This window comes from Xenopus tropicalis, chromosome 1 (assembly GCF_000004195.4).
Source record: "Xenopus tropicalis strain Nigerian chromosome 1, UCB_Xtro_10.0, whole genome shotgun sequence".
Classification (NCBI taxonomy): Eukaryota; Metazoa; Chordata; class Amphibia; order Anura; family Pipidae; genus Xenopus; species Xenopus tropicalis.
The window spans coordinates 130,754,653-130,898,831 of record NC_030677.2 but is presented as its reverse complement, the minus strand read 5'-3'; the positions used below and the strand labels follow the sequence as shown (position 1 = coordinate 130,898,831).

The following is a 144,179-nucleotide window of genomic DNA, read 5'->3' as shown; positions in this document are numbered from 1 at the left end:
CAACAGTCAATTGTTATAGATGAAAGGAGTCACCATTTACTTGACGTGCCCCCCACCAATCACATACACAAATAACCCTGAGCCTTTAGCTAATTGGAAACACAGTTATGGGCCCCTCATAGACGTCAGACTGAGTGACAGCAGGAGAGCCACAAAGTGGCACCGTCATATATACATATATAGATTGTCACAGTGATTGGTTCAGCATCTGCATTTCACTGGCAAAGGGGCCCTAATGACTGCCCTCTGGTGCTTGTGTAGCGCACAGATGCTCCCTTAATATCAGATTCTGCCCTTCCTTCCTCCATCTAGCCCACTGTGACTACTACAGCCTCTACACCTTCTGCAGCCTCTACACTTAGAACAAAGCTATTCAAGTAAAGGATATATTGATTTACTAAGTGTTATGCTTCCTGTTTCTATGATTCACTGTTTGTGCATTTATTAAGAAATATTTCTTACTTTTAGCATGAAAGGCTGGGGATTATACCTCTGGGGATTATAACTAGGCATTAAGTAGGAGCTTAATCAGCCGTTTGGCATAGTTGGGGAATTTTGAGGCTCTCTAAAGGACCATATGCACACCCTCATATAAATCTGTACTTTAGCCTAATATATGATGCAGCTTAATAATCAAATAAATCAAAATACTGGTATTTAGAAACTACATGGCACTGTAACTGCAATTGGCTTCATTCAGGGACGGCTAGATTCATGTGCTGGGAGCACACACAACACGGGTTCATAAGATGTGAGTGCACACTGCAGAAATGCGATTGATGGCTTCTCCATGGCTGCATAAGGCCCCTGTGAACCTGCACAAACTGTAAGTCTACCCTGATGCACTCTCACAAATAGAAGTTATTAGACAGTATAGACAGTTAAAAAAAAAACTTAGCAGTAGCTGCTGCATTTCCCACCCTAGGCTTATACTCGAGTCAATACATTTTTCCAGTTTTCTGCTTATATCGGCTTATATTCGGATCGGCTTATACTCGAGTATATACGGTAACTCTTTGCTAGCCTTTCCTTCTCCTTTAATGTAAATATATGGGACTGCCAGATTGGACAGGAGATAATAAGTGCACTTTTGCAATCCTGGACACAAAAGAGAGATTATGGGTCAGTAGCACTTTTCTGCGGAGGCCCTCTATACCAGCTCTGGTGACATGCAGTGTATCCATGCCACAAGAAGGCACTGTGATTATGCTATATTTCTTAATGTGAGAACATTAAAAAGAGAAAGGTATCTGACTGACTGCACTATCATTACTCACCACTTTGAAGGACTATTTATAAGTGTTCTACATTCAGTTCATCACATCTGTGCAATTTATTCTTTCCAGTAAAGGCCTACTAAAACTTTTCTGTAAGCGGAATTCAGTAGCCATGGATTTACAGCTTACAAGTGGATGCTGGAAGCTGTGATTCAGCAATAGCTCTTGAAAGGCAAATTGAAGACACCTGTCATAAAATGAAAACAAAATAAAATAATATTTATTAGTAGGTCACAAATGTTGCCCATGATATTTTCCAGCCAAGACTTGCCATTACATGCTCTGCACCTGAAAATTATATTTTAGTTTGATCCACTTTTCACCTGCAACAAAATGGTATATCCCTAATTTGTTTCAATTTTATTTTCCTACGCTCTATACCTAACATGCATGTATGTCCTTTCTGGGCATCAAAGCTGAGGTGATGGTTTATTAAAAAGCAAAAGATGGTAAACTAATAGCTAAGTTATAATCTAAATTACCACTGGGGTCTACTGTTGACCATTCTGCATAGTATAAATGATTACATGATCTTAAGAGGAAAAGTGATTAATTATGAATTACGTAGCAGCACTTTAGCTGGATATATGAAAGCAAAAATAATACCAAGGGGTTTGTATCTATACATAACCTCACATTCAGTAAAGAAAATTGCAGTTGCAGAAGCAACCAGCAGAAAGTTTTGATTCTTGAACAAATGCAGTTAAGCCTTAATTGCATTAATGGTAGGGGGATACAGGAGGAAGCTGCAGTTATGGAAAGTACAACACCAAGAGCAGGGTCACTTGGGAATTTAAGAATTTTGTAGATAGGATATAGGGTTGCACCAAAATTAGACATCAGTAAAACATTTTAAAAAAAATATAACACATACATAATGCATTTTGCATTTTACGGCAAATTATGAGCATATAACTAGTTAGTCTACATGTTCATTAAATAAGCACTCCATTTTATCTGCAGTATTACAATGTTAAAATCAATGACAAGGGGACTCCTCAACTGACCCTTCACTTTCAACCATCCATCTGATCCTCATTGTTACATACCTTAATGAAACATCAGGAGCCAGAAATGAGTAAAATGGCCACAGCATTTATTCACATTTTATCAAATAAATAGGACCTTGCCAGCCTCACCCCAAGGCAATATTCAAAGCCAGAATTCCAAAAGGGATTGCTACTACCTGTATGCCCTGCCATTCCTTACTGAAGACTTGAGATCAGCACTATGTCTTTCTATCCACCACTGAGTATTAGGCTGCCTCTACCTACAGAGAGGATGGCCCCAAATTCTGATACCAGCAGAAGCTGCATCTCCCACCATGAGAGAAGTTCAGCAGCCCTGCTGCCGGTCCTGAATCTCGATAATAGGAAATCCAAGCAGGCTGTCACCTAGCACAAGCAGTAGTAGCATCTGTATCAATCCACCCACCGTGCAGTCAAAGGAAAGAACGTCCTTTCTCCCTCTTTTAAAATTACCTGCTGCTTTTTCTGGCCCTGAGCATCCATGACTTATGCTTTGTGTTGCCTATATCTTATCTAGTCCTAAGGTCTACTTCAGAACCCATCACTGGCTTTCCATCAACATGAAATTATTTTAAAAATATACCATTTCTAGTTAACCTAATTTCCCCCCAAATAATGAAATCCCCCTTGCTTATTACTGTCTCATGTTGACCATAGCCGCATTTTTAAAAAATAACAGAACAACAGGCTTAAAACTAGTAATGAGCAAATTTTTTCAGCAGGCTTGATTTTGCGGCAAAATTCCACATTCTGCAAATTTGTGGTGGAAATTTGCAGCAACAAAAAAATTTGCACCCATTGACTTTAATGTATTTGGATGTGAAATTCTCTTGTGCGTCTGAAAATTAACACATGCATGAAAATTGTTGCGCAGGGTCTGCAACGAAAGGATTTCATGAATTTTGTGCCGTTACACAAATTTTTCAGCTAAGCAAAACAGACAGATTCACTCATCACTTCTTAAAATTATCAAAACTTATGACTGAGTCTCTACTCTCTTATTATTCATATTGCAAATGTATTCCAAGAAGGTTTGGGCCAGTGGGGCAAATGCTTTATCTTCATCAAATAATAATAATAAGTAGTTCCAATATGATTCCTCCATTGCATATATCATTACTACAGGTATATTGTAAATAGGGCTTGAGATATGTCACCAACCACTATTTTTAGTGATGAACAGAACTAGTGTTTGCCATGTGCAATGATGATATTGCCATTTATGCCACAAAATATATACATACAAACATGCACATAGAAACATATACATAATTTAGCACCTTTTACAATAACTTGCTGCCTGAAGCCCTATTAGAACACTTAGGCCTTGCACTAACAGCTCAGGGAAATTTTAAATACAATGTTTTTAAATGGAATTTTAGAAAAAAAATAGAGAAATGCACACAAAAATTATGCAAACTGTCAGCAAATTTTCCATTATTTTGAGACTATTACTTTCTTTTGATTGAAAACAAATATGACAAATCTGCAACAAACATAAGGCTAAAATTTACACTCCATTCCTCAACAGGGTGATAATTTTATATTATTGATCTACAGATCTACCTTTCACTGCTATTCATAAACTAAACTTAAAGACTACCTTTTGGAGCACTCACCCAGCACCTGATCTGGAAACTGACACTTATACTGTAATGTCACCCACTGTGACCTATAGCACTTATATTTGCCTATTTGTGTCTGTTAGTTACCCCTCCCATATAGATTGTAAGCTCTACGGGGCAGGGACCTCCTTCATCTTGTGTTCTGACTCTTATTGCAACTGTACCTTGTATTTATTTGTATTTATTGTTGTACTTTGTATTTATCCATTATCTTTTGTATTTATCCATTATCTTTAACCCCCTGTCTGTATTAATGAATTCTACTGTACAGCGCTGCGTACATAAGTAGCGCTTTATAAATAAAGATATACATACATACATACATGAGTACAGTCAATCCTTAGTTGTTAATAATTTTCACCAATATCCAAATACTCCTGCATTTTCATTTTTTCCTGAATTAAAGGTCTTGCTTTTCTGCAATGTGTGTTAGGCTTTAGCTCTTCTGTATCTATTCTCAAGCCAGAAATAACTTGAAAGAGCTAACCTGAGTATTAAGGTATTTATTTATTTTAACCTAATCTCTGAAATGGCTCTTTTAGTTTACACCACTCTGGGACCCAACATAACCCACTGAAGTCAACAGCACAAGTTCAGGTGGAAAATCATTGTTTTCATAGAAAGTGGTGTAAGCTGCTGTGCCCCTTCACTTTTAACTGCTCAATTACTTTCCTGGTCTAACTAGTTTTTCAGGGGTATATTCATTGTTCAACCTTGCCTATTTCTATAATATGTTAATTAATATTATCTATTAATATTGTGTCAATTCATAAAGAAAACAATATATCAATAGTAACAAAAAATACCAATAACACATAATACACCAATAACTATATTAATAATGCAGTATATTATCCTCTTTTTGGTACTGAAGTAGCATATCAATGATATTTGTTAGTAAATACTATTTCCATAAAGCAAAACCAATGTTAAAGGTAGTCATTAAATGAAACAACTATTTTGAATTTGCCTTCTAGAAACAAAACTGCTCCAATGCAGCCTGGCTCCTAGTAGTGTGCTTCAGATGCTGCCACTTCTAATTAGAGCTGCAGTGAAATATTTGACTTGCCAGTAAGCTTGAATAAAGAAGAAGGAAGAACACCATTAATTCACTTGCTTAGAGGCCAGTTTACTTTTTCTCCCTCGGTGAATTCGTATATAAGGGGCAACCCAGCAGTCATATATAAAGAAATTGTCGACTATGTTGAACTGATGAAACAACACTTCAGCTGTAGAACAATAGACACATTCAAAACTCAAACTAATTCTCTCTCATCTTCTGCATCTGCCAGAAATATGGAATCACAAGGATTAGAAATCAAGAGATTAAAATCCATTAATGCTTTAACTTCAGCTCCATCTACAGGACAAATGAATTATGGTACAGACAGCATACTGTAGTTTAATACTGCAGGAGTCAACCTGAAGCTTGAAAGAGCCAATACTCTCTTTAGTTGGAGCAAAAGGAGTGACTGCAAGGGAAACAGGGGTAGCCAACCCATAGCCTACAGAGGTTGTCCTGTTACAGCTATCAGTACTGTGAGCATAACAACGCATACTAGAGCCTGCTATCAATAAGCATAGTTGCAGTATGCATAAAGCTCAGTATATTTGTAACCCAATATTCAGGTTGCTATAGCTTCTCTTCCAGTATAAAATATACAAATAAGGGCTGACCATTAATCATTTTTTATTACAAACCTGCCTTGTTGTACAGTATATGTATATATTTTATATTGGTGATGAGCTTTGAAGAGATACTATCCCTGCTCAATACAACATAAACATTAATTGTACATACTAAATACACCCACATATGTGTGTTCCCTGCTTCTTAGATTGTGATGTTCCAAACACACCTTAAAGGACATGTAAAGCCTACATTTGCCTACAATGTATATCAGTTGGGCACGTCTCCCCCACCCAAATGGCATCATTTGTACTGCATATATTCCCTCCATTTGCCAGCACCATCACATTTCCCTAAAACAAATAGCAGCTTTCACCCGGTGGCCATTTTTCCTCTGATACATAATCAGATACATTTAAATCTGCAAACAGCATACACACACACAGACCCTTATTCAGAGAATACAGGCTCACACAGGCAGGACTTTCTCTGATAAAAGTTCTGCTTTGTTTGAGATGAGCTCAGGAAAGGAGGTTAGGAGAAACAAAATTGAAGCAGACAGCTACAGCTGAGTTTCTATGGGAACCAGCAATGCCATCTCTTCACTGGCTGCTAGACTGGGTGGGGCGTGTTTAGTAATCTTAGCTTGTGTTGGCTTGTGGGCATGCTCAGTTGTTCTAAACTGAGCATGCCCACAAGCCAAGAGCCAAAGCAAAGTCCGAGTGGGTTACAGGAGAAGAAGGAAATCTAAGTGATTAAGGGGATGCTGCAGCCTTACTATTAACCTCTGGACACCCAATGTGGCAGGTATTGAAAGATTTCAAGAAGCCGTTCGCTGATTAAATTTTTGTGTGTGGGGTTTACATGTCCTTTAATTACAGTACATTATTAAAAAATGAAAGAATATAATCTTGTTACCTTTAAGTTATATTTCACAGTCAGTATTTATAGCTTTGTATTATTAACCCTAGTCCTAATACTGAGAGCAGAACTAAGGAAAAGGGGAGAGAGGTTGCCCTGTCTGGTGGCCTGAGGTTTGGCAAGACCATTGCTGCAACTCCATAAAAATAAAAATGTCTGTGTACATGATGGGAATAATAAATAATATGGAATACGCCATATACCTACCTTATTTAAGGTTGCGGGAAGTTAACCTAGACTCCCACTCTCCCCTCTAATCTATTACTAATGCAGATGTGTCTGAATCACTATTAATCATCCCAGATCCCGGAATCATGTGGCTGGGTCTATAGCCTGTGTGGAAGGCTACACATTGAATCCTTCCACTGACTAAACCTGTTGTCAATCAAAATAAAATATCATCTTCTATTCCAAGATCACACACTTTATTACTGTACCGACTTGTTATGCAAACTAACACTGGTCTGTTTACATTAAACTCTACTATATTTTATATAAATACCCTGCTCTATATATCCATGGGGGCAGCCATTCAAACTGGAAAAAGGAGAAAAGGCACAGATTACATTGTAGATAAGGGATAAGTCCTGTAGACTTATACAATGGTGTTATCTGCTATGTAACCTGTGCCTTTTCTCCATTTTTTCAGCTTGAATGGCTGCCACCATGGCTACACAGCAGGGTATCTACATAAACAATATTACGGTTTCTTAAACAAGCTTGCAACTTTTACCAGTGCAAGGCAACAGAACATTATTTTTTAATTACTTTGATACATTTTCATTTCTTGGTGTTACTGTTTCTTTAAGAGCACATGATGTTTTGGTGTGCATCAAGAACATTTACTTTAGGATTTAGCGTTCATTATATGCCTTAAGCTTCAGACAATGCTTATTAAATGGATAGGACTTTCTAAAAGCGATTGGTCTTAATGTGTCTGGTAAGATTAAATAATCCATGGCCATATGGTATAACTAAAACCACATACAGACAGACTTGCATATATACAGGCATGGAGTTATTCTTAAGAGCGGTCCCAGTACTGCAGACATCATAGGCATTGGCTCTAAAACTAGTCTTAAATGAATTGTTCTTATCCAATTGAATCAGTATTTCAAGATTTCTGCTAAACCCTTGATGACAGTCAGGATTTTGGAGTGCCATTTCTGCCTGTTTATATGGGGGAATGTTATAATAAGCATTAACAGAAAAAATATGAGCAATGCAACATTTCTTCCTCTGTGTGAATTATTTTTCCTCTGTGCGAACGTAATATAGTTTTTGCCAGCCCATAAAGTATTTAGAAACCCCATCTGCCAGTGGAAGAAAGATTGTGAATGTTGGCACCAGTGCACGGTGTATGGGATAAAACCTCTTGATAAAAAAGTTCTTATTTTTGGGAAAACATATTATGCCATCAGACATTAATAAAAATGTAAAGCATACCATCCCATCCAGCATTCATCCATTTGAATGGGCACAAAGTTTAACATTTCTGATGTTACTGGGCCTTTAAATGATTAACTTTATCTATAAACACAAGATTATTTTAATATACTATACAGTAATAAAAAAAGATAAGGTTACCTAAACATTGCATTATAGTAATGTAACTACTCTGCAGGAAAGCTAACTGAACAAGTACCTGTGCGACTCTTTCAGTTAATGTTTGCTCCTTTTTCTATCCTGTGTTGTTGTTGATAGAACTTCATTGTACAGAATGGTCATTAACTATAATGCAAACACCACTGTTTCCATAGAAACTCCTGTCCACTACAGAACATAGTACAGCAATTTTTGAGACATTTGTCCATTTGATTAATTATGTCTTTGTGCTAAAGGCGGCTTGGCTTGATTGTCTCATCATGTATTAGAGAAGCTAATGCTCTGACAAATGGGTGTATTGTTTTGGGCCTATTCATCGTGGTGCATCCCTGTGAGCTGATAGACATTTCAACAAAATGACTGTCCCTTAATGAGCTGCCGCCTGTCAGAAATGTTTAGTGCTTCATGCTAGGCAGGGACCACTGTCATGACAGCTTTCGTTATGGCAATGAGTAGGTTGTCCATAAAAGATGGTATTCAGTATTCTAACCTTACTTTTGCATTTACCGCTTGGAAATAATCCTCTATATGTGCTATCCATCCTTGTTTAGATATATATTTAAAAGTCTATTAAAACCAAAGAAAAAGTAATGTGCCAATATCTAAAAATCTTTTTAAATAGTACATTTGAGATGGAAATGCTATCTAATCACATGCAACAGAAAGCGCATTTGATAATTTTTTAAAAAGGCAAAGTCGTCTATAATACTGGGACAAAAAGTATTGTGCAACTTGCTGATACTAATTCATGGAAAAATAAATTGATTCATATTATATGTTTTTATATTGGACTACATAAAACAGAAAACAATTGTAAAAACAAAAAAATAACTTATTTATAAAATTCATACACAACACTAAGAACGTTACCACTTTATATATGTGGTTTCTAAATGAAAGGTCTATTATACATTGGTAACATTTCCTTTGTGTTAGGTTTTTTAAAAAAAAAATAGAGAAATGCTGAAATATATTAGCATCACTTATTAGATGAACTGATGACAGAGTTTACACGTACATATATTTACATGTTTATTTAGAAATTACAATGCTTGCCTCTGTGCAGGATCTCAGTAGCAGATATAAAGACTCATCTTCAGTGACATTTGCCTGTATATTTTGTCAGCGCAGAGCAAGTGATTAAGTTGTGCCTCTAATAATCGCAGATGGAAACCAGCACCCTGTAGCTACCAACAGCCACATTTAATCAGTTAATAACTGGGGATTAAACTAAATTCAGATTAATTTGTATTAGAACAGAATTTGTTACATGATTTTGAGTATTCATTTACATGTTGTCTAGACATCACATCATATTGTTTCTTTGTTGTGCCCCAACACTAATTAGAATTTTTGAAGCTAAGGGCATGTCAGCCCATTTAATACAATGCAAATAGGGAAAGTAAACTCACTAGTAGGAGTAAAACTTTTCTCTGCTGCTGAAACTCACTTTCCCCATCCTGAGCATCTCAAACAAAACATGCTCATTTGAGATGAAGAATGGGGCTGTTAAAAGGAGTATTTGGTGTCATCCGTCAAACATTCTTAGCCTCATTTCTGGGTGTAGCATTGGAATTTAAATTCAAGACTTTTTCTCACAAAAAAAAAATCATCTTAGAAAATGAAGGCCTTTGTTTTAAGAACATGGGAGAATTTTCGCTTAAAATGTATAGTTTGGTTCTTCTTTGTTGTCATATGACATATTGTTTTGCACATTCATCTGCCTATAATAAATTCAGCAGGGCTGCCTAATACAACTCACATAAAATAAGTGGCTTTGTCTTTTCCATTTGCAGAGAGGATGCTTGATTTCTCAGACCCCTGCTGTTCCTGTGGCACGGACAGGTTACGGAAGCAAATACACATAATAAAACATACAGATGGTTAGCTAAAGTAAGATCATGCATGTCATGTATTTGTAGAAATGTGTAGTTGTATAATGCTGTATATCCAGCTATTTGTTTAAAAAATAACAGGACATTTAATTAGTTAATTACCACTAAAATAGACATAAAGCAATAACTGTCGCCATTAAACTAACAAGCAGATGTATAATACTTATAAATGGGTACAAGTGTAAGCCAGTGCAGTAACCTCACCCTGTGGCTTTTCCAATTACTATATTATTTAAACTTCTATACTGAATACTATCGGTTGCTGCATCTAAGAAAATGTGCATCTTGGTACAAAATGGCCTCACACAATACAGGAGTATAGGGTGGAGTAATTGTATATTTAATATACATCCAAAACTGTAGTAAAAACGTAGCATATAAAAATGGTTTATGCAGAGCCTATATAAGAATGTAAATAAGTGTGCATTATCATGACATCTAACAATGCTTTATTGGATATGATATAATTTCCTTATGTGTCTTTTACATGCATTTGTAGCTACTTAATCTACATTTCTATATTATAAAAACATGTACAAAGAACTATTATGCTTTATGTCATGTTCACTGTTACTTTGTAGTGTATTGTACACATGCAAGTAAAGTAAATATGCACCAATTGACATAAAATCAAACAACACCTTGCTTAAATTGTTTAATATTGGCCCATAGTAGCATAACAATATTTAATTTCCTCTATAATCCATTAGACCAGGGGTCCCCAACCACCAGGCTGTGAACTGGTGCCGGACCATGGGCTGTGCTTAAGCGGGCCACCTCTGGTCCCATGATCCCAGCTACCCGATGTGTTACACAGCCATGACAACAGCTATGTGAAGCCCAGGAAGCTTTCTACTGATTGCAACAAGGACCAAAATACTTAAAGCTCCCTACTAAGCGGCAGGGGATGTCACCACTTAGGTGGGAGTTAGAAAAGTAAGGGGGCTGGGAGCATCTAGTTGCAAGGAAACAAGCTCAGGTCTTGCTTGAAACCGGTCTGTGGTGCATACCCATATTTATGGGTATGGAATCCATTAGGGTAGAGATTTTGGATGGGGAAAATTAAGGCAAGTTGTTACTATGGGGGACTTCAGTTACTCCTGGAGTAATGGGGTGGACAAGTTAGAAGACACTAGGAGGTTTGTAAATATACAAATAGATATAAATATAAATGACACATTTTTATTTCTGGTAGTTTAAGAACTTATTACGAATTATTCTCTTTAGGACTTGGTAATAACTAATAATGCTGAGCTCATCTCTACCATTTCCGTGGGTGAGCACTAGTGATGAGAGAATTTTTTTTACAGGCATGAATTCACTGTGAAATTCTGCATTTCAAGATTCGGCAACAAAAATGCAGTCATATTAGAAAAGTTGCATTCATGTAAACAAAAAAAAAGTCACGCAGTTGCAGCATTTGACAAATTTTTTTGCTATTTTGTTCCATTTTTCAATAGTTTTGTGAGTTTCTTGGCGAAACAGGAAAGATTCATCACTAATGAGTACTTAGGGAATAGTGATCATAACATGGTCTCCTTTGAGATTATGTTGCAGACAACTCTATAAGGGAGTAACTAAACATTTTAGATGTGCAGACTTTGCCAGTATAAGGGCATCTCTAAAATATATTAAATATATTAACTAGGAAAGGCAAACACAGCAGGAAAATGTCAGTTTTTATGGTTTGATAAAAATGTTGGCGTTTAGACTGGAAAGAATAAAGCATGCAAAGTATCAGGCAAGCTAAAATAGTGATGGAACGGCTATTATAGTGAGAAAGAAATTCTTTTTTAAATATAGGGGCACATTTACTAATCCACGAACGTCCGAAAAGCATCCAAATGCATTTTTTTCGTAATGATCGGTATTTTGCGTTTTTTTCGTAAATTGTCGCGACTTTTTCGTAGCCGTTACGACTTTTCAGTAAATTGTTGCGACTTTTACGTAGAGTGCGCGAATTGTCGCGACTTTTTCATAGCCGTCACGCTGAGTACGAAAGTTTCGGATTCATTCAAGCTTCAGTATCGTTACTTTCCTTGGGCCAGGCTGGAGCTGCAGAGTGCCATTGAGTCCTATGGGAGGCTTCCAAAATCATGCAAAGTCTGAAAGTTTTGCCCGCCGTTTACAAGCGCTCAATACGAAAAAGTTGCGACAATATACAAGCAAATCGTAACGGCTACGAAAAAGTCGTAACGGCGACGAAAAAATTGCAAAAAATACGCAAAGTCGCAAAATGTTCATTTCCAATTCGAATTTTTCCCATTCGGATTCGTGGATTAGTAAATGTGCCCCATAGTATAGTAAAAAATTAAGCAAGAAGGACACAACTGAGGAACAAGGTAATGAAGGTTTCTTTTTTAATAGACCCATTTCTACTAATATAACTATTGATGCATGTGACTTATGTAAGGTAAACAAAGGTAGGGGACTGGATGGTATTAATCCCAGGGTACTAAACAAGCTTAGCTTTGTAATTTCCAAACCTCTCTCCTTGCAGTTTTGCATGGTGCCAAGAAATTTGTGAATTGCTGATGTGTTGCAGATATTCAAAAAGGAATTCCATTGTCAGTCTGGAAACTATAGGCCTGTTAGTTTGAGGAAAGCTTTTGGAGGGGTTACTAAGGGATCGGGTACTTGAATACATTGCTAATCACAATGTTATGAGTGCCAGTGCCACCATGGTTGTATGCATAACAGATCTTGCCAGACTAATTTAATTGCCTTTTTCTTTTTCTACTAACTAAAGAAACATTTTTTTAAACAATTAACATATGTACCTTTGGTATGTATTGTGTGTGTTTGTAATTATAGATGCTACAGGTTTATGAGCCTTCCTACAGATATAGAATATACTAACTACAGCAGGCATGCTGAAAGATGTTCATATTTTAATGTGAATACATTTTACATGAAAAAAGCCTTATAAATAATAAATCTATGAGTATGAATTTCTTAAACCAAAAGGTTTTACAGAAGGAAATATATTCACTAAACCTCTTCTGCTTACCAACCATATTATAATGGAAATACATCTTGGGGAGGAGTTTCCATTAGTTTTCTAAGCAATATGTAATACTCTATTCGATATATAATGTTAGGTAGTAATGCATAATTATGTCGGCCTGGGCATATATTTTAAATCTTGGAAAGTATAATTTGAAATGATAGGGTAAAGAATGAGCAAACTTCTATGCATAGATTAAAAAACCCATACATTTTTCAAGGAAATGAGGTTTAAGAGTAATGCATTTGCATTAGTTGCCTTAAAATTACAGAAGGGACAATGTTGAGCGGACATGACCCATGCCAACATTCTCGGAAACTACCCTGAGGAAATCAACAGGGACTTCTAGATCCTTAATTGGACTGGTTTCTACGCTACAGTATAAATTGAGCTGTCAGAGAAATAGAGATGATATATGTAGGTTCATAATGTAAGATCTGTTCCAAACAACAGATGCCACAACAGATAGTTAAAAATCATATGTTAAATAAAACTTTCACACATACAGAAGATGCACGAGTTAAGTAACTTCTGCTTCACCATATGAAATTCTTTGCATCAAAAATATACAGGTACATTGTATGTTTTTCTTAAACTGTTTAAGAGGAGTTTCAATATATTTTTGAACTTTTTTTATACTAAGCATAAAGTATTTCTACTCATTTACTAGTGTAATGTTGCAGATAAATATATTATCCTTTACAAACAAGTATTAGTATGTCTGAAGATTTATTTTTTCAACATGTATGAACATTATGGGTATTATGGTGGTTTCAAATAAATCATTTATTACACCAATACTTTTTTTTTTATTCAGGCTGTACCTCCCAGCTCACCCAAAACCTTACTCTACTCACAGCAATATGTGTTTGACATATATTATAACAGAAGAACAGAAAAAAAGTATGATTTTATATTTTATGATTTTATGTCAATTGGTGCATATTTGACATCTGTACAAATGTAAGGTAACTAGAGAATACCAGCAATTTGTTGGAAGTCATAATACTAACTCAGATCCTCAGGAGGCATTTAATTTACAAAGGTCAATATAAGTCATTCCCTAGGAGGGAAGGGCAACATGGCAGGTGCAGGGATAAAAGAATTGGACTAACTTCTGGTATGTGTGAGATATAAGGGTCTCCTAATTTGTCTATATTGACCTCTAATGCCCTCCTATTTGAAGTATTTAACATATCATCTCTAGCAATTCTTCCCCAAAACAAAACAACCAAAAAAAAATCAAAAAACAAATGCACATTCCACAGCCTTTCCTTATATCTTAAATGTAAATATGGTCATTTTTATGTTCAGCTCTGCAGTGCCTTTCTCAACTCATTAATATCCTTCTAATAGACAGGTGAAATAAAATACTAGTAATGACTTCTTATAATTCTACAAATGCTCCATCTGTTTAATATAATATGCCATTATACAATGCTACACAGCAGGAGAAAGTACTGACAAGGTCATAATGGTTTATAGGAACAGGGAAAGCATGGGAAGTAAGTAAGGGTAGAACTAAGCTACAAAGAAAAGAGTTAAGTGTTGGGAGAATCATTCTGGCTGCTGTATACTGTTAGAGAGCAGTTTCTACAAATGAAATCACCCAATAGATAAAAAATAAAGTTGGGGGGGCACTAAGGATGGCAGTTGTGGATGACAGCCAGATTAAGATGTATATTTATCATGCTGTTTAAAAAGTGGAGTGAAGTATTATCAGTGATGTTGTCCAGGGCAACCAATCAGCAATTAGATTTCAACAGTTAGAGAACTAATGCAAAGCATATAATTGGCTGCTATAAGCAACATCACTGGTAATGCTTCACTCCACTTTTTACACAGCATGATATTTATATACACCACGAACGGTCCAAATGCGTCCGAATGCATTTTTTTTCAAAATGATCGGTATTTGTGCGACTTTTTCGTCGTCGCCGCGACTTTTCCGTATTTTCCGCGACTTTTTCCTATATATTTTTCGCGACTTTTTCGTCGCCGTCGCGGAAAAAAACGTATTGTTGCGCCGAGTACGAAAGTTTCGGATTCATTCAAGCTTCAGTATCGTGACTTTCCTTGGGCCAGGTTGGAGCTGCAGAGTGCCATTTATTCCTCTGTGAGGCTTTCAAAATCATGCAAAGTCACGACGAAAAAGTCGCAAAAAATACGAAAAAGTTGCGACGGCAACGAAAAAGTCGCTAAATTATTGTTTCCAATCCAAATTTTTGCCATTCGGGATTCAAATTCTGCCCCTAAGAGTAGTACCCTGGAAATGCTAAAATTGGTTTTTTGAAAGTTTTAGTTGCTAAGAAAAAGTGTGGAAGAAATGTTTGTTAAAGGTGCAGTTTTTAAATGCTGAACCAAATATTTCAATATGCACTGTATACTGAAAGTAGACATTGTGTTCTCTATTAGTTCATTTTATTTACTATCAATATAGAATAACCAAATAATTCAATATGCACCGCATACTGAAAGTAGACATTGTGTTCTTTATTTGTTCATTTTATTTACTAAAAATATAGTATAAACTTGGACAACATCTAAAATCTAGAATGCTTGGGATTTGGGGGTTTCTGGATAAGGGGTCTTTCGTAATTTGAACCTCCATACCATAATGCTACATGTAAAAATTAAATAAACCCAACATGATTATATGGATATATTTATGGATATTTGTAGCTTAATTAGGACCAAGTACAAGGTACTGCTTTTATTATGGGAGATGGTCTTCCCATACCTGTATATCTATATTTAATCCAGTATTCTAAATCACATTGTAGAGTGGTAACAGCCTAGATGGAATTATTTTGATAAAAAAACCTATGTATCCTCATCAAACACAGAAATAGTAGTTTCATTATCAACGTAAAGGTCAATCACAAAAAACATCACTGAAGGACAGACCCATGACTTACACCATTAACGTTTGTCCAGCTAGAGAATATTCCATTTATCATAAGTGTCTATACTTCACCCTTATGCCAGTTTCTATTCAAGAATAAATAGTTTGCCCCAGGCCAGTTAATATTTAATTTACTTAACCTAATATTCATATCTTTCAAGCAGACCTCTATTACACACATATACTGTACATTCTGTTTCTTGATATATATAATGAGGAAAGCTATTAAAAGTAAAGTTAGATATAGGTCCCAGTGAATATATTTTGGCAGTACCCATGTTATTCTGCTAAGGAAGTACAGGTATAGGACTTGTTATCTAGAATGCTTGGGACCTGGGATTTTCTGAATAAGGGGTCTATTCACAATTTGGGTCTCCATATCTTAAGCCTTCAATAAGGCTTAATTATATCTTAGATGGATCAAGTACAAGGTTCTATTTTATTATTACAGAGAAAAAAAATTATTAAAATTGAATCTATGGCTAATTAATTTTTTCCATAATCTTAAGATTTCTGTATAGCAGGTTTTCGAATTATGAATCCCATACCTATATAATGCTCATACAAAATATTATTCACAGCACTCTCTTTTAATAACCATAAAGGGTACCTAGAAAATGGAAATGTTTTAAACATCTGGAATATTAGATTTTCTACACTATCCCATTCTCAGCAATTGAGTAAATCCTTCTACATGCAGGAGTCACAGTCAGAATTAACTCTAACAAAAGTGTTCATGTAGAGACAGGTTATTGAGAGGGAGAGAATGAGTAAAGAATAACTTGATTTCAGATTTCAGAAATAGTACAGAATGTTTAAAAGATATATTTAGAATGTCCTTCGTTCATTAAATTTTTGATTTTGTGTTAGTTTGAAGTCAAATGATCCCTGTTCCACAAAGCTTACATACCATTCACTATTGCAAGACTTCATTGCATGACCAAAAGGTCGAGAAATACAGTAAGTATTGGATTTATTGTGTATGTCTCTTATATGCCTCACTTATATGTTTTAAGTTAGTCATACATACATAACCAGATTTAATCAGGCAGTTTGATGGCTTTGAAAGATACTACCCCTCCATCTAGTCATATATGTAAGTTTAGGTATGTGCGTTAGATGTGTTCTGTCAAATTGCATATGATCAGTTCTAAATAGTCATGGGCGAAATGTTTTGCCAGGCATGGATTCGCGGCGAATTTCCGCTTTCGCCACTGGCGTATTGTTTTGCGAAACGGATGAAAAAATTTACCGCATGTCCAAAGAATAGCCGCGGACGACAATTTTTTGTTGACTCGCAACATTTTCGCCGTTTCATGAATCTTTTGAAAGATTCACAAATTTTTTGGCGAAGCAAAACGGGACAGATTCGCTCATCACTAGTCCTAAATTAAAATTGAGTCTGCCAGTAGACCATTTTGAGGTGCACGGTACTTCTGCAAATGAAAGTACAGTTAGAGAAGCAAATTAGTACATACAACACATACAATGCAATAGTATTTGGCTGTCCCCCTGTATGGCTAGCTCATGGACCAGCTCATGCTATGAGAGGTTGCCCAGTATATCTCCTCTTTTCACAACATGAAAACTGAAACACATAAATGCTGTTAAAGTGAATGCTGTTAAAGTGAATGCTGTTTCACTGCATTTCAAAAAGGAGTTTTGTATGAAATAGCATTCATGGTACACTTTCACTTGCTGAAATGCAGGAGAAAAAGGTTACAAATGCCCTTCAGCAGAAACTTTAAGGGGAGGGAGAATGTTTTCCTTTCATCTTTTCTGTAAGACGTCTAAGTACTTTATCGCTTTCCCATAGCTGTCAATGTCAACTTTGATCATTTGTATATTACCTTGACATAAGGATAATCTAGCCAAGATCCTTGAAACCTTTGTGTGTATGCTGTCATTTTCAATAAAGAGTCAGCACTGTTTTGCACAGTTTCTGTATGATCTTTACAAAGGCCAAACAGCAAAACTAGATTTTACATAATAATGTGCATGTTTTGCCTTCATGAACATCTGTATAAAATGCACTGTATATGAGCACAGAAAGCAAAAGCATCTGTTTATGCATTTCAATCAGGGGTGATTATTAGTGCTACTGCAAACAACAGCAACACATTTCAATAGTATTTTCAGTATAAATTAATCTTCAAACTTCTATTATATAGCAGAGCCGGGTTTTAGTTTTATGGGACAGAACTCCAGTTTTCAGAATTAAAGAAAATGCAAATGCTACAAGTATTTGAATAAAGAGTAGACCAATTGTGATTTAAATTAGGAACAGTGTGGAAACAGTACATCATGTTGTCTTGGAGAGGAAGACATTTTGACCCCAAAGATGTCATCAAAATGGATGAAATTCATGATTTACTGCTCAAATTGGTTTTCCTAGTAACACTCGCCATGCTTTGCATGAACTGTACAATGTCTTGTTCACTGCTGGAAGTAAGGAATGCTTTCGGAGGTGCTGGAAATGCAAATGATATAGGGGGAAATTTATCAAATATCAAGCTGGTAAATCCAGAAGGATTCCCAATGGTTCACTTCTTTTCCCATTTATCAAAACTTTCCTGGCTGTCAGGAACATTTTCTTGGCAATCAAGAAAAATGTTAACGAATCAATAATTAATTGTTTAAATGCCCTAGTCAAGTTGTTAGAATGTGTTTGACTGGTTGATTGAGTTGTTGATCACCATTTTGTTTATTGCTGAGGTATTGCTTCATGATATTGAGTAGCCACCCAAATACTGACTTTCTAATGCAAAGCTCCTGCAGTGAAACAGCAAGTGCAAAGTTAGCCCCAGGTCTGGTAACCCATTACCTCTTTTGTAGCAAACAGCAGGATAGTTACATAGTTACGTAGGGTTGAAAAAAGACCAGAGTCCATCAAGTTCAACCCTTCCAAGTAAATCCAGCACACACAACCCACACCTACCAATCTATACACTCACATACATAAACTATATATACTAACATCAATACTAACTGTTGATTTTATTATCACCTTGGACACTATGCTTGTTCAAGAACTCATCCAGGCCCCTCTTAAAGGCATTAACAGAATCTGCCATTACCACATCACCAGGAAGGGAATTCTCCAACCTCACTGCCCTCACCGTGAAACCACCTACGCTGCTGCAAATAAAAGTTTAGTTCCTCTTGAAGTTGATTTCAAAATTCTTTATAAATGGGGCCAAGTGTAAAAAAAAGTCGTTGAAGTTGTATTGAGGTTATGTTGAAATTAAATTTTACTGTTATTTATAAATATGATCACCCCAACAACAAAACTAAAGGAAAGATTGTAGAAGGGAAATACATATATGTATATTTTAAAGAGTAAGGCTGATCTTTTATTTTTACACAGACTAATGTTAGCACCTTGCATTTGCAAACATGGTACATAAACAGATTACATTTTCAAACATGGTAGATCATCTATGCTGGCAGGATGGTCTGTCAAATTGCCTCCTTAAGCTGGCATACATGTATTGGTGGTCTGGCAGTATGGCCGAAATAAGGGTATGTATATCAAGTTTGACATCAAGTTTTGTTTTTGTCCCCATCTTATCCTGCTCGCAGAAACCCAAAGGAATAAAATATAGTTATTTTCCAATTTATTCCCGGCACCTCTGTAGTAGCTCATACATGTTTCCCCTTACACTCCCACTTATTAGACTTCTCCATATTCTTATATTGAGAATCATATAAAATAACATTTGACACCTACAAGCTATAGATGGTAGGTCAACAAAAAAGTCTTAAATATTCCATGGCTGATTGAAATTCTCTTTCTCTAAAATAAAATGTGATTGAAATGATATTTAAGTATTTGAGGAATGTATCTTAGTCAGTGGCCACATTAATTTCACATTAATACATTACAGTTGCCATTCAAATATACTAAAATATAGAGCAAAGTTTGTACAATTTAACATTTTTAATGCTGAAGGATCTGTTTTTCTTGTCTGCATTTCCTCTTCAGAGTTCTTTAAGTCTGTAATATATAATTCTAATTTAATGATGGCAGAAAACAAGCGAATTGTACTCCAAGATCAATAGTGTACTACTGTGACACCTTCTCCTATAAGCACAGATGTTTTTATCCGCTGCTACCATCTAACTAAAACAAAACAGGGAAGGTCAGCAGTAAAAAAGTCCTTGCTAGCCTGTCTGCGCAGAAGTCACCTGTGACCTCCCTCTGTGTCCTTGAGCCAGTATACTTTCCATTTAAATCAGTTCTACACCCAAAAAAATGTTTTTTGCATAATGAAAAATGTATAATTCTGTGCAACTTTTTCAGTGGTTTTAAAATTACTTGTTATTTATTGTATTATCTATTTAAAGCAGTATATGTCTAGCTGTTTACATTCTCTGCCCTCCTGTCTCTGACCCTGAATTAATATTGCAAGCATGGAAGGAGAAGTTTATGGGGATTACTATTAAGAAAATTAAGAATATAAGTCTTAAGTGTTAATAAAGTTGTTGATAGAAGAAAGGGAAGAGGAAGTAAGGAGGAGTCGGTGGTGTGTAGAGAGAGGGATAGTTACAAGTGTTGTAGAGGGTTTAATCATGTGAATATAAAGGAAACCGTAGTTAAGACTTGGATCCTCCCATATCTTCTATTGAACTTTTAAGCCAACTGATAAAATCTGATTAAAATATATGGAGGAAACCTGACTCCTGCTATATTGTTTAAAGGGTAATTTTCCATGGAGAGATTAGTTGCCCGGGATAGATATCTGCTACCACGTGTAATTTATCTCCCCTAAATGCCTTTCCACCGTTAAAGGAACAGTAACACTAAAAAATTAAAGAGCTTTAAAGTAATAAAAATATAATACACTGTTGCCCTGCACTGGTAAAACTGGTGTGTTTGCTACAGTAACACTACTATAATTTATATAATAAGCTGCTGTGTAGCCACGGGGGCAGCCATTCAAGCTGGAAAAAAGGAGAAAAGGCACAGGTTACATAGCAGATAACAGATAAGCTCTGTAAAATACAATAGTGTTTTATCTGTTATCTGCTATGTGCCTGTGCCTTTTCTCCTTTGAATGGCTGCCCCCATGGCTACATAGCAGCTTATTTATATAAATTATAGTAGACTTTCTGAAGTAAACACACAACTTTTACCAGTGCAAGGCAGCAGCACATTATATTTTAGTTACTTTTATACACTTTCATTTTTTGGTGTTACTGTTCCTTTAACAAAGGGAATCACCAGTGGAAAGGCCTCTGCAATGCTTTGCTTTTTTAAAGTCAGGTGAATTTGCCTGCAGGAGGAAACTTAATGCAACTTTGGAAAACCAAAGTCACGCATAGGCCTTTCCACCAGTGATTCCATTTTTTTCCCAGTTGAAAAGCATTTCAGAGAGATTAGTCACCCGCAGTAGCAGTGATCTATCGCTATCGCTTACCCTAAAGTGTGTAGACCAAAGGTTACATCTGGAGGTGTACTTGGTAATTAGGTGTGACACTGTGAGCACTTTATAAATAAGTATAAGAAACTTGAATAGAATCCTATGTACCACAGGAGACCAGTGCATGCACTGGCAGTCAGGGGTAGCACTTGTGGAGCGTAGGGAGAGGGTATGAGTCTTGAGGTGATATTTATGATGGATCTGAGGTTTAACTGGAGGAGTCCACAGAACAGTGGGTTACAGTAGTCTAAAGAGATGACAAAGGACATGGATGAGAATTTTCATAGTCTTGTGTAAGGAATGGTCAAATGCAAGATGTTCCATAGGTGAAAGCAGCATGATTTAGTAAGTTTTTTTGGAGTAAGATGTGACTCCTAAGCAGCAAACTTGAGAAACAGGGGTTATGTAGTTGTTTTCCACAAAGATAGTGATATCAGGCAAGATAGAAGTGGAAGGTGGGAAGATGATTTGACCAGTTTTGTCCTGTTGATTTTTCTGCAATGAGAGGACATACAGGTAAATACAGTCTGTGACACAAGTAAAAGTTGGGTCTGGAGGGGAGAGATAGATTTGATTATTATCGGCATATAAATAATACTGAAACCCAAATAAGCTGATTAGCTGACTGAGATGAGCTGTGTAGTTCTAAAATAGGAGGGGATAGTATAAAAGTTCATTGTGTACATGCTGTTCTATAAGTGTTGAGGAAAAAGAATGTAGAAAGGGATTGTAGACCAAGACTCCAAATTTAGATCTAGTCCAAAAACCCATTCATGTCTTATTAAATATTTCTCAAGCTGAAAGAGTTATAAATAAACATTATAATCTGTTATACGTATGATACTATTTTTTTTTTTTTTTGTTAGAATAGAAATAATCATAATCATGGCCTGTTATACCAAATAACTTTGAAAACTAGACCTTGTTACAACAAAATTACTATAAATGCATGGTACCAGCAGATTTGACAAAAAGACACCTCATAAGATAGCCATGGCTTTACTAAGAAATACATTTAAAAATGAAAAAAATTGGATTTTTTTTGCCCTTATCTAGACAAGGCTTTTAGCACACTGATTATTTTGACTGCCCCTGCTGTCCAGTGGAAAGCAGCATCAATTGCTACTTTAAAAATGTTTGAAACAAACAATATAAAACACGTGGGTTAAATTATTGACCCCACTCTCCTATGCGAGCTGCCATTTTTGATTAGGTTATGCTTGCTGTTTCACTACATTGAGATGCAACTTATCTTTGATGAAACAGAGTGACATTTTACCAATCTCAATAACACCTGATAAGTGCCTCCTGTTGACAGAAGCACTGTGTTTTAATGAACAAATAAATGGCTTATCTACCCTTCTTGGCAAGAAACCTTAGCTATTGAGGCAAAGCAGAAGCTCTCCCAGTGTTACTTGGGCTAATTGACTCTTTGGATGAAGTTAAATCACATTATCCCCTGTGGGATGAATGTTTGCCAGTAATCAATAGCTCAACAAGATCCTCATGGCAGGTAATTAACTGGAAAGTAATTAATACCCATCAAATGTTTTATTAACTGGTTGCCATTCTTTCACTTAAATGTGTCTGTCTTGAAAGAAAAACTTGGAAAGGAATGCCAAACACTTCATGTTCTTAATAGTTTATTCTAAACACTTGCAATTTGCTTATACTGTTTCTTTGCAAAAACTGCAGTCAGTGCTTGACAGATATCGATATTGCCATGTGTAGTTGTAAATGCATTGATAATGAAAGCCAGGGAAAGTGTGAACAATATGAAAACACAGAAGTAACAAATAATTGGCTGGTTAAAAGAGAACAATGAGTCCATGTGTGCTTATTAAATGAGTGAAATGAAACTTGTTTATAAGGCAACATATGCTACTGTGTTATTTTTTATTTGGGTTACTCTATTAAAATGTATCATACTAATTATTGTTGTTTTTTTTTTACTACCTATTGTGTCATACATTAAGATATATATACAAATATGTATTCAAACTTTTAAATTAGGGTGTGAGAGGCGTACAAGGTGTTTTGTTTTTTGTCATTGGTTAAAAATTGGGGCTAGACATAGCCCCTTAAAAACTTTCTTTATTTTTAACTATCAGCATATAGTGAGGCACTTAGTTGAAAATGATCATCTGAAAAGCTTAGCAATTATATAGATCAAGCACCCCATAATAAAGATGAAATTAAAAAAAGATGAGGAAGCGAGAAAAAAAGAGGAACAGAAAGAAGAAAAGGGGCTAAGATTAATGGGGTAGCCTCCCCAAAAAGGAGACCAACTGCTACATTGATTGATATTTGATTCTCCATTGGAAAGACCGGCTTGCCAGTGTCACTCAGTACTCTGTATCTTGTTATAAAGTATGTTATCTTGGATCATCAGCTCCAGGGAGCTTTCACTTGGAAAGATGCAGGTGGGCTCCCTATAGATCGTATCACTTCTCTGTCCAGTGTGAAATGAAGAGTGGCCATGCAGCCATGCAGTCATAAAAGCACAGATAGGCTTCAGTTCCCTATCAGGTCAGCCTAGCTGCTAATTGGTTCCTATCCTACAGTGCAGTGTACGGAGGGCCGCCGGCTCCCCAGCTCATCCAGAGAATTCAGCCAGCAGGAAGTGGCACAGATGGGCGGGGCTAGTGGGGTTTTTGTGGAATTTCTCAATAAATCAGTCATAAACACAACTTTTTAAAGCACAATCCTTCTATATCTAGAGGAGTATAAGTCACTGGTACATTCATAATTTTTATAGGATATGTCTCCTTTAAGGAACAATTGCCTGACCTGCCAATGAACACATAAGGATGTACACATGAGGATGACTCCTCGCTGAGTTAGAAATTTCCCTGACTAGCTCTTTGCCATAACTTAGTATGAAATGGAGGAAAATTGGGGACAACTGGAATAGAATGTTTCCTTAATACCACCATATTAGTGATGTCCAGGTCAGGAAGAGCCTGCACCGAACCCTAACCCACACAATGTTAATCGGTAATCAAGAATATCAAATAAGTATTCACCCAAAATATTGCACAAATTTACCTTCAAGGGCTTCCAGGAGTATCTAGGGGGAAAAAGGCAATTCAACCAAACATCAATAAGTGCCTTCACTTAGTCAGACTAGAGCCTTGAGCTCATATGCATGGTCTCAAATAATGTTCGGACCAGGATATAAAATATGTTCTGCATAAGGCAAGTCAAAGGGGCTTATGAATGCTCACTGTTAGCAGCAGTAGTATAATAAAGGACAGTGTGCAAAATTTCAGGACTCAGATCTTCATGATTCTTATGATTCAGCGTTCATCAGCGTTTTGTCCATAAAATATCAGTATAATGGCCATAATAGAACGATGAATAACAGGAGTAGAAAATGGGTCTAATATTTATTTTCTGAGAATCAGAAAGGAATCCAATAATATAAGGAAAATACACAAAAAAAATGTTTTCTCAGATATTTAACCATATGAACATATACAGAAATTGCAAGTAATGATGTCTGTGCTCTATATTTGTTTTTTTTTCCTTTCTCCCAGCCAGTTCCATTCAGTGCATTTCATTATTACCTGCTGCAGGATTAATAATGGCACTAGTTATTTGCCTAAATTGGAAAAAAAAACTGAAACACTAAAACCAACCTACTGTATCTAGTGTAAATCAGCGCATACTGTGCAAAATAATAGTTATCTAAATATACTGTTCTGTTGGTAATTCAGGACTTCATTCATGTGTATTCAGTAGTTCTAGTGGTAATTCAGGAAATAATTTTAACTATACTGTGACTATACACATAGTCACAGTGCTTTCACTTAAAAGAGTGTGGGCCTGTTACCCTTCTTAAGACATTAGCCTACCATTCTAATAGTAATATATAACTGTATTGTCAGACAAAATTGGGCTAGTTTGTTAAATAGTCAGTAAGTAGCACTGACTGCACTCCACAGGTCACAAGATACAAAATTTATTTGAAAAAAATAATTAGTGGTCCAGCGTTTTGGTCATGTTTTGTCACTTTCCTCAGGGACAGCAAACAGAATTGCAGTGTCACGAACCCCTAAATACTCTCTCTCAGTGAAAACTGGCACCAAAACCAGTAGTCATAGCAACACTGTGTAAACAAAAATAAATTATAAGCTCAATGTGTACAAGACAATAACTTTCAAGGCTGAATCCTGTTCATAAATAACACAAAATGACAAAAGCAAACAGATAACATTAGTTAAACCATAGAACATAAACTAAACACATATAGGGTGCTTGAAAATGAACAAAAACATAGAATAAAATAAAAACTCTGGTGTAGAATATTAGTACACAATAGTAGTATAATCAACTATTTATTTCTGGGACAAACTTAAATAGGCTTTACTATTAGCATGCCAAAGATTGCCATTTAAACAATAGTTTTCAGATTCAGCCAAAAATCAAAGAAAATTGTTTTCCTGTTCAGGGCTCTTACTCACCTTGAATACAGGCAGATTCTGTGATAGTGAAATCCATTTTGTGGGGGCTTATTTTGCATCATTATGTATATGAAGAAGTGATACAAATAAACAATGAACAGGAAATTCGGTACTACAAAGTGTGGGGTTTTCTGTGAGGCCCACACACACATTATCCAGTGTTTAAAAAAAATCCAGATTTGATTTCATATTGGTCTTATTAAATCATGAATAAATTAATTGATATGTTTTGGGAAGTGCAATTACCTGGGAAGAATATTTATTATTGTATTAAAATACAAAAGTGTACTGCCACAGTAATAACTGCATTCATGTTTCTTGTTGATGTAAATAAAATGAACTCTAGAAATGCAGATCTTAATAACTCCAAAAAAGACACTTTGTGCTGCTAACAATAAGCAATTAATTACAGGGATTTTGCTTCAAGTGCATTTTAATTATGAGACAAGTGCTAAATTAAGAACCTGCCACCAATTGCTACATTGTTTAGTAAAAAGTGTAAGATAATATTCTAGAGCAAGACTGTCCAACTAGAGGTTAACAGACCTAATGTGGCCCTATTTATATGATGTTATCACTTTTATATCATCCAGTCCTCAAAAATGCAATATGTGTAACAGAAAAAAATAAGCTCTGTGAATGTTAAATCCAGCATTTCTTTTAGAATGAAATGGTGGGCACCATCAAAATAGCATGTGTTGCAGCTTGAAAGGGGTTTACTAATGAAGGCAATGTGTACATGAATGGCATCTCTTCTAGCTCATTGCTACACACAGCATTAATAACATCACTTCCTTGCAATTTTTTAATTAATTATTCATTAATAAACAAGTTAAAAAACAAATAACTGAGGACAGACCTCTGCCATACTTAAACTAACCACACTGGTCCAATTAGAAAATGTTCCATTTATCTCCACTTCACTCCACTTTTTCATTTATTTCGTTATTTATATAGCAGTGACACATTTCTGCAGCACTTTACAGATATTATACATCATTCACATCAGTCCCTGCCCCAGAGGAGTTAACAATCTAAGGCTGATGCCACACGAGGCGTAGGGCTGAATTTTTCGGCAAGCGGAAAGACGCTTGCCGAAAATTCAGCCCTACGCCTGCTACTTGTGCCTGCACCCGAATATACGTATGAAAAAGCAAGAGAATGCAAAGTCTCGCGTTTTCATGCGTATATCGGCTACATGTGCCTGCACCCGAGCGTATCCCATTCATTCGGGTGCAGGCAAAAGTAGCAGGCGTAGGGCTGAATTTTCGGCAAGCGTTTTTCTGCTTGCCGAAGATTTCAGCCCTACGCCTCGTGTGGCATCAGCCTAAGGTTCCTATCACATTCACTATGGTGAATTTAGTCAGAAGCCTATTAACCTGCCTGCTTATTTCTAAAGGTGGAAGGAACACTGGAGTACCCAGTGGAAACCTATGCAAACACGGGGAGAACATACAAACTCCTTGCAGATAGTGTCCTGGTTGAAATTGAACTTTTTTGAAGTGTTACCAATAGTGATGAGCGAATTTTTTCGGCAGGCATAGATTCGCAGCGAATTTCTGCATTTTGCCATTGGTGAATTGTTTTGCGAAACTTCAGAGAAAAAGTCGCTGTTGCGACAAAATAGGCGCGGTCACGTCAAAAAGGGCATGTCGCTGCAAAATAGGCGCGACCGCATCAAAATGGGCCGTGGCCGCGTCAAAATAGGCACGGTGGCGTCAAAATGGGCGTGGCCGACAAAAAATCACGCAACAAACACATTTCGCTAATTTTTAGGCTAAGCGAAACGGGACAGATTCCCTCATCTCTAGTTTCCAACTGAGCATCCATGCTGTCTTTTTGTAATCTATTTTTCAGCCAGTTCTCTATCCAAGTATAAATATAATACTCCAGGCCAATACTACTTAATTTTACCATTAACTTTCTGGGTGATACTGTATCAAATGCTATATTCTAAGCTTTAGTCTAAGTAGATCACATTTACTGCCATCCCAGAGTTGGGGTTCCTGATCACCTTCTCATAAAAGGCTTATTACCCCTTCCAAAAGCATCCTACCACTGATGTCAGACTAACAGGCCTATAGTTTTTAGACTGAGAAGGGGTCCCTATTGAATAGTGGCACCAGAATTCACTAGTCTTCTGGCAAGGTGCACAATCTCAATGAATCTCTAAAAATTAATTAAAGACATTTGCCAACCGCATTGCTAAACTTGTTAAGTACCCTGAAATACATACCATCCCATACCAGGCCTTTATTTACCTTTTGTTCAAGTCTCTTTTGAATTTCCTCCAGAGTGACCCATGCAACAGTAGTTATATTACTAGAATTGGATCTATTGGAAAGGAAACTTTCATTAGCTGTTTCCTCAGTTGTGTAGACAAAAAATTGTCTTTTTGTGATGGTTTGGTTATAGTACCCTTGGTTTATTATGAAGTACCATCTGTCGCTAAATTTGCCCATGCAGTAATGATGCTTCACTGGTGTGATTTTGGGTGTTTCATTATGAAATTAATATTAGATGGTCAATTTCTGCTTCTTTCTACATTTCTCTTTATGGGATGGATTGGTAATAGTGCCCTTGGTTTTTTTATGAAGAACCACAGGCCACTAAATGTGCCTGCTTAAGAGGATCACTCCAATGCTGTTGTGTTTAGGAGACCTGCTTTGCTTTTAGGTGCTGGATTCAATTTTTGCATCTTGGTCTTTGGTGTGTTTTGTTATAGTTGCCTTGGATCTTCATGAAGGGCCACCTGCCACCAAATTTGCTGGACTATAACGATGTAGTGGTTAGTAGGACTGCTTTGTAAGAGGAAACTTGAGAATTCATTTCCAGCTTCTTCCAGAATCTGCCTTTTGGGGATAGTTTAAATACAGCAGTCTAGGTTTTTATTAAGTGCATTATGCCACCAAATGTGCCAGTTCAAGAATGGCAAGACCAAAAAATGTTGTGTTTCCTTAGGGCTAAGTTTTTAGCAACTTTCATTTTTCAACCAGAACTGCAAGCACAAAACCACCTTTAGCTGTTGAGCCCAGAGCAGCTTAGATGGCAACTCTTCTAACTTCTTTATGTTGAAACTTATTATTTCAGATGCAGGCATTTAGGGGTTTTTAAAAAAAACTGATCTAAGTTAAAATTGTTGTTCCGACGTTTAATCTTCTTCAAACATTTTTTTTTTTGGGGTGGTTTGATTATCCTCCCACACTGACAACAAGCCTCTAATTCCTGGCCCTGGCTAAATACCACTACCCACTTATTCACTCCTGCATTCGCTTAAGTGAACGAATATTGAGAAATTCCATGCACTACCTGACTTTCTTCTCTGCAAGTCTCTCCATTCATTCGTTAGCATTGCCCCCTCTTAAAAGCTAAACAATATTACTTCTCACGGCGAAATAACATGCATAAAAATAACCCATGGCACTTTTTTTTTCTCTGTTTAGTCCACTGTTCAAACCCAAGGCTGTAGCACAATCACTACCTGTTCTCTCACTCCAACATCTGCTAACCACTTCAAATCCAAAGTTGACCTATATGCTAAAGCAGTGATCCCCAACCAGTGGCTTTTGATAAGCTGATAGTGTGCATAGAGTCTACCTTATAGCCAATCTTAGCCCTTATTTGGCACCTCCATGATGCTTGTGTTGCTCTCCAAGTCTTTTCAAATTGGACTGTGGCTCACGAGTAAGAAAGGTTGGGGATCCCTGTGCTAAAGCATTACCCACCTTGCTTTGTATGCCTTTCTGTCCAAAAATACAAAGCTTCCTAAAGCATCCTTTGTATTCTTCCTCCCTGCCACTGAAAATGGTATGTCAAAGCTCCTGCTCCTCAGTTACTGTATTCCTTCTGGATCCCATTCCATCACACTTCCTAAAAAAATTTGGCAAGCACTGTTGTTCTTGCACTAACACACACATATTTAACTCATCCCTCTCTACTGACATATTTCCATCCACCCTCAAACAAGCTCTTGTCACACTATCCTCAAGATAGTGGATAGTGGAACTACAGGTCAGTCTCAGAGGTTTACTGAACTTCCTGCATGCCAATCATCAACAAAGGTCATCAACAATATCCATGCTTGTAAGGACCATGGACATTATTCAATACTCCTGGATCTCTCTGCAGCATTTGATACAGTTGACCATTGTCTTCTTCTAAAATATATCCAAATGCTTGGTATCAGTGGTTCTGATTTGTCATGGTTGGCATCCTATCTCTCCATGCACATCATTAGTGTAATAGTTTCTGGCAATACCTTTCCACCTTTTGATCTCTCTGTTGGGGTGCTCCAAGGGTCTGTCTTAGGACTTCTTCTGTTCTATCTTTACATTCTTTCTCTCTTGGTGACCACATCACATCTTTTGGCTTCTCTTATCGCCTTTATGCACATGGCACACAGATCCTCCTTTCCTGCCCTGATGTCAATGCTGCTATTCAGGCAAAACACACACAATGCCTTACTGCCGTAACATCTTAAATGGCTGCTTGCCACCTTAAACTTAACATGTTCAAGACTGATCTGCTGATATTCCCACCTAATCCTGGTTCCCCCCTCTATACTAGCTGGTCTTTCAGAATCACTTCTCCATCTACTGCATTCAATCATTACTGCTGCTGCCTGCATGATCTCACCCGCATCTAAATCTCTCCCTATACACTTACTACTAAAATCTGTCTTTCACTGATTGCTCCCTTCCTATGATGCTCTACCATCTTCCATCGGGAAAGCTCCCACACTAACGCTTTTCTATAAGCTCCTTAAAAATCAGCTTTTAGATCAAGCTAGTCTACCCTTTGCAACAACAGACCCTCGACCACTGCATTAATAACCCTCCCTTTTTTTTGTTTCAGATTGTGTCCTTTTCCTAATAGATTGTAAGCTCTTTAGGGCAGGGACCTCATCCCAACTATGTATAGGACACATAAGCACTTATCATTTTTATCATTTTAAATCATTTTACTGAATAATTTATAATAACTATACTAACCCTGTTTGTGTTTATGCCTTGTAAAGCACTGTATACATTGGTGGCACTATATAAATAAATACATATCAGGGTTCATATCCCATAGCATTATAAAAAAAAGTAGAGTTAAATGCAGCTCACTCACATAAAAAACAGTTCTTTAACCAGTTCCAAGATTTCTAGATCAGTTAACAAGAACCAGTGCATGGTCAGAGATAGAAATGTGTCTTCATGCAAAACAATTTTAATATATGTTCTTCATAATGATGGAGCTTTAGTGTAAATATGTATATATGTATTTGAACACACACACACACACAGAAATACATAATAACTATACTATATCTAACACATATTTCTCCCCTATGACATTTTTAAAAATTATCACTGGCAGTTTATTATGCAAAGCTAATGTTATTTAAAAAAAAATGTTCTTAAGATGTTTCTTTGATTTGCTGCCGAGTGCTCATTGAATTCACTAATCCAGACAGATTACCATGCAGCTTCTATTTTTAGAAGTCCGTCTGGTACTGTGGCAATTGCAGATGATCGGATTACTGTTATATCAGCCATGCAAAATACATCAATGTTTGAAATTAAAAACCAAAGAGTAGCAGCAACAATAAACTATCAGCAAATTGTATGTAGTTTCAGAGGATTTTATTATAGTATTAATGGCAATTACTACTTCTACTTTTTTCTTTTTCCTATTACATTTGCTACCAAATCACTTTCACTAAAACAGCTTGGTTTGCATCAAGACACACCGCTACAAAAGCTTTATATTCCTAACAAGAGTGTGATCGTTCTTGAGGATTATTGCATTTCAATGGCCCCATCTAGTGGTATAAAAGAAATACACAAAATAATGCAAAAACAAAAAAGAGTTTACTACTGTGTGCACTTGATTTCATTATGGGAATGTAAGCTTTAACAACTAAGGTAATTATATCTGACATGTTTGAATATAAATGCAACAAATATTGATTTTCAAAAGTTAAAATTCGTTCAAAATAGATGCAAAAAAGTCAAAAGCCATGAGTTAAATCCAAGCAACAGATAATAATGAAAACACTAAGAAATTATCATAGCAAACTTGTTGTTCATGCAAATACAGCAACGATGAAAAGTACACATGCCAAACACTGGGAATGAGACCAGACAGACTTTAAAAGTACCATGAGCGCTTAGTAGCGAATCTGGCAAAGTTGCAGCAGATATTTTCTAAGTCTGTGTGGAGTCATTTCCAGTGTTTGGCGAGTGAATTACCATTGTTGAAAATTTGGTGGCAGGTGCCGTTTTCAATGATGCCAGGATTGTGGGAAAAAACAATGTATTGTGGGAAAAAGCAATTTTGGAATTGCACTTTGCACCCTGTGTCTAGGTAAGTGAATGTGCCCTCATCTCTCTTTAACTTAGACTTCTTTAGTTTCAGAAATATTAGCGGATTTGATTTTTGAATAAAAAAAACCCCTCCTACAAATGTGAAGTTCCCGCCTCCCAAAAATGCTTAACAAGTAGGCAAAAACTGATCTTTACAATAACACTCTCACTAGAGATGTAGCAAACTGTTCGCCGGAGAACTAATTCGCACGAAAATCGGGTGTTCGCAAGTTCGCAAGTTCGCGAACTTTTAGCGATGTTCGCAATTTTGGGTTCACCTTAGCTGGAGCCCAATTTTGACCTCTCACCCCAGAGCAGATACATGGCAGCCAATCAGGCAGCTCTCCCTCCTGGACCACCCCCGGACCACTCCCTTCCATATATAAACCGAAGCCCAGCAGCCATTTTACATTCTGCCTGTGTGTGCTTGATGAGTTAGCATAGGGAGAGAGCTGTGCAGGGGTTTGAGGGACAGTTTAGGTAGCTTTGCTGACTAGTAATCTACTTCCTACTGCTCTGTATGTAGCTGCTGTGGGCAGCTGTCCTGCTGATCTCATCTGCTGTAACCCAATAGTCCTTGTAAGGACTGCTTTTATTTTCTGATTACTGTTACTCTTCTTTTCATTGTGTACTGCAGCTCCGTCTGTGTGTGTTGGAGACAGGTGTGCTGCTCATACTAGTGCACTAAGCACCAACCACACATTCACATCATTTTTTTTTATTTGTGTTTTTTTACTTTGCTACTGTAATTTATAGAGCCGAGTGCTATTAGTCTAGCTGTGGGGGACTGGTGTGCTGCTCCTAGTAGTTCATCCCCAGCACCAACCAGAGATCACTTTTTTTTATTATTAATTTTTTTTTTTTTTAAATTTAACTTACTGTTCTTTAACGTGTCCAGTGCTGTTTGCTGTTATTCATAGTAGTGCACCAAACACGTTACACATAGTAGTGACATTGCATTGCAATAAAATCACCTGAGCAATGTTTTTCCACCAGCAATAATATATTCCGTATCCACTACTGCGGCGTTTTGTCTTTGCGTGTGAACCGGCTGTAACCTTTACACGACTTGATTGGCATGTAGACGCCGGACGTTTTAAAGCAGTTTATTACACAAGTTTAGAAACGTAGTGTGATTTCTGCCCTTTACAGCACAAAACGCAACGCTGTGTCAACAACGTATTTTTCAGATAAATTTTTGCCCTTGATCCCCCTCCTGCATGCCACTGTCAAAATCAGTTTTCTGGCCTGAAATGGCTTTTCTAGTTTTTAAAGTTCGCCTTCTCATTGAAGTCTATGGGGTTCGCAAAGCTCGCAAAAGTTCGCACTTTTTGGCAGAAGTTCGCGAACGGGTTCGCAAACTTTTTTTGTGAGGTTCGCTACATCTCTAACTCTCACCCTCAAACCAAATGGGTCTTACACTGTTTATTGAAAAGTTTTCCATTTTACTCTTTATAATACCAGTGAATTAGAGATTCACAACCTTTCCCCATAGCTGGCTGAAAACAGTACAGTCTGTATATAGGGTGAAGCCTACGGCCAGTGAGACACACGGTATCCAATCAGCTCCTGGTAATGATTTTTATGTGAACACTTACACAGGCACAGCATAGGCCCAACATTGCGTAAGAGGGCCGGAACTAGTGGTAGGCAGAAGAGGCGCATTTTAGGGTCCAACACTATACACCTTTTTCCTAACAACTCATATAAAAAAGCTGTACAAATATTTACTTAAAAGCATACTTATACTTTAATTGTTCAATTATTGCCCCCTTAATTGCACTATTCTATAACCATTTTAAAATAAAATGTTGTGCCAATGGAATTTACCTCCTTTTTTAAATTTTTGTTCTGCCTGCCCAATGTAAGCTTGGCCACAGGGACATTTCATACAATAAACTTTTTCGCGATTTTTTTCTGCAAATCAAAACGGGTCGGATTCGCTGATCAATAACTGTGAATCCCAAAACTGACGGAAACGAAATTTACATTATTTACATAGTTAAATAAAGTTTATTGCTATTACTTGACAAACACAATAAAAAAAAGGATTTTAAATTATTTCTTAGGGTAACAGATCCCCTTTAGGGCAGTGACAGCTGAAATTATGATAAAACCCATGGTCTCAAGCAAGTAACAGATTCCATAATATTCCTTTCTAAAACACTAGATGGCTTATTTACTAAAACAAGTGCAAAGCCCTAGGGGTAAAAAAACACAAGCAAATCAGTTATCCCCCATATGTAGTGATGAGTGAATCTGTCCCATTTTGCTTCGCCGTATATTTGCGAAATGACAGAAAATCGAAAAATCTGTGAAACGCATTTGTAGCGCAGTCTTCTTTTGTCACGCAAGTCTTTTTTTGCTACAACCGTGCCTATTTTGACACGACCCTGCCTATTTTTGATGCACCACGCCCATTTTGACCTGAACGCGTTTTTTTTTTGACGTGCAACAGTTTTTTTTGCAGCGAATATACGTGAAACAATTCGCCAATGGCAAAAACTACGCATTTTGGATTTTTACTTTTGATTGGGATGGAACAAAACATAGCTTATTAGCTTATTTTTTTATGCCCAGTTGCAAATTCCCCTTTAGTTAGTCTTTCCCTTCATGTGTGTGTGTAAATGAAGCAACTATGTAGCAGGTCTCTTCAACCACTACTATGAAGGATTCCCAGCTATGCCTGACTGCCATCAGGTCACATTCCTGGGCACCTTGTATTATAATCCTGGTGTTGAAGATATTTCCAAAAAAGGTTGATTAATAGTGATGAGCAAATTTTTTCACCAGGCATGGATTCGAAGTGAATTTGCGCATCTCACCATTGGCGATTGTTTCGCAAAACTTACGTGAAAATTTGCCGCGTAAAAAATTCGTTGCACAGTAGCATCCAAAAAAGGGCGGTCACGTCAAAAAAAGGCGTGGTTACGTCAAAAAAAGGCGTGGTTACGTCAAAAAGCTCGGCCAACAAAAAATATACGCGGGGCGACAAAAAAAAAGACACGGGCGACAAAAAAATCGTGTGTGGTAAAGGCGCTAATATTTTGCCATTTCACAAATTTTATGGCAAAGCAAAATGGAACAGATTTGCTCATCACTATTGATTAAGCATACTGTACTGTCCTGGAGTGTTGGGGTTGCATTTGTTTTAGTTTATCTTCAGATCAAATAAAACTAATCTTAATTTGTATTATTTAATAACCAGTCAAATAATATGCAATGCACAATATATATGGTCAAAACGTCACAAAGAAAATGTGATAGGAGGAAAATAACCACTAGATGGCAAACTAACACGCTCTTTCAACACTAGTCGCAGTCAGAAAAAATGTAAAATTCCCTAGGGAACGGCCAACTCTGATTTTACCTTTTTCATCTGATAACGATTCCTTTGAAAACACAAACGTATTTATGATTTGATTAAGATTTAAGCATAATTAATATATTGTTGCTGTTTTTCTATACCTAATTATGAAGCGTTGTATATTATCACATGACTGTGGTGCATAGTGTGATAGTAAAATAGTTAAAGAACAGGGTTGGAGGCAGGATTAACTGCTTATTATTTATTTATTATTAGTATTTAAGTGTTTAAGTATTTATTCAGCACTGCTTGTTTCTTTGTCAACTGTATATATTTAAGGTGCAACACAAGAAAAAGTATAAAAAAAATATAGGAAAAGTATAAAAGACGTATAACCACATTTACCATATTTGCATATTAACAGCCATGCTAGTAAATGTCATAAATTCAAACATTGTCCATTAAGTGACTTAAGACACAGTATAGAACAAATATGTTTTGATCAGGTATCCTGCCTCATAGCCCTATTCTTGTACTACTGTACTTTACTTACTTCCTGCTTCTGCAGCCGTGGTGAAGATGCAGAATTGGATTGAATAAATAAGCTTTTATTCCAGAATACCAGTCACCCATGAAACTTATTTGGATATGCTCAGTTTGATGAATGAAAAATTCGTCACACGTCAAAAAAGTCGCGGTTGCATCAAACTGATCACATCAAGATGGGCGTGGTCACAAAAATGGGCGTGACCGAGTCAAAATTGGGCGCAGGTGACAAAAATAAGACGAGGGTGATTAAAAAAGGATCGTTCACACCAATCTGTCAAGGCTACTGCCAGGTTGTTAAGTAAACATAGGAGCAGTGGCATTACTAGATATTACTGGACCCCACAGCAATTTGATTTTAGGGGCCCTAAATATTGGTTGACCTACTGCAGGCCTGGGCTGGGATTCAAAATAAGCTCTGGCATTTAAATACACAAACAGCCCCCACCAGCCCACTAAATAGTGACTGTCTATGGCATTTTTACAGCACCCCCTCTAGCTAGAATTCACTGATTGCCCGAATTTGTGGCGAGGCAACAAAGGCCAGGGCCTGATGGGGGCTAAGCTCAGTATGGCAATTAGGTTGCCACCTTTTCTGGAAAAAAATATCGGGCCTTTTATATTTTTAACCTGTTTCCCTATTAATGACAGCATCATTCTTACAGGCCAGTTGGCAACCCTATATGGTAAAAGCAGAAAAAATGCATTAATTATAACTGCTTATCTGTCACTGAATGTGTGCCATCACAGTGATTGTCTATGCGTGTTCACAGTTGGTAGATGTGGCCGACTGGTTGAGTCATAGGCATCAAAAAACTCTCAGTCTCGCAGTACCACTTACACTCTATTGACATGGTGGGGGGTGGGGGAATGGAGGTAGGGTGGGGAAGGCAAGAGCTGCGGTTCCAACCTGCAGAGAGTAGTGTAAACTGCTAGAGACATAGTGGGAGGTGCACAGATTCACCTGAGGCAGATCATCATAGTTTCCTCTCAGTCACATGTGACTGAGCAAAAAAAAATATTAAACATTTATTTATTTTGGCAGCTCAGAAACAAATGGTCCTTTGCCCACTTTGTGAAACTGACTTTGGTAATTATTTGTTTTTTATATATTTATTCTGCTTGTAGAATTTGATATGAAACACTTCCCAAGATATCTTAAATTACCCACTTTCTAATAGAAAACCTGCCTGTTTATTTTCAGGTGTATACTTCAAAATCACATACCTCACAACTGACCAATCAGATTGTGCCATTCCACAGTAGAAATACTTAGCAACTTATTGTGGCAAAGAACAAAACATATTTTCAAGGGTACTGAACAACGACCCGATGCAGTCCCGGATCCAATGGGAAAATTAAACCTGCCCTATTGAGTTCTCGCCAATTTTAGGACAGATGTTGGTAGGCCGCCCCCCCACAAATGTGGGATTTACACAAAATGTGGGATTTTTTTTAAATTGCACATCACACACATATTTTGCAATAATATTTGCAAGTAAATTAGACAATTCATATGTCATTCCTCCCAACATTTTGAAAATGGAAAGAGGGATAAAAAGAAATGTTTTTTACCATGCCCATTTTTGTGACCACACCCCCTAAATACCACTTTCATTTGACTACATTTGGCAGGTTATTTAAAGTTTAAACACATTTCTGGTGGTTTTAAGTGCAGGTGTGGCTTGTTAAATTTCTGGGCTCTCTGCCAAAAGCTACTTATTTAATTAAGGCTGATGCCACACGAGGCGTAGGGCTGATATTTTCGGCAAGCGGAAAAACTTTGGCGAAAATTCAGCCCTACGCCTGCTACTTGTGTCTGCACCCGAATGAATGAGATACGCTCAGGTGCAGGCACATGTAGCCGATATACGCATGAAAAAGCGAGAGAATGCAAAGTCTCGGCTACATGTGCCTGCACCAGAGCGTAAGAGAATGTGAGAATCAATGTTTCTAAGTGCAGGTATGGCTTGTTAAGATTTCTAGGTTCTCAGCCAAAAGCTACTTTTAATTCAATTAGTATCTTTTTTAGCTTCAGTGCAGGAGATCAAAGGGAAATGAGGGACTTTTCAGTAAATCGGGACTGCGGTTTAAGCTGTAAGGGACTGTCCAGATAAAATTGGAACAGTTGGGAGCTATGCATCCTGAATCTTTGTCTGGGAGTATGGACTAGAAGTTAGTGGTATGGTTTGCATTATTGATTGCACAACTAGAGCCTTGGAACTAGCACCGACAGTAAGCAAACACAGTAAACATAGACAGAACCTTTCTTTGTAAAATTTGTGTATCATAATCATTACCATATAGCAACATAAAGCAAATTAAGGAACAGATTGATTATCATTTGAATTTGCATTTGTAACTGCTATTTTAGTTTTTTTTCTCTTGCAGCAAAAATTGCAAGATTATAAACACAAAAAAAATCAAAGAATAAAAAATTCAGCATCTAGAAGCTGGGGTGTTCGCGTAAAAACCACTGGAGTTGTATTTTCGAATTTCAAGCTATTCAATCAACTTGACTTTTTGATTAAATCATAATTTGGTAGAATGGTACAATGCAATTTTACTGTGCTCAAGTCTTTTTTTTTTAACATTTTTAAGTGATCAGGTTTTCAAGTTCAAGTTTTCAAGTTTCAGTAGAGAATATTAATATTTTTTTTATTATTGATTTATCTATCATTTTCAAATATTTATACAAATATCCCAAAAGAAAGAGAGGAAAAAAAAAAGAGAAAAAGTAGCTGGGAAAGGAAACAAATGCAGGCAATATGGATAGAGTATAAATTCACAAATCAGAATATTACAAATCTCCCGTATATGTTTATATTTATAGAAAGTGACCAACAGAAATGAGAAATGATAGTCTACCTTTTTTGTAAGGGAAAAATCAAAATTTTTGTTTGGTTTAAAAAAACTTTTTAATTTGGAAAGGTATTGGAAAATAATTTCTTTTTAATCAATTTCTTCATAATATTGGTATTCTTTCATTCCTGGATGAGATCATTCCTGGGTGAGATCTGAAATCTTCTAATCATGTCCACATAGTGCGATAAGAACAGTTTGATAATCACCCTTTGTTTCATCCTAGTAATACACAGATAAAAAGGCAGTGAATGCATTCCTTAATCACTTTTAAACATGTGAGCTCTGTATTGCACTTAGCACTAGCATTCAACTCAGTGTGGGTTTTTAGATAAAATAAGGCATAAGAATGGAAAGATACTTGTTAAAAACTGTTTTTGTTTTATTTTTAAAGAAAATCACACTTAAACTATTATGCAAGTTTAAGATGTAAATGTGTTATTATTGAAGTGCAGTACTGCATTCCTACCACCATCTAGCAGATTTTTTTAATTTGCATTGTAAGTTCTATATCCGTGTTCTAGCATGAGGTGAAGAAAGTGAAGGGCTAACAGGGGGAATAAGAGACTTTGAGATGCTGGATAAGGAGTCTGTGAGGACGTAACCATGTGGAAGCTCTGTGAGCAGGGACAAGGTAGTATATGCAGCAGAGAGGGATACCCAGTGAGGCCACAAAGGCCTGGGCCTAGGGCGGCATAAATTTTGGGGTGCCAAGCTGCACTGTCCCCAGTGCTCCATATCCTGTGGAGTCTCTGGGCATCTGTAAAAGAAATCCGGTGCTGGGAATACCCCAGGAGGTGTTGGCATTGCTGTATCAAATTCTAAGCTATCAAAGAGTTCAGCAAATGTCCAGCTAGCCATATGCCCTGCTCCATATTTCTACTGTTTAATTTACATAAAACTTGCCCATTAAGAGTATTAACATCAATTCTAGCGCCTGCAATATTTAAGTTACTGTTTTCTCCTTCTTTTGGGTGTGGATACCAACTTAAACCTTCCTTGCCTGCCTTGGATGGCACACGCGGCGGCGTGATTTCCCCGAAATTGCCGAAAAAGCCTTGCGAGTCTTTTTCGGCTATTTCGGGAAATCGCGCCGCGTGTGCCATCCCGCCGGCGACTTACATGTTCGCCGGTGGGATGGCGGCTCATGGCAACTCGGGGAGATTAGTCGCCCGCGAACAGGGAGTTTTGTCGCGGGGGACTAATCTCCCCGTGTGCCAGAGCCCTTAAAAACAGTAATAATTATTTGTGTAGAAATGTATATTTTAGCGTGCACAATATCATTTAAATGCATGCATTTAAAATGCTTTAAAAATGTGTTGAAGGAGGCTATTTATATGCTTTATATGTTACTCATCATATAATCAGTACTGTAAAATGGCAAAGGTAAATCCAGATTTCATTCACATAACATGGTTAATGTGTTTTTTTATACAGTTTAGATATATACCTAAAAGGCAGCATTAATAAGAAACTCTGGGGTGATATTGTCATTGTACAGAATATATAGACAGTACATGATTTGTTAGCATCTTAATTATCATTTGCACTTTTACACTAAAATGACCAGTCTGATGTTGCCATTTTCAACACATTAAATTCAGGTTTCAGTAGCCAGTACAGAAATGAGATTAAAAGGCAGCTTGCTGATGAGAATATGTATCAGAAGTTGACCACTAGTGCTCTCCCAAGAATTAAAAAGCATGTTTTCATTTTAACAAAGGATGCTGTTAATAAGGAAGTAATTGATGGGGCATTGGCAGCTTTCTAGAAGTAGATAATCCTATCATACCTGTTATTTTTATATTTTACCAAAAAAGGGAGGTGCCTCATCGTTTCTTGTATTCTATACTCTCACCATTTTCAATTTTTGTTGATAAAGTGATTAACTCTTTTAACTTTTTAAACATCGTTGCAGATTAAGGATATAGTAGATTTTTTTAAAAAAATTGGTGAAATGAGGACTGCACCAGATGATGCCATTCTGGTGACGCTTGAGGCAGAAAGCCTGTACACCCCCATCCCCAAGGAGAAATTGGACATTCCCAAGTCTTGGTTGTAGTTGCTGCTCTAATTGCCAAAAAGGTGACGTGATATACCACCCGAGAAAAGGCTTTCCAATAAGAATTAATGGTTTTTATAAATATGAAAGTTCTTATGTGGTTTATGTTATCAAATTCCCCCTAGCTTACATTGGCCAAATGATATGTACTGTTAGGGAACATATAAGGGAACATAGGTCTGCTATAAACACCAAAAAAACTGGTCAAGCTGTTTCATATCTTCAGTAGGCCATGGGTTGCAATAATTGAAATTCCAAATCGTTCCAAAAAAGCATTGGGTGGCAAAAATTAGAGCTTTATTAGAAAAAGAAGCAAGATGGATACAGAGATTGGAAATCTGGCACCCAATGGCTGTAAGTTTTTTAATTGGTTTTATCTTCTTCCTTTGCAGGTTAACTTATTTCAAAAATGAAACTTTGATATTGATATTGGGAATGTGCACAAGAATATATGAATAGAGATGTAGCGAACTGTTCGCCGGCGAACATCGGGTGTTCGCAAGTCCACAAGTTCGCGAACTTTTCGTGTATGTTTCTGCTGCGTTTTTTCTCGGCCTAAAAACGCCGCACAAGCCACACATGGCCATTTCCATGGTGCTAATAGTGCGAAATAGCAAAAAACGCCGCGTATTTCCACTAGGTCTGCCAGCTGCCTTTGCGTATACATAGGAATAGCTTGTGTTTTTACGCAACGCTGTGTCAACAAAGTATTTTTCAGAGAAATTTTTGCCCTTGATCCCCCTCCTGCATGCCACTGTCCAGGTCGTGGCACCCTTTAAACAACTTTAAAATCAGTTTTCTGGCCAGAAATGGCTTTTCTAGGTTTTAAAGTTCGCCTTCCCATTGAAGTCTATGGGGTTCGCAAAGTTCACGAACTTTCGCACTTTTTGGCGTAAGTTCGCGAATGGGTTCGCGAACTTTTTTTTTGAGGTTCGCTACATCCCTATATATGAAATTAATAGATAAGTAACATATTTTGTTTTAAGTTGTATTTAATGCAAACAATTGTTGCAAATTACATTTAATGGAAACATATGTAACTACTATTTCGGTTTGTGGTATGATTTTTCACCAGAAGAGGTCACTATGTTGTATTATACAAGCATTTGAACATGGTTTTCTGCTCCTTTGGGCCCATTAGTTCTTAATAATGTTACAGATAAAGTATTATTTTATTTATTTTATTATTCATTCTGCTATATAGTCAAGGATAATCCAGGACAGTAAGCAAGCATTCACCCCAATTAATCTTCAATATTTACACAAATATAAAATGGGATCTAAACCCCAAAAAAGTATTTAATGTAAGCCTACTCAGACCGATCTTGAGCATTTTTGAAATTTACATGTTTATTTTTAGTGGTTTCTGAGATATTTGTTGTTGAGTAAAAAGACCTAAAGAGTATAATAGATTTCCATGAATCATGATTATATATAATTACTGTATTAGTAAATCAATAATGTAAACAGAATAAGAAAACTAACCATTAAGGCCTTGCGGAGTGATATATCATAGAGTGTCTTATACTCAGCTTTGATCTCTTTCATGTCTTTTTCTGCACGAGATACCATAATTCTGTTCAGTGCTTTCTCACGCACTCCAGGACCCTGAAATGAAAAATACAGGGCAAAGAAAATGTTTTCACCTGGTTCAATGTCAATTTTATCTGAAAATAAGCATTTCTGGACAACTTATATATTGTGGTAGAGTGACCCAAGAAATACTTAGGAATAGGCAGACCAAGAGATCGATTTCAGTGGTCCAGCTCACATATTGGAGCTGTCCTGTGGAAAGGTATGTAATTGTAGTTAGAATGTTAGGAAGGTCAGAGCAGGAAGGCTGCCTGTCTGTGTTTGGAACTCCCAGAGGGGCTGGGGTTGCTGCCTGCCACTGCAAGGAGCAGAAGGAGCCATAGACCAAACATCTGAGAGACTGAGATTTACTGGGGAACTGAGAGTAAAGCCAGGAGGCTGAGCAATTCCCCAAAGGAGTTTTGTGAGTACAGGGGTGACCCCAAACATTTGTGTTTTTTTACTAGTAGTAGTGATGGGCGAATTTCTTCAACAGGCATGGATTTGCAGCGAATCTCCACATTTCGCCATTGGCGAATTGTTTTGCGAAACCTCCAGAAAAAATTTGCAGCAGAAAAATTTGCCGCGTGTGGTCATGTCAAATTGGGTGCGGTCATGTCAAACAAGCGCGGCGACAAAAAAAATAGACGCAGATGACAAAAAAGATGCAGGAGACAAATAATCATGCGACAGATGCGTTTTGCAATTTTTTTGCCGTTTCACAAATTTTCTGGCGAATCCAAGCGGGACAGATTCGGTCATCACTTACTAGAAGTCCACAAGGGGCCCAGTTTAGTTAGGGAAGTCATCAAATGTGTGAAGGTAGTGCCCAGTGGGCAGGATTTACTTTCATGATTTGTGTTTTGTATGCTGAATTGGTCGTCCCCTGTATTAAAAAATTGCTTTAAATTGAATATAGTTTCTGGTGAGTGCTGATGGTGGGAAATTATATTGGCCACATTCGTGGGCTATGATTGTGCACCCCAATTGAACTGTGACTATTGATTTATTGGATTAATATTTTAGTCGTATTAACGAATTGGAAGTCAATATTGTGCCTGAATAAAGGACTTGTTTTGTATGAAGATTTTTATGCCGTGAGTACTTTCTATGGACTATATATTGCTATATATATTGCTTTTTATCCCGTTTTGCATTGCTTTGCACACAATGGACTATGCTTGGATACAAGTCAGATGGGGCAGAAACTGCATTCAGTGAATATAAACGCTATAACAAATGTTGTAAAACAGCAATCTGGAATTATAGAAAATGAGGAATGTATTGCGACAAAGGCTTAGACTAATTTTTTTTTTTAAGTATTTTTAGTAAAAAGATGCGGGAGGAGAGTATGGTACCATTAAATAATGGTAATAGTATTTTTATAATGGATACAGAAAAGGCAAATGTGATTAATCAATTCTTTTCTTCAGTGTAAACAATAGAGGAGCCAGAGCTTCAAAACCCACTCAATAGGAACACAGATTATTCTGGAGAATGGCATTATAAATAGTAATCAAGACAGCTTTATGAAGGATAGGTAGATTTATTGATGATAAATATAGACCTGGGATGTAAAAATATGCAAGCCACTTATACCCTTAATGGGACTGCAATAGGCAAATCCATAATGTTGAAGGACCGTGGAGTCCTTGTAGATAATAAACTTGGCTGTAGCAAGCAATGCCAGGCAGCAGCTGCAAGGACAAACAATGTTCTGAGCTGTATTAAAAGGGACAATGATTCTCAGGGGAACGGGGACATTATTTCACTTTACAGAGCACTGGTCTCCTGTCACGGTCGGCACCCTAAACCAGAACTAATGCCAAGTTCCTTGGTCTCGGCTCAGCTTCACCAGTATTGTGACCGCCTTTGGCTTCGGGAGGAGCCCTCAGCTACTCAGATGCCACCTGGACTTAACGAGAGGAACAAGGCGAGGAGTTCTGGCAAGCAAAGGGGCACGACTGTAGTAAAAGTCAGTTAGGCCAAAGATCACGGTACAAAAGGATTAGGCAAAACAGCAGGATGAGGCAATATCGGAGTCAGAGTACAAGCCAAGGTCAGATCACGAATATCAGAGTAGTCAGGAACAGGCCGGGTCAAAAACAGGAAAATACAACAGGAACAATGCTCAGGAAGGCACCAGGAAACAAATCCTATCACGGGCAATGAGAAAAGGCAAAAAGTCCCTTTAAATGCTTTTGAATTTCTCGCCATTGCGCGCTGACATCATCACGCCAGTGCGCATGCGCTTAACAACGCGGAAGTGCGGGCGCGCACTTAGGAAGGAACCGGCGCAGAGGGAAGACGGCGCGGCGGGCGTCCCTGCCGCGCCGCTGAGGCAGATTTTATTACATCTCCATTGTTCAAATGGGATATTATTGAATTAGAGAGTGTTTAAAAGAGGGCAACTAAGCTGGTAAAGTCTTAGTTGTAAAAAAAGACTGGCCAAGTTAGGTTTGTTTACACTGGAGAAGAGACACTTAAGGAGGGATATGATATATATGTATAAATATATAAGGGGACCATATAATAATCTCTCTAATGCTTTATTTACCAGTAGGTCCTTCCAGCAGACACAAGGGCACAATACACAAGGAGGTTCCATCTAAATATCTGGAAAGGTTTTTTGCAGTAAGAGCTGTGAGGCTGATACATTATATAGCTTCAAGAAGAGTTTGGATAGCTTTTTAGCAAGTGAGGGAATACAGAGTTATTGAAATCAGCTCTTAGTACAAAGTTTATCCAGGGTCCAATTGCCATCTTGGAGTCAGAAAGGAATTTGTCCCCCTCTGAGGCAAACTGAAGGGGTTTTTGCCTTCCTCTAGCAGTTAGGCAGGTTCCACTTAGACGGACTTGATGGACATGTATTTTTTTTCTATGTTACATTGTATTTACATTTATTTAATTTGTTGTCATGTTGCTGTCACAATGTTTTTAGGGCTATGTATGTGTCCAAAGGTTGGAAAATGCACATTTAAACATTTAAAGGCCATGTGAGTGTGGCTATTTTTTGCAATGTTAGAATATATATTTTCCCTTTTATGGAACCTTTGCTTCAGTCAGCAGACATACCTTCATTGCTAAATTCAGTTTTTCAGCAAAGTACTTTGGGGTGTTCACAGCACATTTCACTAAAATGGAAAAACACAAGGTCATTTTTTTCAAAAAAAATTATTTGCTATACACATTTTTGCATCTTGAACCTTGCCCCAGTATTAGTAAATGACCCTTTCAATCTTAAATTTTGCTGCACAAATCTACGTGAACCCATATTAAACTTCTGTTTGCTAGTTACAAAGTTATTTGGGTGTGGGTACTTCTTTTCAGAAGCCTGTATAAGTCCAAGAAGCTGCTGTATATGCATTAGGTTTGTAGTGTTGTTAGTTTAGCACAGCCCACCCTCCCTTATTTAGATTTGATACTTGTTCTCAAGGTATATGGCACAAGGGGGTACCCAAAACACCCTAATATTAACATAAAATCTAATGCAAATAATTTTTAGAAGTCTAATTATACTGTATTCATATTGTTTAGAAAGATGATAGATAGATAGATAGATAGATAGATAGATAGACAGACAGATAAATGATATAGATAGATAGATAGATAGATGATACATAGATAGATTTTATGAATTTTGAAAACATGTTATTACGTACAAATGGCAATCATAAGACTCTCAATGTCACCCTTCATCTCCAGATCCAGTGCTTCATTCAAGTTGTGGCTGCTGTATTTGACATATTTTTGGGCCACTAAATAATAAGGGACAACAACTATTAGAAATATATTATAAGAAAACGTACCATGATATTTATGACAAGGTTTAAGTGATGTATGTGTATATGAGTGTGTTTGCATGTATGCATTGAACTAATCTGCTTGTTTCTGTGTGTATATGGTTGTGCCTGTGTGTGAGTGAGCTGGCTCACATGTTTGTTAGAGTGTGTGACTGTGTGCCTGGCTACTTGTGGTTGATGCACCAAGGGAACTTACCAAATTAACAATATTACCTTCTCTATATTTATTCTGTGATTGAATGGCAGCTCTGGCCATTGATTTGCTGTTTCATTGCTATTTGTCACCCCTAATTTAAAAGTCTTAAATCAAATATATTTAAAGTGTCTGGGCCATCCTTTTACATATACATTTTCAAATATCCCATATAGCTGAATTTATGCCTTTACAAAAGTTAAAGTTGGGATTGCCAAAAAATGACTTGTAATTAAGTGCTTTTAGAGAATTATTACATGTTAACATTTTATAGCAAAAGGAAATTCACCACCCTATTATGTGTAATTTAAACTGTGAATTGTAGGTACAGGTATTGGACCCATTATCCAGAATGCTCGGGACCAAGGGTATTCCGGATAAGGGGTCTTTCTATAATTTGGATCTTCATACCTTAAGTCTACTAAAAAATCAATAAAACATTAATTAAACCCAACAGGATTGTTTTGCATCTAATAATGATTATATATATCTTAGTTGGGATCAAGTACAAGGGACTGTTTTATTATTACAGAGAAAAAGAAAATCAGTTTTAAAATTCTGAATTATTTGATTAAAATGGAGTCTATGGGAGACGGGCTTTCCGTAATTCGGAGCTTTCTGGATAACGGGTTTCCGGATAAGGGATCCCATACCTGTACAGTCCTAATATATTCCTATTGGCTACTGGATACATTTTTTAAAACCAACTGTATTAAATAATTACTGTATGCAATACAGACATTCCAGATATATTTGTGCATTTCAGAGGCAGATTTAAGAATGCTCGAGCCTTTGGGCATAAAAACATTCTAGTTTCTAACACCCTAAAATCTTTACAATGTTTTGAAGACTAAGGGCAAAGACACACGGAGCTACTTTGTAGAAGCTACTTGTTATGGCTACTAAACACCAGAAAATACTTTGCCATAGATAATACGGTGAATTGCTTCTGCTAAAACACACATAGAGACAATTATCAGTAAATGATCAGCATTGTCTATTTTAGTAGCCACGACAAGTATCTGCTACTAGTAGCTCTGTGTGTCTTCACCCTTAAACTACTGTAGGAATAGAAATTCAGTTAGGTTTAAAGAATTATTGCTAATAACATGCATAGTATTTTGCTGTATCTCTTACCTCTTTTCAAGTGAGAGGAACTCCGTGAGCAAAAAATGTCAATAAATATAGAAACATCTGCCTTTTTAATTTTTTCTCCAGCTTCATATAATGCCTATTGAGAAAAATATTGTATATTTTAGTGTCTCTTGCATAAGCCATTGTATAGGATACATTTATCATGGGGCGATATGTCATTTAAGCCTTATAAGGTAACATTTCTTCACCAAAAAAGCTGAACACAGCAAGGATTATCCATGCAGCAAGGGAAAATAAGTTGCTAATTATATTACTTCCTTTGATACAACATTTATACTAGATCTATATAATAAAAAAAACATAACCAAGACACAAATTCCTTGCATTTTAAAGGGGTGCTTCACCTTTAAGGTAACTTTTAATATCTTATAGAATGTCCTTTACCTAGCTAGCAATTGTATACCTTGCAATTGGTCTTTATTATTTATTTGTTATAGTTTTTTATTAATTTGCCTTCCTTCATCTTTCCAGCTTTCAAATGGGAATGACCCTGGCAGATTAAAAACTATTGCCATGTAAGCGTACAATGTTATTACTATTGTTACTTTTTATTCCTTATTTTTCTTTTTCTTACTTTATTCAAACCACTACCTGGTTGCTAAGGTAAACAAGACCCTAGCAACCAGATAGCTGCTGAAATTCCAAACTGGAGAGATGCTGATCAAAAAGCTAAATAACAAAAAAACCACAAATAAAAAATGAAGACCAATTGCAAATTGTCTCTAAATGTCTACATCAGTGCTGTCCAACTTCTGCAGTGCCGAGGGCCGGAATTTCTCTAGCATACATGGTGGAGGGCCGCTAATGGAAGCCAGTTTGGCCACTCCCCTTTTTGAACCACACCCACTTCAAACCACACCCATTTTATCACAATGGTGGTATTGCAGCAAAAAACCCAAATGCTTGGTCCTCACTGCGGGGATATCAACAGTTATTCATATATGAAAGAATTATATTATGTCATATTAAGACACACCCTTAAATCCATATGCCTCCTCCTCCCCTGTGTATAGCACAGCAACCCCCAACACATAATTACACACCTTAGGGACCATTTAATGGCTGTTTCCAACTACTAACAAACTCCCAGAACAAACCCCTGCCAGGTTCACCTCTCACAGGCAGCATAGGACAGGCAGAGTATGGCACACACAGGCAGCACTCTGCCTCCCTTATGCTGCCTGTGTGTGCCATACTCTGCCTGCCCTATGCTGCCTGTGTGTGCCATACTCTGCCTGCCCTTAGCTGTCTGTGTGTGCCATACTCTGCCTGCCCTTAGCTGTCTGTGTGTGCCATACTCTGCCTGCCCTTAGCTGTCTTTGTGTGCCATACTCTGCCTACCCTATGCTGCCTGTGTGTTCCATACCCTCCCTGCCCTATGCTGCCTACATGCCATACTATGCCTGCCCTATGCTGTCTGTGTGTTCCATACCCTCCCTGCCCTATACTGCCTATGTGCCATACTATGCCTACCCTATGCTGCCTTTGTGTTCCATACCCTCCCTGCCCTATACTGCCTATGTGCCATACTTTGCCTGCCCTATTCTGTCTGTGTGTGCCATATACAGTACACAGGCAGCATAGTCCAGGCACTACATACAATGTCTGAGGGGTGAACAGGTGAACAATGTGGATGATTACAGCCTGAGCCTGAGGTGTGAATACTGCAGGGGGTGAACAATGCAGAAACTAAAAGGTGTGAACAACACAGGGGATTACATGTTTAAACAATACAGGGGGATTACAGCCTGAATCTGAGGTGAGAACCATGCAGGGGGACAGTTAATCTCAGTACTGATACCATTTAAAGCTTACTCAAAGGTAAGTCATCAAAGCAGCCAGACAGGTGGGGGGCCACACAGAGGGGGGGTCGAGGGCCCCATGCGGCCCGCGGGCCGCCAGTTGGACAGCACTGGTCTACATCATACTAAATCTTGATTTAAAGGTGAACAACCCCATTAATATGCTGTTTCTTATCAGTTTGATTCTGCTTCATTTATGTCCAAATGTTTTGTCATGTCAGAAATGGGACATGGTTTGTATTCAGTTTTTACCATATTACCCCTACTATGTAAACAACTACAGACAAACCCCCCCCCCCCCCAAACCTAGTAAGTTTGTGTTCCCTGCAATATCAACTAGCTATAGAAAACTTGTTGGGGCAGTTGTATCCACTGACATCTAATGTAGCAGAGAAACACTTTATTTCATTGCTTTATTTTAAGTGGACCTGTCACCTTTACCTTAAAAATCACCTATCGGAAGAGTGGACATTCCAGTAAACCATCGCTTTTTTTCTTTTTGTAACGTATTTTCTAAGATATAGCTTCTCATTTTTAAGCGCTGTCAATCAAATGCAATCAGCTCCGCCTCTATGCCTTAGGCTCCTTACTGCTCCTTCCTCCCTAGTTCATTTTGTTAATCTCGCACAGTTTTCAGTGGAAAGCGCACATGTGACTGTTCAGTACACTCGCCTATCTCTAATGAGCGCGACCTCTGTATCGAGTGCCTATTAACTGTGTTTTAGCAACATGCTATGCGCGTCACTTCATGTACTGTGCATGCGCGAGATTTGAAGGTAGAAGATGGAGGATAAAGATGGCACCTTCATCGTCGGTACATCACAAGCAACTGTGGAATTTTCATCAATGGATAATCTTTCATAGGTAACAGAGGGGGATTAGAAGTCCTTTTTAGATGCGGATTACATTAATATGTTTTTTTAAAAAACACATGGGAGGTGACAGGTCCGCTTTAAAGGAAATTGCTTATAACCCTTAATATGTTCATTATGAACTTACAAGCAAAAGCTTACCTTAGCATCTGCTTCAGCAAGGTCTTCATTTACATAAGAATCTTCATTCCTCTCAGCCTGCAATACGTATTACCCACATTGTTTAAAAACAAGTTGGCATAGGTTTATTTAGTCATTCAGATATCAAATGTAACAATGAAATACTAGAGTGGACTACTGTTTAAGTGTGAAAAAAGTTGGGAATAAAGTTGCATATGGGGCATAAAATATAATTCTGCTGATTGGTAATAGTTATTATTAGTGATAGGCGAAATGTTTCGCCAGGCATGGATTCGCGGCAAATTTCTGCGTTTCGCCATTGGCGGGTTGTTTCGCGAAACAGATGAAAAAATTTGCAGCGGAAAAATTCGCCGCACGTCCAAAAATTGTCGCCGGAGTCAAAAAAGAATAGTCGCTGGCGTCAAAAGAATAGCCGCGTGAAGAAATAATAGCTGTGGGCGACAAAAGTATAGCCACGGGCGACAAAATAATAGCCGCGGGTGACAAAACAATAGCTGTGCGACAATATAATAGCCGCGGGAAAGATTCGCAAATTTTTCGGTGAAGCGAAACAGAACAGATTCGCTCATCACTAGTTATTATATTGCTTTACTAAACCAATAGGAGATATAGGGTGTCATTTTTGTTTGGAGAGAATACCAATAGAATGCTTTCTACTGGAGAACATATCATTATATATGAATATACATCAGTAGTAGTGATGGGCGAAAAGTTTCGCCAGGCATGGATTCGCGCCGAATTTCCACGTTTCGCCATTGGCGGATTGTTTCGCGAAACGGATGAAAAATTTCGCCGCGGAAAAATTCGCCGCACGTCCAAAAATTGTCGCCGGCGTCAAAAAAGAATAGTCGCGGGCGACAAAATAATAGCCGCGGGCGACGAAACAATAGCGCGCGACAAAATAATAGCCACAGGCAACGAAACAATAGCCGCGCGACAAAATAATAGCTGCGGGCGACGAAATAATAGCCGTGCGACAAAACAATAGCCGCGGGTGACGAAACAAGAGCCGCGCGACGAAACAAGAGCCGCGGGCGACGAAACAAGTGCCACGCGCGACGAAATAATAGCCTTGGGTGACGAAACAAGAGCCGCGCGACGAAACAAGAACCGCGGGCGACGAAATAATAGCCGCGCTACAAAACAATAGCCGCGGGAGACGAAACAATAGCCGCGCGACAAAATAATAGCCGCGGGCGACAATTTTTTTTGTCGCACGACATACATCAGTAGTAGTGATGGGCGAAAAGTTTCGCCAGGCATGGATTCGCGCCGAATTTCCACGTTTCGCCATTGGCGGATTGTTTCGCGAAACGGATGAAAAATTTCGCCGCGGAAAAATTCGCCGCACGTCCAAAAATTTCGCCGGCGTCAAAAAAGAATAGTCGCGGGCGACAAAATAATAGCCGCGGGCGACGAAACAATAGCGCGCGACAAAATAATAGCCGCAGGCAACGAAACAATAGCCGCGCGACAAAATAATAGCTGCGGGCGACGAAATAATAGCCGTGCGACAAAACAATAGCCGCGGGTGACGAAACAAGAGCCGCGCGACGAAACAAGAGCCGCGGGCGACGAAACAAGTGCCACGCGCGACGAAATAATAGCCTTGGGTGACGAAACAAGAGCCGCGCGACGAAACAAGAACCGCGGGCGACGAAATAATAGCCGCGCTACAAAACAATAGCCGCGGGAGGCGAAACAATAGCCGCGCGACAAAATAATAGCCGCGGGCGACAATTTTTTTTGTCGCACGACAATTTCGCCGTTTCGCGATTTTTTTGCCGTTTCGCGGATCTTTTCAAAGATTCGCGAATTTTTGGGCGAAGCGAAACGGAACAGATTCGCTCATCACTAATCAGTAGGTTTTTTTTGTAGAAGTTTCACTAAACAATTCACCAATGCCGAAATTCGCCGAAATCCATGGCTGGCAAAAAAATTCACTCATCACTTGTCTTTAGTGTAAATTGATAGCAAATCAAAAGATTTAGTTAGTAAAATAAATATTTTCAGAATATGAGAATAACATAACCATATGCTGATTTTTGTTTCATATCCAAAACCACATACCTTCAACAGCATAAGCAAAGCCTTCTGAAAATCCCCTGATGTGTCTGCTTTAATATCTTTCTCAAGAGAAGTTTTATACTCTTTATATAGAAAAGGAATAAAAAAATAAATATTTTGTTATTAATGTCTAGCTTGCAGTTCTTAATCTAAACTAGTAAAAAGCTATGATTCAGTGTTTTTTTAAATATACAGTAATTTATGTTTATATTAAAGTGCCACATTCTTAACATTTCTTGCGAATGCTATGTACTATATATATTCAAGATACACTGCCTTCTCACTTCAGAGAATTCATTTGCCTTGCACGCATGTATATAATTGTGCTTAAAACAGGCTCTTCACTGGGCCTATTATATCTATCGTAATGAAGTAGCTGCCCGAGGCTGATGTTTTTTGATCTTCGCTGATATCATCCTAAGGGCAGATTTATTAAAGAAAAACCATACCCCCAGAACAATGTGGGTCTTTACTAAAATACAACACAAAAACAGCTCTGATGGTAGAACTTGCTGTACCTAAATAAACCATTTTCATCATTATACTTTTTTAGTAGTATGTGGCACTGGGTAATCTTAAATAAAAAACTGCCATTTTAAAGAATATGGCCCTTTTATCATATGATTCACTGTGCACATAAACAAACCAAGGGCACACTAACATCAGATCAGCCAATCAATGGACAATGTTGTGTCATTTACTTCCACACTCCTTCCAGTTACAGTTAGAGCTGCATTATTTCCTGTCAGGTGATCTCTGAAGTAGAACACAGACCATCACAAAATGGTGGCTCAAGGGAAAATATGTAAAAGGGCAATAATTATTGATGTATATTCCAGCTGATAATGTTTTATAGGCAACTTAATATGATATGAATATGATATGAGTTTTAATTTTACCAAACACTTTCTGTCAGGAAATTTTAATTTTAATTATTTAACAAACTGACACCTTTATCAAGCAAATCAATGTGTTGAACTGCCTTAAGCTGTCAATCACCATTCTGTTCTCTGGGGTCTAAGAGCTGAGTGCCAGAGCTACCCCTCCAAATGATAAGCATTGAGCAGTCTATGTAGATTCTCATTCATCAAGCTCATGATATACAGCAGAGACCCCCAACTCCTTTTTATCCATGAGCCAAGTAAAAAGGAGTTGGTGAGCTTAGCAAAGAACTTTGTAAATCTCAAATGATAAGTATTGTTACAAAGTGGTAGAAACCAGGGGCGTTTCTGGGGTCCTTGGCAACCCCCCCTTGTACCCAATGCTTGCGTTTATGAGCAATGGGGGCCGCATCACTAGTGCAGAGAATGCAATTGCACTCTCTGCTTTTTGCCACTTCTGATAACTTGCATGGTGTTGCCTGAGTTTCTCAACTTCTCTTATGGCAGCAGTGCCCCTGGCAGTTACTAGCACTCATAGTATGTTTCCCATGCATTTTATTATGGTAAGTAAAAACACTGCATACTGCAATATAAATAAACTTGAAACTTTTATTGCATGTAGTGAAGTATGGTACATTATTATGACGGCCTAAAAAACAGCAAGCAAATAATATCATGCAATATTTCAAAATGTATGTGAAAACTATTAACCTGCAAGTGAAATTAGTTTCATAGAATAATATTTATTGTCCACTGGAACATTACCTTTTTCATAAGCTTCCTGCATTTTCTTGATCTGCTGATTTGTTCTGGAAGCCATAATCTCAATGATGCAATCTTCATCAGTCCCAAGACCCTAACAAAACAAAATGTAATGAATAAAGTGATACAATACATCAAACACATGAGAGTGCCTATCACACTAAAACACAATAGATTGCTCTTTACAGTCATTATTATTTATTTTAAAAGATATAACAAAAAAAAAAAATACCTTTGTGGCCTGTTTCATCTCATCAGCATCAAATTGAGGTGGAGTTTTTAACATAGCCAGTAAAATCTCTTCAAGATCACCAGACAGAGCAGCTTTTAGTGCTTCAGCCAAAGGCTACAAATAAATAAAACATCATTTATCTGTGACAAACACAAATATTATGGGTTCTTTTTATAAAGCCAAGGACTAGTGTGCAGGCTTCCATTTTACATCTACGTGTATGGCACTGACATATTTCTGGTTGATAGGTTAAACTATGGGGTTGCATTCACTGGCAACTCAACATCCAGATCATGCCAAACCTAGCACCTAGGCCTGTGTGTGTATATATATATATATATATATATATATTGTATCACTAGGTCCGCACTCCCATTACTCACTTTACTCCATATCCAATTCAAGGGTGCTGCACATGGTTGTAGCTCATATTCATTCCAATTGACAATGCGCACTCCTCATCCTTTATAATTCATTTATTGTTGCATTAAAAACATCAACGTTTCGGTCCAGGTCTAGGACCTTTATCAAGATGTTTAACATCTTGATAAAGGTCCTAGACCTGGACCGAAACGTTGATGTTTTTAATGCAACAATAAATGAATTATAAAGGATGAGGAGTGCGCATTGTCAATTGGAATGTATATATATATATATATATATATATATATATATATAGTCAAGCTGTGTGTCCGCACTCTAAACCAGTTTAACAGATAGGTGCTGAAGTCAAAATATGTAAATACCTATTAACAGGACCAGCACACCATTTCACAGCAATTCTTCTATTTATTCATTTACCGTGTGTTCCAACGTTTCGGTCCCTCCTGGGACCTTTATCAAGGACCACTGTCCTGCCTCTTGTTCTAAAGCGCAAGCAAGTGTGCAACTACAGTAAGCATATATTTACCTTTTTAGTGACCTTTTCATAGGCAGCCTTAATTTCTTGGCGTTGGTCATTATTCCTTTTCGTAAGTATATCAATTATGGTACCTTCATCAACCTCTGTAAAATAATATAATCCATTAAAACACATTAAGGTAAAAAAAAAAAAAATAATTAAATGAATCCATTCAAATATTTAAAATGTAATTTTGGAACCAAAATGTTTAAAAAATGAAACTGAAATAATTTTGCATTTGTCTTTAATATAATTTTATTAGCAATATGAATATTTGTGCATTTTACTGTCCAGAGGCAGAGGGCACCAAGTAGTTAAAATATAATTTCAGCAAAATTGTAATTTGCTGACTGCACTAGTGGACATACATGTGCCCTTTTACAAATCCATATATTACTATTTATGTGTGCCTGTCAATTATGGACAGCTTAATATTTGTATGGCCAGCTTGATTCTCTTCATCAAATGCAGAATAAAGAAGTTATAATTTTTCAATACTGCTTTAATGAACATTTCCAGTTTAACTGTGTTACTGATATAAAAAGGCCAGCACAAAATTGTTCCAGGCATAGCAGCTCATTGGTACTGTTGTGTGGTTGTGCCTATTTCTGTGTGGAAGTGTAGGGTACCATAGGTGTAGATGTTAATATGAACACAATGAAAAGGACTGCCAGTGACAACAACTGAGGAATGCTGGCGAGTAAAGGAACCCTTGACTTAAACATACATTTAAACACAGGCAAGCATAGCATTTCCTTTGCTCTCTGCATCTTTATGCTATTTCTTATTGTTGTCTTTTGTGAAATGGCAAATTTTCCCAAAATGCCATGGAGTCAGTAGGTGTTTTTCTGCTGCACTGCTTCTCGCACCACTTTTTTTTGAGTCAATGTTTTTTTTTTCTTGCACCAAATGCATTGAAGACTATAGTTATTTTTTTAAGCTTCTATTTTTACTAAAAAAAAAGGCTATTTTTATCCGGCAAAACAAAGCGCATTACCAAATTTTAGCGCAGGTTCACAAACATTTTCGCCACTTCTGTATCAGTCAAATATATTTGCAAACCTGTATCAGGCAAATATATTTGCTCATAAGCCTACACTGAAATTCTAGGAAAATGCTGCATTGTTGGTGAAAAACATGATGAACTGCACCTACAGTATTTATGCACTTAGTACTTTGTCCAATGATAGCTAATGATGTGACCTGGAAATAAGGGGAAGCCAACTTTCCAAGGAACAGGTTATTCTGGGATGCTTAATGGAAGGGAAGGTTCCAAAGCCACTGCCCTGTATGGCCCAGCTTTGTATGCCAAATTACATGATGGCCATCTACCACAGACTCCATTTAAATTAAATAATTCCCATTTTTAAAAATGATTTCCATTTTTTCTGTAATAATAAAACAGTACCTTGTACTTGATCCCACCTATGAGATAATGAACCCTTATTGGAGACAAAACAATCCAATTTGGTTTAATTAAATTTTAAATTATTTTTTAGATGATGTAAGGTATGGAGATCCAGATTAAGGAAAGATCCCTAATCTGGAAAACCCCAGGTCCCAAGCATTCTGGATAACTGGTCCCATACTTGTACTACATTTAATATTTTTAAATATAGCTGCAGCAAATTTGTTCTGACATTGCAATGTGTATAAATAACGCAGTACCCCTGTTAGTAAATAGACCCAGATGCTCCTATGTACCTTTAGGTTTCAAGGCTTTTTCCAGTGCACGGACATCATCCGAAGCATCATATTTTGGGAGTGGTGGGTGTGGTTTTGCTCCAGAACCTCCAGACTGTTGCTGCTGCTGTTGCTGTGGATGTATATGATGCTATAAATATGCATTCTAAAGCACTACAGCAAATAAGTGAACAAATAAAAATCTTGCACTCATGATACAATTGCTATAAAATGCTTTCCTGTTTAGGTAATGTTCCCGAGGAAGTAAATGTTAGTTGTACTGTATATTATATTGGCTAATTTGTCTTTATGGGCAGTTAATCATTACTGGTTTATTTCAGTTACAAAAGCAAAAACAACAATGTTTATGTAATTGAATCCTTTAGCTCCATGACTTTACACCTTGTTTCCTTAATTTCCTGGTTCTGTTCCATTATTCTTTGGTAAAGTTCCACATAGTATGGCTCATTTACTTCTGCAAGTTCAGTGTACAAAGTGCAATTTCCAGTGCAAGCCAGAATTCCCAGAATTCCAATGTCATTGTGGACAACTTTGCCAAAATAACCTTGACTGCAGGCATATTTCTTTGCAAATTAGAAGGAATTGCGCAGAAGTCTGGTGTCTTTTCCTGTGTTTTGTATGGGATGAGGTGATGTCTGCATCTGATTCTTCAGGCACAAGTGCTCTGCACCTGTTGACACTGGGTGGAAAACCTGCTGCTACCACCTGATGAGGGATGGCAGTAGCTCCAGGGTTGGCCTGTGTCAATAGGCACAGCAGTGCTTGATTTAAACAGAAAGCAGAAAGGAATGAGCAGTGCCAAGCGCAATGGAAGTGCAAGGAGCGCATTTTAACGCAAGTACTTTTAATAAAAATGATTTAAAGCGCAACGACTGTGTGGAGATTGCGAGAACTGCAACTGCACTTGCAGAAGTGATAAGAATTTATACATAAATAAGAGTCAAAAAACACTGTGTCTCTTTCAGATGTGGCCAATATTCTGAGTACTGTAGCTATGCTTTTTAAGCTACGCAAATGCAAAATGATAAGTAAAGTCACATTCTAATTCCTGGATCATACAAGTACAGTCAAAACAAAAAAGATGTCTAGTGAGAAGCTCTCTTTATAATCAGCAGCTCTTCATATCAAAAACTAAAATAGGCTTCAGCTGTGGGTAAAGGAGGGGTTTGTTTGTAAAGGGTATTCTTAGCGCACTGCTGATTTGTTTTGATTGTTCTCATACAAAGAGTATTTGATTGTACTTTCTTTTTAAGATTTTTCCAGTGTAATATACAATCTATACATTTCTTAATTTAAAAAATAGGCAAAATCACAGCACAAGCCCTATTCATTGTACTTATGTTCCAAAGTATGTATACTGAGCCTTTAAAAGATAGAAGATTTTCTGGGATCATATTCCACAGGTTACATAACACATACCCTTTATCCAAACAAAGGCATGTGATCCTGTTGTGATTTTACAGTATTTGTATTGCTAATGCAGACTTGTGGCTGAACACAGTATTTCTGAAATTCTTGTGTTGCTATAGCACCAAATATCTAGCTAAACAAACGCACTTTCAAAAAAACACTAGCATTTTATTCTTAAATGGTCAGGTCATGCCAGGTTTTTTAATGTGCCCTTTTTTGCAAAATTGTGCCAGTTTTCATCATACTTTTATGACTTTTCCATGCCATGGAGTTTTTTTGTTTTTTTTTAATCATGGTAGGGTGAATTTATTGATGATGGGAAATAATATAATTGTACTAAATTGCTAAAATGTAATCATTACTTCAAATTTCTTCCTAAATCTGCTTGGCTGCAGTAAAAAGTATCTGATGTAATGCAAAAACATCAATGCAAAACATTATTATTTAAATCCAGTATGTCCACAAACTTTTCATTATTGATAAGAAACTGTTTTGCATGTACTTGAATTATAGTGTTATAGTAAGTCCAAGTCCATGTCCATGTTACCTGTATGTACACATATAAGATAATCTTGGCATTCGTATTGACAGTCCCACAAAAAATATTTACTTTTTGCAGAATGATTATACTCACAGTACTGCTGATTTGTGTTTGCTGGCACACTTGTAGCATCTGATGAACTATCGAAGTGTTTGACTGCTGGTCCATGTCTCTGAAATACACACTGCCATTGGTTAGCATACATATTCGAATACTGCAGGGGGGCCAGGAGTGTAGAGCGCCCAGGAGGGTCCTAATTATAGAGCAATTTCAATATATCTTGGTATAATAGGTCAACCTTAGCAGCCCCAAACTAAATTTGCTGCAGGTCCAGTAACATATAGTTACGCCACTGGTAGCAAGATGGCAACTCCCTGACACCTGTGGTAGATATCAGAATAGCCCTCAGTAGTAAAAAATCTGGCTTGGGACTCCAGTTACATGGGAGTAGGAGAAACAATAGCTGCCAACACACCAATATAAAATAACTAAAAAAATACATTTATTGGATCAAGAATAAAATTTTAAATGGTAGAGTGTAATTTGAAATAAAAAAGTACACCATAAAAATCAGAATCCCTTTAAAGTAACACTTTTAATAAACACTTTAGCCTATAGGTATATTAATTCAAATAATATCTGCCATCTACAAAACCTTTGCCCTTTATTTAAAAGGACAGGGAGTAACTGCATAACCAACAAACCAGTGCTCACCAAATCATGTCCAGTAGGCATAGACTAGAAAAACATGAGTAAAAATAAACACTATCAATATTACAGGGGGTCAAATAGCTCCGGTGATGCTGCCCATAGCAACCAATAAGATCTATGCTTTTTCTTTCTAAGTTTTAGGTGACAGTTCAAATCTAATTGCTGATTGGTTTCCATGGGCAGCATCACCAGTGATTTTGTCTCCAGTGCTAAAGGAAAACTATACCCCCAAACAATGTAGGTCTCTATAAAAATATATAACATAAACAAGCTCATATGTAAAACCTTCCTTCATCTAAATACACAATTTTTATGAAAATATACTTTTTTAGCAGTATGTGCTATTGGGTACTCCTAAATAGCAAATTGCCATATTAAGAATTAAGGGCCGCCTCCTGGGATCATAGGATTCACAGTGCACACAAACAAGCCAAGGCACACATACATGCTAGGCTACATCAGCCAATTAATGGACAGAGATCTGCCTTTTGCTTCCACACTTCTTCCTGTTACAGTTAGAGCTGCATTATTTCTGGTCATGTAATTCCAGTTTGATTAGACTCTTTGATAGGTCACTTAACATAATATTATGTTTGTTGGTTATGTATTCATTCTGGGGGTATATTTTTCCTTTAATATATACTCCCCCCCAAGGGTCTCTTTCAATTAGTTCTACATAGAGTTTTTTTCACCAGAACTAAGGACTAATAACTTGGAGTCATTCCACTCATACGAAGGATTTAGGAGGGGGAAGATACTGGCAAAAACTTAGTGCTTTTGGTCTGATATGGATCTTTGCATACTTTGCACACAGGAACTTTCCCTATCAACACTCCATTACAGCTATGTTTTTCTTTTTCCACAGCATACAAATTTCAAACTCACCTAAATATAAGTAATTTAGCACAATATTCATGTGAATAACCTGAAAAAGTTTTATACAGACACTGTCTTTTTGGTACAACAAATGTAAGTTTTATGCTGTGCCTGTTGTTTTTTTTTTGTAGTCACTATGGATTTAGGGGACTCTCTAAGGTTTGGAGTAAAGATAGATATTTACCATATGATCTAGTCTGTCACCGTATAGATGTCAAATATCTTAATTGGCTTGTAAATATACACCATCACACATTATTACAGTCGCTAGTGGGTTTAGCAGACTAGTACCCTGGACTGGTTGATTTAGTCCAAACTGCACAGTTTATCCAAATTGTTGGGGTCCACATACAGAGTAGTGTTTGGACAATGTATTAAAATAGGAAAACCCTGGAAAGTAATTTTACACATTATATGGGCAAATGTCATCAACCACTGTATGTAAAGGGGACTGTATCAATTTTCATATTCTATGCAATATTCATATTCATTGTTTTATATTCTAAAACAGATAGCTAACTGAGGCAATATGTTTTTAAAGGGTTTAATTTGTTTATAGTGGCATTGCCACCTGATGTTTCATATTGTGTGTTATCACTTGATGTTTGCTAAAATAGTATAGATCACAGGGACCAATTGATACATATAAAAAAGTGCCTATTTGTCAAGCCGTGTACAGTATTACAAAGATGTTGCACAGCTGCATGTTTTGGTTATATTGAGTTACAGTGAAATCTAGAATATCTTCAAGCCCACTCAGCTCATAATTAGGATACAAATATATGGAATACATAATACTGTTGCTCTCCTATAGGGTTCTAAACGTATACTTTTCATTCTCCCAAAAGCTGATCCAGATTATCATTTAAAGTAACCTCCCTATGTGCTGCTTGTTTTCACAGTATGAAGGGTTTTCAGATTTAAAAGATGACAAGCTTTGGAAAGAAATCTGGCTCCTGTAGCTTCTACAGAAGGACAATATGAATTATTAAGTGGAAAAACAGGTATGGAGGTGTGAATGAGTTTAAATGAGTGGTGAGCAAAAATAAGGGTAGGGCTGAGGGTAACAAATGTTCTACATGTTTCTCAATAATCTCTTTGTTATATTGTTATATTGACATACAACTATGAAGTGTACATAAACTGTGCAAGCTAGACATGATCTATACTTGATGCCCCATGGTTAATGCTATAGATTATGATATTGATTTCCAAAATGGAGCAGGCATATTTTTTGTCCATCCCATGGAAAAGCCATTCCAAGTTTGCTCAACATGTATCCCATTGGTACCATACCAGTGTCGATATTGTACAGTGTCAGCATAGCTGAAGACTGCCCAATTGGTCTCTAGAAAATCTGAACATTTGGGAAGCACCATGGGAATATTGTATTTGAGATTCTGTAAATGTGCTCTATGAGTAAAGCGACATGTTGAAAATGTTTATTTCACTAACTCTATACAATAACATTTTCATATGCATGTCTTGCTGTTGTTTTTATAGTTAATCTAGTCTAACAATAAAAACAATACAGCATTAAGAAAAACTGAACATTAAACCTCATTTTTTATAGCTTCAATAATATAAAATGAAGTACTAGTATGGAATGTGTTATCTAGAATCCCATTATCCAGAAAGCTCTGTATTATAGGAAGGCCATCTCCAATTCAATCAATTTTAATCAAATACTTTACATTTTTTAAAGTAATTTCCTTTTTCTCTGTGACAATAAAACAGTACCTTTTACCTGATCTCTACTAAAATATAATTAATCCTTATTGGAAGCAAAACAATCCTAGTGAGTAATTTGTGTTTAAATGTTTTTTTTTTTGTAATATTGATTTTTTTGTTCCATTTTCAGCTCTCATAAATGAGAGCATTCATCCTTTAGGTGCAAATTAGCCCAATATGCATTAAGAGAAAAGAATATCATTAGAAAAAGGTACAAACAAAAGAGGTTCACAACGCAACACACAACACAACATAACCGTACAGGAGGTTCTTTCTTAGCCATTCTACAAGCCACACAGGATAAATTTGGTTTACTTTAGATTTACTTTAGATTTAAGTATAATTAAGTTATAAGTATCTAAATTATAGAAAGACCTGTTATCCAGAAAACCCCAGGTCCAGAGCATTTTGCAAATCAGGTCCCATACCTGTATAAAAATGGCAAAAAATGTACTCCACAGTCATACAAGCTATGGTTCACCAGTGTTAAATGCTGGACCTGAAAAGGGAAAACTGAGGTTTTTCTAAACTATATAAAAGGCTGTACAACATACATGACTGTGTGACTTAGTATTTCTGTAAGGGTGGCGTGTAATTTATGAATTTCTGTTTTTAATGGGTTTATTCAGGAGTCCTTTCTACTTGTGCCCTTCTACTACCTCCCCAGTATGGTTTTAAAAACAGCAAGGGCTGTGGTGGGAGAGCATACCCAGGGATCATTCGAATGTTAACCCCTTGCTGCCTAAGGCAGCCAACATTTCTGTTCAGTAGGGTGCATCTTTTTATTTAAAAAGAAAAGAAGCTGAAAATCTTTGCCTTTTGCTCCTATTATTTATTTTTGCATGTATTTACCCTATCCCTGTAGCCATTTGTCATTGGCAGTCCATCTCCTCTCTTCTCCTCTTCCCAGCATTATATGGTTATTTCCCCTGAATGACTTCAGGCAACTAAAATGTTAGATCATTTGCTAAATCACATAATCATTCTAAACCTTTTCTGTATGGTTTTGCTGATTTATAAATGTATGTTTAACATGTATTTTTTTTTTCTCTATTATTGTTTCAGCAAGCTTTATCTTCATTTTATTAATGCTTTGGTGACAGATCATCACTAAATGTCCATAGGCACTTTTGTATTGTAGGGTGTGGTCTGCTTAACCTGCACCACAAACTGTCAATTAAGCAATTAAAGGTATTTTATTACTCAATATTGCTCCTTGTTTGAGTAATTTATGTTTCTCAAAAATATGAAGCAGGTCTTACAAGGAAATAAATTATCAAATGTGGCGATGTATTGTCAGATTTACTTGTAAAAAATTAACATGTTTCAATGTTATTAAAATGGGCAAGGTAATATGATTTTGAGCCAACTATGGCTAGGGGGTTACCCTTAGTTTTCTTTAAATGCATCTGAGGCAAATCACTTTTCTTTAAATCACCTTTTTGGCTGTTTAGTTCAGTGTGACCGCAACGAGTATTACACCACACAGCAGAGATTGTACAAGTGTATTTCATGTGAGTAGTGAAGGCTTCCTGTTAACGTTTTCAGTGGCATCAATGCACAAAATTAGTTGAAAGAGCAAAGAAAAGTTTGTGTGCAAACGCATAATTATGTAATTTCACAGATCCACAGCTCTGTGCACTAGTGATGTGCAGGTCAACAAATTGTCAACTCACACCCGACCCTAAACCACTTGCTCAAAACCCGTGCCTGACTCGGCTTGTGGGTCCTCATCTATTTATATACTCACTGCCAGCTGTGAGAATAGGATGAGTTCACGGTTTAATTTAGAATTCAGATCATTTTTATTTTAATTTTCACAAACAAAATACCTTTAAACATAACAAGGAATGATACTATTTAAATGTATTGAGCCACTGATTAATTCCAGTCTTTTTATAAACTGATTTAGTTGATCAAACATATATGATCCAGCAAATGAAAACTTTTTTGCTTGAACGCACAACAATGTTTTGCTAGAACGCACAATGATGTGTCTCAATGGGACAGCGCAGAACAGCTTGTACACAGACTTAAGTTTAGTAGGCCAACCAAACATAATCAAATGGTCAGATACAGTATATGTTTCAGGCTGTAATAGTGAATCATAATTTAACACATGGCAACATGTTGCATAGGAACACAATTTTTCAACCTTAAAATGAAAAAGGTGGATCATGTTGACCAAATGGTCAAATATTCCGAAGTCTCTACCAATTATGACCAGATTAAGTCAACCAGTTGGAGGACTGACACATGCAACAGTCATGCAGGAGGAATACAGAATAAAATAGATTGTTGGTGGATATTTTTGGTTTCCTTTTCAAGAAGTTCTCTGTGCAGAAAGGAATGTGTTCTGATATGGTCAATATATATTCCTAACCCATGGTCAGTAGTAGACACAGCTCATGCTAGTTTACCACAAAAAAAGAGATCCAGAGTAGTTTTAATCCTTTCTAAATATATATGGGCAGATGATGAGAACATATTATTCTAGGAACTCCAGTTGCACTCTCCCCTTGACTAAAATAGAAAGAGCAATTTGCCCACAGCGCATTATATTTTTAAAGATTGCCTGACACATTTTTCATATGCAGGAGGAACATTTTTTGTCCACAGAGTTCAGAAATCCAATTAACCAATAAGAATGGAGGCAACCATTGCCATTTTTTAAAATTCATACGATGAAGTCCAGTACGTTATATTTGCTGACAATATATATATATATATATATATATATATATATATATAGTCCTATACCTGGACAGAAATGATGATGTGTACGACATGTTTTAATTTTTGATAATTTATTTTACATGAGAAGAATAAGATCACAAACTACAGGTTAAATGTTTTATATGGATATCTGCTATGACAGTAATGAATGTCTCAATTGTACAATTAATTAAAAACAGGTAAGAACAATACAATCATCATAGTTACATACCTTGTATCCAACAGGTACTTGCTTGATGACTAGAAGAGCAATAGTAGAACAACTACAAAAATCAAAGAGACTGAGTTTTTATAATTACCGAGGGCCACACCTATTGATTCAAAAAATGTTCCTTCAATTAAAAGGAACAAACAATTATCCATAATGAAAATAAGGTGCACAGAATAGCAGCACTCTAGTACTGTAGGTGCCTGTGGATTTATGAATAACCCTATTTTACCCTGGTTCTACTTCTTTAAAGGGCACAGGATAAAAAAAATTCCTGCCGTACAGGGATATAGTTCTACTCTTTTAGGAAGCACAGCAGAAATAAACAAACTGTTTTGTGATTGATTAGTCAAAACATAATTCAAAAATGAACATTTCAGGTCTTAACTTTAAACACAAATGTTTCAGGGGGCCTAGACAAATGGATTATAGGGCGATGAAACTGCCAAAATCACAAAATATGGTCTATACTGCATAGAGAGTGGTCCCCAACCAGTGGCTCCTTTAAACTAACTAAAAGTTAGTTTAAAAGTGAACAACCCCTGTAATATGAAAACCCCTTGGATTGAAGGCTGGAGTCATGGTTCAGGCAGACTAAACTATAGAGCTTTAGAAGAATTTAGAAGAATACTCCTTTATCAGTCACTTGAATAAAACATAGGTGCTTGTCTAGTGGATACTGGGTTGAGTAGTTATTTGTTTTTAGATCTATTAATCAATATTCATCAAAGTTTTAAAAGGAAAGTAGCAGGGAACAAGGAAAATTACAATTTCATTCTAAGTAGATGTGTTTTCAGAAGCTGATAATGTAAGTGATGAGTTCGAAGAGTATGTAAGGACAGGCTAAAGGGTGGAAGCAGAAATTCATGCCAGAACAAATGTTTTCCGCAAGAGGTGGCACAATTTCTAGAAAATACAAGGAAAAGGTGTGACTTAATTAAAAATAAAATATGTACGGGACAAGAAGAATTCAGAAAGAGGCACGGTATTCAAAATATAAAAGACCTTTGATAAACCCCTAAATTCTTGTCATTTCAAACATTCCATACTCCATGATATTACATTCTTTTATTTTTTGTTTTCATTAAAAAAAAAAAGCACTGGGATTCTTTCAAAAAGTGGATTGAGTTGTTTTACCTGAATTGTTAGCAGCTGTACAACATGTCATATCTATTTACAATTGTCTATTTGTGTCATTTGCTGTTCCTAGAACACCTAGTCATTGTTTACTCCAGTTCATACTAGGTAGGAATTACTGTAGGGTATGAGATACTGAGGGATATGATTGAACCATCTAATAAATATTTACTATTACACTATTTACACTATTTACTTACACTATTATTCCCTTATTTAAAGCTTTTCTAGTTATGTTAAAATTGTTCAGGGTATTGTATATAAGTAATTGCAGCTTTTCTGGGCCCTACGGCAGGTAGTAAGTAACTTATGCATCTGAATGCTGAAAACATTAGAGGATGAGTAGTTGAAGGGAGGGGGTGCCGAATGCGAAGAGGGGTGCTTCTCCTATTAGCTAATCATCAATCATTGCCATAACCACATTAAGGGCACAGCTAATATATCTGTAACTCTTTTATCTGGTTGTTTTCTCTTTCTCTATAGTACATAAATGGAGGATATATATGTAACAATCATATCCCCTGCTGCAGTATCACCAAGAAGGTGCCAATCAATTTAGAGGTGACACCTTTATACTCTGGTTTCAGTTGCTTATGACAGAACACAGGTTAAATAACCCTGTCTGCTTCGGCATGCCTGAATAGTCCTCTACAATGTTTGACTATGCAGTTGAACTGATTAACTTCAGCTCCATTTATCCAGATAAATCTGGTATTGTTGCCAAAGAAATTCTGATAATAAAAGGAGTGTCTCTAGTATTGTTCATAATGAATACACAAAGGGGCAGATTTATCAAAATGTGAGTTTAAAGCATAATAGCTTAATATATAAAAACTCAGCCACATTCTATTCATTCAGATGGGATATTAAAGGAGAACTAAAGCCTAACTAAAGAAGTAGGGCAGAAATGTTGTGCATTATGTTTTGTGCTTCTGTACCAGCCCAAGGCAATCACGGCCCTTTAGCAGGGAAGATCTGTGCCTCCAAAGATGCCCCAGTAGCTCACCATCTTTTCTGCTGATTCCCAGCACATGCTCTGTGCTGCTGTCACTTACTGAGCTCAGGAACCCACTCACAATATACTGCATAAATATAATATAAATGTAACAGTAAGAGCCTAATTAGTAATTCATTCAGATTCACATTACATGACAGATCTAAAACCAGGGCATTTGCATCAGAATTGAATAATTAGCCATGTAGCATCAGCTTATATGACAGCTTATATTTTCTGCTTGATATTTTGCAGTTTATTATACAAAATATGGCATTTCTAGCCATATTCATTTTTAGAGTTTAGTTCTCCTTTAAGGGGTTTGTTTATTAATTTTGATAAATCTGCCCTAAATCATTTAAAGGGATAGTTCATCTATAAGTAAAGTTTTTTTGTGTTATGACCAATTCTTAGCAACTTTTCAGCTGGTTTTCATTTTCTACTTAGTTGGGTTTTATTTTTCGCCAGACATGTATTCGCAGAGAATTTCTGCGTTTTGCCATTGGCGGATTGTTTTGTGAAACGCATGCAAAAATCCTCAGTGGAAAAAATTTGTCGCACAACAAAAAACTTGCATGCGTAAAAAAAAAATGATGCAATTAATGGCGTAATTTTTTTGCTGCGAGCGTCAAGTTTTTCAACACGCACCCACCAACTTTTTTGTTAGTTCCTTCTGCCACTAGGGACTGGCCAATAGCTGTCAAAATCTCTTGGGCATCCAGTGCTCCAAATGTAGATGCGGCTATGTAGCATGCCTTCCCACAGATTCAGGCCTGGATTCACCACCTAGGATCTCAGGTCTTTGTTTCATTTTACTTTAATGCACCGTTTACCTGCAAGAAGAGTCCTTAGATGCCTTAATTTGAATGAAGGAAAGTGAAGCAAAGACAGAACACAGGACAGGCATAACAGTAACAGGGATTAATAGTTTAGTATGTAACAGCAGGAATGGACTAGAAAGGGTACAGGGAAAGGCTAGACTCATAGGACAAGTCAAACAAGGAACAGGACAGAACAAGATACAGACAAACTAAGGAATATTAAGCAGGATCAGGTAAAGGCACTTATGACTAAATATGATGGAACCAGGGAGACTGCTGAAGGAATAAACCGACAAAGGGCCTGTTATGACAAACCGGTTTAACATATACAACTCCACTATCCCTGCGTAATACTTCAAAACAAAGCAACAACTCAGTGCTTTTATATTTGAGCAATGAGCATGTGGTGAAACTCTTGATTGTGTGTGGGAGCTGTGGGTATCTGAAACCTGCCTCCCCAGTTTCCCAGCACATCCCTTTGGTTTGAGTTCATGAATAAGATAATAATTGGTACTTACTGGCATCTTGGCAAAAAATACAAAATAAAGTAAACCATTTTGCTGTGTTTGTGCTCCCTAGCATACATCTGAATGACCAGCAAGTTCAAGTTATGGGATACATGACTATAGCCCTGACAGACACAGAACTATATTTTTCTGCAGTTCTCTGTGTTTGAAAATGGTGGCAATGCTGCAAGGCAGAGCATCCATAAATGACACCTATTATCGCATTGCAAATTTTTTAAGGCATGCTTGAAGGTGGAGTAATCTTTTGGAACAAACTTAGCTTTTTCATTAAGAAGTTTTATTACATACACTGCACACTGTCACAAACAATTTGCATTTCTTCCACAAAGTCCATATTAAATTAATGCAAAGGCAAATTTGTTTGCACAGAGACATACATTTTTCCATTGCGAATATTTTTCCATTCCACTACATTCTCCCCATAGTGAGGTTTGACTGTGTATGAATAAGAAATACTTCTAAGTTAGGTTCTAAAAAAGCCTGTTTGTAGCATTTAACCGTCAGCTATAACATGAAAAATGTATTTAAAAAAAGACATACAAATAAGGTTGCTTTGGTTTATTGAATAATTGTTTGATGTTTACAAACCTGTAATAAAAATATAGCATGTTTAAAACTGTGCATGTTTCATATGTTGTTGAATATATATATATATATTGTGTGTGTTCTTTTTGATGGTGAATTATCCTGGCACATTCATTTGCCTCCACACAAAGCAATCAAGATAGTTTCATAATCTCCTTTGGTGTCATCCTACAAAAGAAGCATATACATATGCATTAAAAAGAAGTCGAAAGATTTAGAAAATCAAGCATTGTGTTTATTTTTAAACTCCTAAGCACAAGATTTAGCAGGGCATTTATTTAAATTCAAGACTTAATAATTTTCAAAGAGCAAAATAAAAATATTTTTTTAACACTGAGTGGCTTAAATAGTTTGCCCTTGCCCAAAAGTTAGAAAACATCATAAAGGGGTGGCTATACCTCGCCCATTTGATGAATGGATGGTTATTATATGAGGAGCACGCATTCTACTGGTTGAACAGACTGTGCAAGGGAACATACATGAAATGCCCACCTTTTTTTTTTGCTATTCATTTAATTGAAGTAAAAAGGAGCTGCAGCAAAGTCTAGAGCACAAGCCAGAGATCAGGGCAGTTTAAAGAGAGAATCAAAGTGGAAGGCAAATGCAAAGTCCAATATACAAGTCACAGGTCAAGGCAGGCCACCAGCAGAAGCAATAGACTCCAATATACAGAATGGAGGTCAGAACCATGAAATAAACAGGAATCTACAAAGAACACAGGAAAAGTAGATAAGGACAAGAAATAGGCAGGAACTCAGGAGCCTGGCAGGAACTTAGGAACCAGGCAGGAATCACTGTTAGCAGTAGCAGGCTCGATTGCATATACAGGAGAATATTCAGGAGACAGACTTATACAGGTCTTTAACTATTGAACTGTTGACACCTAGCCTTGACATGTCAGTTAGCTGAAACAATGAAGAAGGAAGAGATACTGGATGCCAAGAAAAAAGATCTTCTCCCGATATGCACTCCTAAAGGTGGGCAATATCAGCCTAATTGGATCGTCTGAAGGACCCAAATCGGCAGATTAAATCTGCCCATGTATGGCCACCTTAAGTGTCTCTAGTTGCTCACCAGAGAAACGCACCAGCAATTCAACACACTGTACATAGTTTAAATCCTGAAAAGTAATGACAGTTTCTCATTTGTGATACTAACTATACAGATATACAATGAACTTTTTGGCATGGCATTTCTTCTCAATATAATCTAGTATTTCTGTTCTTAGAAATAGAATTATTATAATATTGTATTCTGGGTGATTTCTCTGTGTCAAGGCAAACCAGACCTGCACATCTCAAAAGTGCATCAAGGTTATCATTTCACAATGCTTCCTGGGAGGGGGGGTTAATTTGTCTATGTTATTTTAATGAATGCTCATATTTACCCTTCAGGATTATATATGTTGTCTCTAAAGATGGAGCTATGGAGCTGTACATGGCAAACTACTCATGACAGCTGAGCACCAACTTCTTATTTGTTAAAGACACATCATCTTCTACTTTGTCTGTTATGTGTCTGGAAGATTTGGTCAAAGTTACAGAGATGAATTGCTGTTATATTGTTATTTGCTCCAAATATCTGTATAGGAGATTACCAACCTAGACAGTATATGGTATACCATGATACAGTTTGTTTCTCCTAATTAGAAGACAAAATAAATATTAATAAATTAGTAAATATTACAAAAAAAAAAAAAACATACCAAAATAGCCTGGTGAAGAGATTTTCCATAAAGTCTCTGGTACTGAGCCTTTATTTCATTCATGTCTATTTCTGAACGAGAAACCATAATTCTAATCAGGTCTTTATCACGTGTCCCAGAACCCTGTGCAAAATATAAACAAATGTAAATAAAACAGTGATCATTAAGTTAGCATTTAAATCCCGAACACTATTATTGTTATGATATTATGAATAATACACAGTAGTAATATATTCTGAATTTTATTTATACACAGACCATTATGTAGGTGGGAATGGTAAGTAATATATATGTAGGCATAAAGAGATGAAAGGTAGCGGGAACCCTGCTCTAAAATGTATAGTCTATGGGGAATTTTGGGAAGTGTCATGAGTTACACAATAAGACAATTATTACAACAGAATGTTATTCATATCTAACTAAGCCAACAACAACATTTCTCTATGTCAACAATAAGCAATTAGTATAACTGTTGGTTTTGGCGATTAAATTGTACGCTCAAGTTAATTTTCTTAACAGATACTTTTTTTCTGTTACAACAAAATAGGACTTGCTGGGAACAAAGAATAGTATTGGTAGGAACTAAGACATTTAACTAAGATGTATATTAATGCATTCAATTGGTAAGGTGCCGCTTTGGCAAGTTCCGCTAAGCTTGTTTATGACAAATATACTTAAAGAAGTAGAGAGATTAAAGTCTAGCTATAAAAGTGAAATAAACTTGATTCACAATAGAACGTGGAGGATTAAAAACAGTACTGCAGTGCCTGTGGGCAGATATGACTTACGAAACTCATTCAAGGTTGAGGATAATAGTACAGTGATCATGGATGGCAAACACTAACAAAGAAGCTACAATATTATTTAGAGAATTTCGAGAGAGGCGTGTGTGGATTTATTCAAGCAGAAAGAGCAGACATTAAGCAGACATCCAGGTTAAGTCAGTAAGTCACAATATTAAAACACCCTTGATTCTTATTAATTCACAGCTGGCTACAATGTATGTGGAATTGCATGGTTAGATTTTAAATGTACAGGGCACACTAGATATAAGAATTGAAATGAATGAGGTGAAGGCATTTCTTACAGCTTGCCATTCTTTCACATCAACTGATATAAATTGCCAAAAGGCAATACAAATGGCACAAGGCAGAGTACTAGTTCTAAAAAAGGACAATACAAAATATAAAGATTGCAAGGGACATATAAAGTTGGAATGATTTTGTCCTCTTTTGTAAAAGGCAGCAACAAAATGCTCAAATATGTCTGAAATGGAATACTGATTAGAACCTACATACTTTGATGTCTTAGGTTATGTATCAATAGCAGAGGAAAATGGTAAAATGGGCAGAGTGGAATAATCAGTGAGACAGTCCGGATTAGGAAATACAAATAATCTGTGTCAGCATCTACAAAATTTGAACAAAAGCTGGGTATAAGGATTTCCCAGAGTAAGCATAACTTGTTTGGCTTTATATCTGCCATTATACCTTGGCTAAGGTGTTTAAACAAGTACATTCCTCAAACTTTGCTTCAGGCAAGACTGAAATCAGCATTATGCACCACTGGTTTAGCCTAGTGGTTTTTAGTATTCTGAAGCTTAACAAGAATTAGCAGAGATAAAAAGATAAAAAGATTTGCAGAGCTAGAAATTAAGAGTGCCAAGAGCATTATGTGTGCCGTAATGAATGCAGTGATCGTATCCTCAAGATAAAAGTAGTGAAGAACTGCATCATGATGAATCTGCTTTTACTGGCACTAATGTGTATTCTTCTGCAACATTACCTTCTTGTACAGACTTAGGGGCAGATTTATTATGTGGGGTAAAAAATGGCAACAAAAATCGCCACACTTCACAGGGCTTCCCCACGTAAAAAAATGGTGTAAATTTTTTTATGCAGTTTTTCTAATCTGGCATTCAGATGGCATAAAACGAAACACACCATGGTAAAGTCCCTATTTATTTTAATGTCATAACAGGATTCTGGGAAAAAATTCCTTAAGGCTCCTAGAAAAGTCCATTTACATGGGTTTTTCCTATAGGCTAAAGCTCACCCACTGGGTTTAAAGTAGAAGCCAGGATAATAGCTGATCAGATTCCCAACTACAGACCGATTTCGCCCTTTTTGGGGCTCATCAGTGTAGCGCAGGGTTTTCTGATCAGTTTAGGTAGAGCCAGGAGTGGGGATACACGAACAAGCTAAAGGGATTGAGGAGACGCCTCATACGTATGCAAATGTCATAACAGGATTCTGGGAAAAAATTCCTTAAGGCTCCTTGAAAAGTCCATTTACATGGGCTTTGTCCCATTTACATGTGTTTATCCTATAGGCTAAAGCTCACCCACTGGGTTTAAAGCAGAAGCCAGGATAATAGCTGATCAGATTCCCAACTACAGACCGGTTTCGCCCTTTTTGGGGCTCATCAGTGTAGCGCAGGGTTTTCTGATCATGTAAATGGGACAAAGCCCATGTAAATGGACTTTTCTAGGAGCCTTAAGGAATTTTTCCCCAGAATCCTGTTATGACATTTGCATATGTATGAGGCGGTCTCCTCAACCCCTTTAGCTTATTTATTTTAAAGACTTTTTAATTTTATTTTTGGCAAATATTGTTTTACACAGCATAATAAATAGGTAATGTATGGTAATGTTTCCAGGCAACTATCCCTAACAAATACCTGCAAGGGACAATTTCTGGTACAAAATGTGACATGAAATGTCCTGAGTAAAAAAAATTGTGACACTGAAAAAATCATTGCAGAGTTTTATAAAGACAACTGATTTTACACAAGATACAATGGCATTATAAAGGATATGCTAACATCACTTAATTTTGCTTCACATGGAGTTGCTTAGGGAAGCCATTTCTGAACTACAAATATGGAAGTCCTTACCCCCCCATGGAGGCTGACTAAAGTTCTTCTCAGTCAACAAACATATGATTTATTAATAATGTCTTTAATAATGCATTATCAGGATTTTATTCATTTATAAATAGAGTACACTACCTTCATTGCCTCATGGAGTTTTTCAGCAAAGAAAGCAGCTCTGTTTGAAGCACACTTCACTAGGTGTTAAGACAAAGAGGCAAATTATTAGAATTAATACGACTATGAAAGAAGTAAAATATGTAAGTGCCAGTAGTACAATGTAATTAGAAAATGATAATTAGAGACTGTATATATAGTTGTTTATTGGATCATTTCTCATGCTTAAGAAGACCAATAACACCATAAAGTGAAAATGCACACACAAAATCCTAAAAACCATCTGCTAAATTTTGTTTTCTAAATATATTTGTTTGCATTTTATTGACATTTAACCCATGTCTTAATCATTTTCTGACTGTCTGACTGACTAAATGTCTGACTGTGTTTGTTAATCCAATATCTGTCTAACACTATTTCACGTATGGGGTACCCTCTACCTCGTACCTTCCTTTTCTTACCCAATCCATTTGCATGTATCTCTGACTCAGGTGGGCCCTCCTTGTGCTTGTGGTTGAAGGAATAACCACACTGTATAAAACACAAAGCCGATCTGTCAGCAGTTCTCAAAACAAAATGATATCACTTTATTTTCAGGAAGTTTTACAACCTTCTTTGTGGGTGCTAATTAGATGGTGCAATCAGCAATTCTTTTATAAATGCTTCACTTCAGATGCTCATCCCTCACATGGTACTCTTACACAATTACAGTTGTAGTGTTCACCTGAGGTAGTATTCACAGATCATTGAACTAGCCCCCAGGCCTAGTGGATGCTCACAGTGGTCCCTTCCTCTAGGAATCTTCTATTCCTGGGCCTAACTTCCTGAGTCCCTATACGGGTGTGTTACATCACAGATTAATAACCCTTTTTGGCCTACACATTGAAGCCTCTTGCTGCTCTACTAACCACCCTGATTGATCCTGCCTCTTACTGAGTTATTACAAAACTTCCTACCACTTATTTCACCTAGGAAGGCCTAGTTCCAACTCAACTCAGCACCTCCTCCAGCTACTGGGTACTAAAGAGGGAAGGCTTGTTTTTTTGTAAATCAGTATCAGGTTATCTTCTTACCAATAGCAGTCAGACACTTCTCAATGTCTCCTTTAAGCTCCAGATCAAGTGCCTTGTTCATTTCATGTTGGCTATATTTGGTGTATCTCATAAACACTAGAAAGAAAACATTTATTTTAGACATTTTATAGTATTTTTGCAGTGAAATTGTATTTGTCTGTGTCTGTTTTGATTGCTCAACTAAATAAATTATGCCACATATTCATAATACTTACAGCAAGTTAAACAAACATTTTTTTATCCTGTTGTATAAAACCTGCAATTCGAGTACAGCAAATTATTCAGCCCCCTCCCCGTCCCTCTAGCATTTCTTTTCCCAGTGTGGAAACTGAGAGAAGGGTGTGCTAACAAGCTTATTTGCATTCTCTCACTATAATTATTCTGTTTTCTCTATTTGATGTGTTTCCCACTAGCTTTATAAACCTTTTGTGAGCTACACCCATGAAAACTATGCCAAGTGATAGCAGATCAAAAAACAGGAGGCAACAAATTGTTGAGTTAAGACAAACATGCACTACTGGACTGGACTTGACAGGGGAAGAGCCAATTTGACGGGCCCCTCCCAACATCTAAAAGCTCCTCCCCCTTTATTAAGATAAATAAATGTACTAGACTACACAAAATATTTTGGGTGAAAAAGGCTGCAGCTGGTTTATTAACAAATTTATATAAATAACAACCAACATCTATAAACATCAGTTAAGTGTAAGGCAATGTAATCAACTACATTTCTATAATATTTCTATAGTAGATATAGTAGATTTTGTACTGGTACAACTGGCATGTTTGCTTCATAAATCTACTATAGTTTGCTGCTGTGTAGCCATGGGGGCAGCAATACAAAGCCAAAAAGGGAGAAACAACACAGGTTACCTAGCAGATATCAGATAAGCTCTTAAAAATCCCATTATATACTAGAGAGCTTATCTGTTATCTGCTATGTATCCTGTGCTTGAATGGCTGCCCCTATGGCCATTATATAGCTTGTTTATGTAAATTATAGTAGAGTTTCTGAAGGAAGCACACCAGCTTTACCAGTTGAGGGCAACAATACATTATATTTTCAGTACTTTAAAACACTTTAATTTTTATGTTACTCTTCCTTGTAACCTTAGATAGCCATTGAAGGCTGCAAACCATACTAACCAAGAGTGAGGGTCCCACCTGTTGTCCCTCATAGACGCGGCTTTTCTCCATAACTCACGATCCCTTCCACCGGGCCTCTTTCATCCCTTTGGCCCCAGGCCTAACTCCTGTTACTTCCTACACTTCTCACCCATCTTACTGGCTCCCCCTGGGGGTAGCACCTCTTGCTGTGATAGTACCACTCCCAAACTCCGCTACCCCTTTGCTCCAGCAGTCTGATTCTATATATTTTCATGTAAAAATTGAATACGGATTTGAGTCCATACCTACCAATGGGAAATTAACTTTTTAGAGGTACAGCTAAGCCTATGAGTACGACTCCCAGAAATAATTACACCAAAGGACATGTCTACTTAATTTTTCAAAATCAAAAACTTTTTTTAACCCGATATTTGTTGGGTCAAAAAATTGGGACACCTGCAGCAAACCTTAAAAGAGACAATCCCAGGGAAAAATCTGAGAGTAGAAGTATAGAAACCAATTGGCTTCTTCCGTATTCTGCAAATAGTGTTTAAGGGTAATGGGTTATAACATTCCTTGTGGAACAATTTGCTAAGTACCCACTTGCTTGTCAATGTCAAATGCCAATTCTCCAGTCACTGTCTCTCATTACCCTACCCTTCCATCAACCTTTTACTTTTTTCCCATTTACTTTTGCAAGGAGTCTAAGGGGCCGATTCACTAAAGGGTGCAAAAACGAGTGTTATTTATAGCATGCGTTAAAAATATTATCACTTCTTATATTTGTAGAATTAACGAACGACACTTGTCTAAGTTAAGAAGCAATGTTATTGTCGTTATTTATGTTGCAATGATATATTTTTAAGAGATATTTTAAACCATGTAATATATTTAAGCGTTATTTCGTAGCATGCAATATTAGCACATAACCGTTACTTTCTGAAAACTACTGTTCTGAAAATGACCATTTCCCTGAAAACTGGAGGATGCATCACTCTAGGGCAATAACATACTTGAAAAAATCTGACTGCAAACTCCATCTTGTCACCACAGACAATCACCAGCTGCAATTTTGTTTAGTAACGCCTACTCCTGGGAGGCGTTAAGTTTCACAGTAATTATTGCCACATTTTATGCTTTTAACGCTTAAAATATGTCTGCGAATTATGCATTAGTATTATTTCTATTAGATAATTATCGCAATGCAACCTTTAGTGAATCATCCCCTAAATCTTTCATCCAATCAAGCCCACTTGTACTGAGATCTCAGTGTGGTTTGTCAGAATATGATTCATTTTCTAAAACTAGAGCAGGTATCAGAGATATCAACCCGGGTGAGGCCTAATGATGTCACCAGAAGTGACCCCCTTGCACATGCCCACCACCATAAGCGCCATCACTGCAGATGCGCACATGCACCCGCTGACATCCCTGAATGTTTACTAGGGAATGCGCACAGGGTTTGATAGAAAAATTGGAAAACCCATGAGAATGATATCATAACAAAGTGTAAAGAAGAAGTAAAGAAATGGTGCCTGTGGCATGGCAACATTTTTTCTACCATGCCCATTTTTGCAACCACACCCCCTAAATACCACTCCCATTTTTAACCTCCCAAATTTGGCAGGTTATTTAAGGTCTGAACGCATTTCTGGGGGCTTGTTTTATGTCATACTACAGTTTTGCTAATGCAGGTGAAAATGCCCTGTTCCCCCAAGAGACCTGTTTAGCTTATTAGTTGCAATTGTATCTAAGTGCAGGTGTAGCTTGGTAAGTTTTCTGTGCTCTCTGCCAAAAGCCCACTTATTTAATTAAGTTTGACAAACAATGTATCTTTTTAAGCGTTCAGTGCAGGAGATCAAAGAGAAATGAGGGACTTTTCAATAAGAATCCAGGACTGTGGGCTGAGCTGTTAAAATCGGGACTGTCCAGAGAAAATCGGGACAGTTGGGAGGTGTGTAATATATGCTGATTGAAGATCTGGGGGAGGGAGCCCAAACTGGGTAACTCTCGGTGAAATTGAGAAAGTTGATATGTAAGGAGTTGAATGTAATTTTAAAGAATAATTTATGCTTTTTTTTAATCTCCAAAATGATCATGTACAGCCCTCAGAATAACATACATTCTTACTGCATGCAGATTTATTTCATTTTTGTATTACAACCAGTTAAAATATAGACGCAAATCTGCATACAGGGTAAAAGGTATGTTTGGGGACTATTTAGAGTAATATTATGGGATTTTAAAATAAAAGACCTAACTATCCTTTAAATGTAACTCGTTAGACATTATAAAGTTTGTCCAGCAGGTGGCACTAACCATTCAGCTTGGCCCTTTGGAAAGCTTCCATAATGGGAAGGCCCAGCTCAGGGAATCTGTATAGGTCAGAGGTCGGCAACCTGCGGCTCATTTTGGCCTTAGGTGCGGCTCCGGTCAGGCTGATGACTATCATCCTCCGCTGCGAGCAGCGCGCCTGAAAAGCCACTGAAAGACTAGTGACTACTAGTCTTTCAGTGGCTTTTCAGGCGCTGCTCTCCGCGGAGGATGATGTGTGTGCTGCCGCTGGCCGGCAGCCTATCAGAGAGGCCGCCGGACCGCGATGACGTCATCGCGCCGCCAGACTGCCGCTGCGCTGAAGAGGAGGACCGGCGCGTGATTCGCTCTCAGGAGGTAAGTCACAGAGCCTGGACTCTGGCACATTATACTGGGGCTGGACTCTGGCACATTATACTGGGGCTGGACTCTGGCACATTATACTGGGGCTGGACTCTGGCACATTATACTGGGCCTGGACTCTGGCACATTATACTGGGGCCTGGACTCTGGCACATTATACTGGGGCCTGGACTCTGGCACATTATAGGGGGGCCTGGACTCTGGCACATTATAGGGGGGCCTGGACTCTGGCACATTATAGGGGGGCCTGGACTCTGGCACATTATAGGGGGGCCTGGACTCTGGCACATTATAGGGGGGCCTGGACTCTGGCACATTATAGGGGGGCCTGGACTCTGGCACATTATAGTGGGGCCTGGACTCTGGCACACTATAGGGGGGGCCTGGACTCTGGCACATTATAGGGGGGGCCTGGACTCTGGCACATTATAGGGGGGGCCTGGACTCTGGCACATTTTTTTTTTTTGGCGGCTCCAAGTTTTTTTTTCTTTTCGAAAACGGGTCCAAGTGGCTCTTTATGTCTTAAAGGTTGCAGACCCCTGGTATAGGGAACTGCAGGAGCCAGTAACTTTCTTTTTGGATTGATTCACAAACAAATTATTAGGGTTGAGGAGACTGCCTCATACAGAAGCAGTCTCCACAAAAGGAATTCTGGGAATGAATTCCAAAGAGCTCAAAGAAAATCCCATTTACATGGGTTTTTAAAACAGAAGCCAGCATAATAGCTGATCAGATTCCCAACTACAGGTCGGTTTCGCCCTTCTTAATAAACTCTAAAGAAAGGACAGACTTAGATGGGCTGACTGTGCCTTGTGAGGTTTAGTCATAAGACCTTAAAGGTGTGGATTATCTTTAGATGTTATAGAATGTCCAATTCTGAGCATGTTTTTAATTGGTCTTCATTTTTCATTAGTTTAAAAAAAGTCTGCCATTTCTCAAGACCTGCTACACTAAAATCTGTGCCTTTATTCGTCAAATCTATGAGTATCATGCTTTATTTGCACAGTAAAGGCATGTCTAAACATCTTTCCAGTGACTGGAGCTTGACTGTCATGTGTGGCCCTGGTACATGTTCCTTAGCAACCAATGCAGTACCCACCTTTCTGAAGATGTTGAAAGCTGCGAGTAGTGAGAATTGTAGTGAACGCATTCACATCTGTCCCCTTTCTCTTTTCTCCAGCTTCGTACAGGGCCTGACAAAATAATGTAAGCAGAACCCTAAATATTATTTACATTCATATTATTTACAAAAGGACTTTTTACTTAACTAAGAACTTTTGTTGTATAAAGCAGGGCTGTGAACTGGTGATTTGCAGGTAAAACAAAATGTGACATGTAATTCCTTTACTTCAGGAGCTGTTAATACTAAGCACTCACATTGTACTTAAGGTAGATATGAGAGACATAGGGACTGAAGAAAGAATGGGAAATTCAAATACCTGTCAAAAATAATCAATCACTATGTGGCTTCCATTTTTACTATTTGATGAGAATGCTTAGTATTAGTGATGCAGCACAGGAAAAACTGAGGGCAAAGGAAAATTTACAAGAAAATGAAAAAATGAAGAAATGAAAGCAGCTATATGGAAATGAGAGAGAGTAGAAACTAGAAAAGGTATAAAGCTAAAGTTGGAACATGAATAAATGTGGAGAAGGGGAAAAGAGAAATACTGGCGATAAAAGTTTAGAGCATTAAAGAGGGAGCAGGAGCACAAGGCTACAGAATCACAGAAGAGGTGAAAAGAGGAGACATTAGAAGACAAGGCAAGCTAAAAAGAAACCACAAAATGGGAAAATAACGGAGGACATAGTAGGAGTTGCAGATAAAGAATAGTACACAAAAAAACACAGAAAAGAGAGTAAAATAAATTTGGGACTCCGATTGTCACTAAGTAAATATGGGGGTTGTTGTACCTACTGATATACATATTGAGGTGGAGCACCAAGTCATATTTATGAAGAATCTTATTACATTTTGGTGGGAGGGCTGTGTAGGCATATTATCCAAAAAAAGAAAAAAAAATAGTTAAGGCTTTAAAAGGGTTTTTTATACTGAAGAAACAGGCCCCTGTGTTGTAAGGCCTTCTAACCAGTAAATACACTCATATATGGCCTGCTAAAGTTAAGAAGTTGGACAGCGTTGTACTTGAGCATTTTGCAAAAATCCATTATTTTACTAAAATGAAAGACCAAAAGACAGAAACATAATATTTTAACATAATATTGTATAAATATAAATATGCTGAAAAATATATCTGGATGCCATAAAAGACAGAGGAAGCAGTACTCCTGCAGTATTTACACCTTATTACCATATGAGGGCAGCACCTTACCACAGGAAGACTGAATTCTCTCTGTGTGCGTGACATTTCTTTCTCTCACTCTTTCCACCCTACTCCTCTGACAATGTCTCCTTTTCTTTAACCCTATTCTTTAAACTTAGTCTGAGCCTGCAGCAAAAAATGACATCATACTGCTCATCTGCTAATATATTTGCCTTTCTCAAACAGTCAGGCAGTTATCAGTTGTTATCAGTTGTGCTAAAAAGATTGTATGGGGTTTGTCATCCATACTGGTTGCTAAATTTTAAAGGTTTTAGTAGCATTAAGGTATGTTGATCCAAATTATGTTAAGACCCTTCATCCGAAAAACCTCAGGTCCAGTTGTTCCATATAACAAATACCTGTATGTACATATTCTGTGTAAAGGAAAACTAAAGCTCATTAAATAATTATGCTAAAAAATGCAAAATTTTATTTTTTTTAGCTTCTGTAGTATGGCCTAGCATAGTAAGTATTTGTAGCCACACAACAGGCTTGCTAGTTGCTTAGTGTGAAGAACTACAGCTCCCATGGTCCCTGGTTTTTTTTTTCTAAATACATACAAGTGGTTCTTATTAAGTTGTACCAACAATTGTTGCCCATTTCTATTACAGACACCGCACAGCAACTGGATATAAATCTTGTTCTTATCTTTAAGCTACATTCCTTACATGCCTTACCAGCCACACACTTCTGTAGCCTTGAATCATAACAGCATGACAATGCTAATGCACATACATATACTGATGAATCAGGACCCTGATGCTTTGGCAACTGGAAAAAAAACTTAAAATAAATACACTTACTCATAAGGAGAGTCATGTTAAGACTCTTAAGTCACCCAGTACCTTTTCTTATTTAACTTTTGTCCAGGTCATCAACAGTGGGCGTAACAAGACAGGAAGCAGCCCCCGCCCAGGGGATGGGGGCGCCCAGACCATGAGGTCTGCTTATATTGTATGTATGTATGTATGTATATTTTTATTTATAAAGCGCTACTTATGTACGCAGCGCTGTACAGTAGAATACATTAATACAAAAAGGGGGTTAATAAGATAATAGATAAATACAAAGTACAACAATAAATACAAGATACAGTTACAGTTGCAATAAGTTAAGAGTCAAAGACACAAGAGGATGGAGGTCCCTGCCCCGTAGAGCTTACAATCTATATGGGAGGGTAACTTACAGCTACAAATAGGCAAATATAAGTGCTGTAGGTCACAGTGGGTGACATTACAATGTAAGTGCTATTTCCCAGATCAGGTGCTGGGCGAGTGCTCCGAAAGGTAGTCTTTTGTCTTTTTGTTGCATATAAATCCCTGCTCCTCACCCACTCTTAGGTAGGAGAGAAGGTGGGAAGCAGGAATTTATATCCAAGCAGGTGGGGGAGGAGAGCAAACAGGTGGAAACAGGCCTTGTAGGGTTTGCTACACTGCACTGGGTCCTTCCGAAGATTTTTTTGCAGGGTGCAGAGTAGTTACAACAATCATTGACAAATGGTGAGTCAAAACATTTTTTAGACCCTTCCATATGCAATTCATGGTTACCAGACACACAGAAGAGAACAATATAGGGCAGCGTAATGTTGCTTATAATCAGACTAATTACAAATTGTGAATTAGACCACATTACAACTTTCCCCTTCACTTGTACTTGATTGAAAAGGGACTTTTGCTTTATTGTGAAACGCTGTGTAATTTGCTGGCGCTATATAAATAAATGATGATGATGATGCTTAGTTTACATAGCAAGTTTCCAATACAAAGTCCTCAGTACAGGCTTAGATTATTGGACTTATTTGAATTTTGAGTTGAGAAGGGCCCATCCCACAAAGCTGCGCTGAGTTTTAATTGCATTTCAGCTGGGCAAATATACATTATACAGTTCATTTACCAAAGTGCTGTTACATGCCTACTAAATTGCCTACAGTCAGTTAAATGAAAAATCCTAATTATTAAAGGAGAAGGAAAGGCTAAATTACTAGGGGGTGCCAAATGTTAGGCACCCCCAGTGATTGTTTCACCTGAAACCCCCAGCCGGTGCTCCTGTTAGAAGAAAACGGCAGTGGCCCGGGGTAAATGCAGGCCAGCGATCCTCTTCCTTCCTTCCCTTGCAATCCCAGGGCCCGCACAGTTGAGTGAAAAAGTCAGCTTTTAAAGTTAAAGTTTGGTTTTGTTATAGTTTTTGTTACTGCACATGCACAAAGACCAAAGGAGGGAGAGGACAGCTTGGTCCCGTACACCCTCACATCCAGCCAGGGGTTTCAGTTAAGCGATTACAATCGCTGGGGGGTACCTAACATTTTGGCACCCTCCCTTTTCCTTTAAATATGCTTCCCTATAAGATTATTTTGATGGTAATTTGCAGAAAAAATGATACCCAGAGAAAGAATTTTTAGCACAATTGCATCAGGTGCAACTTCCCCATGCAACAGCAATGATACTGGAATTATTGCAAAAATTATGCCCTGTGGGTAAGAACATGGCTGGAATTGCACTTTGCAAACTGCATAGATGAACCTTATGTACTACCTGATTATAGGCATGTACATATAATGATGTGAGCTTATTGGGGGGAGGGGGGGGTTCTAGTACAGTGTGCTGTTTCTCATTAAAAAGGATATTTTTAAAACTTAACAGTTGCATGCAAATTGAATAATTCTAAAGAATCACAAGGCTGCAAAGAAATCTCCACATAATTTGTTTTTGAATAAATATGTAGCTATTAAACAAGGAACTATTTTTTTAGTCTGCTTACATAACCAAACCTTGTGATAAGAAGCTCATTCGTGACAACTCTGGGTCACAGTGAATAATGCTCTTGTACTGGTTTAGCCATGCTATTTCTGGCACGTTACTGCTTAATAACTTTTTTAAGGTAAATAAACTCTTAGTAAGACTGCAGTAGTGAAAAGTTACATTTATCAATCTGACAATAGAATTATTTAAATAAATTAACTGGATTAATTGACAATTTCTACTTTGTGAAATATAGTAAAGACAAATGACTCTAGAGAGGATCTGTTAGACCCCATCAAACCCATTAAGTGTACGACTGGGACAGTTAAAGAAAGTTAAGAACACCTATACCTGAAACCACTACGCTTTATCAACCTGGTGGTGCAAGGCAATGGTTCTCTTGAAGAATAATTAATGACCCACCCCATACCCCATTGCAATGGTTCTAAACCTTTTTTTACCTATCAAACTTAAAAATATCTGGGGAGCAATACAAATGTAGGGACCCCAAAGAATTTGGCCCCTTCAGGATTAGTTCCCCTTTAGACAGGCACCATGAGGGTGGCCTTTTGGGTTATGGACACCTAAAGGTGGTCCTAGCTGTTTATGTGTGAAAAGGGAGTTTCCCTGTTATGCAGCAGCAACCACTAGGTGGCAGTGTGCTGCAATATAAAAAGGGATGACACCCATTTTGTGATGGTCTTAGTACTGGAGGTACTGTAATAGGTCACTCTAGGAGTGACAGGCAGGCTAGAGAGAACGGGCAGAGATAGCCCCAACAGGAGAGAGAGGGATTAAGACCCACCAGCACTCATGGCTGGAGTTCAGGACCTGTAGTGTGTAGTAAGAGGAGCCAAGTCAGCACCTGGGAGTGTTCCCAGTGAAGGGGCCCTACACGTGGACCGGGGTGAGTTCCTAGGTGGGATCATCCGGTGGGAGTACCGGGGGTAGCCCAGAGAGAGAGTGTGACTTGAGCCGTCTGTGTGACATCCTCTGAATATTCCTTCCGCTTTCAATAAGCTACCAATTGTCCTGGAGGGGCAATTAAAATCAAACCATGTATGGCCAGCTATAAAATGATTTGTTCTGGTTGCATATGGCTACACCCAACTGTATTACATTCATTTTAAACTGTATTTTTTTGTACTTTTACACTTCCTTACCCTGGCATCATTGTCAACGATTTCATCATTTACACGAGTATCTTCACTCCGATCACCCTGTAACATGCATTAAACATCATGAGTGCATGCACAATTCAAGAAGTGCAAAAAAATATTCTCAAGAAATACTACATAAAAATACATAGATCATAGGTTATACTGCACCTACTGGAAAATGGTACCGTAATTGTTGATCATTTAAAGAGTCAAGATACACCTGTTTTCAGAATAAGCAATAACATTTCTACATATTGTTTTAAATAAGAAATATCTGTGTTGTTTTGTCTTGCCCTGAACCTTGCAGAACAGTGACACTGAAATAACATTTTGCAGCTTGCTTGGCTCATTAGAGCAATTTTGAAAGAAGAAGGTAGTTTATTTAGTAAATTTCCAGCCACAATTGAGCTCTTATATGATGCTATCCTCCTTATTCATAAACCTAAGACATACATTGTGGAATGGGAGTTTGTTATCTATTCAAACACTTCTGATACCAGGTGTAGGGGGAGTTAGGGAGGATAAAAACAAAACCAGTATGTAAAAAATGTTTTTTTTATGTCATTTAAAGCAGAAGGCAGAATAAATATTTAGCATATGACTTATTACTTGTTTATGTTGAGTGTTTCATATAAGTTAGGTAGGTATCTCACTGTCTTTCCCTTTACTTAGAAATTCCCTATCTGAACCACTGCACTGCACCTATTGGACACCTAGAGCCATACTTAGGGGCAGATTTACTAATCCACGAATTCAAATCCCGAATGGGAAAAATTTGGATTGGAAACAAAAATTTCTGAAGATCGCAAATATCCCTAAAATGCTTACGAAAAAATCGTATTAGTCACGATAATATCGTATTGGTGATCCGAAAGTCACGAAATTTTCGTACTGAACCATTGTAAACAGCGGTAAAACCTTTCCGTTTTTTTCGCGGAAGCGTCCGAAAAAGTCGCGCGGCGTATGAAAAAGTTGTGCGGTGTACGAAAAAGTTGTGCGGACGCCCGAAGAATTCGGCGAAAATACGCTCGGAGCGTTCGTGCTTTTGTAAATGTGCCCCTTAGTATTTCAATATGAGATTTGAAAAATAGTGACTTTTTGCAGGTTTTATAGGGTGCACTTATAAAAGAATAGGCATTATAACAACCCCTAGTATTCTCCCCTAACTTTCCTGGCTCCTTGTCCATTTTTGCCTTGCCTGTAAATAGTACTGGATCTGTCTGAATGCTATCTCCTGCCCATTAATGTCTGCCCAGCCCCTGTGGTGTCAGCATATTGTGTGCTGTGTTAATTGAGGAAAGATCATAATGTGGCAGGCAGCAAGGTCAGCACAATATATATCACATATAATAACTACATTTCCAAAGAAGCCGAAGACATATATTATGTTCAATGCATGGATATTTGAAGGTATATACTGAAGTCTGACAAATATATTATATTAAAAGGCTTTTATTTCTGTCTTATAGTGTTTAGTGAATAAAATATTATTTTCTTGTGCTTCATTATCAATAGCTGTTATAAAAGTTACTCTCCTGGCATATTTAGACCCATAAAAGCTTTGTGTAATTGTTGTCTAACCACATCCTTTTTTATAACTGCCAACATCCTTCCTGTAACTTAGTCAGCAAAGGCACAGCCTAGAAACCAGCAAGAACAGTTAGATGCCATTAGGGCATACCCAGCTGAAAAAAGTTAGTAATGGCTTCTTTTAAGTACAACTGCATCAGGAACACTCCCCTATGTTTGTTCATTGCCCAAGCCCTAAAGTAATGTCAACAAAGGTATTCTAATGAACTAACTTCAATTTAGCAATAAGCTTTGTGTGTAAACTGTCCATTTAGATAACAACACATGTGTTTTTTTTTTTGCTGAAAACAACCTGAAATGATGGTGATTATAAAACATAGATATATCTTTAGAAAGCAATATTGGAACATTATTAAAATACCTTTGCAAGGGCAACCAGAGCTTTCTGAAAATCACCAGATGTATCAGATATTAGGTCCTTTGTTAGCTCACACTTGTAAACTGTGAGAAAAGATTTAAAACGTAGTTAAGATCCTATACAGTGAAATGTCTGCTCTGGAATTTTATCACTGTTTATAAGGCCTTGAACAGTGTTCTTAAGGATTTGAGCACAGTGGTATATTGTTTGTAAATGAGCCTTTATCTTTACAATATTTTTTATCTTTATGTCCCAGGGTTGAATAACTGTCCCTCTGTCACCACCCCGCAAATTTATATATCTGATGGAGGGGCCAAAACCCTACAACGCTCTCCCCAATTCCGAATGAATGTGAATAGCTGTGGTTGGTCTTGTCCTGCTTAGTGACCGACACATATTGCTCTAAAATGCAGAGCTGTATTTGTCAGATTTTTAATATGATACTAGATGCAAGTCCTTTTGAAATTAGCACATAGGGGAATTTTTCGGTAAAATCATGCCAAAATTTTGCCACAGAAATTTTCAACCACATGTGAAGTAAACCCCATTGAATTAGTTCGAAAAATAAAAATCAGGAGAAAAATACTCATTGACTTCAATGTATTGTGCCCCCCAAAAATGCCCATTTACCAATGCATTTTGCATATTTTTTTTTTTGCCATTTCACTCATCACTACATATGGATAAAAGTTCAAAGAACAATGATAAAACAGGGGGTTTACTTTCTAATAAACTGGCCTGGATACAATTGAAGGACTTTAAATTCATTCTGCAGACAGTGCTTTTTGGTAGAGTTTAGCAATACTAAGGGGCTGATTTACTAACCCACGAATCCGACCCGAATTGGAAAAGTTCCGACTTGAAAACGAACATTTTGCGACTTTTTCGTATGTTTTGCGATTTTTTCGGCGTCTTTACGAATTTTTCGTTACCAATACGATTTTTGCGTAAAAACGCGAGTTTTTCGTAGCCTTTACGAAAGTTGCGTAAAATCTTGCGATTTTTCCGTAGCGTTAAAACTTACACGAAAAGTTGCGCCTTTTTCGTAGCGTTAAAACTTAAAAGGTGCGAAGTTTCGCGTAAGTTTTAACGCTACGAAAAAAGCGCAACTTTTTGCGCAAGTTTTAACGCTACGAAAAATCGCAAGATTTTACGCAACTTTTGTAATGGCTACGAAAAACTTGCGTTTTTACGCAAAAATCGTATTGGTAGCGAAAAATTCGTAAAGACGCCGAAAAATTCGTAAAGACGCCGAAAAAATCGCAAAAAATACGAAAAAATCGCAAAATACCGATCTTTACGAAAAAAACGCAATCGGACTCATTTTGACCCGTTCGTGGGTTAGTAAATCAGCCCCTTAAAGTATTAAAAAATTACCTTCCTTGTAGACTCTGGCGATGTCCAGAATCTGTCTATTGTTTCTTGATGTCAGGATTTCAATCAGAGTATCCTCATCTGTTCCGAAGCCCTTGTATAAAAAAAATAGGATCCAAGTGTCTCAAGTTTGACCAGATATTAAAGTCTGCATACTAAACTGTCCTAAAAAAAAAGCTATTTGAATAGATCAATATTAATTAGTATAAACTAGACTGGTGCAATATAGAAATGATCTTAGTAAATTAGCAGCACTGTATCTTAAGTTGGATTATCAAATAGTTGTTGTAGTAGTAATTGACATACCTTTGTAGCATGTTTCAGCTCATGGGCATCAAATTCAGCTGGTGTTCTAAGCAATCCTATAACAACATCTTCAAATTTGCCAGAGAGAGCCTTTTTTAGGCATTCTTCCAAGGGCTACAAACAACACAAAAATTATGCCATTGTGATACCAAACAAAATAATGGTTATGTTCTTTTAAATTTACAGAATACATCTTAAGAGGAAATAGCTAGTGATGAGAGAATCTGAATTTGCAAAATGGGAAAAATGTTGCGCATCCACATTGATAAAAGAATTCTTTTTGACCCGAGAGACAATTCGTTTTGACGCAAGACAATTCTTCTGCTGAGAGACAATTCTTTTTGACGTGAGACAATTATTTTGATGAGAGAGACAATTCTTTTGATGTTCGTTTGATGAGAGACAATTCGCTGTGTGTCCAAAAATCCATGCCTGGTGAATTTTTTCACCCCTTAACTAGAAATAGCTTTGGAGGAGCCTGGTGCAAAAAATGTTCCAAATGACCAATGAAACAGTGGCACTATCTGGCCGGGCTAATGTGGCTCAACTTTCTTTTTGAAAAAAAAAAAAAATGTAAACATCCAGTACACTGCCAAAAGCAAATTTCACATTGAATATAAGCAAAGTTCATAATGTTCTTATGCGACAAAAACTTTGAAATATATTAAAGAGACAGTCATAAGCGGGTCACAAACTTACCTTGCCTTGACTCTTCTGGTAAGCGTTTTTAATCTCCTGACGCTGTGCATTGTTTCTTTTTGTCAGGATGTCAATGATGGTTGCTTCATCCACACCTAAGTGCATAGAACAATAGACTTAATAACATATATATCTTGAACCAAAGTCAAAATCTCAAATTCAGTTTAATGCAGAATCATAGATGACCACTTGAGGATTTTTGGCACATAGAGTACTTCATCTTATTTCACCGCTTCACTTCCTGGGTGTACCAAAAGAGATGGAGCACATGTATGGTGCCTTCCATTTTTAAACAATAAGGGATTCAACTCCCCCTCCCAACTGTAATAGAGACCCATACTTAGCTTGCCAAGAACCCTCCTGGGGAAACTAAATACCTAAAGGTTGGAAAATCCTTTGCCCTTGTACAATGGTCTTGTTAAAATTTGACCCACAATGCAACTTAAAGGAAAGGCATAGTGGGTGGAGTGAAGAAGGATGTTAATGGCATTGAGCAAGCAAAGAGAATGAAGATACAAACAGCTAATAAACCAAAGACAATTATATCAGCCATTTCCCATTTCTTATTTTAGCCTTGTCCAAAGCTGATTATAAGCCGAAAGCCTGATGATATTCACATTTAACCTACCTTTAGTTTTGATTGCTTTGTCCAAAGTAGCAGCATCTGCAGATGGATTAAAACCTGGAGCACCCTTTAAACCTCCACTTGGTTGTTGCTGAAGAATAAAAGGAAAATATCATGATAGCAAATTGTGCATACATTTGAGTGCACTACACATTTGGTCTGTAAGTGAATATAGGTGTGCACTTTCAAGAAGAAAGAACATATTACTGGGTGCTGGTAAAGTAAGTACATGTTTGCAGAATAAAACTATATTCACGGCAACAACACAAAATAGTTATTTTAAGTCATCAGCTAAACCTTAATCAAGACCCCCTATGTGTATGTGTTTACATATCTATATATATATTATATAATGTGTGTATATGTACAGTATATACAGTATTATATACTGCTTCTATCAGCACTCAGTAGAATGCACTCACAGCCACTAGGTCTGCATAAGTTAATCATATACATAGTCACATAGTTACATAGGGTTGAAAAATGACCAGTGTCCATCAAGTTCAACCCATCCAAACTTTATCCTGCTTTTCAGTGGACAAGGAAAAAAAAATGTAAAATCCGGAAAAATTTAAAATCAGGTACAGGTACATTATGCATTATGTATTGGTGGGACAACAAAAAGGTGTAAGTTGAGTTGCTGTATATGTGTGCACAGAAAGAGAGAGACAGTGGGCAGGTATGGTTTTCTTTTTGAAATAATAATTATGAAAGAAGGTTTGATCAAAACTAAAAAATGAAGACCAGTTGCAAATTGTCTTAAAATCTTACGTTCTACATCATGCTAAAAGTTAACTCAAAGGTAAATAAACCCTTTAAGACACACCTTATTCATGAGTTAGCCAAGCATCTTGAATGTAGGGACCCCAAGATTTGGGCCCCTTAGACTGGGTTCCCCTTTAGACAGGCATACCAGTGGGTGGCCAGTGGGTGGGATATGGACACCTAAGGGTGGTCCTAATTGTGTGTGTACTATAATTATTCTTTCCAGGTTAAAAGAGAGTTTCCCCTGCATCTTAGAAGTGACCACTAGGTGGGGGTGTTCTACAACATAAAAGGAGATGGCTCACAAGCCAAGAGGTCTTTCTTCCTGGGACGTCCCCTCTCTAAGAGTTTAGCTACAGGAGCCAGTTTAGATAGTTCAGTTAAAGGATAGATAGTGTTATTTAGTTGGGCAGACTGAGGCCCCTCCGAGGAGATCAGTGAGGTTATCACCTCCCAGCATTACTGGCCGTAGGTTAGGTACATTCAGTGGCTAGCTCAGGTCATAGCATATTCCCAAAGAGGTGAGATTATGTGGAGAAAGAGAAGCTCCTGGTTTGGATATTAGGGAGAAATACCTGAGTCTGCATATAATACCTCTGAATGCCGTTTGGAATAAATAAAGAAGTTAATTTGGTTAGCAATCTCAAGTCTGGTCAATTCCTCCCCAGGCGGATCGCCAGTTACCTGGTAAGTACTCACTCATGGGGCAGCAAGGTCCCAGGAGTTGAAGGGAGTTGCCAAGTTTGAGGCCTACACAAATCAACACAGCTCAAATAGCACACAAGCTCAAAGATACTTACAGCCAACACTTATGGGTGTGCTACATGGATAAATGTAGAAATTCATAGCAAACAATCCTATAGACTCTTACAGTCCTTAAGGCTCTATATCCTATAAGCTCTATATTACAATCCTTAGGGCTCTATATTACAGAATAATCATGGCATGATTATATGGAATGTTTATGGAATAAGCATTCCATATAATTGATCCAATATCTGTCATATTAGGCTAATGCCACACGAGGCGTAGGGCTGAAATTTTCGGCAAGCGGATAAATGTTTGCCGAAAATACAGCCCTACGCCTCCTACTTGTGCCTGCACCCGAATGAATGGGATACGCTCGGGTGCAGGGACATGTAGCCGAGACTTTGCATTCTCACGCGTTTTCATGCGTATATCGGCTACATGTGCCTGCACCCGAGCGTATCCCATTCATTCGGGTGCAGGTACAAGTAGCAGGCGTAGGGCTGATTTTTCGGCAAGTTTTTTTCCGCTTGCCGAAAAAATCAGCCCTACGCCGCGTGTGGCATCAGCCTTATTGTAAAAAATGAAACATTGTGTAAACATTTTAATGTAAGTATAATTTTGTAATCTAGCCAAGATTTGAAACTTACAGTAGCATAGTCAGGGTCACACAGAAACTTAGCCTGATCCAGGAAAGCTTGCATAAAGGCCATAGTAGCTTCCTTCTATTAAAAAAATAAATAACAGTCACACTCAAGCAAATGTACACAATTAAAATACACTATTCTGCCTAATCCATCTTGTGAGTATTGCATAACCCTGTGGATCATTTGTCTTGGACAAATAAATCAGTTCTGTTCTGTTTTATTGCAAAAGAACCTTCTGGCATCCATTATTTCATTTACTTTGCACACAGCCCAAGTGAGTTGTAGTTGCACTACATATTTCTTGATCTTTCCACATAGTGAAAGCCCATTCTTTGTGTTAGAGTCCTATGTATCCCATGCTCTAAATCCAATCTAGCTGGTCTGTATTCACAGCCAAGAAGGGATAACAGATGTTTTAATAAGAAAGAATTTGGGTTGGTTTTTATGTTTATTTGGGTTGAAAATGTTGTATTTCATATACTGAATTTACACCAACCTAAAGTTTCAGCATCTCCATATTAGTAATGATTCAGGCCTTCAAAGCTGTCACAGGAACTCCTCATTTTGGATTTTATTAGAAGTGTCAGTGACACTGCACATGCTCAGTGGGCTCTGGGCAGCTGTTGAGAAGCTAAGCTTAGGGGTCATTGCAAATCATCAAGCAGAAAATTACGTTCACAGCTGACTCTACAGGGCTGAATACTGAATTCTGATGCAAATGCACTCATTTCTGAGCTGCCATGTAAAAAGTATCTGAGCTGATTGCTAAATAGCCTTGTACTTTGCCTTTTCTATTTTAAATATGCAGTATTTTGTCAGTCCCTAAGCTCAGGTGAGTGACAGCAGCACAGAGCATGTGCAGTGAATCAACAGAAAGAAGATGGGGAGCTACTGGGGCATCTATAGAGACCAAGATCTTTACTGCAGTGAGCCTTGGACTGGTACAGAAACCCAAACCATAAGGTGCAGAATTTGTACACCAAGCTTTAATTCTCCTTTAAACTTGTGGCCATGGATGTAACTAGTGCATTGTTGCTCTCATTAGATGACAGGCATTGTTTTCGCATTGGTTTCCATTACTTACAGCATATCTGCACATTCAGCCATTATAAGGTAATTCTCCTTTACCAAGATTTTGTGAATATATACATATATGTCACTATGTAATTTACATACTGTAAGTTCTACATCCATTTTATTCTATTACTACCAGGGACACTTCTTATAAATACAAGTTACTGGAGTGCACTGATTGCAATCATTAAATTCAGTTAGCATTGAATTTTTGAAAATGTCCCTTATTTTGCACATGATCTGATTAGCCTGATTATACAGAAATTTCCCTTTGCACCATATCCCAGGCTGCACATTAATTATTGCATGCAATCCACCCAGGATGGCATCTTACCTGCAGTACTGGTAGTCTAACTAGTTACTGGGCTTCAAAGATATATATTTTTAGCCCCCAAACCATGGGGGTTGTGATCAGTTTTGTCATACTTATGGCTACTAGTGATGAGCAAAAATGTTTGCCAGATATGGATATGGATCTGTGAAATTCCACCATCTGCAAATATTTTTGTAAAACTGTCAGGTATCTGGTCAGGTTGGCACTTGCTTTGTGACATTACAAACACCAAAGTTTGGGTGGAGAAAGTGAGTTAGCATGTAGCATGTCTACAGTATGGAGACTCGCTGAACAAATAGAGAATAAGAGAGAGTATTATTGACTGGCATAGTCAGATTGTGTCATACAGCTGCTATACTTCACATACATTACAGCAGATATTCCTCCTGTGGAGGAAGTCCTCTGTTTTTTACTATCAGGGGGCTAAACAGATCAAACCCCCCAAAGTTGGCAAAATCAAAATATTTAGCTGTGAAGCTTAACAGCTAGTTAGACTATCACCTGCTAACAAGACACTGCTAAAAAGAACCACTTTTTTATCTGCAATACAGGTTTCACAAAAAAGTCGCACCCAAAAATAAGAACAGTAGGTATTTGTACCCTGCATGCTCAGACTGCTGTTCATCCGTGTAAAAACCTGTTTGCTGCAGAACAGTAAAATATTTGCTTACTTTAACCCCTGCACCATTTAAAATCTTTTTTTTTTTTAAAAAGTAAGGGACTTTCTCTTCATCAGTTCCTTTTCTAATAACAGAAAAAAAATCCTGCATTTTTTACATTTATTTTATTGCATTGAAATAATAATTAATTGTGTGCTTATAGCACAGGAGACGTGAGCATGTTCCTTTAAGATAACTTTGCAGGACGGAGACATGGAGTGTGACTCACTGTTTGGCTTACTCATTTTACTTACGGCTCCAAACCACGAAATGGAACACAGGAAAAATCCTTTTTTTTACAAAATGGTTAACTTTCTAGCTGTTTTCTTTAAGTTTCAGATGTACTTCTCTAGGCATTTGCATTTAACTTCCTTAATTAATGAGCATACAGACATGCATGAGAATTCCAGCTTGCCAATTAAGGCAGATTAGAATTTATTATTGAATTTGTAGATCTATAGAAAGTACAGTCAAACACATGCAGCATTTTAAGCTTCCAGGCTGAAAAATGCAAATAAAACAGACACAACTTACCACCGATCAAAGACTGACTGTACTGTAGTTCTGCTTTGCAAGTAGGAGAATTCAGCCCTGGGCTTGAGATTTTTATAAGAACGTTAGGAGACCACACCTAGCAACCAAAAATTTTTTTCAAATACACTGATTGGCTGTTAGTAGTCAGATGATGAAAAGCCTGCTATAAAGGAATACACACCAATATTTTCCTCTCATCAAAAGGCAGACTTTTTGTCTGCATATAAAATGGGTTGATTAAGCTTTTTTTAAATGTTACTACGGATTTAACCCTTTTACTGCCAGCTGTTTTAGTCAAAGCGGAACTTGTATTGCCAGACAGTTTTTGAACATTTTGCACTGTTTCACTTTAGGGGCCTTTCCTCGGGGGGACTTTTAGTTTACCCAGGAAAACCATATATCGTTTTTTTCAGAACAACCTAAGCTTTCAGAATATGGTAGAATTTTTGTGTAATTCCAATTCTGTAACAAGATATAGGCTTCTAAATGTCTAAAAATGCAAAAAAAATCAAATTTTCCATAATATAATCACACATACAACAAAAATTATTTTATGCACGAATATACAACTGATTTGGAAAGTCCCATGTCTCCTGAACGTGCCAATACCAAATATATATAGTTTTAGGGAGATTTCTCACTTGTATAGGTCAAAAACTCCCAGCAGTACACTACCAAATTTCCAAAGCACTGCTCCAGAAAGCTGCATACTTTAGATTTCAAGGCCAAAAATTCCACTAACAGAAGGTTTATCCCAGAAAATTGTACATTTTTTGGAAAGAACAGATTCTGGGGAATACAGAATAGGCACAACTGTCTGTCTACTCCAAACTATCAAGTCGCAATGCTTTCCAAAATTATTGGTTTTTATCAAAATTTGTGATTTTTTTTTAAAAATCACTTCAAAGCTTCCAGTCTATAGTATCTTGTCTCCTACAGGTCATAAAGTAACCAAATAAAACACCCTAAATATGAATGCCATGGGGTCCACTGAACAGTTTGATGCCCAATATGTATAGGTTGCCCTAAGTATGTGGCATGTAGGGGCCCCAATGTGAACATACCCCCATATGTACTGTCATTTCTGTCATTTCAGCTCCTGCAAAATCAACACATTTACATCATTATATGCGGGATAAAGCTAGTAAAAAGTACGCTCACCCCAGAAAGTCATATATTTTTGGAAAGTACACATTCCCCCAAATCTAAAATGGGTACCCATGTCTTTCTACTCCAAAGTACCAAGCCGCACAGCTTTTCTAAAGTTAGCAATTTTGATGACATTTCCAAAAATCCCCTCAAAGCTTCCACTTTGCAGCATCTTATCTCCCACATAGCATTAGGTACCAAGATAAAACACCCTAAATATGAACGCCAGGGGTCCACTGAACAGTTTGATGCCCAATATGTATAGGTTTACCTAAGTATGTGGCATGTAGGGGCCCCAATGGGAACATACCCCCATATGATGTATCATTTCAGCTCCTGCAAAATCAACACATTTACATCCTTTATGTGGGATAATGCTACAAAAAAAGTATGCTCACTCCAGAAAGCCATATATTTTTGGAAAGTACACATCCCCCCGAATCTATGATGGGTAAACATTTCTTCTTGCTTCAAAGTACCAAGCTGTAAAGCTTTCCTAAGTTTGCAGATTTATATGACATTTCGAAAATCGCATAAAAATGTTGCAATTTGCCGCATTTATCTCTCACAATTTCTTGATAAAGATCAGATAAAGACAAATCACCCCAAATAGGAACACCTATGGTCTACTGAACAGTTTGATGCCCAATATGCATAGATATACCAAAGTCTGCGGTATGTACTGAACCCAAAATGAAAATAGCGCATAAGGATTTCTCGCCTGCCAGCTCAGCTTTTGCACACAAAGCCCTCTGTCAGTGTATTATGTGCCAAAACTTCCCCTAACTATACAGTGACCCCCACAAAACCATATATTTTTGGAAAGTACACATTCTGACAAATCCAACAAGTGTAAAGAGTCCTTTCTTCACCAAAGTACCAATCTGCAGAGCTTTCCTATATGACATTTCAGAAAATCGCCTAAAAATGTTGCAATTTGCCGCATTTATCTCACACAATTTCTTGCGTACAAAGGCAAGTCACTCCAAATAGGAACACCAGAGGTCTACTGAACAGTTTGATGCCCAATATGCATAGATATAACAAAGTCTGCGGTATGTAATGAACCCAAAACAAAAATAGCGCATATGGATTTCTCGCCTGCCAACTCAGCTTTTGCACACAGAGCCCCCTGACAGTGTATTATGTGCAGTAACCCCCCCTAACTATACCGAGACCCCCAGAAAACCATATATTTTTGGAAAGTACACATTCTGATGAATTCAAAATAGGTAAAGTTATTTTTGTACACCAAAGTTACACCTGGCAAAGCTACGTTAAAAACAGATCAGGAACACTAATACAGGGATAAAATGTGATAAAACCACAAAAATTGTGCAAATCAGTGAAACAACAAAATAAGTCACATGACAGTGTAATTAGTGGTCAGAATATCTGATCCAATAGTCACGTTGTCAAAATAAACAGTTTTTAGGTAAAATAAACTAAAAACAAAGTGGTAAAATGAAAAAAAAAAAAAAACAAAACAAAAAAAAAACCAAAGTGTTTGTGTATACATGTGTGTACATGTGTAAAAGTTGTGTGATAGTGTGTAAGTGTGTTTATGAGTGTAAATAAGTGTATAAAAGTGTGAAAAATGAAAAAAACAAAACAAAAAAAAAAAAACTGCTAAAATGTGTGCTGTAAGTGTGTGTAAATGTATGTAAGTGTGTATAAATGTATGTAAGTGTGTGTGTAAGTGTGTAAATGAAAAAAATAAAAAGACTCCTTACCTGTCCTGAAGACCCGATCGCCTCCTCCTCAGTGGGCCGGCCGGCAGGGGGGAAGTAGGAAGCAGGAAGCAGCAGACGCGATGCGATCGCGTCGGCTGCTTCCTGGAGGGTCCTGCGAGTGATCGGCTCGCAGGACCCTCATGACAGCCCCCCTGGCACATTGCCCAGGGGGGCTGTCATGGATAGAAGCTCTCTGCACATGCCGCCGCTGCAGAGAGCACCGCTTAAATGCCAACGACGTATGGGACACGTCGTTGGCAGTTAAGCCCTTTTACTGCCACGACATATCCCATACGTCGTTGGCAGTAAAAGAGTTAAAGAAACATGTACCCTCCCCCCCTTTTTGACATAAATTCATTTAGTTGAACTTAGAAATTATGCATACTTCTGTAACGCTTGTTTGGCTTAATAGGGGTATTATTACCAGGCTAGTTGGACATTAGAGCATGTGTTACATGCAACCCCCTTTCCCAGGATGGGCTTCCGCTAAGTGGGAGCTATGTCAGGGGCTATAGGATTGTTGCTGAACAACAACTCACACTGGTGTTGTGCAATAGATCAAAGTAATAGGACGCCAGGAACTCTTGCAGATGAACTATAGGCAGAATTGTTGAACAAGGCACATACAGGATAGTGCAACAGGGTATATACTCACAGCCACAGCAGTATAGGAATTGGTCACAATGGAATACAGCAGATGTGACACTTTAGGAACAGAATATCCCACTTGGAGGATGCACAAGAGGATTAGCTGGTACTTGAGATGAAGACCTTTCAGTAGGGAGTGTTCCGGCCGACTGTGATCCAGGGGAGAGCTCCTAACTTGGTACCTGGCATCTAAAAACCGGTCCCTAAAGAACGACAACAGAGCCAGGGTAGGCTAAACCCTTTTACAACTCCTGGTTGGGGCTATTAACTGCCCTTGCTAAATAAGCTATCTGAACTCACCACTCCTAGAGGGTGCTATTACATAGAACTGACTGTGCTTGCTTATCTTCATTCACGGGGCCCTGTCCCCGACTTATCACTAGGGTATAAGGTCCCCTAGGGCACAAATTGGCTTCTGGGCCTATGTCCGGTCCAGGCTCAATTGGAGCTCTGCCCAGTACACAGCATGCAGCCAAAAGAGGAAGACACTCCTCCTTGCAAGACACTATATAGTCCCCAAGGGGAGTGGTCAACCTGGGCTAAACCTATTAGGAGTAGCTTAATAACTGTAACCTGAGTGTAGAGGGCTCTGCCCTATAACAGTACAGATATCAAAAGTAGGGATATGAGGCCATAGGGCACTTAACCCTATGGGTCCCTACACTTCCAAAAATACATATACATGTACTTATACTTATATACTTTAGAGCCATTTCAACCACCTTAGGCTCACAGTGTAATACAACACTTGAAGGAATTGAAGTCTTTCTGCTTTCTATAGTGAGTACAGCACACAATCTCTGAAAAGCAGAGGGACGTCCTAGAATCCATCACTTAAGTATGCAGCAAGGTAAGGGAGGGGTTGCATGATACTGTGTGCATACTGTATAGGGCATTAGGAACTAGCTCCTGTGAGCAGAGATAGACTATCATGGTTTTAATATGTGAATTGTGTGGGTGGGCTGTGTCAGTATCCCAGGAATTCAGGTTGGTATCTCTGAGACAGTGAATGAAAAACATACTACAGGTATGGGACCTATTATGCAGAATTCTCGGGACTTGAGGTTTTCCGGATTAAGGAATTTTCGGTAATTTGAATCAGCAAGTCTGCTAAAAAATCATTTAAATATTGAATAAACCGATAGGATTTTTTTGCCCCCAGTAAGGATTGATTATACAGTATCTTAGTTGGGATCAAGTACAAGGAACTGTTCTATAATTACAGAGAAAAAGGAATCATTTTCAAAAATTAGAATTATTTTCTTATAATGAAGTCTATGGGAGATGGCCTTTCTGTAATTCGGAACTTTCTGGATAACGGGTTTCCAGATAACGAATCTCAACTAAAGCAAATTTGTTAGAAGCCAATTTCAATGAACATTTCAATTACTTTTCTGGTGCTTATGATTGTGTATATGTGTAGCACCAATAGACAAATGGCTACACACCTGGATGCTGTTAACAGAGCATTTATTCAGGTTTCTGGCTGATCACTTACATACAATGGTCAGTACATACATTAGCATCCAATTTTACATGGCAATACAAACAAGCATTCACAACAATGTCATTAAATTCCCCAACCACTGACAGGTCACTCACACCTTTTTCACTCTGACTAGACTTCCTCCACGTCACACCCACGCCACAGTAATTTTCTGGTGACACCCTTTGCTATATGTCTGTAACCCCTATTTGGCTGTATTTACAGACCAGACTAGGATTTTACAGACATACCAGATAGATAGGTTTCAGAGCATGGGGTACATAGGACTCTAACATTCAAGATGGGCTTTCGCTATGAAATATCTAAGGGGTGTAGTGCAACCACAACTCACTTAGGCTGTGTGCAAAGTAATTGAAAGAATGGATGGCTGAAGGTTCTTTTGCGGTAGAACTTTACTTGGTTATTTGCCCAATACAAATGACCCACAGGGTTATGGAATACTCGCTCAGAGGAGTTAGCAGATAAAGGCACAGTAGGTAGAAAGGAATGGTGTCCACTGTTTTATCCCACCTCGACAGAGTATGGGCAGGATAAAGACAGCCAAACAGCACAGCACCACTGTGGAGAGTAGTCTAGACAAGTATCTTGTATCCTTAGAATGTGTACCTTAGCAGTCAAGGATCCCAAACAGTCGACTGTGTATCAGGGATGGGAGCTAACCTGATACCTGTGCCTAAACTGCGGCCCTACACAAAGGCAACAGAGCCTGCAGGGAAGAATACTTCCAGCTAATCTCTCCTGGTTGGAGCCACAAACTGCTCTTTCTAACTAGACTAACTATCTCAATTGGACCTCAGTTGGAAACCCTCTCTGTCAATCCTGCCGATCTGATGAATAAGCAAACAAATACATCCAAACACATTAAAGAATAGTATCATGTTCACACAATTTACATTCTAATTTTCTCACCCCCTTATGTATGCAGCACTGTAGTTTGTGACCACCCAGCCCCCCAATGCACATGCACAGGAAGTGACATAGTGCACATTCATGGTAGGAAGCAGTTTTTTTTTTTATTATGTATGCAGCTGAGGGCCATCCCTATGCATAAGCCTTCTAGTGCCTAATTGTAAATATGGCCCTATGTATTTAATGTCTGTTTTTTATGCAACAGGTGCATGGGGGGACGGAACCCAGGGCTGTATTAAGGGCTGGCTTTCGTCTAGGCAACTCAGCTTGCCCCATCCCCTCAATAATTGCTACATACACAGGACAGTCTACCAATTGGCCAGTCATGAAAGAGAAGAATACCCCACCCTCCCCTCAGCTTTGCCGCCGGATTAAATTAAAGTATCTAATGTGAGCTTGCACAGAAATAGGAATCCAGCAAAAGGCACATAGCACAATTTATACGTGCCTTGATAACAGGCACAAGTGCTCTGTATGGGCTCTAAGGGGTGCAATTTTGCACCTTTCCAAAAGTCTCTCATCTGTCTCTTGCATGGATCATGGATCTTTCCAAAGACAATAGAAGTTATGAGATCACGCTGTGCCTTACAACATGTCAGCAACACAATAGCTACTGAGTTACAACACATTGCACATCTCATGTGAATTTAGAATCTTGCTCATTTACCTCAGTCATCCTTATAATGCACAGTAATGTTTCTACCATTAGTCATGTTACCTGTAGATTCTGATAACTGTGCAATTATAATATTTTCAGATATTAAAGAAGATTAAAGCCTAAAACCGAATAGGGGCAGGGATTATAGATTCTATATACCAAATTACTGTACCAGCCTACAGGTTCATCCATGGGTTTAAAAATCTAACCTAAGGGATTGTCCAAAATCATCAAACCATTAGCTGTGAGGTTCCATTTGTCATAGAAGCTGACGTTAAAGGACTTGTTATGAATCAGTTCTGATGCACATATGCTGTTATAAAATGTAAATTTGAATTAAATCTGAAAGATTTTAGGGTCAGGATGTGGAGATGTAGAGCAATTTTTAGAAGGGCTGTCCAGGTGAATACTGCCTGTCCAAATTTCCAAATCACCACATCATAAGCTTGCCCCTGACATCATAGACTTGTCATGATACATTGCTTTCTCTGCCCCAAAATGTTAGGCACCCCCAATTGACTTAGATCGCTTACCTTTTACCCCGGGCTGGTGCCCCTGTACGGAGAGAACAGCACCAGCCCGGGGTAGCAGCGATCGCTTCCTACTTCCTATTCGCTTGCACGCATGTGCAGTAGAGTGAAAAGCCGAACTTCTTAGACAAGAAAGTCGGCTTTTCACTCTACTGTGCATGCGCCGGCCCACGGATTTTGCCGGCAGAAGAAAAAGGAAGGAGGAAGCGCTCGCTACAAGTACCCCGGCCTGGTGCTTTTTTTTCCTAACAGGGGCACCAGCCCGGGGTACAAGGTAAGAGATCTAAGTCACTTGGGGGTGCCTAACATTTTGGCACCCCCAAGTGACTTAGCCTTTCCTTCTCCTTTAAATGTCACCTGCTCTGCCCACAAAGTCACCCGCCCTGCCCCTGATGTCATCTGTCTCCTGCCTGTACGTGCCCATTGCAAGAGGTGGCAACCCTATTTGCCTTGTAATTATGAGACCTGGCCAAATGTTATACATGTATTACAGACTTGCATCTTTTAATTTAGTGCTATTTTGCTATGTGTACCTGGTAATTCCACATCTAAAAAGAGTCCAGCTGGCAGAATGCATAATAGGACTGAGGGTTGCTGGGACTCTGGAGCATGAGAGTTTCTTATAAGAAACCCTAACCCAGGTGTTAAGCAAGTTGTCAGACAGGCTAGGTGAGAATGGAGTCTTTAAGCCTGTATGTTCTTATATTAAATAAGCAAGCCCTGTAGACAAACAGGGTGTTTTTTTTTCACAAACCTTTTCCATTTTGGATATATGGGATCTCTTATCCAGAAACCCTATATCCAGAAAGATCTGAATTATGGTAAGGCCATCTTCCAACATTATTTTCCCCTTAATAATTTCTAGTGCCCTCTTAGCCCATGTTCCCATGTTTATTTTAGTCTGTGTCTGCAAAACAAATAATTTTGTGCAACTTTTAAGGACCAGTGTACAAATGTGTGCACAGCATCGCAGATACTCATATACATACAAATAAATGAATAAATGTGAATCATGTTCATTTTTTTCATATATGGCACAGGCACAATTTTCCCTATGTGGACACTTACATTTTTTTTAAAGTGATTCTGACACCAAAAAAAATCTTATCAACATGTTAATCTACATTCAAACCTACCTATAGGTCATGTGTGCAGAATGTTGATAGAAGCGCATGTAAAATAAAAAACAATATATAGTGCAAACGAGTAAAAACAGATAGTATCGATAAATCGTGTGAGAGCTTTAGTTGAACACCACCTTAGATGTGACCCAAGCTCTATATATGTACAAACTGCTCACCAGAATAACGTATCAGAACGCATATAAAAAACCCCCACTGGGCTTTTGATTGAAGTGAGATCCAATTCAGCGTTGTATATAGAATAGAAAATGAGGCAAATATAGTGTAAAACTATTTAATAAGTATAAAAGGCCCTGCGCTCTGCAGGCTACTTACAGTACAGCAGTAGTGTATAAGTAAAAACAATCGGAGTGTCCTCCTACCTATAGGTCATGTTGACTATCTTTTTCTGAAAGTTCTGGTTCTCTAAATAAATCCTATAGGAGATCCTGGACCCAATTGTCTGGCAACCCGACTGTAGCTTCTCAAGCTGCCTGTCAAAAAAGAAGCTAGCAGACGTCACAAACCCTCTCTTTTCACTTTCCCATACTTTGAGCCGGCATAATTAACACATGACCCTGACATCGGCAGTGTAAGGAAGCTCCTCTCTGTTGCTTGCTTCAAGGTGCTCACCCTCCCCCTGCTCCTCGCACAATCAGATAGCAGACACAGAGATTTCCGTTGCCTGCCTGCTTCAAAGAGCAGGCAGGCACACAAAGCAGGGACTTGAGCTAAGCCTTCATGTGCAATGAACTAAGGAGCACATGAAGTGAGAAAGGGCAGCATAGGTCCAGATTAGATGATTCCTCTAGGTTTTTTTTTTTTTATTGAAGGTGTGTGAAACGTAGCACTGAAGAGGAGAGAAAAAATGGCTGCCCTGTTGAGCTTTGGTTGAAGCGTTCCCTATGGTAATGCAACTACTTGTTTGATTTTTTTTTTAACAGTTTAATATCTTATAACAATAAAAACACCATGGCAGGTTTAAAAATAATAATAATAAAAAAGAATAATGTGTGTCAGTATCACTTTAAGGAAGAACTAACCTAAAACATTGTTGCTGTATAGTGAATACCTAGGGTATATTTATAAAAAATTTTTAAATCATCCAGGTCATGGTATATCTAGTAGAAGTAAATCTAGAGCAACTGGACCTGCTGAGTAATCATAGAAAACGTTTCACTACTCCAAGCAGCATCTTCAGTTCAACTGACTGGTATGGGAAGTCCTTGGTATATGAAATCTTCCACTAATCCAATCAAAATAGTGCATTGTAGTTCTTCAGAGAGGTGACTACTGGCAATTATGTTGCCATAGTTTTATGGTATCTCTCTATACAGACTATAAGCAAATTTAGGGGACTGTTTCTGCTAAATTGTGCATAGTACAGAGCAATGCCTATACTAGCAAGGTTTTACAGTATCCCTTTATACAGGTTATGAGCAAACTTAGGGGGCTGTCCCTGCAGACTTGAGCTTAGTACAGGGGGATACCTATACTAGCAAGGTTTTACAGTATCCCTTTATACAGGCTATGAGCAAACTTAGGGGACTGTCCCTGCAGACTTGAGCTTAGTACAGGGGGATACCTATACTGGCAAAGTTTTATGGTATTTCTTTGTACAAAATTTGTGTGCAAATAAACATGGCCGGCTCTGTTCTATTAAGCACTGTGCACAGCATTAGTCTTGCGAGACTCATTCTAAAGGTTAAGAATTTTGCATCCCATCTTTGAAAACAATAGCCACCCACAACTGGTCCTTTTCCAAAATATGGACAAACGACTAAGCAAAAATATAAATACATTTTTCTCAAATCTGTATATAATTGAAGTTAAAAGTATTAATGCAGTTCAGATGCGTTATCAGTAGACAGAAGTACTCAAACTATAGTAACTGACACTAATAAGAACAGATTGTGAGAGTTCTGGAATTCTTTTACATAGCTCTGTCTGTAATGTGGACCATGCTAAAATTAAATGGTTGTTGCGGGCAATGCTACACTTTATCTGCTGTAAGAGGGCAATCTGTGTAATATATTGGTGCAGAATAGGTACATTCCAGCCCCCCACCCTGAACAGCACATCTTGCCTACCGCCTCCAGGATCTGCACAAATAATAGAGAAGCCATCCCTATCTAGTGTATCCATAGTAAAGGCCTGGATCATTAATGTTACAGAGATGTAGAAACTTTATGCTGGTGCAGGAAGTTCAGTATATATATATATATATACACTGTAATTAGGGTTGCTACCTTTTTTTGTTTATAATACTGCCTTTTGGGCCGTGTACTGGCCATGATGTCATTTGGTGGGTGTGGCTATTACATAAGGGCCGGGAAATGGGCAGGCTGAGTGGGGAAATAGGCAGGGCAGAGGTGGGCCTGTGACTATAAAGGCTGATCAGTAGCAGAGGTGTTGAGGAAACAAAGTACATTGCTGGTAAATTTGTAATAACGGTGCTGGCACTAGCCAGTTAAATACTGGCCAGATGGCAACTCTGACTGTAATAGCACATAAATGAGGACCATGCAAAGGTCACCCCCACATTGCAAATGGCAGCTATAGGCAACAGCAAGGCTGATGCCATGAGACTGATTAAGGAAAGATGGCAAAAAAGAAGCCAAGGGAATAAGGCAAGGAGAGAGCATGCACAGATCTCGCAGCAGGGAGAGAGAGAAACCTCCTGGGATGCAAGTTTAGTAAAGTGCAAGAGAGGCTGCACTAACTGCAGATTCCCCTTAGAGTTCCAGTTAGTGCCAGTCAGGGAAGGACTACACTCTCCATGCAATTTAGGATCCTTAGTTTCCATAGAATTCACTTCATAAGAACCAGAAGGTTCATTAGTCAGGCCCCTTCTCTCATCAGGAAAGGTAAGAGCCACAGGTTTTAGTGCCCCTTAGGGTGCGTCAACCAAGAATAAATACTAAATTCTGCAATCCTTGGGAATACTGGATGGATATCCATTAAAACATTACAAGCTAATATAGTAGAATTCACGGATTATACGTAAGTGTGCACCAACATAAAGTGCACATAAGAATCAGGCCTGAACTCTCAGTTATATGTGATGCACCAGAGGAGTAGTGTAACTGTATTGCTTTTTTCTGACATTCTTTGTATTTGTTCTTTTAAGGTTTTGATTTACATGTAAAATAGAGTGTGCTGCATTTGCTTTCATTATAAATAACAGCAAGTGTGTTATCTTTACTCTGCTCCAGGCTGTCCAAGTCAACCCAAAATTACATTTTTTGCCTAATAAAAGAAAACATAATTCTAAGCAACTTTGCAATATACATTCATTACAAATGTACAATGTTTTTTGATTTATTTGTATATATAATTGCTATTGGAAGTAGTGTTTGTCTGTCCTTTTCTATTCTCTGCCCTGGTGGCTCTGGCTTTTTAAACAATGTAACACAAGCCAACAGACTGACAGACCTTCCTTGCTGGAAGAGACTGCCCTTTGCAACATTGTTTAAAAAGTAAAGACCAGGAGTAAAACAAATGCTGCTCTCAATAGCAATTACATTTACTAATAACGTATAAGACACTAAAAAAGTTCCTTGGAATTATGTTTTATTTTGTTAGGCAAAAAATTAGGGAAAAAAGTTTACCAAAGAAAATATATGCTAGCTTTCCCACCCAGAGAACCAAAACAGATACCATGTGGTCATTTCAGATCTCTAATGTTGTGCATATGTGCAATGTGTCATATATGCTTAGAAATAGGAAAATATTTTACATACAGCCTACGAAACATTTCAATACAATTGCACAGATTGTTTTGTTTTATTAAGAGATTACAAAAATGTTTGCAGTATAATGTACCAAAGAAAACAGGTCTGTAAAGGGATGCAGTTTGCAATGTAAATGGACAACTGTAGTAGCTTTATTTTAGTATTTCTACCTTGAGGACAAGTTAGACCAAGCAAAGCTCCAATATAACAATTATAGACAAATGGAATTTATACAGAGTTTCAGGAGTCAGGTCCACACAGGGCCAACATAATGGTTTCATAATCGCCTTTGAGTTTTTCTTCCTATAAAGACAAAGAGCATTTTTTGTAAGTTGCAAACTCAATCTATATAGTTTAGAGCAACGCAATAATACTTTTTTGAAAAGCAGGAGTTCAGAATACAGTAAGATATAAAGCAGCTTATATGACAAGACTGTGCCAAAAGTGCATGTAGCAACACAGCAGTTCAGTACAGAATTATAGAATACATTGTCACTATCTAAACACACACCTATTGCCGTCTGAGGTGTTTTTCTACTTTACATTTATAACAGCAAAAATGTCCACAACATTCAATTCCAACAAGACACAACATGATCAGAAATGAGCTATATTCAGTTATCTGGCATCCACCAAAGCGCTCATTACATGGGAAAAACATACTATAAAAAAAATGAGCACATACCATAATAGCCTGGCGGAGAGATTTGCCATAAAGTCGTTTATAGCAGGTTTTGATTTCTTTTAGGTCAATTTCAGATCTGGAAACTAGTACTCTGATTAAAGCATTGTGCCGAGTTCCAGATCCCTGTTAAATATAAGCAAAAAGAACAATTAAGTAAATAGAACACAACTGCTTATTTCTCTCTGCTTGTTAGGATATTAGCAAAGGAGACCTTTTAAAGGACATGTAAACCCTACATTTTTCAACCAAGTGGGGCACATCTCCCCCACCCAAATGGCATCAATTGTACTGCATATATCCCCTCTATTTGCCAGCACTATCACATGGTACACCATGGAACAACCTGCCTAAGATATTATAAATGGAAAAAGTTGCCATACGGGTCTTTTTAAATGGGGCCCCAAAGCATCTAGATATAGTTTTCACTCTCTTTAGAGAACAGCAATGTTGTGTTTTCTCGTGACATTTGTTCAGGTGTGCAATATCAGAACAGTACGCATGCCTTATAAAAAGGAGCTGGCAAGAGTTTTTGATCATTGTGACTTTTCAGTAGGAACATTCAGAATGCATCAGAACACACCAATGTATTAATATACAGTAAGCCCAAGAGATGGGGATAAGTAATAATATGTATGACACATATGTTAAAAAAAAAAAATAATGGTCATAATAGACGTATGCTAACAGTACATACAAACATAGTAATGCAGGACAACACATACCTTCATGGCCAAATAGAATCTTTCAGCAAAATAAGCGGGTTTAGAGCTAGCGCATTTCACTGCAAATACAAAAAAAACTTTAAAAGAACCAAAAAAACAAAAATTACCGTTTCAATTACAGTCTATACATCATAAAGGTTCATGTAGGAAGATATGTAGAGTAAATAGTACCAGCTTTCACTAATTCAACGTCAATCAGGAAAAATCCCAGCGGGCCCTGATGCTGTCGGGCATTGCTGCCTGCCCACAATCTAATCACTTGCACACATTTTTGGAAAACTTCAAAGAAGATTAAAGATAACCACAAGTTTCACCATGGAAAGCACAGCCATCTTTTAATTTTCTCCCCTATAGAGGTTGCTTGATTGATATAAGTAAGTAGCACAGCAAATGATGCCTGAGGCGGGCGGGGGTAGGCAGTGGCAGCAGCTGAGTGGTGAGCCATTGACTCAATAAACTTACCTATACTCATTAAGCATTTTTCCAGATCTCCTTTCATCTCAAGATCAATGGCCCTGTTCAGATCATTTTTGCTGTATCTTGCATATCTCTGTAAAACTAGGAATTAAAAAGAAGGAAAGAAAATTAAATGTTGGTTTTCTCCCCAGTACAAACAGTGCAGATGTCTGGCAGTGAGCAATAACAGTGCTATCAACAAACTCACAATGCTATTTAAGCAATGAAATTTGGACTTTAAGTCATAAATAATTTACAGAAAAAGTATTAACAGAAACCTAATCTCATCACTTTTCCTTAAGCAGAACTAGAACGCTGCAGTTATGTCTTTTGGCATTACTTGCAATTGGCTTCTTTTAAAGATACAGAAGCAGTTATTGCAAAGCACTGCTTGAGTTTGAGTGTTTTTTGCCATAACTAATTCATCTTGGTACAGTTGAAGTGAGAATATCCAAGTGTGTGGAGTATATTTAAAAAGGAAAGCAATGAACTTATGAATAATTGATATTGAATTACTGCATATCTAATGCAGTGTAAAGCATTCTAGGGTGATGTGTAGTGCATGCATACCCTAGCCTGCTTCACCTGTATCAGTATTTTTGCATTATTTTTGTGGTTCATGTCTTTGGCAAAACACAACATAGCCACCAGGGTAAAATTGAACACTAGTCAGCTAAAGAACAGTTTAGGAATCATACACCCATCCATTTATGTTCACCATATTCCTGTATGAGAAACTTGTGGTGAAATTCCCTCCTTGGCATGGAGCTGCAAGCAGAAACTTGCCATGTTCAGTTTTATGAGCACCAAGGTAATTAGCATTTAAAGAAGAATTCAAACATGTTCAAACATAGCAGATCTGAGTTGGTATCAGGGATCAACAGTCACCTTTCTGAATATGTGGATAACTTTTATTAGTTAAAATGTTGATGAATGTAGATACGTCAGTTCCTTTTCTCTTCTCTCCAGCTTCATACAATGCCTACAATATAAAATAAATCCAAGTGGTGATGAATTCCATTTCCATCAGAACCAGTGTTCCACTCTACAACTAACCAAGCATTCATAATAATAGTTTAATACAGAGTAACATTGTATTAGTCGTCCTCTACAAATGTTTGTCAGTAAGTGTGCTCTGCTCCACCTTGCACCTATACCACATACTGTATATTCAGTGGTAAAGCTAGAAATATGTGTATTCAATAAGCAAAGAGATTAAAAAGCATATCTGAGGAAGGGAAAAATATACATTTTTTAATATGACTGCCTAAATTCTGTAAGCAATATCCACAGAAGCTGCTAGAATATTTTTTAAATACACTGAGCATTGTTGCTTAATGTTTTCCTAAAATGTAACTCACATTGTGGTTAAACCCTTCCCCATATGTTTGTGGATGCCAAATTCTGCTAAATTCTAATAAAATGCAGTTAGGAACTGATGAAAAGCAGGGTTGAACAAAATTGTCATGCTCAAGGGAGACATGATTAGTGGATGGAGAAGGAATGGATGTGGATTAAGAAATATGTATTTTGATTCTTTCCCTCTTATATTTATATTTTTAAAAATGTTTTACTAAAATACAAAAGATAAAATATGTCCAACAACAGGGAGAAGGAGCCTTCAGATAGGGGACTCACTGAGCAAATCCTGGTTAAAAAGTACTGTCTTACATTTGTGAACATGAAATGCATAAGGCGTAAGCAGTGCCTGCTCTTCATAAAAATGGTAAAATACACAGTAAAATACAAAAGAGCCATGAATATCCTGTTAATTATATCCTTACTGTATAAACTGTGCTAATGATGTAATTAGTTATAATCAGTGCTAAGTGATATTATCTTTATGATGATTTTAGAAGTCACCTTAAAATTCCATCTGTAGGAAAGCACTTGGCCTGTGGCCTTCTTCTTTTATATTGTTATGCGTCTCCTTGGTGACTTTTAATATGCTTATATCTTACAATGTGAATACATTATTCCCTATATAATTTGAGAGCCTAGCCAAGCTTACTGAAATGATCCACACTTTTGCACGTTGCTAATGCTTATTGCTGGAGCAGTTGTTCCTAATCTATGCACTCAAACCCAAAAAACAGGTCTCCAGGCAATTCAGTGTGGTTCAACAACATCCCCTTCAATACAGGGAAAAATCCTTCTAAAACAAAAGATTTATAAATAGAGATATTAATTGAAACAAAATAAATCCTTATCCAAGTTTTAGACTGTCAAGGCTGACTTTAACCTTGTACAGCTTAAGTTTCAAACACTCAAATATGTAATTAAAAGTTTTCTATAGATCTGCTTACCAATGGCAACTAATCAGAGAATATCATTTACTGGTCACCTGTTTAAAAGGAAACATTGTATTTGTCACTATGGGTTACTGCACCTAGGCAAACTTTGTGCCTTTTGTCTTATAACTTTCTTACCCTGGCATCGTTGTCAGCTTGGTCTTCATTGACACGTGTATCCTCATTCCGTTCCCCCTAGAGAAACCAACATTGGACTGCAATTAATTGCAAATATACACATTCATTTTGTTATACCCATTACATGTTGTTTAGGAATTTGAAGAAATAACTTTTGCCTTAGGTTTGCCATTTGTGTGTATTCATTTTAGCTGACAATATGTTTTCAGATAATATTTTAGATAATATTAGGTGATGCAATTAAACCAACTTAGTTTAAGAATGGGGGCAGCAGTTACATCACATGATTAGTGTTTGTTTACATCAGTGCTGTCCAATTTAGTACATGTAATGGGCTGATTATTTTTAATGTAGCATGTTAGAGGGCTGGATTAAATTAAAATGATGATGTCATACAAATTATAATATGTGGTGCTATTAAATCTCAGTGTCTGTTAGTGCGTGGCCAGTCAACATAAGGCACTTGGTATAAAGGGTTACTGAGCTATGGCAAATACTGCCTTTGTTTTTACAAGACCTAGAAAAAAAAAAAAACACATTTAACAAATATTTAATACCAATATCTATACTAGAAACGATTACCTTAGAGAGGGCAAGGAGAGTCTTCTGAAAATCTCCTGATGTGTCACCAAGAATGTCCTTTCCAAGTTCCTTTTTAAATTCTAAAAAAAGAAAAAATGTTTGCAGTTTATGTAAAGATAGACTAAGCTAAATATCCTCCTTAGTGCATTGTGACAAGGGTGTGACCTGGCTGCCAGATAATCTACAATTATCATAGGTCAAGATAACCTATTAGTGTTTGGCTTGTATTTGTATGTTAAACAGTATGGCATAAAAGCAAACAAATGATGGCTGGTATTTTTTGTATTAGTACTATGAGTTATGCTTTAAAAGTACCTTCTTTATAAACCTTGTTAATTTCTTTGATTTCACAATTGGTCCTCGATACCAAGATCTCAATCAAACAGTCTTCATCTGTTCCAAGGCCCTGGGGGTAGGAGTTAAAGCAACATGAAACATATAGAAATGCAACTGCACCAATATCATAACATTGACACAGTATGATGCTCTACATAACTAATTTAAGCAACATATGTAAAAATAATGGTTATTAAAGCAATATGGTCAATATTGAACAAATATTTACCTTGATGGCACCCCTCAATTCATGGGCATCAAACTGGGCTGGAGTTTTGAGTAAACCCAGGACAACTTCCTCCAGGTGACTTTTTAGGCACTTCTTCAAAGCATCATCAAGACTCTGTAAGTAGACAAATTAATAATCCTGTTTAAGTTTCCCATAAGCCAGATGCTCTAGTAAAGGGTAAATTATTACAAAAGAATTACCTTCCCGGTTAATTGTTGATAAGCAGCTCTGATTTGCTGTCGTTCACAATTGGTTCTTTTTGTCAGAATGTCAATGATAGTTCCTTCATCCACACCTTTAAATCAAAGCAAGAAATGTAAAAACTGCTTTAGAAACATTTTTGCTACATGTAATTTGCATGGAGTAAATGAGTGAGAATTTCCAGACTGGCATTTAAAATAGGCCCTGCCTGGCATTTCAAATACACAGAGGCCCAAACAGCCCCGCACCAGCCAGTGACTGTTTATGGCATCTTACAGCAGCCCCTCTGGCATTTGCCAGAATCCACAGATTGCCAGTCCAGGCTTACCTACACCCAAGATCCAATAATAAGTGCATCCACATAATAAAGGCCTATGCAAGACTATATCAAGCCTTAGTATAAAACACACTTAAACTTGTTCATCTGACTGGCAGCGCAATTCTTCTGTTTTAAGTTGAAGGCCCTTTTATACTGATGCCATTGTACATTTACAGTATACAAACACAATCATTTCAGCTGACCTTTAGTTACTAGTGGTGCAGTACATGAGAGGGAAATTCATACAGCCCATGACTTTACTATTAAATATATATGTACACAAAGCAATATCCCAAGACTGACTACCATACATAAATCGTGTCTTTTTTTGTGTCTGTATTTATTATTTCATTTGCACTTCATTTCCTACCTTTTGCTTTAATGGCTTTATCCAAGTTTGCTGCATCAGCTGCAGCATTGAATCCAGGATTTGCTTTAAGTGATGGGCCAGATTCTTCAGCCTATCAGAATACAGGAGACCAAGATGAAAGGCTCTGCAGCAATTTATTTCCATAAATAAACATAATAGAAAATATGTGCCTTATTTAACAATATAAAGAAGAATAGTCATAACTGGAACTAGCTACATAAATAGGAGATATACAGTAAGACTGATCTTTCAGTGCTTTATATTTTTTCTTTTATTGTAAGATGAGTGGGGCATTGACAGTGAAGCTTTAATACAATCTACAGCTATTTCCTCTTTAGACAAGTATATTAAATCAAAATACTCAGTAAAGCTGCTCCTAAAGTATTAGTGAGTCTATATAATAAAAGATGCAATTTTTTGCTACAGATCGAATTAATTATAGCAGACAATCAACAGGTTTGCATTTACTTGTCATCTGTTTAAAAGCAAATATCTTATTGGTTGTTGTGGATTACTGTGTCAGGGCAAACTTTGTGCCTTTTATTACATATGTTGGAATAATTGTATATAATTGTTACCATATGATCAAATTAATGAATACAGGATTGCCATTTAAATAGGGAAGCCATATTTTATAAACACTAAGAGCCAGACAAAACTAATTACATAATAGAAGTGTCAATTTAGTAAGTCAAATCCCCCCTAGCCTACCTATGTCCCTTTAAAATTTATAGTAAGACATTAAACGGAGCTTATTGTTTTTTAAGTTGAAACATGAACATAAAATATGTTTAAGCATGGGAAATGTAAATGTATTCATAGTGGCTCTCTGAGAAATTTTGCAATTTACATTCACCTTTCCTATTTTTAGTGGTTTCTGAGATTTAGACTGCCAACACCAGGCTTTTGGCTCAACGGCACTCTCAAAGTCAGCAAACCCATGGTTAATAGACTATATAGGAAGTGCATTGAATTAAAATTATCCTTTGCATAACTTATAGCTAGCACTAAATAAATAAATGATAATGGGTCATTGGCACACTGACCTTTAAAGAGAGCTGTTGAACTGAAAGTCAGTCTAAAATAATCTTTAAAATAATGTAAAACTATAGTGATTCTTTATAGATTAAAGAATAAGTAAACTTTTTTTTTCTATCAGTAAAATTACTCTAAACAGCCTCCAGAATTACCTACCTTTGTCCCAGCATTCTGTCTGACCTGGTTCCTCAGTTAGATGTTAATCCTTTCCTTTGCTTCCTTGTGCAGAGTGAAGCCCCGCCCCCACTTCCTGTTCAGTTCCCTTATAAAAAAAAAAACCTGTTCATGCACAATCTGGCTTCTGCTGCCTCCAGGTATGAGCAGAAGGCTCTCCACTTCGACTACAGCAGTCGAAGTGATGAGAGAATTGAACAGGAAGTGAGGGCGGGGCTTCACTCTGCACAAGGAAGCAAAGGAAACTATCATCTTCTAACTGAGGAGTGAGGTCACTCAATGCTGGGACAAAGGTAGGTAATTCTGGAGGCTGTTTAGAGTAATTTTACTGATAGGAAAAAAAAGGTTTACTTTTTCTTTAAATTCAATGTAAAATGAAACTGAAATTGTTGCTGAATTAACTTACAGTGCATGGGGGGTGTCCTCCACCTTCCAGGAAGGATGCATGAGTAAGGAATTCATGCATGAAAGACATGATGACGGTAGTTTCTGTGGAAAAAGGAAAACATTACAATATATATATATATTTTTTGTGCTATGAAAACTGAAACTACATAAGATTACTTTCAGTACCAGTTACAATTCTTAGCAATATACCAGTCAAAATGAATATTTGTACTGGCGGTGCCATGACTCTACTATAGTATGCCAAAACTAGAAAACATTGGCTCACCATCTTGAGTGCAGATGTTGTAATGTCTTCACCCACCCCACATTGTGTATGGCTGGGTGCGGGTAAGTGTGGCAAAATTCCCAGCTGTTATTTAGAAAATCTGCTGTACCAGACACTAAAATATAGTATAAATTTAGTATTTTCTTAATTTAAACAGGTGACCAGTGAATTCTATCTGCTGATTGGTTGCTCTGGGTTACTGCTTCTGAGCAAACTTAGTACCTTTTATTAAATAACCCTATTAATGTAACATTTTAAATGTGTGAGCTCACTTGTTATAGAGGGCAGCTTTACAGGATTAACTATACCTGTGACACTGAACTCTACCCATAACTGCACAGCTAATTGCAGTAATGTCCTCCCAAATCCCTGGAGGAGATGCTATGTTCTATTTAATTAAACTACCTTTATCCTCTTAATTACAGCAGATAAGAATCAATGTTTTCCTTACTGAAATAATTAAATACAATGGGGGGGAGAGTCTAGATACTCTGAGGGGAATTAATAGTTTTAAAAGTTACTCTGCTACTTCGGTGTAGGGTGGGGAAGGAAAAAAAAATCAGTTTACGTCACTTTCTTGCTCAAGTCTATTGTCTTATGCCTTTGACTCATGTGATTTACTTAATGATACATGTGACTTTGCAGAACACACTAATAAATGCGCCTTTGGTTGTAGATTTAAAATCTACACATCCTGCATAAAACTTTAATTTCTGCTGCAACTATGTAGAATATAGGACACATGAATGTCCACAAGTGCAGTGAGCAAAGTGCAATTTCAAGCACAATCGCCATGTTTTTTCCCCTACAATGCAGCATTTTTTCCCTAAATTCCAGTGCCATTGCAGTCGCAAAAGGGGGGAATGCTCTTGAGGTAATTGCACTGCACCTACTGCAATTGCATCTGCTTTGCTAAATAAATGAAACTGCACATTCGCTTTATAGCTAATTGGGCACTGTTGCACCAAATATATTCGAAGTATGTCTGTCATCATTTCTGGTGTCTGGCGTGCGAGCGACATGTGTGCCCTATTCTTTTGTCACAACTGAGCTGCAATGGTTGACGTAGGGCATACCTCCGAACATTTGAAAAATGTAAAGACGGACAAAAATAAATGGTGCGCGTATCACGGCAAAATGTTTGACCACGCCCATTTGTGTGTCCACACCCCCTGAATACCACTCCCATTTTACTAAATTTGTCAGGTTATTTAAAGTTTGAATACATTTCTGGGGGTTTAGGGGTCTTGTTTTAGGTGTTATTACAGTTTTGCTTATTAAGCTGTAATTGCTCTTTAAGCTGCAAGTCTTAGTTCCCCAAGAGACATGTTTAGCTTATTAGTTACAGTTGTATCTAAGTGCAGGTGTAGCGTGTTTAGTTTTCTGGGCTCTCTGCTAAAAGCTACTTTTTTAATTAAGTTGAGAAACTTTGTATCTTTTTTAGCAGTCAGTGCAGTAGATCAAAGGGAAATTAGATACTTTTCAGTAGAAATCCAGGACTGCAGGCTAAGCTGTTAAAATCGGGACAGGGACATAGGGTGCTGAGGGAAGCCTGGAGCTACCGTCTAGTCTGGTCATTTACAAAACCTATCAGCAATGTGTTTTTAAGAAAAAGCATAATTTTGTGGCACTTTGCATACTGCTCTGCAGGTTGACATGGGAACAACCAGCACTGCTTGCATTTGGAGGTGCTATATTCAGAGGAAAGGCTGTAATTATGCATGACCCCATACCTTGCCTGGACTGTAGTAAAGGACTGCATTGTCCCTGCATTTTTACTTGTGACTTGTGTAATGCATTCAAGTACTACCTGGCTGTTACCTAATCTAATAGAGGGGTATAATAAGTGCCATTCACAGAATAAAATTGCAAAAGCCAAAAATTTTCCCCTTTATGCAAACAGTTTTTCCTTTGTGTATTTAATATACTTTGTGGATCTGCAAAGGTATTTCACAAATTCCTCACACTAACTTTTATTCTTGACTGCTATTTTTAATGTCATTTTGTTTTACTTACCCTTTATTGCTCAATTTTCTGTTGCTACCACACCCCTTCAAAAATCCAAACCCCTGTAATATCTGTGATTTGATAGCTAAATAATAGCAATCCTGACATGAATCTGCCCCCCCATCAGCGTTTAGTTTAAAAGGCATAAGATGACAATCGTAGTATTCTAACTTTAAACACTTATATGCCCCCCCCCCCAGCACAACTACATTTCACGCCTTAATTCCTTTTTACCATGTTCTTTGCCACTGAAGTACCGAAAACCTGAATATCTGGTTTCATCATGGCAGGGTAAGTATTAATGAACCAAACCATATTCTGAACGGAAAGTAAAATCACAAATCTTATGTTTAAGAAAAAATATACCACACTTTAATGGTAACAAATAAAACATTACTACACAAAGTAAAATAACCACAATGACAGCAATTCACAAACAAATTAAGAAATTTGTCCTCAAGAACACTGCTGGGAAAGGGTTAAGGGAAATCTGGCAGCTTCACTGCAAATCTGCTTTGAGCTGGCAGGCCAAATTTCCTGTGACTCATGTGAGCATGGGTTTTAGTAACTATTGGAAATAAAAACAGGGAATGGATTTTTTTTTAATACATATATATCCCAAGTATGATAAAAAAAAAAGTACTAGATAACATCATGCAAAATAATTATTAATAAATGATAAAAATCCAAAACAATTGAGTGCTAAAAGTAAAAAAAACACACATTTTTATTAATGACTAAAGTAGCATGACCAGATCACTTGAAAATTCAGAGACATTTAATGAATACATGTTTTAGGCAGCACACATTGTATTTTACAATAAACTGCAATCAGTTCAAACCTGGATTTTTTGATGTGTCCCTGAATTTTCAAGTCACTTAGGTTGAAGTAAGGCTGGATTGAACAAGGATAGGAAAATGAGCTGTTTGCTGATAGAGTGCAGTAAAGCAGCAACTCACCTGGAGGAGGACAAGAAAGAGTCACTAGTAGATGTTACAGGGAAGCAGCAGGCTGGAAAGCTTGCACTGAGCTTCAGTTATTTTATGGAGCAAACCACACCTAGTAACAGAACATTCTTCTGTGCTTCCACTGATTGGCTGGCAAGGAAAAAGCGTTGTTTCGGGCAGTGAGTTGTTAAAGTCACAACAAATTCCTTCCAGAAGGAACTGAGACTTTTCTAGTGTTGCTGGTTACACAGCATAGTCACACTCAAGCTGCATGGTACAGTAACACAGGGATACAACAAAATACATTCTCTCAAACAGTATTTGGACAAAACAACAGCATAAAAAGAGAACGTCAAATATGAAATTGTTTTTTAACATAGTTAAACTTATGCAGTCACAGCAGTTTGTGCACGTTTATTTATGCAGTTTCTGCAGAATACTATCCAAATTATCCAAACAACTTCCTTCATTAAAGCCCAATCAGAGCTCCAGCATCAAAGTTTAGTTTACCTTAAAAGTTAAATCTGTGTAGAAACAATTTATACTATTACATCTCTGTGCAGCAAAAGCAGGACTGCCACTAAGGACTCTTACACACAGGTCTTTCAATGTGCACCTATTTAACTGCATGCTGAATGCATCAAATTGCATATACTGTATTTTGTATTCAGATGACAAACTGCCAACTGTGCCAGTTTCTGACATAGCCCCCGAAGACACCACGTTAACTTGTACTCAGTGGGTAGCACTTCTACTTTGCAGTGCTTGGTTCCTGAGTGCAATTCCGGCTTAGGCAGGTAGTTTGTAGGTAGGCAGGTTAACTGGCTCCAGATAAAATTGGCAAGCGCTAGTGAGTATGAATATAATAGGGGCCTTAGACTGTAAGGTCTGATAGGGCAGGATTTGATGTAAATAATATATAATCTGTGTAAATGTACCAGCACTATATAAATATCAGGAAAATAAATAAGTACATTTAAATAAAAAAGTACTAGGATTCTTAAATGTGCCTTTATTTTCCTTTGACTTTCAACTGTATTTTCTATGTGAACTATAAACAAGGGGTCCCATTTAAGATGGAGTGATTTTCTTGTCATTTTCAATGATGTGAGGTCCAAGGAATATATGGAAATATAAGGAAAGAAAGATGAATCTGTCCCTGGCTTCCATATAGCACAGGTATGGGACCTGTTATCCAGCGTGCTCAGGATCTGGGGTTTTCTGGATAAGGGATCTTTCCGTAATAGTACTGTTTTATTATAACAGATAAAAGAGAAATCCTTTTCAAAAATTAGAATTATTTGCTTATAATGGAGTCTATGGCAGATGGCCTTTCCGTAATTCGGAACTTTCTGGATAATGGGTTTCTGGATAATAGATCCCATACCTGTATTAACATTTGGTACTACAAATTCAACAGAGCAAGTTCGAAAAATGTTACTTTCACAATACACACCTTTGCTATGGGTAAATATCTGTCATCTTGTAGCAAGATTGCCTTTACCTGTGCGCTGCCTTTATTAACTGTATAAAAACCACAGCACACAAATCATAATAATAATAAACATTTTACAGTTGGCTGAGCATATTTTTTGTCTGGTTTGCCATATTTACCACTGTCACTTCTTTGCAACATTGTCACAATCAGTATCATTAAAAGTCTTATCTATAAAATTGCTCTGTGGGAACAAAAGTTAAAAAAACAGCCCTCACACTTCCATGCTGGCAAACAACAATGTGCAAACATAATGGAAGGTTGCTAGGTATTATATTTCCTTAGGCAAATAACAGTTTTTGGGTAGAGTTCCTCACCAAGCTATGTAGCTATTTTACATCCTAGCATTCAGGCTATACACTTGATATTTTTATAATAACTTTTCTTGCAGTGCATTTTGTGGTTTAAAAGTAGAAGTAATAAAGAAGCGCTAATAAAGAGATTTACCTTTGTACTCCCAGCAGAAAGCACTCTCCCAGTAATCCCAGTTAATGATGAGGGATCAAGAAAAGTAAATTGTGAGTTGCTGATGTACTGAAGTAGTTAGGGTAGTTAGCATTGTTTAGTAATGCTATTGTTATCCCTGCAAAATATCAGTAATGTTAATTGTAGGGTGCACTAATTTTCTTCCCTTTTAATTGGAACAACTGGCATAATACAAGTGCACAAATTTAACAGGAGCAAATGTTAAATACCTTGTATTCATTATTTTATATTATCAAAATGCTCTGATATTCCTTATTGAAGACTTGCACTTCTTACATCTAGAGAGGAAAGGACAATGCTATTACTTCCATTAATGTCTATTAAGAGTAACTCTGCTTCTCACTACAGACAGCCCGGATCTTTAACAAAGAATGCTATCAATAGCCCTACCTAGAGAAAAGGCAATTCCAGACTAATTTGAGGGTAATTACTAAATCCCACAACATGAAAGAAGTTTAACTGCTTGGTATGTGCTGTTTTTTTGGGTAGCAGTACTATGAATTTAACCACAGAGATAACAGAGAACATGCCTTTCCATACCTGCTGATGTTACCTGTGCAGTTCTGTTCACTGACTGGCCCTCCCTATCGTGTGATCCTAGAGCACCTCTAATTTGAATACAAAGAGCCCTGCCTTGACATGGACTCTGGGTCAGGATTCACCCTCTCCGTGTTGGACTGGGGTTCCTGGGGCCCACAAGAGAACCTCACCCCAGGGGACCACCAAAACATATACACACCTGCTACTACACCCGTCACAGCCAACCCCCTTACAATTTTTTCCACATCCTATACATGAACAAGCAAGAGCAAAAACAAACCTTGGGCACAAAAAAATTCATTGACATACATACCGGTAAGATCACTGCAAAAAATTAACCCCACAAAATCACAGCATAAATGGACAATGAGCATGTCAGTAACATCACTGCAGAAATAGATTTTAAGCACATTATCCCCAAGAATTCCAGTAAAATCACTGCAGAAATAGACACTAAGGGGCAGATTCATCAAAGTACGAGTTTGAATCCCGAAATAGGTAAAATTCAGATTAGATACGATAATTTCTGATGACTGGAAATGTTACGAATATCCTTACGAAAAAATCATAATAGTCACGATAATATCGTATTGACGATCCGAAAGTCACAAAATTTGTATATCCGAATGATCGTAAAAGCGGGAAAACCTTTCTGACTTTGATCCTTCTGTGCGTGTTTTTGGAAGCCTCCCATAGGACTCAATGGCACTCTGCAGCTCCAACCTGGCCCAAGGAAAGTCTTGATAATGAAGCTTTATTGAATCTGAAACTTTTGTACTCGGCACATAAATACAATTTTGTCGCACAAATTGTTGCAAAGTACAAAAAAGTCACGCAAATTAATGATAAAGTCGCAAAAAATACGCACCGTATGAAATTGTAGAAAAAATATGAATTTTTTGTAAACTAAAACAATCATACTTTGATAAATGTGCCCCATAGCATATTAGCTCAAACATGCCAGTAAGATCACTGCAGAAAATGTAGGGGGACTAAGGCTAATGCCACACAGAGCATATTCTCAGCAAGCATTTTTTGGCTTGCTGAGAATACGCTACCTAAGCCACATGTGGCATTAGCCTTAGGCTTTTAACTAATGCTGATAAAATTAGCTTCAAAACAATGCATATTTTCTCAAGAGGCAGAGTCAGAAGAGTGGCTGAGGCCTTAAGGCCCCCATACATGGGCCGACTATAGCTGCCGATATCGGTCCCTTGGACCGATTCGGCAGCTAATCGGCCCGTGTATGGGGAGAGCAGAGCGGCCTGGCCGACCGATATCTGGCCTGAAATTGGCCAGATCTCGATCGGCCAGGTTAGAAAATCTGGTCGGATCGGGGACCGCATCGGCTCGTTGATGCGGTCCCCGATCCGACTGCCCCATTGCCGCCCACATAATCCGATCGTTTGGCCCCAGGGCCTAAATGCTCCCCGATATCGCCCACCCGTAGGTGGGGATATCGGGGGAAGATCCGCTCGCTTGGCGATATCGCCAAGCGAGTGGATCTGCTCGTGTATGGCCACCTTTAGAGAGAGAGAGATGACTGGAAACACTAATTTAGCATATCTGATGGAGATAAATCCCCACCTGCAGTTTTAGACATGTATTCTTCAGGAGGGGAAAAAATTCCTTTCCCAGAAAAACTCTTGGCAATTCAGCTCTGTACGCTTTTGCTGGAACCCAAGTAATACTGCCTATAAGATGTTGGAGAGAATAATTTTACTTTTTCTTAAGCACTTGAAACCCTTGAATGGTTGGAAAAAAAACCAAAAGCTGAACCTGTAGTCACCAGCAGCTATGCTACAGATTTGAGACAGGCATAACAAAGTACCATAATACAACCAGACCTCTGCATCAATATTTTACAGCAGAATCCACCAATACACAATAAGGGGCTGATATCATACATCAACAACTAGTAACCCATACCAACCAGTCAGCAGGTAACATTTACTTGTTACCTGATTAAAGGCAAATATCTGTTTAGTTGCTATAGGCTACTAGGCCTGGTGCAAAGCTTTTATAACATTACCATGTACTCTGACTTACTACATTAGCACCGACTTAACAAGATGTAGAAATCAATGAGATTTAGGGAAAATTTGATTATGGCACAAGCAAAAGAAGGTCCTCATCTGCAGTACAGAATAAAGATTTGGCTTTACACCATAGGTACCACAGGGACTGGTTCTTGGGCTTAGACATGTTTTGAAAAGCATTATATGTATATACCCCTAGTTGGCTGTAAAACAGTCCAACACCAAATAGAATAGGTTAGAGCATGGGGTACATGCGACTCTCTTAAACAGGATGGGCCTTTGCTATATGGTAGTAGCCTGGGGTGTACTGCAACTAAAACTCAATGTAGCTGTGTGCAGAGTAAAATAGCAAATAATGGACGCCAGAAGGTTCTTTGCTGATGAACAAATGATAACTGGTTTATTGTCAGACAATTAGTGCACAGGGTTAGCTCATATACTCACAAATACAGATGTTATGGCAGTAGTATACCCTGAGGACAACAAGAGAGGATGCCACCGGTTTATCCCACCTCTTTTGGGAGACTGGGCAGGGTAAAGCATCTGGTCAGCTCGGCACCAGTATGGAGGCTTTAAGGAGTCCTACAGCCGACTGTGGATTAGGGTTAAGGTACTAGCCTGTTTCCTGCATCTTAACCTTGGCCCTATCCTGAAGCAACAGTGCCTATATTGATGGGTAATTCCTGCTACTTTCCTGGTTGGAGCCAAAAGCTGCTCTTGCTTCCTTCACCTAACTACCTCACTTTCCTAGAAAGTGCTTGACAGAGTATAACAATATAACTGGTCCTCTTTTACAGGGTCCCTGTCCCCGACTTCTCTAGAGTGAATGGTAACTCTAGGGTAGAGATGGCTTTACTGGGGCCCTGTTGATCCCAGGCTCAGTGGACCTTCCACGTGAGACACATAGGCAGCCACAGAGGAAGACCCACCCCTTTGCTAAATACTATATTGGAGTGCAAAGGGTGGCGTCAACCTGTAAACCAATAAGGCACATATGCAAAAGTATAAACTGGATACATGGGTCTTTGCCCAGTAACAGCATAAACTAAGGAAGTTGTAGGGTTTAAAGCCATAGGGGCATATTAACCCTATGGGTCCCTACATTTACATGGAAATACAGTTGGTTTAAGAATTATGAACATTAGAGTTATAACCAATAGTAATGAGAAAATCTATCCCGTTTCGCAAAATGACCAGAAAATTAGTGAAACGGCGAAAAATCTTTGAAACGTGTTTGTCGCACAACTTTTTTGTTGCCCGTGTCTTTTTTTGTCACCCGCATCTTTTTTTTGTGTCATCCACAGCTTTTTTTGCTGCAACCACACCTATTTTGCCACAACCGTGCCCATTTTTTCGCGATGTGCTGATTTTAACATGACCACGCCTATTTTGACACAACCACAACTTTTTTGGCTGCACGCCAAATTTTTCCTCTGCAAATTTTTGTGGATGTTTCGTGAAACAATTCGCCAATGGCAAAATGCGGAAGTTCGCTGCGAATCCATGCCTGACGAAAAAATGTGCTCATAACTAACCAATAGCAGTAATGGCCGTACGTCCTCTGACTGGATTAGGGCAGGGCTGGAGGACTATAGAGGAATTTGATTTTTTTACTCCCCCATCCTGCCTAAGGGTTCCAAAGGTCGCAATGTATTTTGTTACTGTAATTAGCCCCATTAACATTAATGTATGATAATTAATTGGTCCATTACATGGAAAGTTGTTGAGTGTTGGAGTAGGTGCACCACAGGTTTCTGTATTGGGGACACTTTTTGTAATTTTTGACTTTGAAGCATGTATTTATAGGTAATACAAGAATTTGTAGCTCAATATAATCTATGTAGTGTATGATCCTTGTAGGACAATGTAAACAAACTGAAATTGCAGATGAAATACAGCATAAAAAATGCAACAATAAATCCTCAATAGAACAAAGTTAGGTGAAACCTTTATGGTGTAAGACATTCTGTTCCACCTTCTCTAGAATATGTGGTAAAGTTGTGATGTTCTTGGGGACCCAGAAAATAGCAAAAGAAGAGCAACTGTGTTTATAGAAAGAATAAAACCTTTGTCATTTATGGAAAGGAGTCTTTTTTCAACGTACAATTTCTCAGTGAAAAATTTGTGATATTATGGAAAACTTTGCAAAACGCGTGTGCCGTGCATCTTTTTTTATGCGACCCTGCCTATTTTGATATGATTACATATGTTTCTTTATGGCGATGGCAAAATGCTGAAATTCGCTGTGAATCCATGCCTGCGCCCTGAGACCACCCACATTCTTGCCCCCCCCCCCGCGCATAAGCAAACACCTCCCCCCCACCACACTCACGTAGGGAGCAGTGGGGAGAGGTCCCAATTGCTCCGTATAGGAGCAAAATTGCTAAATTTTTATGCGGCGGGGCGGCATGCCTCCCCTAAATTTGTGCTGCCCTAGGCCCAGGCCTTTGTGGGCTCGCCACAAATCTGGGCCTGAAAATGGGTTTGAAGAAGACTCCCTCCTCTGACAAATATTCATACTCTTTACCACCTCCCAATGATTACACCTGTACTCTTCCACTTTCCTTTACTGATTATCTCACTCCTACACAGCAAACTTCTGTGCTTCCCTGATCCCATGGAGGCCGTTTTTTCCAGAAACAATCAGCCCCTAGACATTCTCACTGTAAATGAACTGTGGATCTGTTATTTCTGAGTGCCAAACAAAGAATAAATAAATATAGGCAGTATCTTGGTCTGCTCCTACAGGTGCTTGCATTTAAACTAACATAAAAGAAGTCAACAGCCAAGACTTCCACAATAAGTGAACCAGCTGGCTTCTGCTACATTGTTGCAAATGTCAAAACTAGCTGTGTGTGTGTGTGTGTGTGTGTGTGTGTGTGTGTGTGTGTGTGTGTGTGTGTGTGTGTGAACAGAAAGGAGCAAACAAACACTGCTTTTAATAGCAATCACATTTACAAATAACTTACATACCACTAAAAATGTGTAATTAATGTAAATTGAAAAGCTGCTTAGAATTACATTTTCTTTTGGGCTTATAGCCTTTTTTAAAGTTGCATAAAAGAGATAAAACATTGTGGCATTGTAGATAGCTTGCTTTCTATTGCAATAGATTGGTTCAAGTTTAGTATATACCTTCAGAGTATTGAAAAGAAAAATGATTGTGTAGGGCAAGCCTTTGGTATGCCCAGAAGGGTTCCATGGGACTGGATGCCTAAGAATTCTATTCTAGTATGCTGGAGACAGGGTATTTATTTCTCAGAAATTGTAGTGTCAGATGGCAAAATGATACCTTCACACAAACTATTGTTGTTTTTCTCAACCCTAGTAATTATCATTTACAAAAATATATGTTTAGAACTGAGTTATAATTAAAAATCATTGCTGAAAGCTGCCTTTGCAGTGTTGCAATTTCAACAGCTTTATTTCTACTAGGCCATAGCTGGTACATTATTTACTTTCATCCTTATCTCGTTTACATAAAGACTGGTGATTACATTAACTCAAATGTTACTTATTGTCTTTATTATGTTTTATAAATGATTTTTATGTTGCTTCCAAATGTCCTTCTTTTTTTAATTGGCTAGTTCTTTTTCCACCCCTGCCCCTTAGATTTAGCATTATTCATACATAGGACAGAGGCCATTAATGTCTTAAATATTGCAAGGAGTTATCAGCAACAAGCAGTTATTTACAGATTAAGATAATGTCTCAGTGTATTTGCCAATACTAATAGCTCTTATGTAGACTTATGTACAGTACCGTGGGATTTTCTTTTTTCCTCTCATATCGCTGCACAAGTATAAACAGTGACAAAGGTCATTTTGGTCTTTAATAAAATGTTATACTAACCAATGACTTGTCTTGAACACAAAAAATGGGGATTTTTTGCTTCATTGTTGGGGAAAATTAAATATTCTATGTCCAAGGGCCATTCTCCCCCTGTTTTTGCACACTGGGGACAGTTTTTGCCTGATAAGGATCATCTATAAATTGGCCATGGCTTGAATTAAAGTGTCAAAACTGGCCAGAAGAGGGCTATTTTGTTCAAGTAACCTATGGTCCAAAGTCTGGGGTGTCCCTTGAAGTAGAGAAATAATGTACCCCCCGCACATACATTCTTAGATGGATAGGACTGAGGTTTCAGCGTGAACAGAAGCCGACATCTGTTGATTAAAATCCAAAAGTCTTTGCGATCACCAAAAAACTTATCTGGCATTGCCACTTTAGGTTTAAAATGCAAAGGAGTAGAGGCAGGCTTATCCACAGCAACTGATGGGAACTGGACTAAAGGAGCAGCAGGACACCTAAGGCAGCAGCCCAGATGCCACCCCCTCTCTCCCACTCCAGCCTTAAAAAAGACAAATTTACACTTTAAAGAAAGAAAAATTCCCTCTTAAGATTACCAGAGGTGGCTTTTTGCCTCCCCTGGTAGCTGGCTGCTCCCTGCCGCCTGAGACAAGGTTCAAATGTTGCTATTGACTTTACCCTCCTAAGGCTTGAAATGTAAGCCACAAGTGAAACAAAGTAAAGTCGGCCAAGCACACCTCATAGAATACTGCAGCAAACTGATCTGGCTGTCTTAATTTCCATGGGTTAGTATCTCCTTGCTATATGGAGGCTATTCATTATTAAACATTCAAGTTGTGAGCATCAGGAAACATTTCACAGTAGCAACAAACTGAACGTAACCAAGCTGTTTACACTCACATACCTCTCCTATGGAATCAGGTAAATGTACTTTGGTGGGGAGATATATTGGGTTAATTTATCATTTTTGCAACTATGTTTGAGACAATAGTGATCAATAAAATGGGTGTTAACATTTCGAGTGTACTAGAATACAGTATAACAATCTGTTTATGTAAATCTGTTTATATAGAGCTGCTTAACAGCATGAAAATTAAATAGTAAAGAGTAAAGCTTGGCTGTGTGTTTAACGGCTTCCCTTGCTTGCCTAGGATACGTGACTCATGGGTTTGTAATTTGGAAAAAAGGGAGTGGAGTGGAATATTTCTCAATTGAAGTTTGTTAAGAAGACATCTACAGCTATAGTAATCTAGTTTTTACTAAATAGATTTATATATTAGAAGGCTGGGATCTAGAAGTAACATACAATGTTACCAGCCAACTATATGAAAGAAAATGTAACAAAAGTTATGAATAGTTTCTTTACACTGTTCTTAGACTAGATATTGCAAATAGCCATAATTCAATTTTTAATACACACTGTTAAGGTCCATAATATTTAAGTACAATATAATGGCTTTTCAGTAAGAAGAAAAGAACACGCCACTCTCAGACGCACATGACACCGGGACGGGGAAACAAGGGGTTACACTCAGTCACCTTTCACACAGGTTAGACTAACATCAGGTACCCCCAAACACACCACTGCCCCAAATAACTATTCGCTGCCACCATTTATCATTAACAGGCGATAGAAACCTAATACACAAATGTATCACAAACTTTCTCTTACTGTTCTTAGGGTTAGCTTTTACTAATTCAACAAGCACTCTAGCAGCCAAAGGGTTAAATTACAGTCAAACACACTCTCCTGCTAGCAGTCAATTAATTAGCATTTACACAGAACTTGCCCTCCACAGTTACAGACATGAGGTTATAACATTCTAGGCCCAAACATTTATACCAGGTACATGAGTCTTAAAGCCAAAGGACATAACTTTTATTACAAGGGTAAACAGTGCATTTAAAAAGATTTTACAAAAAGAGACATATACATAAATAAAAGGGAATAAAACACAGAGAAACCCTATGTACGTTACCGAGTAAGGAATTTCCAAGTGTCCTCCTGGAGGTAAGAGTTTGAAAGCCTGAGCACACACCCCAACAGAAATTGGGACCTCCAAAATATGAGCTTGCAATTCTCAGGCCAGTTGCTGTCATATAATATTGGCACTTGCCATTACCCAATATTATTATGAACTTATGGGCTTGCTTTAACCCATATGTGGGCGATCAAAATGATACCAAACATGAGGGGTGTCTCCTGTTCCAGTCCCTCAGAAACTATCCCTCCTAACTGGTGGGTATAGGCAGTCCCTGTTTGGTATCATTGGGAAGCATGGGACCTCCTCACAACCAATATGTGATTTATGAGGATGTGAACCCTAAAGCAAAGGAGATATGGACCCCTTTTCTATAATCCATATTTTCTCATGGTTGTTCCTTCCTGCTGTTCTTAGGTCCACAATTGCCTTCCCTGCCCCAAATGGCTGGCTCTGCATTGTGTTATACCCCAGATAGGTTTGTCACCTTCCACAGTCCCTTGCATATTTAATTAATTAAGGGTCTCTTGGAGACACAAAAGCCAAATGCTGCCAGTTTTAACCCTTTACAATGCCAGGGCAACACTGCTGGCATGACACTGTTCACTGGGTCAAAATGCAAAACATGGAAGGGTTTAAGTCCAAAAGTGTGTTAGATAGTGATAGTGATCCCGTTTCACTTCAGCGTAAAATTTGCGAAAGGACAAGAAAATTTGTGGAACAGTGAAAAATCCACAAAACGCATTTCTCGCACGACGTTATTGTCGTCTATGTCTTTTTTTGACACGCCGCAGCTGTTTTGACGTGACCGTGCCCAATCTGAAGCGACCGTGATTTTTTTGACGCGCAGCAAATTTTTCAGTTGCAAATTTTCGCAAAACAATTCGCAAATGGCAAAATGCGGAAATTAGTTGTCAATCCATGCCTTGGGAAAAAAATCGTTCATCACTAGTGTTAGACCATTTAGTGGTGATTGCATACAGTAGATAAAATATATGAGCATAACTGTATTAAAGATCAGGAAATATAGATACAGTTACACATAAGAGTCAGTTTCATAAGGAGCCAATGAACCTATCAGTATGAGTTCAGGCTGTGTGAAGAGAACCATGTAAAAACACCAGGAGCAAACCTAGTGCTTTATGCCCTTTGTTTTTATAAAGGTACAGGTTTCCTGAATGCAGTCCATCCAGTGATTTGAGATGCTGGCAAAAAAACTTGAAAGGACTTGCTTCTGCCTGTCTGTAGTCATAATATACACAGGGAGGGTGGAGCATTACAAACACTGGCATTTGTGTTAAAAGTCTTATAGTTCAGAGAGAGAATTGTTTTGTATCACAGTATTAAAATACCTTACACAGGCCTCAGATATGAGACCTCAGCCAGTGTCTGAGATAGATTAAAATTCAAACTATAGATAAAGGTAATTATACACAGTATTATAAAATTAAAAAAGAAAACAACTTTACCCAACCAGTGCATGTGCGCATCTCTATACCTGCCAGATGTTACCTCTAGCTGACCAGTTGTCTAATTTGAATCCCAAATGGAAGATAATTAAATACTGATAGATTTCAGCTTTGACTATTTATTACCTGATGTCCCGATGTCCCTAATGTACCTAAAAAAGTTTGCTTCAGTCACAGCAACAGGCTTTAGTAATATGGAAAAGTAGTTCTGCATTATTCACCCCAGCTCCCACTTGTTTTATAACATAGGCAGCTTTAAATCCTTTTCACTCGTGTTAGCTGTCCTGAAAGAATTTATGTGTCTCCAAGGCAAAATCACAACAGTTGTGTGATCTGACTGCATTCTTCCATGGAATCCTAGGTGGGTTCTATTTAGCTGATGCTAAGACAGATTATATGGTGAGTTAGAGAAACCATAAATTAACACAAGACAGCCAATGCTGAGATGTGATGGCCTCAATTAACCTTTGACTCTTACACTTTCATACATGTAAGGTTTTTTTTTAGAAGATTGTACTGCAGGGAAAAGTATCATCTCTTGTATTAGGCATACTGTGTGCTGGAACTGACATAATGTTCCTACTGAGTGTTGCTATAATGTGCTATAAGTGAAGCTCTGCCCTCATTGTTGGGCAGCAGGCAGTGCCAGAGCTAGACTGCAGGACTGTGCCAGACCATCTACATGAAGACTAGCACATAGGGAGATATTCCTATAGTCATTAATAGTTTTTAATAGTTTTAATACTTTTTAAATATTGTACAGACAATGATAACACATGCATCCTGGTGTATTGTACAGACAATGATAACACATGCATCCTGGTGCCTATAAATTCCAGCAGTCACTCTGAGTCCTCTGTAATGTGCTTTTCTACAGTGATATACATTACAAGGGTGTATACACAGCACATACAAATTACATACCGTTCAAAGCTTGCCTATGTAGATTGTAAGCTCTTTTGGGCAGGGCCCTCTTCACCTCTTGTATCGGTTACTGATTGCTTTATATGTTACTCTGTATGTCCAATGTATGTAACCCACTTATTGTACAGCGCTGCGGAATATGTTGGCGCTTTATAAATAAATGTTAATGTAATGTATGTGACAGAATGGGGAAGATAATGCCAGGGCTCATGCCCAGGCTACACAATTATAGACCCTGAGAAGGGAGGGCAGTGACATCTAGGAAGTGCTGAATAGAAAGTAAAAGTAATTTGCTGCTCTGTCTGTATGCCTGAGGTGAAAGGTCCCCTTTAAGTAAATTGTGTTATTGGCAAAGATTAAAATGAAATGAATATCTTATATAAAGGTGTAGTGTGTATGAAACTTCTGTGCAAATAATCTGCAAATAATGCACAGTGTGGAGTTGCCCTACAGTGTTTAGTAGAATGCTGCATTTCATTGGTTACCATGGGTTACTTGCCCATGGGCATATTTCTCAGCGTTGATAAATGACCCCATATGTGTTTTACTGTATGTTTCTTTTCCTTTTAAATTCATTCTGTTTCTAACACTCTATAGCCCTAAGGATACAACACAGAGCCTGTCTGCCTACAGCTTTCTGCCAAAGAACTGAACAGGACCTTGCATAACATTAAAGCTTTAACTCCTGCAGGCACAAGATGTTCATCATTGCAGTGCATTGCCACACCCAAGTATGAACAAAGACAGCAAAAGTACAGACATTATATTCCATTAAAAAGCTACAATGCTTTAGGAGAGGCTGCATTCTCATGGACTGGGATTCTAAATAGGCTCTGGCATTTCCAGTACACAGGGGCCCCAAAAAAAACCGGCCAGCCCAATAAATATTGGCTGTCTATGGCATCCTACAGTAGCCCCTCTGGCATTTGCCAGAATCCATAGATTACCAGTCCTGGCCTGCCCAAAGGGGCTCTCATGAAATACTGTATACCATATTTGCCCCCCTCCATCTGACTGGGGTGTAAAAGGCCCACCGGGACTGATACCTCAGAAGTACACGCTAACCCACCTACCCGTTCACCCACCATCAGTCCCATCCCAATCCCGTGTGTGTACCTTATACTTCACTGTGATCAAGGGAGGGAGGGCAGTAGGGAGTGGCAGGTGGGAATCTGGTCCAGGTCAGAGGGGCCCACTGGCTTTTTTCCCGGTGTCCTGCCAGCCCAGATGTTCTAATCTAGATCTATGGATCTATGGACTGTACTGCAGTTTTGGCTGATTACAATAGTAAAATATATACTGTGATTGTGTACCCTGCAATAGACTCACCAGTAATGTGTGTGTATTGAGGGTTTTTCTTTTTAACTGCAACCAGTAAGGAGACACAACAAACATTGTAAAAGAGAAGAATCAAAGCTCTTGAATCACAATGATAAACTTTGCATTCAGCTGAAGTTAAATAGACTGACTCACGGAATATAAGTAAATCCTTTCAGAGTGTTGCAATCTATAATGTTCGCTAGCTTTTTTGTTTTGTTAAATGATATTTACACATAATTTGTGAGACTGTCTATTCATTTACCATAAAAAAAAGAAAAGCAAACAATACTTCAGGGAAATATAAAGCAGAGATTTGACAGGGCAATGCCTATTTTCTGACACACCTAGATATTTAAATCTTGCTTTGCTGCCCTCTACTGATCTGATTTACACCCCTGTATAAATGCTATTTCTTACTTTCTGCTAAACTGTAACTTTTCTTTTGTTCTCCCAACAAATTTATACAGCACTGGGTTTCCTTTTGCTTGCCCTCGGATACCCCATGTCTTATGCACTAATAACTTGTGTTAGCAGCAGCTGTTATTGTGCTCTAACATTGTACAGTACAATAGAAGTTCAGTAGGCAGCCCCACCCTGCTCCGTGCTGAGAAGTCTTTGTTATACTGTTATTTATAATGGAAACTCAGGCAGCAGTGCCAGAACATTCGTCGGCATCATTACTGGAATTGTAGTGTTTTAGGAACTATGCCTAAGAAGCATTTAATTTTATAAGCAGGAAGCAAATATTGCTATTTCAAGAAATCCAGTAGCAAATATGGGGAGCAAGGGGAACGTAACCCAAATACAGTTCCTTGCATAATAAAAAAAAATTTAATTCTGGATCCAAAAATGGGTCCATAATCTCTTTCTCCTTTAACAGTGTGTTATTTCACCTTACAATAAAAATATTAACTGGAAACAAGGCTCTAAACTACTATTTTGGTTGGTCAAAATAAAAATAAAAAAACTATTTGACCACAGTACCTTTGAAGGCATATTCACTGGCAAACCAGAAACTTATAGAGGGCAAAATTTTTACCCATTGATCCAACTAAATGGACTACTAATTGCTTTTGTTAGTTCAGTTTTGCCATCCACGTTGTTAGATGAAGGCAACAACAGTTATGCGAGACTGCGCTTTGCAGCCCAGGTATATATCTTGGTCCTCCAAAGGCATTGCAGTGTCTTTAACTGTGATTTACAATGTACAGTATATTGTAAATGTAATAATGTAATAATATTCCTGGAAAAAATATGCATGGCGTGGATAATTCTAGAGCCCTACCTATATTGTTTTGCAGCTAAAGAAAACTAACCTGACACTATATTGAAACAAGTATGACGCATTTCAAAATTCTTCAAATAGATCTGACAATATTACGTTATGATTCATAGGGTATTAGCACAAACTGTTTTGCTAGAAAGTATTTGTATGTGTTTTATGAGTAAAAAGAAAACAAAAAAATGCAAAAAAAAAGTTTAAAAGATTTTAATTACAGACCTTGATGCTCCTTTTGTAGTGCCCATTTCTGCTTTATTGCTATAAATAATATTGTGCTTATGTATTTTTATTTTTTTAGCTGTTAATATATCCTCGCCAAATGAAAATGTTCAGCTTTCATCTAAATCATGGATGGGGAAAGACAATGTTGCTACTGCACACAGTCAATATGAGCTGGGTAAGACATACTGTTGTTTAGTTACTGTAGTGTATAAATATGGCTGCAGGGAATGGTTCCTTCTATTTGTGCCATATCAAGCAATTGTACATACATGTATAGGGACATCATTGGCCAGAGAAAGGTCCCCATCCTGCATGCTACCTTGTTGGAACTAGTAGTGGTAGTATGGTACTGCTGGTTTCACGCCACTGCTGTGATCTCAAGACTGAAAAGTGTAATAGAGAAACAGCATGAAAGCCCTTTATCACAAGATTTAAATTAGAAGCAGGGTTGAGTTTCTGGAATAACTGTAAGCTACAAGCATGGGTTCTCTGTCATTTTATGTAAAATAACTCTGTTACCTTGTTTGTTATCCATTAAGAAAGCAGAAGGAAAGGGGGCCCAATTTTTAGGCATCTCCCAGTGATTAAAATTACCAAACTCAGACCCCAGGGCAGCATTCCTTTTCACTGAAAAATGCTCTGGTCTTGTTCTATATTAGTGAGCCCTGATCTGTGGGACTGTTGCTGCTGCCCTGACTGGGTGCACTACTGTGCATTTGTACAACAAACAGCAACCACAACTAGTGATGAGCAATTTTTTTCAGCAGGCATGGATTTGCAGCGAATCACTGCATTTCGGCATTGGCGAATTGTTTTGTGAAAATTAGCCCCAGAAAATGTTGCGTCAAAAAAACTCCGGGTTGCATCACAATGGGGTGTGGTCACGTCAAAAAAGATGCGGGCAACAGAAAAGTTTTGCAACAACTGCGTTTCACTGATTTTTCATTGTTTCGCGAATTTTATGGCAAAGCAAAATGGAACAGATATGCTCATCACAAACCAAAACTGATAAGATCAAGAAGATAGGGGCTCAGCCCTCACTATGATAGTTCCCCAGGCTGGCACATGGTTTAGTGCATGAGAGTGCATGATGCACACACACAGGGGCAGCGGCATGAGAGTGCATGATGCACACACACAGGGGCAGCGGGCATCGTATGCACAATGCACACACACACAGGGCAGCGAGATTACCAGGGCTGCTGCAGTGGGGGGAAAGGGTCCGGAACTAGTGCTAGGTGAAAGAAGAGGTACCTGCCTGACGCCCCCCACCCCTAGCTCCGGCCCTGAATGTATCAATAAATCTGCATGGAGCAAAAATACCAGATTAGAGAGCACTACAATTGCCAATCACTGTCAATTTCACACTAAGCCATGGAGCAAACACAACTATGCTTAGTTACAAAATATCAGATATACAGATACAGAAAATATACATAAATATTGGCTTCTAGTCATTAAATTATGGTCTCTGCTGGTGGATACAGTTTAACTGGCACTAGCTCAGTAATATAAAATTGCTACTAAAGCATGTGCCTATCATACTGAATGATACATAGAGGATATATAGTCATATAAATCTCACTGCAAATAATTTTTGTTTTTTCAGGAATTGCTGTGTGCTAATAGTGAAGATGAATACACAAAGCTGATAAACTGAGAATTTTCTATTGAAATACTTGTAATTAGACAATAAACATTTATGCGGCACAAGAAATAATTACAAACTATCAGCATTTGCTAGCGAGATTATTTTCTCTTGTTTAGAGAACAAAACAGTTTTTCTTTTTTACATACTAGGGCCTTGGGGAGAGAAAATGGTTCCTTACAGTGCACAGGCATCTGGGAATTCAATCACCACAGACAATATGCAATATTCATCAGCAATGTGCACCACTGAGCTACCTGGAAGTGTTATAAGTTTGTCTGAAGAGTTAAGTGCGTATCCTTCTTGTATAACTAAAAGTATTGCAGTTGATGAGGGAGATTCAATAGAAGGTAGGTGTTCCACATATTATTATGTTATTATCCACATAAATTATTCATTATATTTTAAAGTTACTTTACATATGAGGGCTAATTTTACTTCTATGGGGCAATGTGCAAAGGGCTGTACATCCCATTAGAAATGGAAATACATTTTCTTTCATTAGGTAAACTTTTATTTTGTGGTTTACATCCTCTCATTATAGATATTAAGGCTTTTGGCTGCCCAGACTACCAGAACTCACTACCTTGAGTAGCCTCATAGCCTGACTTTATCTCTAACCTCATTCACAAACCTTCCTTCCAATTTTATCTTCTTTTGGGACTAATTTCACCCCAGGATCAACACGCACACACATTCTCCTGCCATACTGAGGGGGAAACAGAGTCACATCTCTTAACCAGTCATTTAGTACTACTGGGGAACACTGGATCTGTAGTCGTCAGTCATCCTTAATCTACCTCACCAGATGATCCCACCCAGTTGGGCTTCCTAAATGGTGTTTCTCACACAATTCCTTCTAAAGTTATGAGGTGACAGTGTTGGACAATGGTGACCAGGGCCCACCAGGGCTGCCACCTCAGTGGCCCACCACCCCAGTCACAAACTTCTGAACTCACAGGTGCCCCTTGTTCACCCTTCTCCGCCCAATGTGTGAATGCCATGTTACACTGTGTCACATTGCATTCTTCGTGTTCCTAAACACATCGCATTCTTAGGGGTGAGGGTGGAGGGCTAAGTTTCCAGCAGGGTTTGGGACTAGGTCAATGGGGCCTATAAGGGCCAGAGCCCACCGGCTTTTTTTCCTGATGTCCTGCCGGCTCAATCTGACCCTGTAACATGAGCTGTCTCTTTCTCTAAGGTTGATAGTCTATCAACAAATCAACATATTAAGAATAAATATAATTATTATAATTTGGATATTCAAAGGATGATTCAGATTTAGTTTGGCATTTAGCAAAGTTTTGGGTGGCAAATTGATAATCTAAAAATTTTAGACTAAGTGCATCCCTGTTATTGGTGATATTTCTACTTTATCACTATACTGTATATATAAGTAGATCGATCATTTTTGCACAATATATTGTTTTGGCTGTATTTGCACCTACAGATCCTGATGAAAAGGGAAAATCTTGGCTCAGCAAGATAGGAATTTACAGGAACAAGCTAACATTTTTACCACATTGGTCAAGCAGGGAAGAAAGCACAACAGACTTTAACCACGGTACTGTACTGGTTAGGATATCCCATGGAGATTCAAATCTGAGAAAAAAAATTACTGCATTTGTATTTTATTTATTATAAAGAACAGTGTTGCTGTGTCTTTTTATCCTGCCCCAGTATGCTCTGAGCCCTTTGTAGTAGTTGCTCCTGGCAGTGTTTTATGTTGTGGGTTAGGCAATGAAAGAATAATAGCCACTAGGATTCTTCATAGCTTTTTATTTGTGTTTTTTTCAGATTCTGCAGACATGCATGCCTTAAAAAACTCTTCTTTCATTTTTCGGGATCCAAGCGATATGACTAAGCACATGGCAAATGAAGGTCAACTTTATATTCCGTACAATTTAGCTAAATTTTACATAAATAAGGTGTGTATATTTGAGAATAAGCCTTCTTATTGGGTACAGTTTAATTCACAGCTATTAATTTAGAGCCATGTAGTTTTACATGCAGTTCATCACTTACTACCAAGTCATAGAAAACCAAAGGATATGGGTCTATTTTTATAATTCCTGACTAGTAACTGTGAAAAATATACCTAAAAGGGTAAGTTGCCTGAGAATAGACACAGTTATCCTGATACATTGCAGAATGACATATTGCAAATCTGGGGACACTTCCACACTGAGCTGTCAGTAGGTGATACATGTGGCACTTAGCTATATGTGTGTGTGTGGAGCTATGTGTATCAAGGTATTCAGTTGGAGTCACAAGGCAACTCATTATTAGTGGCACAGCAACAATTGATTTAACTTTAACTATTACCCATGGTCAAAGTAAATTATAAATATATTCAGTTGTAATTCTGAGTGTTAAAGACCACAGTTACTTTCAATATAGTTAATTAACTAATCACTTGGTACAGCTTGGGTACAGTTTATCATTTAACCTGTAAGATGAGTAGCTGCTACTTTTTGCTGGCAAGAAGTTCACATCATTTTTGCAATAGATACTAATCTCCTCAGGGTTAGACTGGGGTGTCCAGGGACCACTGGGGCCACCCCAGTTGTGACTCCTTCCCTTCCTTCTTGCGACCGCCATGGGGAAAAGACTTGTGGGCTCCCACAGTTGGCAAAGGGGGCGGACTGGGTCAGTGGGGGGCCGCAGGTTTTTCCCAGTACCCCGCCAACCTAGTCCAACCCTGAATAGCCTTGGATGAGCTTTATAGTGCTCTGACCTGGCAGCACTCTCTCAAGTCTCTCTCTCTTGGAAATAGACAGTGCAATCATATTAACTTTCTCCTGGAACTGACTCAGAAGCTTTGCTGTGTGTTTGGTGTGTATCCCTAGTCTCTCTCCTACTTTTCTTCAGGGCAGCTCTACTCTTATTTTAGTGGATGGAATATTTAGAAATAAAATATTTATTTGTATATTTGCATATTAGATTGTTAAAGATATGCAACAAATGCAAACCAAACACACTGAGGCCACCAGACAACTTAAAGTGGCAGAAAAACAAAAGCAGGTACGTAGATAATGTCACATACAGTATACACTGTAATAATAATGTTATTAGTCATTCAGCTGAGGAGGGGTTAATAAAGAAACTTTATTCTAACATTGTGCCTTAGGAACAAGCAGTGCTTGCCATTAGAACTCATTATCGGGATAAAATGAAAATGCTAAAATTCAGATTAGAAGCCTATCAAGAAACAATGGAAAAGAAAAACAAAGAACTTTGTGACAAAATAAAGGTAAAACTGAATAATACCCCACAAACCAATGAGGTGGAATAATTTGATTTGTAGTAGACTGCGTCTAAAAATATCAAAGTCTAAAGCAAAGTACAGTATGGTTTTCTCAGGCACATTTCACCTATGGTATTTTACTTATTGCTTAGCTTTCTTGTGTTTGACTAAGTTTAAATGCAGGGAGTGGTATATTGCAAGCAACAAAGTCATAAGAATGGTACGTTAAGGATTAACCAGGCCAAGCTGAACCCACTAGACACTGTTCCTCAATACACATATGTGTAAGCAGCAAGTTTAGAAATGCTAAGAATGCCAGTGATATGTTGATGAAGAATGTACCTAATAAGCACCTGTAGCTGCTTCTTTTAAATAAAGCCTTGATAGCACAAAATCAAAAAGGTACCGGGCTAGTGATACCAGTTACTATACCCATGATCAATAAAAAGACCAAGTACCTCCTTGTACAGGTATGGGGTCTGTTATCCATAAACCTGTAATCCAGAAAGCTCTGAATTATGGGGAGGCCATCTCCCATAGACCCCATTATAAACTAATGTACCTCTTTCCTCATGGATTGATACTAACCATTTAATATTGTATTTATAAATCTGCATATTCGAAAGTAGAATGTTTTTACAGTATCAAACAGGTACTAATATGAATTAAACCCTTTCACTAGTCTAAGAAATCTTGAACACCTCAAATTTTCCGACTTTACAAACTTGAAAACTTTGAGTTTGCAAATATGACTTGACTGACTTCTAAAAAACTAGAAACTCGCAAGCTGTTAGATGGCAAACTTTTACATTCAAGTTTTTGAGTTTTTTTGAAAATACCCAACATTTGAGTTTTTGAATCATAATTCAAATCCGAATCGATACATCTGAGTCAATAAATCACAATTGGAAATTGTATTTTCTATTTCAGTCCTTGGGATTTTGACAATACTGCCCTCTAGTGGACCCAGAGATGCAGCGATAATCAGACTGTAACTTTCATCAAATCAGCCAAGCTGCACAACCATTTTGTTACTTTTACTTAAAGGAGACATAGGATAAACGAAAAAATCTTAAATTGTCGGAACTTATGAATAGTATATGGTGCTGGTTTCACTTTGGTCTAGAAATTAATACTATCTGGCCCCTTTACTGGAGCTCCCTCTTGATCTGCTATGGTTCCTGTCTGTGTTTCAAATGGGGTGGGGTGGGCATGTCCTGATGGTCCCTGCCAGAAGTACAGTAGGCTTCAGATCCCTATCAGGTCAGCCTAGCTGCTGATTGGTCCCTTTCCTACAGTGCAGTGTGCTTAGTGCCACTCCCCCCCCCCCCCCCCCCCCCCCCCACCCTGCACAGCCTGGGAAAGGAGGCAGCAGGAAGTGGAACAGTTGGACTGGACCAGTGGGGTTTTTGGAGAAATTTTCAATAAACACTACTTTTTAAAGCACATTCCTTCTATATATAGATGAGTACAATTCATAGACACAATATTGTTTTTCACACAATATGCCCCCTTTAAAGAATAAGTAAACCTTTTTTTCTATCAGTAAAATTACTCTAAACAGCCTCCAGAATTACCTACCTTTGTCCCAGCATTCTCTCTTACCTGGTTCCTCAGTCAGAAGGTGTTCGTTTTTCTTTGCTTCCTTGTGCAGAGTGAAGCCCCGCCCTCTACTACTTGTACAGGTCTCTCTTCAATTCGACTACTGTTATCGACCTGGAGAGCCTTCTGCGCATGCCTGGAGGCAAAGGGGCAGTCTGTGCTTTTTTTTTTTTTTTTGGTGAGAGACCTGAACAGGAAGTGGGCATTAAAGTGAAAGAGATCTAAAAAATGTTCAACCCAATTAACTTTTTTGGCAGTAAAAGAAAATTGGTATTGGTGTTTATTGTAATGTTTATGCTGGGAAACCTGTGCAAATACTTTGGCTGATGTTCCTGTAGTGAAGAGCATAAACACATGCACAACTGGCACATTTTGAGCTTAAAGAGATGCTGACACATTATATTATACATTATATTTGCATGCTATTTATAATTTTGCCTTTAAAGTATTTGCCAAATGTTTTACATTACTTCTCTTATCCCCTGTGTTCCTCTATGAGGAGGCTCTCATATTTGTATAATATTAATATTTGAAGAGCCATATTTTAGTGTCAGTATCACTTTAAAGAGTCTACATCTACATTGTGATTTACGGGCTATTAATGGAGATGATTTATTATAAATCCACTGAATGCAATGTATGTATGTACCTCCAGAATTTAGAAAATGAAAATCAAAAGCTGATTCAAGAAAAATCCTCTATTGTTCTGCAAATTCATGAACTTAGAGAAACTATGGAACATAAAAAGGTAATTCAATTGTGCTTCACTCTGTGACTTTTATTAGCTTCCAGTAAGGGCCTCATATACTCACAGCATGCCCAATAAATGCAAACATTCCTCCTTTTTGTTTTCATTTCTTCCTAGATTTATAGCATCATTTTGGGCACCACTAATTGTACTACTTGCTGCCAAAGACAGGGTAGATGGGTGGAGAAATGGGAGGACTGCGCAGGCAAATGGGTAGGGTAGAGGTGGGCCAAGCTGGTGATTTATCGGCTAGGCTGGTTAAATACTGGCCTTAGTTCTAAAAAGCAGATGTTCAGTACAGGGCACCCTTGTTGTACTTCTTGTACTATGAATGCCAATCACAATAGTTGTGCTACGGCTTAGGGCTAGGTGGTGTTTTATAAATGGTGTTTTATAAGTCTTTAACTATAAAGCTGCTTAAATACTGATGTTGTTCTATCCCTATATTTTGCAATTCCTATAATTTATACATCATTTTTTAGTGGTTTAAAAAAACGTTAATCCAATTTATCCAAATTATCTACAAATAAAGCACTAACTTTTCTTCCCTAAAAAGGTAATAAGCCATTAACATCTCCTGAAAAGACTTCACGCTACTACAGAAATACCCAAAGCATTCTCTGTTTGCTACGTTCTGCAAAAAAAACTGGACCCATTGAAAGACTTTATCAAAGATCATTTATGAAAATCTAATTGAGTTATGTAAGGTTTAAACTACAGTTTTCCAGGAGCTACCAGGTATAATGTAGTTTTGTACATATATGCATTTCTTTTTTCTTCCGTGTATTTTGACAATTAGAAAAATAAAAATAAAATAAATGACGAATTAAAGTTATAAAGCTGCGTTTGCTTTCTTGCAAATTACCACCCTGCATTGTGATCTAAGAAATAATTAATTACAAAAAGCTAATATACAAGTGTGCTAGAAAAAAATTATGAAAATAACTTAATTATTTTACAAGCCTCTAGACCTAAAACAAACAATTACATGCTCAGCTATATAATTTCTGGTGTAAAAAGTGATGTATACAGAAGTGTCACTTAAAAGCATTTTTTTAAAGCCAGAATTGTATTCAAGGCATAAAAGTGGCATTATATATGCATCCCTAAAAATTATATCTCTAATCTGTATGTATTTTAGTAACACAATGTGAGAGTATTGGTGCAGTAATATTATACAGTAATACAGGGACACCTACAGGAGGTTTTCTGAAGAGCAACAGAAAATTAAATGTATGTAGGTATGTTCTGACTGTTTCTGCATTGTTACACAGTATTCAGTTGTAATCAGCTCCTACCAACCCAAGCACATAGGTTCTACAGCCCTGCCATTCTCTCCAATGCTTGGAACTTGTTTTTTTTTCAGATAAGGGATCTTTCTGTAATTTTGATCTCAATAACTTGAAAATGTTTAAACATTAAATAAGCCCAAAATTATTATTTTGCAACTAGTATGAATTCAATCAATAGGGAAAAGGGGGGACCAGGGAACCTAGTGGGTAAAGGTGCAGGGCAAAGAAGGCAGTGAAACAGTTAACTACAGTTGAGTGGGGAGAGGAACCCACGTGTATCTAAAGTTACACTCATACATACACGCATACAAGAAGCGCAGTGCTGGCATTGGGAAGCCTGGAACAATTCTTTTGCTGGGGGGCCTGGCTGCAATTAAGGTAATACTGTCATGATTTTTATGGTATACTTTTTATTTCTAAATTACACAATTAACATATAACACAAATAATTCACTCTGCCATTTCAAATTTTATTCTTCAACCAACAAATGTATTTTTTTTAGTTTTTATATTGGTGTGTAGGCAGCCATCTCAGTGCATTGAGTCTGAGCTTTCAGAACGAGCCAGTGCTACACATTAGAACTGCTTTCAGGTAACCTATTGTTTCTCCTACTCCTATGTAACTGGAGGAGTCCCAAGCCGGACTTGGATTTCGTAGCAACCTGGGAAATGAAGATGCCTAGCCCCAAGTGAAATTTCAAAATTTAATATAAAAAAAATCTGTGTTTTTGGAAAACAGATTTCAATGCAGGATTCTGCTGGAGAAGCTCTATTAACTGATGTGTTTTGAAAAAAAACATGTTTTCCCATGACAGTATTCCTTTAAGCCCCTATCCTAAATCAAACAGCATGGTGAGTGATTTGCTACCATCTGTTCTAATAGAAGGTAGTGGGATGACGTGTCTTTTTTTTTTAAAGTTTTTTAAGGCACGTTTTTAACTTTGTTTATTCCAGTAGTTTGCACATTTTATTGCCTTTAACCAAAGTATGAAAGTACAATTTATTTGTATAGTTTCATAATTTTACCTTATTTTTCAACATCAATTTGTGTGACTAGATATTACTTAACTAAATAATTTGATATGTTTAATTTATGTGGTCTCACCCACAACTGAACACTTTTTGGGGTGCAAGTAGCCTTTTCCCAGTGTGCAGGTAACAGTATGTTGAATCAGGTTACATAGCATGTGGACATTAATTGTCATACTTATCAGTGTTCATCTTGAGTCCTGCTATTGCAGCCAACATGTGAGCCCTTCTCCTCCACTGAGTACTAGTATTTTTAAGCTTTTGCAGTCCTGCTGGTCTTTTGGGCTGAATGTTAACTACAACTGCCTTTTTTTTGCACATTGCACAGTGTGGGGTATTTTAACTGACTCCTCTAGTCTAAAGAGTACACCAATACTACAGGTATCGGACCCCTTATCTGGAAATCCGTTATCCAGAAATCTCCGAATTACGGAAAGCCTGTCTCCCATAGACTCCATTTTAATCAAATAATTCAGAATTTTTAAACTGATTCCCTTTTTCTCTGTAATAATAAAACAGTACCTTGTAATTCATCCCAACTAAAGTATAAGTAATCCTTATTATGGGCAAAACAATCCTATTGGGTTTAATTAATGTTTTATTGATTTTTTAGTAGACTAAGGTATGGAGAGCCAAATTATGGAAAGACCCCTTATCCGGAATACCCTTGGTCCCGAGCATTCTGGATAATAGGTCCTATACCTGTACATGATGAACAGTATTATTTATTTTCTCATTCCCAATATTTACCGTATTGCTGTATACAGAACAAATCTTCTCACTTAAAATAATTGCTTTTGAGCCATAATAATTGGTTTGAGAAAATAAAAGTTGATCTTTTCATAGAATACAGAGGTATTTCCTCCTAGGTCCTTCAGTGTGAAATCTACATCATGTTTTTTTCCTCTCTATGGCAAATTGCAGACAAAACTATATTTAGTAGAATCATTTTCTCTGGAATTGGTTCTTCTAGGTTAAAGATAAAAACATAATTTGATATGTTACATCACAGGCTTTTGTGAAGCAATTCCTGTTCAGAGAGGAAATGGTACTTATTAAAAAGTCAAGAGTAGGCATTTGTTAGAGAAAAAGAAATGTCAAACACAATTAAATAAAACCATCTGTTTAG

General features: G+C 37.7%; 4 protein-coding genes across 6 annotated transcripts; 1 reads left to right on the top strand and 3 right to left on the bottom strand.

Moving 5' to 3' along the window:
* Positions 1–38,625: 38,625 nt before the first annotated feature.
* On the bottom strand, positions 38,626–65,238 carry anxa1.3 (annexin A1 gene 3). Its single transcript, NM_001011246.1, is given in 13 exon segments — positions 38,626–39,072; positions 42,398–42,520; positions 45,560–45,618; positions 46,147–46,242; positions 47,618–47,711; positions 50,451–50,507; positions 52,521–52,600; positions 54,164–54,254; positions 54,393–54,506; positions 55,303–55,397; positions 56,998–57,109; positions 59,042–59,120; positions 65,214–65,238. Coding segments are annotated over 12 exon segments (1,053 nt in total). The 5' UTR covers positions 59,117–59,120; positions 65,214–65,238; the 3' UTR covers positions 38,626–39,015.
* Positions 65,239–68,949: 3,711 nt separating this feature from the next.
* On the bottom strand, positions 68,950–94,866 carry anxa1.2 (annexin A1 gene 2). 2 transcript variants are annotated; one of them, XM_012959532.3, is made up of 13 exons: positions 94,758–94,866; positions 92,160–92,234; positions 90,001–90,088; positions 89,373–89,467; positions 88,674–88,787; positions 88,371–88,461; positions 86,997–87,076; positions 85,049–85,105; positions 79,923–80,016; positions 75,041–75,136; positions 73,989–74,047; positions 70,980–71,102; positions 69,233–69,442 (listed from the first exon to the last, which is right to left on the bottom strand). In XM_012959532.3, the coding sequence occupies exons 2-13, from the start codon at positions 92,220–92,222 to the stop codon at positions 69,386–69,388; spliced, it is 1,017 nt and encodes a 338-aa protein (XP_012814986.1). In that variant the 5' UTR covers positions 92,223–92,234; positions 94,758–94,866; the 3' UTR covers positions 69,233–69,385. The 2 variants fall into 2 exon arrangements, with proteins under 2 accessions (NP_001006702.1, XP_012814986.1); NM_001006701.2 differs by lacking the exon at positions 94,758–94,866 and having other exon boundaries at positions 68,950–69,442.
* An 11,908-nt stretch (positions 94,867–106,774) lies between these two features.
* Positions 106,775–119,904, bottom strand: anxa1.1 (annexin A1 gene 1). 2 transcript variants are annotated; one of them, XM_012958525.1, is made up of 14 exons: positions 119,858–119,904; positions 117,928–118,065; positions 114,694–114,776; positions 113,076–113,166; positions 112,386–112,480; positions 112,186–112,299; positions 111,936–112,026; positions 111,621–111,700; positions 111,039–111,095; positions 109,498–109,591; positions 108,616–108,711; positions 108,154–108,212; positions 107,432–107,554; positions 106,775–107,049 (listed from the first exon to the last, which is right to left on the bottom strand). In XM_012958525.1, exons 3-14 carry the CDS (start codon positions 114,760–114,762, stop codon positions 106,987–106,989), a joined length of 1,032 nt encoding a protein of 343 aa, XP_012813979.1. In that variant the 5' UTR covers positions 114,763–114,776; positions 117,928–118,065; positions 119,858–119,904; the 3' UTR covers positions 106,775–106,986.
* Positions 119,905–133,564: 13,660 nt separating this feature from the next.
* On the top strand, positions 133,565–138,470 carry LOC105946329. Its single transcript, XM_031895106.1, has 6 exons — positions 133,565–133,659; positions 135,285–135,482; positions 136,583–136,696; positions 136,930–137,060; positions 138,076–138,156; positions 138,263–138,470. Exons 1-6 carry the CDS (start codon positions 133,614–133,616, stop codon positions 138,425–138,427), a joined length of 735 nt encoding a protein of 244 aa, XP_031750966.1. The 5' UTR covers positions 133,565–133,613; the 3' UTR covers positions 138,428–138,470.
* Positions 138,471–144,179: the final 5,709 nt, after the last annotated feature.

Excerpts from the sequence above, each read along its gene's own strand:
- anxa1.1 (XM_012958525.1), bottom strand. The coding sequence starts at position 114,762 with ATGTCTTTCATGCATGAATTCCTTACTCATGCATCCTTCCTGGAAGGT. Across the intron at positions 112,481-113,075 it reads TAAAGCCATTAAAGCAAAAG|GTGTGGATGAAGGAACTATC; the intron begins GTAGGAAATGAA and ends TTTGATTTAAAG. Across the intron at positions 107,555-108,153 it reads GATTCTATTTGGCCATGAAG|GGATCTGGAACTCGGCACAA; the intron begins GTATGTGTTGTC and ends TATATTTAACAG.
- LOC105946329 (XM_031895106.1), top strand. The coding sequence starts at position 133,614 with ATGGGGAAAGACAATGTTGCTACTGCACACAGTCAATATGAGCTGG. Across the intron at positions 136,697-136,929 it reads CACAACAGACTTTAACCACG|ATTCTGCAGACATGCATGCC; the intron begins GTACTGTACTGG and ends TGTTTTTTTCAG. Across the intron at positions 137,061-138,075 it reads CTAAATTTTACATAAATAAG|ATTGTTAAAGATATGCAACA; the intron begins GTGTGTATATTT and ends TTTGCATATTAG.
- anxa1.2 (XM_012959532.3), bottom strand. The coding sequence starts at position 92,222 with ATGGCCTTTATGCAAGCTTTCCTGGATCAGGCTAAGTTTCTGTGTGAC. Across the intron at positions 90,089-92,159 it reads GTGACCCTGACTATGCTACT|CAACAACCAAGTGGAGGTTT; the intron begins GTAAGTTTCAAA and ends TTTATTCTTCAG. Across the intron at positions 88,788-89,372 it reads ACCAGAAGAGTCAAGGCAAG|CCCTTGGAAGAATGCCTAAA; the intron begins GTAAGTTTGTGA and ends TGTTGTTTGTAG.